General features: G+C 41.0%; 1 protein-coding gene across 3 annotated transcripts; it reads right to left on the bottom strand.

Moving 5' to 3' along the window:
- Window positions 1-30,920: 30,920 nt before the first annotated feature.
- ctif (CBP80/20-dependent translation initiation factor) lies at window positions 30,921-73,010 on the bottom strand. Of its 3 annotated transcripts, none has more exons than XM_070850784.1 (13): window positions 72,826-73,010; window positions 72,359-72,430; window positions 70,581-70,703; window positions 69,821-69,894; window positions 66,862-66,966; window positions 66,614-66,692; window positions 53,623-53,699; window positions 50,329-50,409; window positions 46,065-46,665; window positions 44,473-44,772; window positions 40,542-40,697; window positions 34,489-34,542; window positions 30,921-33,894 (listed from the first exon to the last, which is right to left on the bottom strand). In XM_070850784.1, the coding sequence occupies exons 1-13, from the start codon at window positions 73,000-73,002 to the stop codon at window positions 33,673-33,675; spliced, it is 2,121 nt and encodes a 706-aa protein (XP_070706885.1). In that variant the 5' UTR covers window positions 73,003-73,010; the 3' UTR covers window positions 30,921-33,672. The 3 variants fall into 3 exon arrangements, with proteins under 3 accessions (XP_070706885.1, XP_070706887.1, XP_070706886.1); XM_070850786.1 differs by lacking the exon at window positions 50,329-50,409 and having other exon boundaries at window positions 46,065-46,195; window positions 46,292-46,665; XM_070850785.1 differs by lacking the exon at window positions 50,329-50,409.
- Between the last annotated feature and the right edge of the window lie 55,224 nt (window positions 73,011-128,234).

Here is a 128,234-nt window from a genome sequence, read left to right as displayed (position 1 = left end):
TTTACACATGACCACATCTAGACTGAAAGCTGTAATCATTCTCCTATGCATGCACGGCCAGTATGGAGATGAGGAGTTACTATAACGACCAATCATTCTGTCAGTGTCCATACGGATGTGTATGGATATATATGTGTTTTTAAAAATGACGTTTTCAAACCTATTCTTTAACATGAAGTTGACTCCATATTATGTTAAAAAAAGGGTTAGGGTTAGGGTTATTCCACTATCCAGTATAATGAAATACCGTCAACCTGCATGGTGGACAGTCCTGGAAGAATCAAGCCAGCATGTGGTTTGTCTGTAGTTAACACACCCATGTAGTCTATAGAAGTTTGGCTGCTGTGGGTGTGTGTTTTTATGTATATTTATGTGTTTGTGTGTGCCTGTGTGTTAAGACCTCTGGGGGAGGATGAACAGGGTTGTGGTCTCTAGGTGGGGCCTTACAAGCTTGTCCTGCCTAGGTGGGGTTAGTGGGGGTTGCTTTGGCCTGGTCTTTGTGTGTGAATGTGTCCTGACCTTTTCGCTTCAGGAGTTCTTTTTTCTAATTAGAGTGTCATCTGACATTGAATCTGATGTAAACATCCTATTGGTTATTTAAATGATGTGTTGTAGATTTGTCTGGAATGCGAGTGAACTGCATCATTGTTCGCGGCAATCCTATGTATGCGGTGTATATATAGATCAAAGGATTGTGTATGCTTTGTCCTTGCATTTGCGTGCTATGTCATATAGTATTTGCTCGTGTGTTTGTGTCTGCTCATGTGTATATATGTCCATCTATTCCTGCATACGTGCCTGCTTGCATTCATGTGGGGATGCGACACAAAGTCCACGTCTGTGCCGGTAGACACAAAGGCAGACCCCCCATCCCCCCTTCCTCTTCCCTGGGGGTGGGGGGGATAAGACAGTCTGTCTATCTGCCTCAGCCTGCCCAGCAGGGGGGGGGGGGTGGCGCCCGGGATGGAAGGTTATGGAGGTGGGGACAGTCTAGCCGTGTTTACAGGCTGGATGCGTCTGTTGGGGCATAAAGAAGGGGACAGTCGCTCCTGGCATTCTTATGCTTATTTAGCCCCAGCATGGCCTGCAGTCATGTTTTACCGAACCTCAATGAATCACTGAAAAAAAAAATCACACTCAAATTCGTTAAACACACATGCTCAGATGCTGAAATGCATGCACACTAGCAAAGTAGGTACGTAAAATTTTTTTTGGATCTCTGCTACAAATAACAGGCACTCAAATACAAAGTTTTTTAATGGAAGTCAGTCAAAACTGCATTGTGGTCGATTCAAAAGGCTTTGATGTCATATTAAACACTGTAGCCAAAGTAGCTGATAGCGGCAAGAATACAGCTCGCTCATCTTTGTTAGACAAATCTTTACATTTATGATGAATTTTGAGCCAATATTGATCACGCACAAGACTGTTTGGCGATGAGCTGTTTGCAGTTGTAATTAGAGTTTGTGAGTTTATATGCCAGTGCTTATTCATCTCCATGCCAACTGCTACTGTGCAACCACACGTTTGCACATAAAGCACAGAAAAACATGCATGCAGCATCTTTAATAGGTTTCTGAGGGAATGTTTTAAAGCCTAAAGTTTGTTTGGCTGCACTCCAACAACTTTGTTTCTGGAGCCAGAATAACAACATTTGGTCAACAGGAAGAATGCCTCTTTGAAAATGCAAAACCATTTGGGGGTTGCAGTCAAATAATGGAATGGGCAGAAATCACCTTGCTAGAATAATGTAGACTTGAGGACCAAACGTGATCAGAATAATTGAAAACCCTATTCTCATCGAAACAACAAATTATTTTCTATAACAGTAGTTGGTGTAAAACAAAAGTGTTTTTAGTGTGTGTGTTTTTTTTAACACTACAGCATGTAAACACATTCTAGTAGGATCCCCAGATACAAGTATGAACCTGAAAAGGAGCATAATACGTCTCTTTCAGAGCAGCGGACCCTGAGACGGTCACTGCCAACAGTATCCAGTGAGACCAAACACAGCAGCAGTTGGTGTGACTGCCCCAAAGGAGAGGAAAGGGAGCCAGCCCAGCGTGGACACACTGGCTGCTCGTTGCAGGAAGGTGGAGTGGATGAATCGAACCTTGAGTTGGCATACATTTTTGAGGACATTGCAAGGTTTATTATGGGGGGGATAAGGATAGGAGGAGGAAGTGAAATGCTGTCCCTTATTTATTTGGACTAAGTGGCCAAATCCCTCAAATTGCACCTTTTTAAGGTCAAGATGTCGACTTCAGTTTGCTACCACTAACGGAAAAATAAAAGCAAATCCTTAAAAATGAGGAACTAGTACAATGGAATGTTAGGTATTTTTGCTTCAAAATGAAATGATTTATCAGATATCAAAATGGTTTGAACCGAATATATTGTTTCAGCTTATCTGAAACAACTGCTGACTTTATTTTGAATGATATTTTGTCATGGCTTTTGGGAATGATAGAAATATGCAATTTGTCATAAGCTCTCTGTTTGGTTTTCAGCAGCTATTTATAAAAGCTGGGTCTCTACATTTTCTACGCATATTATGGGGTATGTATGACACGATTGTCGAATTCCCAGAGAACTTTTTAAACAAAAGTAGCTGTTTTGGTTCGGACAGAGGAGCGTAATGTGGATAATCACTGCCGGTTCAGATGTTTCTGCTGAGAGAAACAAGATGTTCTCTTTCTGTCCTCATCAAATGTTAAATGTTTATCAAATATATCACCCGAAGGATGAGACCTCATTGTTAATTTAAGCAGCTGTTGCATATTTCTGACAGCATTCAGTCTTTTGTAATATTGACTTTGAAGTCTGTAAAGCTGCTAAAGTTATATGTATTTGCCAAAGCTCAAATAGGTAAACAACCCCATCCAACTAAATAATGAATTGGCTGATTGTGATTTATTTAAGCAATGTTATTAGAAGCTGGTTCTTTCTTTTATGGATGAAAGCGAATGAATATTTATTTCAGTTAATAATTTCTCAACTGATACGCCACCCAAAATCTTTCTTTTGAGTATCAAATACTTAAACCTCTGTAGCTTTTACAGGCTCAAATCTGGCAAGAGCTTTGTCTTAAGATGCATTTTGATAAAAAGATGATTGTTTGGGTATAATATATAATACTAGGAGTGTTTGTGGAAGAATATGGACATCCAAACACCGCCCCCCCACACATCACATCACATTAAATCATCACATACAGCTCCCTCTCTCATGCCCCTTCTCTTTCTGTATATTTATACGCACAGTATGCGTATTATTACTATGATAAATCAGGAGAAATGTCAGTGAACACACAGAACATGTCCTATGAAATATGATTGATAGGTGCAATATCATCATGAGACAAGCTTGAGATTACTACAATATCCTTTCCCTTTTTCTTTTTCAATTACGTTACACAAGAAGAGCCATTTCCTTGCCTTCCTCTTGATTATGAATTGCACTGTCCTCTGTCCTATTGGACCTTCCTCCCAGAGGCCAAAAACCCCCACAGAGGAACAATGTTGATGTCAGACTCACTGACAGAGAGCTGACTTTAATAAAGCAATGGGAAATTCATTTTCAAAGGAAGGAAGCAGCGTGTGGAGACAAGATGACTCTGAAATACGAGGCTGAAGGCACGGCAGCGCACACAAGGCAGGATGCTGCAGAGATACCCTGCTCCTATTCACACACACATGAGCACACAAATAAGTGCACTAACACTGATCTGGTCAAAAAGTGAATGGACTCTATAAGAGTACATAATGTCCTGTTGCAAGTATCGCAGAAATACTTTGCAACTTGTGGCCATGTGAGCAGCTGATTGGGCGCCTAGTCGGCCGTCTGTACTGGCATTCCTTCCAGCAGGAGGATAACATACAAAGTGGAGGGCTAAACCACCACATTGCCGCTGCTCCCCTCACAGTTTGGTGTGAGGTGACAAACGCCTCCATGTGGATTACAGTTTTTCTTGCATTTTACAACCAGGTTAGCACTACAACGGCAACACAAACCTCAGCCAAAGTCAAAAGTTGTAGTCTAAACTCTCAAGTTGTGTTGCAAGACTTTGTGGCGTGGACAAAAAGTAAGGGAACTCTGAAGAAGTGGGGGCGACGAATGTGGGAATTTGAAGTGAATGTTTTCAGTTAAACGTTGGTTTAACATTTGACTGGAGATCTATTGGGTTTGCTGGTTCCTGTCTTTATGTGTGGGTCTGTGTGTATTTGTTCTGTGTGTAATGCAGACTTTGTAAGATTCCTGTGTGGACTGGGGTAAATGAGGGTTGTGGAATGTGAGTGGAGGGTAATCACGGCAGACCTACAGGAGTAACCAGATACCGACTGCCAGACTTCAGAGGAGCGGGAATCCCTCCACGCCGACACACCACCTCCTGCAGGAGACACTTTGGCTGGGACATAAAACCTTCCCCCTCTTTTAACCCAAAGCTGGCCCTTAGCATCCAGCCTCCCGCCCTCACTCTGAAAATCAATTTTTGTCTGCTTGTCGTTATGTGTTCACTGCCCCTATACAAATGAACACAATTTTGATGATTTGCCACTTTTTTGTGTGATAGTAATAATAACTTTATTTATAGCTTATTATTTACAGTACAACAAAGTGGCTCTGACACATACTTGACATGATTGCCGTTTAAATTTTTAACACAAACATCCACCACCGCAACCAAAGCACTGATGTATTTCAATAGGAAATGACAGAGTATTTGCATTTTAAGACATAATGCTTATTTTGCTAGACTTAAAAGACAAGGCATGAATACAAATACACAGACACAGACACGCATAGGATGCAAAGGAAATGGTTGATCTTTATCATACTTTCTGGATCAGACCATGACCCTGCTGTCTTCCTCCTCAAAACATCCTGTCTGACCAGAGAGGGAGAGCGAGCGATATACAAACAAGATGGGGTAGATGGTGTTGTTTACAACGGCAAAGAGAAACACAAAATTTGACAAAACGCCGGAAATAGTACTAGCTCTAATCGCTAGAGAACAGACTGTTCTTGCCCTTAATTTTCCATGTTTTCTTATGCATTATTATCCATACAAAACATCTCAGAATCATGAAATGGTTATTTTGCAGAAAATAGTCTGCAAAATGTATTGGCTAGTTATACAATGTGTTGCTTATGGCAACAAGGGAATGAAAATGAGCCAACATACCGACTGACCACTTTCTAGTATCAATTCTGCCCCAATTTCATGGTTACTTTCCTACAGTTAATATAAGCTAAAAAAATCACTAATAGTCTGCAATATCCTTGACTAACAAAAGTGAAGTGAGTGTTTAAAGAAACACCCTCCATGAAGAATAAATCCCTTAGGGAAAATCTGGTGAGTGTCTAGTGAGAAAGAAGACGCTCAACACATACTTAAAGTACGTATACTCATACACGAATGTTTGCATGGGTGTGTGCAGCGCACAATCACACATTGTAGTTTTGGACGGTCTCTGCTGTCTTGTACAGTAGACCCTGGGGCCTTGTTATGTGAAAAAACAAGATCAAAGCAATAGTGCTGATCCAGGCAGGGGGAAGAGATAAAGAGATGGACATACAAAGAGAGAGAACTGTATAGAGACGACCATAACTTCTGCTTTTTCCCTAATTGTCTCCACGCTCAATGCCAGAAGAGCACACGTAGCAAAGAAACCGCTGTCTGTTCATCCTTAACACTTGACTTGAACTTGGTTAAGATCCACTTTCTCTTGTGCTACTGACTCGGTCATCATCTACTCTGACCGCATCAACAATACAGACAATACTAACTTACCTCTGTGGTTTCCAGGCGTCAAGACAGTTTTGAAGACCAATGCAATTGAGTTGAAATGACCGCTTTTATGGCCCTCACATTACTGACAGTTAACATTTTAAACATTTCAAAAGCAGCATCTCTTTCGAGAGACTGTGTCCTTGACACTTTAGAAAATCCACAGACCTCGCTTGTGACCACACAGTTTTCACTTGGGCTGTTTTTTTTACTGAAAAATAGTGGCTTAGAAATTTGAGTGATTTTTGTGATGAAGCAGAAAAACAAGAGCGGTCTTTGGAAAAGGTGACGGCCGTTTAATTTTGAAATGGTTGCATAATTAAATGTTGCAATGCTTTGAGCACAACAAGTGACAGTCAGTTCAACTCCTGTATTGAGGTGGAGGCAGAAATCTCAAATGGACAGTCTATAAAATGCTCTCAAATTGTTTGGCATTTTCAAAAAGTCTGTATATTCTGGCCAGTACCAGGTGTTTAATTTGGGTGAACCAATCCTTTTAAGACGTCAAGTCACTCTCATCCGTGGTTTGTGTTGTTTATAAAGAGAGTTTAGAGCAATGAATCTGTTGAAGATGGGTCCTCCTTAATAAGTTATCCATGTCCCGCAGTGTGCACATCACCTCTCTGTCTCTCTCTCTCTCTCTCTCTCTCTCTCCCTCTCTCTCCTCTCCAATGCATCTTCACCCTTCGCTCCTTCACCTCCCCTCTTGTCTCCTCTCTCTGTGAGTGGTCTCTTCCTGTTGCCTGTTTTTTAAGCATGAGCCAGCAACGCTGACGTACTTCCATGTCGTACCGGGTGAGCCGTGCTCTCCAAACAAACACACTGAGGCCGATAGACACCCTGGCAGCAAGAAGATCAAGATAGCAAGGACAAAAAATTACCACCAGAGACTGTTTGTTAAAATGAGATACTAGAGAGAGAAAAAGTCCAGAGACAGTTTGATTTAACTCTGCTTTGTGCACTGTGCCACACAGATAGTAGATAGATATGTTTTGGTGGATATTACACTATGCTATCTACAGAATGAATAGATATTTTCCCCTAGCGTGTCTTATATTCAATCACAGGAGAATAACCTCAGTGGTGCTTCAGTATAACTACTGTAGCTTTACAAATCAACCGGTGTTACTTTACTGTAAGATTTGCATTGATAGAGGAGCAGGACAAACCTTCTGGTAGATTTAGTCACAATGTGAAACTCATTGTACTTTTCTGTCATTGCTGAAGATAAGAGTGGCTAAATCTGAAGCTCCTTTTAAAAGTTCACCTAAAATGCTGTCTCACACTTTTAGTGTTCAATTTTTTTTTAGTCTGCTTTGGAACAGCGTATTTACAAACACCTCACTTGAGATTGCCTTGGTCACACTTGACGGAGCTAATCATAGGTGAGCAACTGGGTCCTCTTTCATCTTAAGCCATTTTTTTCTCTCTATTACACGTCACTCCATGGTTTGTGCAGCGATGCCTGATATTGAATGGTACTGAATGAAATGTTGGAGAGAGACTTTTAGCAGAAGTGAAGCCGAAGCTGGCTTTCATCCAGTACCTGCCATCATTCATCTGGGCAACAGGGGTTATTGAGAACAATCACAGACGTGTGTTGACAAGCTTTATACGCGTGATGATGTGTAGGTCTCCCTCTGCAAAGAGCCTGAGAAAATGTTTTTCATTCCAGCCTTCTGCCACTGTTACTCAGTGAAAGCTCTCATTACTGTAAAGCAGACATTTTCATTTAAAAGCCAAATAATACATTGATTGGACTGACTGAGTTTTTGGAGATGTTTTTAAAACTTCCCATTGTAAAACTCCATTAATGAATAGTTTTCATACCAACACTCAATCAAAAAGCTCCCTGTTTTTGATTTAAATCCCTTGTGTTGAGTATAGAAGCCACAGAGTTGAAAACTGAGCTTTGGAGATGTTGGAAAGCACCTTTGCTTCTTCCACTTTTTCCCATCGCGACTCTCAGACCTGTTTGAACTGATCGTCTCGCCAAAGTCCACGGAAGACGACAAACATGCAGAGCCCTGTCAGAGTATTCTTTCAAGAAAATCAATTGCTTAATTTCTCACTTGACAAACTGAGGAAAATGACGAGTCCAATTGCATCGTGCGTTGATAGTGTCATCCCACAATGCAGTTTGTGATGGAATAATGTAATTTGCGTCCACATGGACTGTGTCCAGAGATTGAACTGATTTTTGGAAATTTTGCATGCCTTTTGTTTTGTTGCAGGAGGGATAAATACCCTCACTGGGCCTTCATTTTGCAGCAGCGAGACTAATCCCTGCTGCACAGATTTGATTTCAGCAATCAAGGCTACAAACTTGGTATTTACAAATGGTCATGTGGCCACTTATTCATGTATTCACTCATGTTGATGATGATCAGATAATGCTTTACCGTCCAGGTAAAGCGCCACATTGAAAAAATATTGTCACTGGCTGTCATTTTCTTATTTATACTGTTTTTTAAACAAAGATGTCCGATTTTATTTTTTCTACATATATGAATATTAACACTATAACTTGTCAAAAAACTTTATTAGGGGCCCACTCAGTTTCCCTAGGACCCACTCAGATGACCACCTGTGGGTCCTGAGGACTACATTGAAAGCCTGTCCAAACACTGAGTTGATGAATGATCCCCTGAGGATGAACCCTACTGTCTGTGCGGCTCATCTGACTTCTCATCTAGTGACACAAGCAAGTCATAGTTTTCACTTATCCTGAGAAATCTCTCAATGGCTACAAGGTACATTGGCTTCTCTGACACTTCCTCAACATTTGTGGTTTGTCTTACATGTCTCAACACCTATTGGATGGATTGCCATGAAATTTGGTACAGATGTTCAGGTCCCCCTCAGGATGGATTGTAATAACTTTGGTGATCCCCTGACTTCTCATCACATCATACTTTCACTTGAAAGTTCATACTTTGGTTTATGACCAAACTATTTCATGGAGTCTGCAATCTATTGACTGTGATGATTCTTCCCTGTTGTTTTAAGTGGTTTCACATAATTACTTGGGTTCAATAGGAGCATGATCGTATCTCCAGATTTCATAAAGTTGTACCATTCACAACTTCCCTACATCATGCTGCTGGGTGAATTTTGAGTCCTTGAGTAATGGTGGGCGTCTTTTTTAAGTTTATCTGACAATGAATGAGTCTGAATGTGTAGGGTTAGGAGCTCCTCTTTCAAAGGTCCAAGGCCATGTCAGACACCCTCTGAGATTCTGTCCCCTCATAATAAACTCCCAATCCCAATAAGCATTTGGTTACTTTCATAATATGGTAGGAAGAAGAAGATGTAGACAGAAAACATAAAGGCATGTGTAGATGAAATCTATTTGTAACAAAGACAAACACTGAGACAGGTTTGTTTATAACCATCTCTCGCTGAGGCTGATGTCTCAGGCAGACTTGGTAAGATTAGTGAACAGTGTTGATGAGAATGCACTGGATTTACTGGACCACTCTTGGCTTGATTCAGTCTCTCACTCAAAGCGTACACACACACACACACACACACACACACACACACACAGAGCAAATCCTTTTCATGTAATGAAATCCCCTTTGTTAGCAGAGGAATTTGTCCACGGGTACAGGGTCTATCTTGGCAGTGTGTGAAGCCTTATCAAATATTTGGAAACACACCAGACAGAGCCTCTTTGATTGTAACCATGTGGAGATGTGAAGGGAAGAAAAAACAGTTGAATGGATAGTGGGACATGCAGGAATCTCCAAACAGGAAATAGCCCACTACAGAAAAAATGGAAGACGGACAATCCCGTCATTCTCAGTCCTCACCTACGTACACTAGTCTCTTATGCAAAAACACTACACCGTACACACTACACTAAACCTGAACACCGTAATGTTCAGCAGAAGTTATTATAGTGGTTATAGCCGTAGACACAAAAGATACACAAACACCGTTTCTTAAAGCTGTGCGCTCCCATCAGACTAATCAAAACATGCACCGACTTCCAATAGAGTAGAAACACACTTTCATCAGTTTACTCTGCTTATGTTTATGGTTGTAATATATGAGGATGCATCACCAAATATTGATTAATTATAATTCTATGTAATGTATTAGCCATCGGTGCTTGAGTTAGAATGCAGAGAAGTCAAATGTAAAATGAATACATTTTAATAACTCATTAATCTGAGATGGGGCTGTTTATGACCTTTTCCACCTACGATTTAAACTATTTGATTTAAGTCTTCTCCAAGTACTATAAGTATTAAAGTGTCAGTAAAATAAATCAAATATTTAAGTATTATAAATAAAACATGAGAGGTCATAACTAGGAATTGTTTAATTTAAAGTTTATTTGCTCAGTCTTGTGTAATACCTCTAAAGCAAATAGACATAAACTTTCAAATTATTTCAGATCCTTAACTTGGGTCTGAATCAAAGCTGGAATATGCAGAAATGAAACCAAGGTGGATATCGGAGAGGGGAATACAGCCCTGCTGTTGCTAAGCAACTGCATGCCTCAAAGTCCCTGGAATTTAAACAGTGGAAGAGATCCAATTTTCCTGGGGACTGATTTCAACGTCGCGCCTATCTTAGAGGTGCCCTGGACGTAAAAGCAGAAGCCCGCCTGAACAGTGATGTGGATTTCAATGTGTAGATGTTTGTGTGATGGGGGGGGGGACTAGAATCCCACTGCAGAGGATGCAGAGGCCAAATACAGTGAGGCCATGTGTTTGAGTCTGTGTGAGCATGTGTGCATGAGTGTGACTAGTGGCCTTTTTGAATGTATTGAATCATCAGTGTCACTGACTAAATCAGTAGATTTTTAAAGTGTGTCCCATGCTTCTCCTAGTACTACTTCAAAGTGAGATAAGTGTATCCTACAATTAGCAACTGTCAGCTGAGCCACATCAGTCCAGTTCTTGGCGGTAATGTGCCTTTAAGCTGGTTTAAGTGACATTAATCAAGAGACAGAAGGGAGTTTATAACATGCAGGATTCAGCCTTAATATTCTTCATGTCCACGCAGTTCTAGCAGAACCGCTAAAGTGATAACAATAATACATGTCTGACATTATTCATAGATATCCTTTTATCAATGATTTTGAGATATGTGTTTCTCCCATGAAAAATGTATTGGACAGAAACCATTTAAAATAATCACACTATGTCTCTTATGTCCCCTTATCAGAGTACTTTTTTAGTTCTGTAGCAATAAGTTAACTTCCTCATTTCTGTTTGTTAAATATGAAGCTGCAGACAGGATATGGTTTGCTTAGTTGAGCATGAAGACTTGAAACAAGGGGTAACAACTAGTGTGGCTCTGGTAAGAACTAAAAAAGTCTTGTTGACAAGACAGGCAGAGACTCGAGGAAATTACTTTGCCTGGCCAAGAAATAGTCCTATTCATAACTCCCCATGACACAACAGCTTGTCATCATTACACTTCAGTTTTCTATGGATTAAACAAAAGAGCTTTAAGTTACTGTTGGCATATTTTTACATTTTTCTAACTTAAGTACAGAATAACTTAATGAAGTCAAATCTTTGTCTTCATTTCAATTAGAATCAGAAGCTGTGTATTAAGTATGTTGTAAAATTTGTTATTTCCAACTGTATTCCTCCTTTTTACTCCATGCGCTGTATTGTGCACTCTTTTACCTTTTGGTAACATGTGTCAGTGCAGTGACCTCTCATGCAGATTCATGTTAACGGTGGTGAGTCTGTGTCCTACCAGCTGAGCCACACACAAATCCCCCACCATTTACTATGGCATGCTGAACTCTGAACCAGTGTACTGTTAGTGGAGCTAAAAAGCACATCCAGTTCACAACATTGATTTCACTCACCCAGTCAATTAGCTGGCCAGTCAGTCATCCAGCCCGCCATCCAGTCATCCAGGCGGCTGGTCTGCCTTTTTTGGAACATTTCAGATGGGTGTTTGGGTGTGAGTGAGCATTAGGGATGTGATTTGAAGAAGATTACCAAGGACCAGAAAGCTGCCTTGGGGCTTCATGTGCTTTTCAACAGAGCTGCCACTGTCCCTGCTGCATTAGTGTTGGAAAGATGTGGTGTGTGTCACTTTCTCCCCCTCTTTCTGCCTCTGTCTCTCTCTCTCTCATTCGTTAAGTGGTTCAGACATTGAAAAACATGACTGCAGGGGCTTGCAGTGATATCTAGGTCTTCTCCTCCCTTCCTTTTGACAATATTTAACCATTTGTGCTTTGTGTGGTCATGACCACATCACATCTGCACCCCTCTTCACTTTGACCGTCCTGATCTTGCCTCTCATGAAGACTCCCTCTGTGAGTCTGCATAGCACTCTGGGGAAGTGGATGGGTATTGCTGCCCCAGACCAGGACATTTGGGCTAATTATTTATGCTGCTAATACCCTCATCTGGCCATGGAGAGTACAGTAGATTACAGTAGCAAAGCAAAGCCTTGGGGATAGTTTCAGTCTGGGGTGACGAGTACGCTGGTGTTCAAAGGCCTCTTGTTTCTCCTTTCTGGATAGCTATGTTGTGGTATGAGTTAATAAAGGTGTGGCATTATGAAGCATGTCATTAGTGGCTCAGTTGTTGTGATCATAGGTTTGTTTATATATGGGTGTGTATGGTATCTATTATAGAAATGGAGCAATTAGTATGGTCTGCTATTTTGTTTTTAGTGGTGTTGTTATTTGGACTTGCTGTCATTCACTGTTTGTATGTGTACTTGTTTACGTGTTTGTTGTGGGATGGACACACCTTAGGGCAACGGCGACTGTGGCCAGTATAAATACTTGTTTGCTCCAATGGTGACAAGCAGTCATGGCAACATTTCACTATTGGAATCCATTGTAACTGACATGAAACAAAACCTTTTTTTTCTGGCCACTTGTTGTGGACACAACATCGATATATCATCACATTTTACTTAAACTTGTTAGTAAGCAGTTGCTTATTTAAACATCCAGCAATTACAGAGAATCATTGTCGTTCATTTGAAATCATGTGTGTGAACACCTGATGAATGTAAGTCCAATAGTTGCTCTCATTCTACCTCTATTTTGGTCTCTACCAACTTATGAGGAAAATAACTGGCTCGTTAGCTGCAAAATGGTCAACTATGTTTACGAGCTAGTCGCTAACTGTGCCGCTCGGCGCTCAGCAGGTAGCGTACAGTGGGTTTTTAAAGGGTATTTGTTGAAAACGGCTGTCTGCTGAGGCAAAAAAACTAATGCTATGTCCGACCAGCTGATCTTTGTGTTTTTAGCCTTAGGACTAACACAACAGGGCTACCTGCTGTGTACACATGACAGGCGCTAGCCTTGTTGCCTTAGCCTGCAAGGCTTAAAAACAGATCAGCTCACCATGCCTCTGCTCACCTCCTCACCTGGATGCAACAGCTGTCTCCTTGTCGCTGGCCTCAGCACTAAATTGTGCATGGCCTGTAAATGCAATCGGACATGTTTTGCGTCATCTGATTGTCTTTATTGAGACTACTGAGTAAACTATTTACAAGTACTGGCAGATAACAATCAGTTGATCGGAGCACTCCCTTTTTTATTTTTAGATTTAAGTTATTTAATAGCCAGTGTTTAATGAGACATAAACTTTTCTATTGCAGAAAAATTACAAAAATGTTTGCTGTCAGTTATAGTTCTTAGAAGGAAAATTGGAATCGGCCAAAATCTGACTTATCAGATCAGACTTTTCAAAAGGGTAAAATGGACCTGGCAAAGAAAATTGCAACTGGTGCTTCTCTAGTTATTGCAGGGTCAAGTGCTTAAGATCGCAAGTGTGGGTATTGGGACAGATCAATACTCCATTTGGCTTCCATATGAATTTGTGTGTCTCTAAAAGATCAAATTTTGTGCTTGTGTACCCCTGTTAATGCCTTTAAAAGATAAGCTTTGCAGAGCCAAAATAACCAAATTAGTGTAGACAAAAGCCAAGAAGTTAAGTCTGGTTCTAATTGTGCAATATGTAACCATGGCACCCACACAAGAAGTGGTTGTGTATAATTGGGGCAGCTCTTTGAAAATGTGCAGCTCATCCCTCAAATTAACTGTTGCCGGTGAAGCGTACTTACCTGTCCTGCTGCCTCCAGATAAGATGACTGTTGGGGATTTAATCACTGAAAGTGATGGGTCTTACACAGCACACAAACAGCTGCGGATGACAGATACCCCTCTAACACAGAACAGGCATAGCCTCACTGGCATTATGGCCTTAATCATACACTAATGTGTATGTGGTTGTGTCGAGTTGAAGAATTTATAACAAACAAGCATTGATGTGATTTTGGAGAGCTTTATGTGTGGGAGTGTCTTTGCTAAGTAAAGCTATTTTCACAGCTTTGGTTAGCATGTCTTACTGCCTGTGCTGAGACTGGGTTTGAATAGTTTGAGTTGTAAAGGCTATGTGTATGTCAAAATGACTCTGATTGGTACCTTCACTCATCTCTAGTGTCCTCCATGCTCATTTTGGCAGAAAAGATGTCAAGAGGAAGCATGCAAAAGGTTGAGATGGAGAATCATTACCACTTCACTCGTGCAAGGTCTTTTCACTTGAACTGTTTTTGTTTGTGAAAGAAACAAAAATTGGCATTTATTACAGTCTAATCTATGTACGTGAAGAGTATTGAAAAATGATAGTGCCTCTTACATCGTGTGAAAGTAATGGTGGTGAAAACAAACGTAGAAATCAGTTGGATAGTCGACATGAAAGCTGATATGTGCCGACTGTGCCAGCTAACCCACAAATGAACCCTGAGATGACAGAGAGTGTGAGAGACAAGGGAAGGGGAGGAGGAGAAAGAGGTGATGGGGAGCAACAGAAAAAGCCTGGTGAGAAATGAAGTTGTGTGTGTGTGTGTGTGTGTGTGTGTGTGTGTGTGTTTCACCTCCTCTCTCTGAACCACAACTTGTGAGGGCGACAGCCTGTGAGAGAACAGGAAGCAGAGGAGACTGTGGAGGTGTGAGTGAGTGTGTGTGTGTCTGTGTGTGTGTGTGTGTGTGTGTGTGTGTGTGTGTGTGTGTGTGTGTGTGAGGGTAAAAGATGAGTGGGCAGTCTAGCTGCTAGCTGAGCAGACTAGCACTTTGTTCTATTATTAGGATCAATATTTTGTATCTCCAGAAGTCACCTTTCGGGAAATACAAATCGCATTAATGCATTTGAAAATGAAAAGTTATTGTGTAGTAAAAGTCTACATTGGGGCTTACCATTGTGAATAGAATATTGTTTACATAAAGATGCCTTTTTTCTTTCCCTTTAAACCTGATGTGTCTGACCAGATTGACTTGGTGCATGCTATATTTGAAAATCCAATAGAGATTCCCTAGTTGTTCCGTTTCAGTTCCTTTTCAGTGAGGAGCCCATCCAAACTTCCCAGTTAAATATTAAAACCAACTGAAGCCACTGAGCCATTGTTGAGTCTCCACAATTGTTTTTACAAACTGAAAAGCCTGTATTCTTTCAAGTAAAGCCTGTGGGGTTAATGATGAATAATTATTTAGCTTCAAAGGTTGTGTACAGCACTAAGAATATTGCAAAGAATCATTATTTTTAAAAAGATGTCGGACAAAAACAATTTGAAACTTTCATTCAAAAAGCATATGTAATCAAAAGGAAATCCTTATCAAAAGGAAACTTCAATATTTGATTCCTTTTACCTGTAGCATACACTCGCTATATGCAGCATATGTGACCAGCATATGTTAACGCATCACAAGTTCAAGGGAATTTTTTAGTTTGGACTTTTTTGAGGTAAGGTGGCACGATTATATTATTGATGTAGAGATATTAACTGAAGCTGCAAGTCCTATAATTGGCGGTCTCCTAGCCAGCCAGTTCCTTGTCTAATAAAGAAACAGTAGTAATGAGGACAGAGTTAACTGAACAACAAGAGATGAGTTTTAACAATACACCACAGACTAAGACATCCTCTGTGTGTTTCTGATGCTTGACTGCTTTCAGGCCTCTCAGGCCTCGAGGCCTGAGACAGCCAAGATTATTGACTGTAAGCTTCTATAAGCTTCTTCCTGTAAGGTAAGAGATGAACAATTTTTCAGCAATATGTATAAAACCTGACCCACCAAAATAATGTCTGCATGGCCTGAGCAGTATCAATGTGGCTTGTATTCTTATTTTTCCTTTTTTTTATTTTATTTTTTTACTTTTCATTTTCAAGTTTCATTTTTAGCTGGCATGACTCATGGCAGAGAAAACAGTATGCTTATACTCTTTTCTTCAGAATGCAGTGGCAAACTATGAGTGGCATAGAGACTTATAGGTGAAATCCACGATAAAACAATGCGTGGTGCTCTTCTGAGAACTGCGATTCAGTATTCATGACCTACCCCCAACCAGCAGACAGGATACTGAGCGCAGCTGGCAGCCAAGTGTGGATGTTGGTGTGTCTTTGTGTGCGTGTGCACATGGTGGCTGCATCTAAAGTAGCCCCTGTTGTACACTCATGATGACACCATGATTCAATTATATAGAGCCGGTGCTTTGCCTGAATATTAATCTGGGGGCCCAAACTTAATTTGTCTGGCGATGGGGGACACAAGCCCATCTGGCTGTATGGTAAGAGTGTGTGTGTGTGTGTGTGTGTGTGTGTGTGTGTGTGTGGGGGTTGTCTGTCTATTGTGAATCACAGAGGGACCTGTCACCCTGTCTTGAGGAAGACTGATCAGTTTGTAGGAGGCAGACAATCACTGGACGCGCGCGCACACACACACACACACACACACACACACACACACACACACACACACACACACACTCATTCAGAAAATGATAGAGAAAGAGATGATTTTTCTATAAAAGTCATGAGAAGTTGCTATGAAATATGAAGTAGTAAGTAATAGCTGCTTTCTGTGGGCAGAAAATACTACTAGTAGTTGTATTTGAGTGTAGTGGCTGTGAATCACAATAAACAGCGAACACATCAATTGTTAATGAGAATGTGAGGCTTCACTTTCTGCCATTATTGCCTTAAATTGAACAAGAATTCAAATGTCTTTAAAATACCTGAAGTATCTTGTAAATGGTATATTTATAGTCGCCATAGTGATGATGTAAAACTCTCACACACTTGGCTATTGGATCTTATCGCACAGCTGTATATGTGTTAGCTGAACATCCACAGCCCCCCCAGGTCAAGTGGGAACCCCCCGCCTCGTCCTTGTCACATTGCCTACAGTCCTTGGGGACAGAAGCAGCGCCCCGGGGCACGAACGCAACCTCTCCTTGACCTCCCTCTGTGCAAGTGACCTTCCTCTGACGTGTAAGGTTAGCTTTTATACTGGTGCTGAGGTCAAAGGCAGTGACTGAGAGGAAAGAGGCTGAATAGAGGGAGGCAGATAGGGGGGAGGAGAAAGGACTGCAATAGAGAGGGAGATAGGGTACAAAGAGCAGACTGCAGGACTGCGTGTGTGCTTGTGTGTGTGTGACGGATGGGGGTGGGTTGAGGAAGTTAACAGTTCATAGAGCGTGTCTCTCACATTCTGCTTCAGTTATTTTTTTTATTTTATTTTGCTTTTTCTGCATTGCTCGTCAACAGGAAGCCTGTAGGGCAGAAGAGGGGTGATAATGTGAGGAGACAGACAGAATTACACACACACACACACACACACACACATATGCTTGAAAGCTCACATTGCAAGGAAGGTGTCCATGACTTCTTGCATATGTTGGGCTGGCGTTTTGGTTTTTGTCTGTCTGTTTGTCAGGGTGACAGAAATAGTGTGTTTGTTAAGAAAAGGTGTGAAGACGTGTCTCCGGCTGAGGCGTATATCAACTGACTGTCAGAGGGGATTTCTCATTGTCTCCTCTTTCTCCATCATGTCTGTCTCTGTCATTATGGGAAAAACGTCTCCCTCATCTAAATCTAACGTTGCACACTTTTCTTCTCCAAGATTCAATCTTCTCTCCTCTCTCCCCCTCCTTCCTCACCTGTTCCTCTCTTAACCTTATAACTACCTGAAACCTAACCTCCAAAAAGCAGCATATCTAAGCTCATCACCAACGTTGTAAACAGATCTCGACATTAGTAAGACTTTCTTTCTCCCAAATTCTCTTCTGACGGGTAATGATTGGGCTCTGTCTTAGTACTCTGTGATCACATTTGGGTGTATTTGATACAAGCCAGAAGTTTAAAAGGCTTAATAAATCTTAATGGAAAGCTGAAGCCTGGCATAAAAAAAAATCATTTCAGAATTCAGTCTGAAGAAACTTTTGTGTCATTCTTCAAGGTTTATTTAATGAACCACACCCGTAGTATTGTAAGTTTTAGCCTTTTAATTAAAAATCATGCATGCTTTGCATTTCTGTCATCCCTTTTTCAAAGCATTCTTTACATTTTTAGATTAATTTCCTACTTTCCAGGCAGCCGCTTGTTTCCATTGTGTTGAGTACACAATGAAAATGAACTTGCAGGCATTTGAATCCTGCTTGTGATTGAAAAAAAAAAAAACTAAAAAAAAATCCATCTCTCTACTAGCTAGGGCAGCCACAAGCGATTAGTATCGATGAATCTAACAATTATTTTCTCAATTCGTTGAATGATGACTTCGTTCGTTGTCTCATTTTGTTCAACCAACAGTCCACATCCCAAAATATTGAGTTTACAATGATAAAAACGGGGAAAGCAGCATCCTAATTTGGTATTTTGTTTTGATACAGCCAATTACTTCAATTGATTATGGAAATAGCTGCATCTTCATTTTCTGTCAATATACTAATCAATTTATCATTTCAGCTCTGCATTTCATGGAGCATTTTCAATGGAGTTCTCAGAAGCTTAAATCCAATAGATAAATAACCCGCAAACATGGATGCTGGATTGGAAATGCTGCTGTTTAGGGCGTCCTTGAACACAACTACAGGGAGGGTTTTTAAAATGGTATTTTTTCATCGTGTAGAAATGTAGAACAGTGGGTACCTGAAACGAAATTCTGTCTAGAAACTTAAAATTAGGGATGGGCTATGATTTTAAAATATTTGTTAAATTATTAAAACATTGAATAGTTCAAACGACTATGGTTTTTTTTTCAAAAAGTATATTTTCCTTTATTTTTTACCAGCAGCTGAGGTACGCACGTCAGGAGCAGCAGATAGATACGGGGCTTTGAGATGGAGCCAGGCGCCCGTAGATGTGGGCACTAACAATCTTCGATTTTTGCTGTTTAGGCATTCTAAGTCCCATTTCATCCAGCCGATCTTCCAGTGACTGGATATTCGCTAGAAGCAGCCTTAGGTATTAACTAGGTTAGCTTGGCTCTTATCCCAACTCTTTCCTCTCCTCCCGGGGAGATCGCCCCTCCTGCTGCGGCTCTTGGTCCGGGTGGACGGAGGATGTCATGGGCAGCGATCGAATCAACATCTGCTTTTAAATGTAGCGGCAGCAGTGGCAAACTATGCTGTAATTATTGACAAAACTAAATGTGTCAAAATATTTGTTTGGTGACGGTTAAGGTTAGGGTAAGGGCCAGGGTCAGGGAGCCAGTATTTTTATAAAGGAAAAAAAGGTGGCACTTGATTTACCTGCTTCTACATCTGGAGTATATAGCTTTTGATTTAAGGTCACCTCTCAGTCAGCTTACTTTAAAAGGTTCCTAAATGTACTCTGAAATACACCACAGCCTCTGTTTGTTTGCCTGCAGTTTAAGATATGTGTGTTGACATGGACCTATCAGCCAAGCCTGTGGCTTTAGAGAGTCAAACAGGTTTTTACACCTGTATGTTAATTCTGACACCTTGGTGTTTCCCTTGGCTCTGAGGTGAGTGTCAAGACAAACTAGAGTTTAATTACTGGCCAGGCAGTTACTCCCCACACACGTTAGACTGCAGTGTAAATACACACAGGAGGAAAAGGTGGATTAAAATATTACACAGATGAAAGTAAGCAGCTCTAACTTTCTGGCTCTCCCCGTCTCTCCCTCTCCTACTCATGGAGATCAGGAGTGAAATAATTAATGTGCCTGACCTGCTTCTGTCTGCTATTCTATGTTTTCCATCCAGTGATATCCCCTCATTCCTTCTCTTTCTGCTTTCTTCACCATCCCCCCATCTCACCATATGCCTAGATCTTTGCGTTAAAATTAACATGTTGTTAAAGGGTTGTGCTTTATTAATCATTTAGATCTATGGCATCAGCCAGTATAAGAAGACAAAACGCATACCATAGGAAATGTTAGCCGCTGTGATGTCTTGATGTCATGTTCTATAGTGGCCTATCATTAGCTTAACCATCTGTCTTGGAGAGGAACAATTGATGATGAGCATTCAAGTCCAATGATGTGCCACCATAACTAGCACAGCTTGACTGTATCAATAATACACCAATCACTTAAAATAATCAATGATGTCTATCTGATTGTCTAAAGGGTTTGTCAATAAAGCTGGTTTTAGTTGCGATACGAGTCATATTTGTGCTGAAGATGAGGATTTACAGTTCAAATTCATCCATTTGTAAGACAAAAGCCAGTCACAGTTTTCCAAAGCAATTAAAAACTAATTAGTTAAAAACTTAACTAGCAAGCAATGTGATGCTTTTGTCTCCTTGTGGTCCTTTCTCGTTAGCTCCCTGGGATTTTGTGCACCTTATTGCAAAGTGCCACCTATTTTGAAATCCATGCTTGATGTCATCATTTTTTGGGGGAAAACAAACTTGAGAATTGCAATGTTTTGTATGCATGTTGACAGGAAACGCACAGAGGTGAGCTGACCCTGAGCTCTTTGCTTGCTAAATAACAATGAGTTTGTGAGACTGTGCGGAGAGGTGAGAACCATCACCTTGAGTGAGATGGGAAATATGCTTTTACCCAGACAACATGCCAACACCCGCTGGTCCAAGAGAAACAAGCATCGCAATCACAACTGCTTAACATTTTCCAAATGGCAACGTTTTACTTTGTTTCTACGAGTTTATATGACACACACCAGCGAGTCGCAAACACATCCCACACTCGTGCACGTCTTTTTGTGTGTGTTCAGCATTCGGAGCTGGAGCCTGAAGTCATTCTTCTGAAAAGCGTGGCGTAGTTGTGCTGACACCAAATAATGTCACTATTGTTGTGCCCGGTGCCACCAATCTCGGCGTCAGCCCCAGTGTCTCCAAGAGAGGCTTTGCGATCGCCTAAATAGAGCGATGAATGGCTCTTTGTCTGCGGGACTCGTGTCTGAAGTGCAGCCATGAAGGCTCTGAGATACTCACACACACACACACACACACACACACACACACACGCGCACTGTTGTAACATCCACTCAACTGGATACTTTTAGTAGGGTAGAGGCCAGACTGAAATATCTATATATATGTCTGTGTTTCATACAGATTACATTAAGTGAAGCATTTACTGGCATACACACACCTCTCCTCATACACACAGAGACACACGCATGCATACATAAATGCTCAGATGAATGACTTAAAAGAGGTGAGAGATGCTCCAGCCCACACATTGTAATTATCATATATATTGTATTGGCATTTCACACATGGCTCAATGTCAAAAAAAAGCTACACATTTAATGAAAAGCATGGCTCTTGAAAGAGAAGCACCAGGCCATAGAGAGTGTCTATCAGATCTGATCTCATTTAGCATGTTGAATATGTATATGTATTGTAAGAAAGTAGTAGTACACATTTGTGGCTTGGGAAGTAGTAAAGATGCTGCAATGGAAATTCAGTGCTTGACTACAAATCTCATTTTTAACATCTGGTCAAGGACCTTTACTAGGCTGACAATGAAATACGACTTTTACTTGTTGAAAATATGCTGTTATTTTCTCCAGCTTAAAGTCACGAAAATTAAGTTCATTCTTCATCGTTGCCGCCCAGTGCCCTTGTGCTGAAAACATCATGATAAAGACAGGGATACATTACCATGAAAAAAAAGCTACATCTCATTTCTCTCCATCAGACCGTATGGAATGAATTCATAAACAAAGATATAGAGAAAAGCAACTGTGTGTGTTGTGGATATCCCTGCTCTGTAGGCACAAATTGTTTTTTTTTTCCAACACAATGGAGCATTCATTGTCGACATAGCATAGCTGTTGCCAAGCCTGATACCCCCTGGACTGGCTGCGGTTTGGGCACCGCATGACTAACAGGGTGACCCACTGACCACCCACTGACATCAGACAAATCCCGTGCAGGCTTGTGTCTGAGTGGTTGCCGTGACCCTTGCCTGTAGAGTGTGTGTGACAGGTGAGCTTCAGCACTCTGGGCTCCAGGGCCGCTGTGTGTCGTGTGTGTGTGTGGGAGGATGTGAAATGAAGTCAGTCAGACGGAGTCAGATTTTTGACAGCCAGTGTTGTCTGGGTTTCCCAAAAGACATCAGGGATGTTTTTGTCATGTTAGCCCACAATGGGACACAGGGAGAGAATCAAAATGTCAGCAGAAAGCCTGGCATACAAGTGGGGAAAAACACACCTGTATTGTTTAATGCTTCTACTGGTAGATTTGTATAGTTTTCTGTCCACATACATCAGTATGATCACTTCCTTCCTACTTTACTAGCTTCTGTAGCTTGCACACTCTCACAGAGCATTTCTTTTATCTGTCTTCCTGAAAAATTTAGGTGTGTTGCTAGACATAGGATAAAAGGGCAGCACTTGTGCTTAGAAGTCGGAACATTTTGTGAGGTTAACAAAGACTGATTTGTTAGGATTCAACAAAAATACAGCTCCCATTAAATATCCAGCAGCGGGCAGTGTACATGTTTATGCCACTGAAATGTGGTCTTTTTGATATCCATGATGCCCACTAACACTCTTTTGTAATGTCATCTTTACACCTTTTTAAGGTGTAATCTTTGTGTCTGAAACACCACTTATTGATTTACATCATTCTGCCAAGCTGGTGATGTCTTTTGGCGACACCTGTGGTTACCGTTATAACAGCACACACTCCATAACAAGCTGCTTTGGCAGAAATACAACAGAAGAGCAACTTGTATATCTGTTTGCAGTGCAGCCAAATAAACTTGCGTTGGTTTTGATCAAGATATCAAACATATCAAATAGCGTTCTGATTTCATGATGCAATCAGTTTTCGACACAGTAGCAGGCCACTGTTAAGTAAGACTGCAGTCAGCCTAAGAAAATCTTGGCCGACTGAATTTTTGGCTACTCTCCCTCACTACCCCACCCTTGCTGACGGAGAATGCAGAAAATGACAGCTGTCTTGTTTTTACCAGCAGGTGAGGGTAATCTGTGTTCATTATTCAAAAAGCGGAAGATGTAGGACTGTGAATATACCTAATATAAACAAAGCCGCCTTTGCTTACCATTTACACGCCAGTCTTGCTCATCAGACGCTTTTGTCACTTCCGTCTCTCATCTATTACCAATCAGGGGGATCTTGCTTACTGATGGGCTCCACTGCCGATTCAGCATGCTCAATTGGCTGAATATCCACTGATCGGAGTCCAACTAGTGCAGTCGGCAAAATCGAGATTCTTACCGACAGCCTGACATTGGCTGATGGCCAACCGCTGGCCCAGTGTGTCAGAGGCCTAAAGGTGGCTATTATACCTAATATCTGTGTGTGCCTTTTGTTTATGTATTGTGTATGTGTGGAGTGTGCTTGTAGGTGCCAAGTGGGCGCATACTATTGCTTCGTACAAATTAAAAAAAAAAAAAAAAACAAGAATAGGAATAGGAAGAGAAAGAGGGGAGGGGGGAGAGATGAAGGGAAAAGAGAACAACTCTTTTAGTGTTGGATGTACTGTAAGATAAAAGACTTCAGAGCAGTTAACCTGCTGGAGTGGAAACAGACAGAAATAATGAAGACGTTCTGAATAATTCACACACTGGGCAATTGTTCTGTGTTCATTAATTCACTTTTTACTGTTCTTTTGTTAGCAGACTTCAAAGCTCAGCTAGTTCAAGTAAACCAAAAATGTTGTGGTGAACTGATACGCTTGCAACAATACTGTTAATTAGATGAATTAACTGAGCTCTCAGCTCAGTGTAGTTATGCTGCTGATTCTCTCTGTATTGGCCTTGAGCTACAGCACATTCATTAAAGTCTCTGTAAAACATGATAGTAATGTCCAGCAACAAAGTCTGAGGCTGATGATATAAAACAACCAAATTTTGAAAGAGAAAACAGGGTTGAAAGGTGAGGAAATGTTGTACATGTTAAAGCTGGGGAGCATCTGAGAGTTTCTTCCCCCACTGACTCTGGATTACTGGAAAAAAGTGGTAGTAAGTGGTTGTATGTTTGTCTGTGTTACCACTGTGATTGCGCGGCAATCTGTCCAGGTTGTTTCCCTGCATGCTGTGATAGGCGACTTGGATAAGCAGGTGAAGGAGAACAACAAATCTTTCTACCTATTCAATGGCTAGAGCTTGATTTTTCTGTTTTTGTGTATATAAGTATAGTAAGAAAAATAAGTCTTTCGTCTGTCTTTGCAATGCAAACGAAGCCTATGTAAAATTTTATTGACATTTTAACAGGTGATTAATTTGGTGATGGAATAAGCGCAATCATTGGAGTCTGTTGTGGGCGAACAACTTCTACATTAATGTGTGCCGTAAAATTCAACCTTGGTTAACTTTCACACCTTTATTTCTGCTGTTTTCCAGTAGAAAACAGTCTTGACAGTGCTAAACTAATGATAAACTAAACAGCTATCATAGCTTGTTAGCTGTGTTGCACCATCCACTTTTATTTAACCTCTTCTGTCTGCTCCATTAAAGAAACCTGTTTATAAGACGGGAGTCAATATTACAAATACACCTCTTGAACAAACGCTGTAAATGTATTCATTGTCATTTATTCATGAATCTGGCTGGCTTGCATATTAGTGGTCAGCTCGCCGGCTACAGTGGTTCACCAACTAGCCCTGTGAGAAATAACTGCTGCATGTCAGCAAGCTTTTAGCTATTTTGAGAGGATAACTAATGGTTTTTAACTCAAGCTCGAAAGTGCTGTGCAACTCAAATGTCTTTGCAACTCTATATTATAACTCAAATGAATATTTTAAATATATTCAATTTTAACAAGGGTAAATTAAGAATTAGTGCACCTCATTAGATGTTGTTTCCAGCTTCCCACAGACACACTATATGGAGATAAAGTGATAATCAGGGTCCAGTCAAAGTGAGAACCAGCTCCCTGTAACGCAGCATCATGTAGACAGACTACAGTGATGCCAGGAACTTGTGGGTGTGTGACACTCGCCAGTCAAAATCACCCTGACTCACACATCTCTGGTATTCATGCAACGCTAATATTAATACAGTTTGGACACTAACAGTTATATTTAGGGGTGAAGCGTTGCCACTGCCTAGCCTTCTGAATCATCCTCGGCCATTATTAGGCACGTCAGGTTATAGTAACACCTACCACACTGTATAAATTTGGCTCTGGATTTGTCAGATTACATATAAAATGATCAACGCAGCTTCACATCTACAGCACATTAAAATTTAAAGTGTAGGAAATGACACAAATCTTTTTCACATTCCACATCAAGCCACATTAATTGTGAATTGAATATTATCTGGTTTTTATCGATTTAAAAAAAAAAAGGGAATTACAGATCATTTTTTATACTCAGTTTTTTAATGCACAGTAATTGTGGGTATACATTCACCATGCAGGGCGAATGGGGTGTGTTTTACTGCAGTCAGTTATGTTGCTATAAAATGTTACATACTGTGGTAACAGGGAAGCATGCACACTTGACACAACTTACACATGTAGGACTCAGCATGGAGGGGTTTGGAGAAGTAGGTGGTGTACTCAATTTATGTGTTTGTGTATTGGGAATGTGTTTAGTGTGTGTTCTTATGTGTAATCAGTACCATCAGACGCCGAGGGAGAGTCCGCATGTCCGCAGACAAAGCAGTGTTTTGTTCATGCGCTGAGCTCTTTATGTGTGTGTTTACACACTCAGAATACTGGGAACATGCCTTGCACAGCATGCCACCTCACAAATTAAAGGACTACTGGCACACAGGGCAGCGGGTCTGTAAAAAGCAGAAGGCAGACAGTTGCAGCAGTTTTGGTGAAGACACTCAGGTTGAAATGTTGGTCCTTGCTGTTTTGTGCTTCGCTGCTTTCTCTGATAAGCTTTCCACAGACCTTCATGTACTTAATGTTTTTATTCATGTTTTTGCTTTTCATAAAGGTCTGAATCCAGTCCTCTGTACTTCTCTCCTTTTCTATCTTTCAGTTTCTCTCTCACCACAGAACTTTCTGAGTATCTGTCACAGAAGTTCAGGTTGCCTAGCAACAGGGTCGTGCTTGTCGCACCAGTTAGCCACAATGACAGTCGCTAGGTGGGAGCTTGGCAACAAAGACATCAGGTGTTACTTCCCACTGCTTGTCTGTGGACACTTCCGTCGACCTCCAATGGCTGCAGTGTGTGTGTGTGTGTGTTTGTGTGTGTGTATACACAGTGCGTGTTCACTTCTGCTTCAGTGAGCAGCAGAGGATCTGCTGATGTTACGCATGTCCCTCTCCCATTTCTAATTATGTTGTGCATATGTGTGTGTGTGTGTGTGTTTGTATGTTGATTTCTGCTTGAGTGATCAGTCACTGAGTGCAGCTCACAGCGGAAGCTTTGCTCATGCCGGCTTGTCAGCCACAAAGGAAGACACACTTCTGGGTGGTTGGTCTGGCCAGGCGAGGAAATGGCGTGCACAGAGGCGCACACACACACGCACACACACATGCACACACACATGCATGCACACACGCACACAGAGTTTTCATCACTTTAGAGGTCATTATACTGATAACCAAACCATAACCACTACTTTTCTAAACCTAAACCATACACTAATGTTTACAACCAAGTAAACAGATCTATGTGCCCACAACATCAGAAATAATTTGGTACACACAGAAGCATTTAGCTGAGATAAACCCTGGAAGAGAGGTAAAGGCAGACATATCTGTTTGTTCTCTCTGTACATAGACCGCTGATTCCTCTGTGAGCCCTTTCTCTCTGCAGTTTGCATGTCGGATGTTTTTATTTTCCCCCTCTCCTTCACTTTCGTTCTACCCTCCTCTCCTTGTATGAAGATCCGTCTGTTGACGTTGGCAGCGTGTGCGTTGCTGCTGGCAGCACCAAAGTGAGAATAGCCTACTGTAGCACACTTCTCAGCCAGGCCATTGCAAGGGCACACATGCTCCTGAACAACAAAGACGTCATTTTCCTCACCTAAAAGCATGCTGTTTTAAGACCTGTCACTGGCACACATGAAAGTGAGCAATTCATGTTTCTGCAGCAAAAAACCCCCCAAAAAACGTAAGCATGTTGTGTGTCATGTATTCATTGAGCTGAAATGAGTAGTGCTTTGCTCAGATGCACTATTGTTGATGTAGTGTATGTTCACTATATCACAGAGCCTTTAAGAGTCACAATGTCCCTCTTTGTGTTTCAGTACACTGACACATGACCATTTTTCTGTTGGTGTCCATACTGAATAATAAAACTGTGGAGTGATTGTGGTGGCACTACACTCTTCCACAATTAACTGGACAATGACCAAAACTTTGCTCCAGACTCCATCTTAAGAACTGTTTGGACAGACATAAATAGTTCCCAGAGGATGAATTCTATTGACTTTGATGATCCCAATGTTTCATTTAAAAAAAAAAAAAAAAAAAACTTTTTTTTTTATGTCTTCTCACTGGCATAGTAATTTCCTCTCTCAAATAACATAGACAGTTGTTTTTGATAAACGTGAAGCCATAGGTGAATTGCAGTGCCTTGATTTGCTGATGATTTTGTTGAATGGAGGTTGCAGACTGATATGTGTCTGAATTTGCTCCTTTTTTAGATTCATACAGCATCTGATGATGCCAGTGATTCAGTGGGGATGTGATCCCCCAGAAACCAATAATTTGGTTGATTTACTGACTCAGCAGGTCCTTTACCAAAAGAGCCACAGCGACAGTCCATTCAGGAAGTGAGTAGGTCATGACATAATTTCCTCCACCGCCAGTCCAGGAAGTAGGAATACAGCTTTCCAGTTTCCGCTCTGGTTGAGATCATCAAATTTATTTCTCCTCGGAAAAAACCCATTTTGATGTAAAACCTGGTATGTGTAGGCTGCTGTTTGTGCTAGCCATTAAGATTGTGATTGATTTTTTTTTTTGTAGTTTTTTTTTTTTCAGCTTTTTTTTTAAACTTTTTAAAAATATATATATAAATAGGGCCATTATGTTACACTCTGCTTCCTGTCAGTTTTTCTTCTAATTTACTTGTTTGGCAGTGGGGCCAATAAAGAACACATACAGTACATAGAGACAAAGCCAAATAAGGAAAAAAAAATTGCCAGATTACAAATGTAGCAATTTCCACATTTTATCATATGTTGGTCTTTTAATTTAGCGTCTTTAGCCAGGACAACAGATAATGTTGTATTTTTCTATCTATCTATCTATCTATCTATCTATCTATCTATCTATCTATCTATCTATCTATCTATCTATCTATCTATCTATCTATCTATCTATCTATCTAGAATCAGTTCATGATGGCAAACTAAAATGTCTGAATCCAAATATAGTTGAGCTAGAATCTGTTTTTTGGGCAGTAGAATAAACTACAGCACAGTAGCTGCTGCGGCTGAGTTGGAAAGGTCAAGAGAGCAAGCTAAAACCACTTCGTAGCCCACAGTTATTGATTTCTCCCACAGCAAAGCGTACTGTAGAAACACATCTGGGGATGCTTCTGTGTGTTTTAACTCCACTTTGTTTTACACAATATCTGACCTCTGTACCCCTCGGACCAAACAGAATAGATTCTGCAGCACTCTCTTCTAGTTTGTTTGTGTGCCGATCAAACACAGAGAGACGTACACTGTGCAGACAGGAGGGCAGGCACAAAAAAAGGCCTAAAAAACACAATGTGTGAGCCATCAGACAACTGAAGATGCGAGACACATCCACAAAGAGATACTTGAACACAGGCTCTGCCGGCGCATGTGTTGTTTAAGTTTGTGTGAGCGTGTTTAAGTGTAAGCAGTTATCTTAACGCGAGTGTCCTCCCTCCTCGTCTTTGGTTCGTCATCAAGGCCAGCTGAGATGCAGCCTGCTTTTGTCTGGCTCAAACAATGGACACCACTGCTGTGAGTCACCTGGCGCACACATACACACTCACAAATCCATTCATCAATCAATGCCAGCAGAGAAACCAGGCAAAGCTCAAGTCATGATATTGCGCCATGAAACAGGAATGATTAAAGTGACTCCTGTAGTCCATATTTGGGCTACTACCAACAATTATTTTCATTACCGATGAATCGGCTGATCATGTCCTTGAAAAAAAGATAAATAACTGTGTTCAAAAATATCTGCTAATTTTATAAAAAGCCAAACCCTGAATGCATAAAAGGTTTGGATTATGATTTCACTACGACTCCCAAGTTGCATTTTGGCAAGGTGTGTGTGTGTGTGTGTGTGTGTGTGTGTGTGTGTGTGTGTGTGTGTGTGTGTGTGTGTGTGTGTGTGTGTGTGTGTGTGTGTGTGTGTGTGTGTGTGTGTGTGTGTGTGTGTGTGTGTGTGTGTGTGTAAAAAAAAAAAAAATTCAGCACCATTCAGATTTGGGCTTTTGAGTGGCTTCTTCAGACAAGGCTCATGCATACGTGTCCACCAACAAACATTGTTTTTGTAATTAAAATTGGTGGACATAACACATACACATGTTGCAGTATTCAGAGGAACATGAAGGACATTGTTTCAAGAAGAGTTTAATATGGAACAACACAATGGAGGACAAATCAGCAGATCCTCCCACTTTGCAACTCTACAGCCCAAAACAAAAAGATATCAGAGATAAACACATTTGAGATGCTGAAATTGGAGAATGTGGCGATTGTTTAAAAATTAAAATTAATTCCTTTTCCTTTGATTCACTGACTAATCATTTCAGTTCTAGTCCATATCAATCTTTTTTTTTTAAAACCGTTTTTATTGTTGAACTTTCAGCTCAAAATATTTGCAGCTTACATCAGTCCATTGTCCTTTTACATCCGTCTCATAATTCTTCCTTCTCCGTGTAACTTTAATTGCAGACAAATAATACCATCTTGTTATAATGTGATCTGATTTTAAAGTGGAGACCCAGCTACTGTATCTTACCAGTTTAGGCTCCAGCAGCAAAGCCAGCCAGCAAGACATTATCCCTAAGGCCTAATATGCCTGTTCAACTGTCTGTTTTCACTGCACAGAGCCAAATTAACTGTGATGCTAATTGTCAGCCATGGCCAGCTCTGCCTTTCTTCCACTATTTGCATTTAGTCCTCAATAGGCTCCTCCATACTGTCCCATTCTATCATTTCTCTCTATATATAGATAGATAGATCGATCATTACACATCTCCTCCTACATTTATTATACTTCGTCTGTCACCATTTCTTCCCGTTGACTTCCTTCTCCCTCTCTTTTTCCACTTGACCAGCTGAATGATTTATTTCTTTCCACTGCTTTTGCTGCACGAGTTGGTCTGTTACTGTATATTTTTCCTATTTGCACTGTGTGGAAAAAGAGTGGTGTCTTTGTCTTGTGAGTCTAAATGAAACAAAACCATCATCAAAAATTCATAACTGTCAAGGACACTACAGAGAATATTTAAAAAAAAAAAAAGCTTGCCATGGTGTTGATGGCTAATTTAAAGCATGTTTCACACCGTCAAATGCATTTAAATATTCTGACACATGGGATTGCGTTGATATATGTGGACGAGTACTGAAGGACGTCCTATAGGTTCTAGGCATGGGATCCTCAGTGGGGAGGCAAACCCAGAACTGAGGGCTCCCGTTGGGACGCCCACAGTTGGGGAGCCCCAGGCATGTGTCAGGGCTAACCAAAGGCAAATCACTAGCCAAGGACATACTGCAACACTAAGACAGACTTGGGTGTCAAAATTCTGAAGTGTGGTCTGTTCAGTGTGTGGCAATGTAAAGGCGAAGACATGTAGATGAGGAGATCCTATGTGCACGTTTGAATTGTTAGTTTAATGACCCACTGTGGTGCCAAGATTAGTTATGCAGTCTGTCTGGTAATGCAGAGGAAACTGTGTGCGCCACCATGTTCCCTTTGCGATTCCACGCTGGCTTCCATGTGACTGTGCTGATAAGTGAACAGACAGAAAAACACACCAGTTTGTTCCGTCACATCTTTTTTTTCTGTTAGTTTATTTTTCAGTTGCTTAGAAAAACAAAGCAAACAAGAGTTCACAGATGACCCACTACTGCAAATCTACAGCTTGTCTGTGTGCCAACTAGAGCCTCGTTTTTCAGAATTTATGAGAATATGCAAATTAAGGTGCATCTCATTCAATTGTCGAGTGAGTCATGTGACCCCAGCAGAGGGGTCTAAGGGCACGTGGGGTGGAAAGACTCCAGTGCCACAGACGTGGGGGGCGATCCCCACCTGCCCCCAACTGCTGTGAGAGCAAGTCGCTCGTTGCATAATGGAAACTCACCAATGGGTTTTTTTTGTTTGTTTTTTCATAAACTAAAACACAGTAATACCACACTTACACACTTGCCAGCAAGCTAGGTATCACAACTGTTTCAGATGTCTTGAAAACCCACAAGATGGGAAAATATATATAAATGAGCTAAATATAATTTAAATAGAAACCTAGACATAAAATAAAGACACCAAAAGACAAAAAAAATCACTTAAGCAGACAAACTTACAGACAATGAGGCTGCACCTCCAAAAAACATTTGAGAGCTTTAAATCAACTTTCTCATCAAACTGGTCTTCTGGGGTGTGTTTCTACCACACAGGATCTTAATTCTTGATGCAAGACAGAGAAAATAATATAAAAACACTTAAAACTGCCCACAGAGATTCAATGGGAAACTACGTCTGTATGTGTGCATGTGCATGTGTGTGACTACTCCCAAACATTGAGCTACTTCCTGATAGATGCATGGGAAGGCCAACCTCTAGCCACACAACCACAGTTTTCCTGTGTGTAACATCTCTGTTGCACCCTCTATTTCAATGTTTTAAATACTTGTAAATATACTGTATGGAAGTTATATATATGTAGCCCATTTACAAGTGGTACATGATTGGCTTGGTACGTCAATATCATAGTTCACATGTTAGCTGGAATAAGGGTGACATGACTAGCTAATGAGGTCATACAATAAGATTTCTTCTTTTCATCACTGTCATCTTCAAACACAGGTTAATAGTTGTCATTTTTCTTAAAAACAAAGCAAGATCATATACGGGCGATATTAAACACTTGCAAAATGTCCACTGCAAAGGATGGCTTGAGTAGGAGATCATTTAAGAAGCATTTCACTTCAGTTTCTCGTTGTGCCATGCTTTTTTTTTTTTTTTTTTTTTGTCGTCACATCACTTTTTTTGCCCTCTTCGAATGTGTTTTTTTTCCTTCAGCAACAGAATGATGTGATGAAGTCCAGCTGTTAAGTCCTCTGCATGCCCTCTGCTGCCACAGACCCTGAAACTAGAGAGCTCCTATAAAAATGGATAATTGACAAGGCCACCAGTCCATTAAAACATCCTAAAATGCCTCACTATGCTCAACCCATTTCTCTCACTACTGAGAATTTTAATATAAATTCACAAGCACTGATTCAAATTCAAACTTTTGCGGTTTTCTTGAATCTTTAAAGCAAATCGCCACAAAACAGTGCAAAACAAATCAAACCTGTGCAATAAGGCCTACCACTAATACCTCATACATACATACATTTTATCATAAAAACAAGACTTCAAAATGAAACATTAAAAACACTAAATGATGATAAAAAAAATATTAGAATATCAACGATGTGGTTAACATCATGGACATGCACGGCTTAACTGAGGAGAAGAGACATTCCCCTGTAGGACGAAAACAAAATAATTATCAGACAGCAGTTTGTTTGAATGCTTTTCTAATGCTGCCCCCCACCACTGCAACATTTCTACTGCTTCTGTTGGTGACACTGGCGCGAGCATGGGGTGCCAGAGGGGTGAGTTAGAAGTGTGTCGTCTCACATGGGCTCAAGCAGCCATCTGCCACCCTACTCTAGCCAGCCTGATCCTTATCCTCAGCCCAGCAGGCCTGCTGTCTCATCCCCACAAAAAGGCTTCCTGCTGGGGGCGGGGGGTGCATTGGGGAGACAAAGGCAGGGAGGAGCTGTGGGAGCTGGGGAGCTCCACAGCGCGGCCCTTTGACCTGGTCCCTGGCCCGGTGGGGCAGACGGCCGAGACAGACAGCAGCGCCGTGTCTACTCCCTGCCGCCCTCTCCTCCTCCTCTCTCTTTTATCAGCCACACAGACCTCAGGGGCTACGGAGAGACAGAGGAGGGGGAGGAGAAAGAGACGGAGGAAAGGGGAGGGTGGTGGGCAAATGAACACAATGACGAGACTGACACAGACTACCATGGCCACCCCCACCCCCTCCTTCATTCATCTTTGAGTACAGATCTCTCTACTCCCTACGGGCAGGCTGCTGCCCTCTCCTCCTCTCCCTGGTGTGACCCCTCTCGTCTGTTCCACCCTTTATCCCTCGACAGACACAGCCAGCTGAGCCCCCAGACTCGGTGTGGCCGAGCACGCCCCTACTGGCCATATATACATTACTGTTTTCTCAAATGTGTGTCACATTTCATTTTTTGAACGCCACATGTAGTGTTGCCTTGATGGCTCAGGGCTACCTGTTTGGTGGGTAGTGTATGGTTTGGTTGTGGCAGTGGTCATGTATTGTGGAGTCATTAGCAAACTGCACAATTAAGTTCAATACCCACATTAACATGTATTTATTTAGGTAAGTTAATATTAAATTCCTGTGTTTTGGTTAAACCAGAAGAGCGGATTGATGCTCAACTGAAATATGTTTCCTCTGGGGCATCAGGGGTGCTTGTCTCCTCTCCTCCTGGGGGAGCTGGCACCTAGGCAGTGGTGGTGAGCTTTTGAATGGTACGGTTGTAGTATTGGGTGGTGAGAGCCTCCAGGGGGCTCCAGCGGTGTGCATGCAGCTCGATGACCTCCATGAGCAGAGAGCGGGTCAACTGAGATTCGGCAGGACAAAGCATCTTGTCCCTGACAGCTGCTAGAAGCTCTGTCATCATCTCTGGGAGCTGCTCTTCCAGGAGACGCCCCATGCTCTGCAGCTGATGGAGAGAGAAGGGAGGCAGGAGGTCAGAGAAAGTGTGTGTGTTTCTTACTGAGTAAGACACAATGTATAGCACCTTGTTACTGTGGATACAGTCAGACAACAGAGCTTAACACACCCTCTGGCCACAGAGCTGTGTGTGTGTGTGTGTGTGTATGGGGCTGTAAGGATGTTGTTGTGTTTGTGAGCATCTGTCAACTGTTCGCCAACCAGAGCAGACCTGTCTTTGCTCTCTCTGTTCTTTTACCTTGGTCTTAAATTCATATCATCACTGGTGGATGAGAGCTTTCGGTTCTTGTACAATGATCCGAGTCTGATTTGAATCCATAATTCTACTGAAATTCACCTGCACTACGCTTGTCATAACCCTCGAGGGACTGCTTTAGAATATTAAATATACAGTATGTGTTGGAGGTTGTAAACACAGTTGAGTATTCCAGCAATGTCCACTGAATTAAAACATTGGCTTCATGGGTTTCAGTAGGTCCAGTGCCATGTAATAAGAATTTGTTTCTCACATGTTTGTTGATTTTCTTTTTTACAGTTTAAAATCGTCTGTGTGAGTGTGCATGTGCGTGTGCTCGTTCCATACCTCCATTGAACAGCAGAGGACTGCATCTTCCTTAACATCTGTGCACTCTAACAGCTATAGGGGAAAAAAAAAACAGATGCTATGTGAATATACTAGGACACTGCAAAGCAAAATACGGTGGCCCTGAGGGTCAAAACACAACATCTCAGAAAACACGACATTTTCACAAAACTGGATGACATTTTGGTGGCTATGTGTTGGCGAACGCAAACATTATTTTCCAGTCACTTAATTCATTTGTTTTAATTTTGTGCTACCAAGTTAGGAAAGCAATATCAAGTCAAGCCTAATGTTGCCCTACACATACATGCCAGTCTCTTCCAAACAGTGAGACATGCAACTTTAATTACACACTGGCACTGCATCAGTATTCGGCATTGGTTGAAACTCATCAGAATTAGTATTGGGACTGAAAAAGTGGGATTGGTCCATCCTTACACCAGAGTCCCTTGAGAAAAACAGTAATTCTACCTCTACCTCACATGGGAGCTGCAGGGAGTGGTATACCACTGCCTCGTTTGTTTTATTAAAAGTCTTGCATTGCCAGCCCTCTCTCCACACTCAGTGTCTGGAGAAAGGTGTGGCTCAACCCTTTACCGTTCTGGTACAAAGGAAAGAAAAAGCACTCGTTTGTATGTCTTTATACCAATCACAATTGCCTTAAGCAGCGCTAAGCCCAGGATACACATAAGGCAATCTTACAAGGTAGCGTTGGGGGGGTAAACTTGTTTTGGTGGAACAATTGCATGACGTGGGAAAAGGGGCCCTGCCATCAAAATTGCTAAATCCCTGCAAAAGACAACACCACATAAAACAGTAAAAGAGGCATGTCGACTTACGATACGACTTTTACTGATAATAAAGACAAACATAACTTGATCATAGATGCCCTAGAGGTGAAGCCTGCTGATACTTAAGCTCTGGAGGACTCGTTTAACAACAGACAATTTAATAGCTGCATATAGCTCTCGTTATAAAAATGACATCACAGAAACTCATGAGAAGTTAATGGGGAACAACAACTTGTGAATGCACGCTGGAAAAGCCTATACTCTGTCTCGCTAGACTCTCATGTCTGCTGTTGTAAGAGTTGATTTTGCATCTTTTATCTCGGCAGCGCCGTGTGCCACTAGCATGGATTTGACCAATGTGCCGATCGGTTCCACTTCACACTAGCTTCTGTGATGTCGGTTTAAGTCCATTTTATAGATTTTATTTATTTATTTTTTTTGATGGTCCACTGGCTCACCGATGCGATGGTCCACCAGGATTGGTCCTGGTGTGCCAGATGGCCAGTACACCATTTGAGAGTATTCAAACGAGAGAATTGGCTGCTACTAACGGGGACAGAAAACAGATCTGCACAGGGAAAGCACCATAGGCTGAAACTGCCTTCCTCAGATGGATTGATCAATTTTGGCCACATAATGAGTAACATAAATAGCAAAACTGTCTGTTTAATTGTGTTTTATTCCTGTATTGAATATACAAATGTAAATTTGAAGAAAAAAAAAGAAAATTAAACTGAATACCTAACCAACAAATGAGAATCAGAAAAGTCGAATATTTCTTTTTTCAAAGGATTGTTTTTTTGTGGGGCATTTTTATGCTTCACTTGATAGTAGACAGTAGAAGTAGAGAGTCCACGTGAGCTACCAGGGCACCCTGAATAGTTGAATGTTCATGCCCAGCCCTAGAAATGTCATCATATTTTGTGAAACGTTGTCTTCTCTAAAATCTTGTTGAGTTTTGACCGTTTAAACTAAAGCAAAGAAAAATCCAAATGCATTAACATGAAAAAGGCCCGCATAGTGAGTGAGCAACATCTAACAAGGCTTGCAGATAATTAAATATATTTATATATTTGGAAATAGGCCACATGGGTGGGGAGATTAAGCACATGCAAGTGTTTGTGTTTGTTAATCAGTTCACAAGAGTAGGAAAAAAGAAAAAGACTTAATCCGATTGTAAATATTTCCTGCATTAACATTTTAAATCTTGGAAGTCAACACACCAGGCTTTCATCCTGGCAAGCCAGCTAACCATCAAGGCCTGCTTTATGCACACTGTATATCCCCCACACACATACTGTACACACAGTGTAGCCAAAAACAAACTGTGGAGCTGGTAAACATGCTAGCTGGCTTTCCCCCTCAACACTGGGCCCCATGCACAGATGTGCATACAACTGGTACTTTCAAACAATGCAGGGATGGCAACAAAGGACGGTAGAACGACAGAGCCTCCAATGCTAGACCATGAGCATCTAGTGTCAGATTACAGCAGAGGAATTTGGTTAAATACTCCTTTTCCAGCTCTGAAGCAGTTTTCTTCCTCCACAAGTCTGTTTCCAAAGTGCTACTTAAATTAACCTGAAGGTGGGAGTGTTTTTGGTTGATTAAGGTCTATATAAGCAAAAGAAGGTATAAATCCAGGGTACAGGCACACGGTTAAGCAAAAAATAAGTGAGATGATGGAGTGGATACACAGAAATTGAATAGTAATAGTAATATGACTTTAAGCTGATGTATAATAATGTATCAAATGACAATGTAACAGGTAGTGATAGAGAATTATCACCTGACTGCAGCTCCCCTCTGCTTAACAGAGATTTATAGAGAGTTTTCAGCTCATTAAGCTGTCTGGCCCACAACTTTACCATTTTAATTCACTCTCATTGTGTAATTTTTGGCCAGAGCAAGCAGCTGTTTTCTGTGAAAAAGCTCTAAGAACTGTACACTACCCCCAGTTAACTGGTCAACTGTGTCGAGTATTTAGCAGCTCAGGAGCCAGATATTTCATCACGAGTTGGTGGAGACCAAAATCAAAGCTTAAAGAGCGGCAATATTGGACTTAAATTCATCATCAAATTCAACTCCAAATGCATGATAATGTTGCTCCATAACTGCTGGATGTGTAAATACTTTTTGCTAACAAGTCCACAACATTATCTTACAGGGTGACTTGTCAATTTTGTGATCATCGCTTGTTTGGCCAAAAAAGCTGCTGTTACTGGCATGTGTGTATGCACTTACTGCATGCAAATATGCCAAATAACTCAACCAAAGTCTAAACGAATTTTAACTCTTGTAGTATAATGCCGCACACAGGCAAACTAAAGTATGCTTAAATGCATGCTTTAAGAATGTCTAAATGTTAATCTGGAAAAAAAAGCAAAGATAACCACCATCTGATGCTACAATCCGAATTCAATACCAGCTGACCTGTTATTTCCACACTGTAAGCTTAATGTTATTCCACATATCATTCAGGCACAGCCGTGCAGACGTCAGCTCGTCAGTATGCCTGGACGGGCGTGGTGACAGTGTGGCTGTTTGATGTGGGAACTCAAATCTTGACGTTCTCAGAGTAGGAGAGCTATGTGACAAGTAGGATTAGCTCATAATGAGTTCTCTGGGGACTCAAGGGTGAAGTTTTTGCTCAATATGTTTTAAGATGGTCTAATCTATGATCAGTTCTATCAACTGCCAAAGCTTTTTTTCCTCTGTCTGTTCTCCATTGTGATGGGTCTCCCCTGATGCTCCTTCACCATAACATGCAGAAAAACTGTTTCTGTGAGACTGCAGCTTCTGTACTGAGACCCTGTGTGCAAACAGCCAGATCTCTGGTTAGTTACATCATTAAGGAAAGCTTGCTGCACTGGGAAACCTTGGGAGTCTTTTGGATTTCCATGTACAGTATTTTCACTCAAAAGACACAAGATCAAGAACCTAAAAAAGCAACATAAACTAGGACAGCTGTGATCCCCCTGCAAGCACTGAACGGACGAAAGAAATCCAACATGGCAACAATACCTTAATTGACTCAATGAAGTCAACTAGAAAAACATTACTCATTTGAATTTTCTGCTGAGGGTTTGTCTGTCAGTTTGGCTTCATCCCTCAAACGTATGTTTACTTGTTTATGTTGAAACCTGCCATCAATGCTGCAGACTAAAAAACAAAACCAAGGATGTACCAATGCTGAGAGGAAACATGTTTCATCAGGATACTGATGATGACACACAGAGTGCTCAAATTTAAAATTATGACTACTTCGACTTTAACTGGAGTTGCATAGCAACTGCAGATCTAGCGTCATGACCACAACTTCCCTTAGTTACATTACATAATAATACTACTTTCTATCCTGCCACTGCAGTAGTGCTTCTCAAAAATGAGCTATAAAACAAAAAAAGTAAAATGTAACACTATCACAATAGCTTGGTGCTTAGAATATGAAGATTTTTAAAGGAGATTTGCTTGTACATAATCAGTGTCCTAATACACCATATATTCTGAGTTGATCTTCTTCGATGAGGGCCCATGCTGATTAACGAAGGATACCAAGGCACAATATAAATAGCTCTTGAGGTCACCACCAGATGCAGTGTATTTGCACACTTTCTGCAGTGTGCAGCTTCGTCTCTATGGGTTAACTGCAGGTCTTTTTGCTTCAACAAAAGTTGGTTTTATCTGTCACCACAAAGTGTCTTAACAATTTACAATATGTAGCCACATTAATGTGCTAAAACAGTAGCATCAAACATCAAAATGTCATATAGTGAGCCTAAAACATTCACTGAAGAAGCTTCATTTTGAAGTGTGTGCTGGGACACACTATAATAACAAGGTATCATGACAGTGATGCAGTCAGTTTCAGCTCATTGTTTAGCTGCCCGGCCCTTCAATTTACTCTCACTGCTCAAAGAAAAAAAACCACTGTACGCTACTTGCAACCAGCTGATGAGCATGGTGGAGCATTTAGCAATTAAAGAGCCAGATGTTTCCTTCAGGAGATGGTTGAGAACAAAAACAGGGCTAAAAGCGTGTATATTGGACTGTGGGGGACCTGTCTAGCAATAAATAACTGACAGACAGTGATTGGCTGATGAATACAGTAGGGCATTAGTCAGGGATTATCTAATTTAGTGCATCTATGTGGATTGTGGCATTTTAAAACATACAAATGGATTGTGTGAGTCATGAAAGGATGAGATCATTAACTCTGTCTATATGCACAGCTGTCACGTATTACCTTGCTAGGACATCACAGTAGTTGCCTAACCCTGTTCTGCTGGCTACAACCACAGCACAGACGCTGCAAAATGCACCGCCACAAACATACTGGCAAGCGCAGGTTATCACCACAAACACAAGCTCACAAATTCACACATATAATTATAAAAATATTTTGACATTGTTCCGAGGTGTGTTCTGACCCAAGGCATTATCAGGCTAAATGTGACGCTGCTGATACTGGAATATGGGGGGTGTGTTTGTGTGCATTTCCGACTGGTAACGCTGTAAGTCCACACCCTTGATCATGTTGCTGAGATAATAGCCTATGCTCAGACAGGGTGTGGATGGCATTAGTTCTGAGTTGATCGTGTTTGTTAGTGAGATGCAGGGTGTGTGTTGAGTGCCGCCATAGGTGTGGACGAGGGCGGTGACCCAACCTTGCCATTATTTCTTCTTTACCTCTCAAACTACACATTAAAAACCATTTTCTCACCCAGGATCTGTCATCTCCCTCTCCCTTCTCTTACCTGTCATGCCATGAGTAAACTTCCGCTGCAGTAACTGTCAACCTGACCACAGTCTCCTCTGCTTCCTCTCACCTCTTCTCTTCTCTTTTTCCCCTCACTCCCTTCCCCTTTCAATATTCCATCTGTTGTTAACCACTTCTGTATCGTAGTGTGTGTGCTTTGCCTACCCTATACGGTTTCCATGGTGACCATGGGAGTGCGTGCAAAAGACCATGACCAGCTGATGAGAAGTGAACCTGAGGTCATGCGTTTTCCTGGAACTAATGGTGTCCTGACTGTTTGCACCACTAACCAAACCCTCACTGTGGTGTCTAGAGTCTAGACTCTGTCTGGCCAAAAACAGGAAACTCCGGCTTGGTGCACAAATCGATCTGAACGGGGAAAGTAAACAAACAACTGGATACTTTCCTCTCACTGGAACACATAGACGGGGTGGGGTTGATCTATTGGTTACTGACATACTCACTGATTGAAAAAAAACAAACATGCACATCTGGATACAGACCTCTCGTAGGCAGGTGTAGATGGGACACACCAGCACCCTGAATGGTTCCCCAGAGCTGCTCCTCATGATACCAAACACCTCACACAAGAAGGTGATGAAACCTAACCACCTCTCCACATCTGACTGCTGGAGCTCCTCTCGACGGGAGAAGTCCCTCTGTGAGGATAGAGGGAATAGAAAAACACACATACAGAATGATATTAAGTTTGGAACACACTGAAACTCTACAGTATATCCAGATTTTTTTCAATGTGTAATACAAGTTCTAAATAGGTGGTGAGTAAGTGTTTTTTTTTAAGTGTTTCATAAATTCATCAGCTGTGGTGATAATCACCATTAACATCTTTGCTATCTCTCTGAGAGGAGTTTTTGTAGGTGGCACACATATTAACCTCTCAGCTTAAAATACTTAAAGCCAAAAAACTGTTGAAAAACCACATTAAACAAATTCATGAAGTAGATGAGAATATGTTAATTTGGTTTGAAAGGGAAAGGTAGTGAACTGTGTCAGTGCTGTGAAAGTGTTGGGGTTAATATGGGTTAATGCTTAATGCGCACTTGTAAAGATGTTACACGGCAGGTTAAACAGAAACTTTATTAACAGTCACAGCAGCTCGTTCTGCTGTTACTGTGGACTGAAGTGCCTTGGAAACACGAACGGCTTATATTCTCACAGACTCGTACAACTGCACTGAAGGCCTGCTAGTACACAGACATACACGGAATTTTCCGCCTTGAATGGATCCAAAAGAAAAAAAGCCATCTAATTCTCACTGTCAAAAACAAACATACTCCATGCACTAAAAAAACAACTACACACACCTTTCATACACCTCAAAGGACAGTCACTGCCAGAGAATTTGACACCAATAACAAGCCAGCAAAATGGTAAGAAACATACACACAGCAAAGCAGAGAAAAAAGGATGGAAGCGCTAGCAACAGAAAAGACAAGCTTATTTGGGAAAACGATGATGAGGTAGGTGCCAACAGCACTAGCGAGCCCACATGCTCTTCTCAGCAGTGCTAAACAAACGGCATCTTTCATAGGTAACAGTCTGGCTACATTTAATCAAAGCAACAACCCCCCATGCCTCTTTTTTAATAAGCAGAGCGGTCACAGACTAATTGCCCCACATTGAAATCCAGGGGTCTGGAAGCAACATCATTAATGACATCCTTCATGAGCCCACTTATGACATTTAAAATGTTTTAAAGCAAAAAAGCCAAAATGTCAAAGACAAGGAGGGGGTCTGTGCTGGCTGGGAAGTGGGTATTAACGTGAGAAATTAAAGAAGAGGAGGGAGCACACAGCTGTGGAAAAGGATTAAGGCAGCATTCAATACTGCTGGGTCAGGGATATCAATCTCAACATCTAAAGAAAGTCGTTTCAGTGGAAAAGCACAAAAACAGAAGGGAGGAGAAAAAGGAGAACGTAGGAGTGTAGTCAAAAAGAGCATCTGCAGGAGAAGGACACAGGAGTAGGAGTGAAGGGAGGGAAAAGGAGACACAGCCAGGCAGCAGGTGGGTTAACATTTAGACATTGTATGCAATCTCAAGACAGCACGTATGTCTTGTTTGCCCACTTCTACTTCTGGACTGTCTGCTGCTGCGGTGAGGCTGTCTGACTATCGGGATGGAGCGGGGGGCGGGGGGCTGAAGCAGCAGGGCACTGGCCCATGTCGTTCTGGGTGAGGGGAGGCGATAAGTTGGGGGAGCACAGTAATAGAGAGCTCATGAGGAAGGAGGAGGGGGAGAGAGGTAGGTAGTGAAATATACAATGGCTGAGAGGATGTTTTCATCATGGGTGCAAGACTGGAACCATGCAGTTAAATGAAGGGATGGAAGGGGGGTGGGGGGGGGGGGTTCAGGTCTCTCTCCCCTGGGTGTTAAGATTAGCCACTGACATTTACATCATCACACACACACACACACAATTGGCTTCCACCTGATATTTATGCTTTCTCATAAAACTAAGGTTGACTGAAACAGGGAGTGGATTTTGCTAGAACATGTGTATTATAACTATATGTGTTTCTTAGGATATTTGGGTGGAAGCTCCACAAGGAGGGATTAAAAAGGTAAAGCAATAGACTTTGATAAAAGAAGAAAAGGCAGTCTAATCCAAAAGATACAAACATTTTCAGGGTCATTATCGCTTAATCTTCATAATTATTATTTCATTTTTTGTTTGGTCAAGCAATTGAGTCTAAGATATCAAACAGTGGAAAATTCCACTACAATCTCCCAGAGACACCAAGGCTGATTTTTTTAAATTGGTTGTTCTGACACGAAAATCCTCACATTTAAGAAACTGTGATAACAAATCACTTTCTGGCAATTAGTGTTTCAGGACTATTTGTGACTTAATTGTAAGTCGACTGTTGCTCATTTGCAGACTAGTATGAGATCCCACATCAAGCTGTAATGGAGCCAACACGCTGATTCCCAAAACTGTTTTTGGAGAGCAATCATCAGAATGTGTCATTTAAAAAAAATATCAAAGTGCCTAAAGCTGTTTGCAGAAAACGAAACACTTTTCTGATTCAAAACTCAAGTAAACGCTATCGTTTGAGATTCAAAACAGTGGTGCTGCAGACAGGAGTAGAGACAGTTGTATCATAGTGTTCATTTTCTAACCATGTCGGAGCTGCTCTTTCAGCTCATTATCAAGACAGCAGCTTTATTACTTTATTTATTATTTTATTAATTAAATCACAGCAGAGCTTTGCATAACGGGTCTAGGAGCTGGTGAGAGTTTGCAGGGCATTTAGTTTACAAGTTGAGTGGATGTTTTGTACAATATGTAAAAATCAAAGTAACTAGTAATTCTAGCTGTAAAAAAGCACAATATTTCCCTCTAAAATGTAGTTGGGTAGAAGGACAGGATGCCATAAAATGGAAATACTGTACTGACATACAAAGAAGGACTGTGACTAAGATGTGTACTGCCTAGGACATTTTACAGGTGAAAGACAAGGTTAGAAGAGATCACTTGCGGACAAACGTGTAACGGAGATTATGTTTCTAAATGACCAAACCTGACTCATACCTGTCTGACAGACACTTCAATGTTCATATTAACAATTGTGTATCTCTCTTCGCTCCTGTCTCATGTGGGATCTCACAAGGGTCAAACCTATTTTGCTCTCATTATATATGGTATATCTGGGGTATGTGCTAAACTACTGTAGAGATATTTCTTACCTCTTATATACTGTGCCATCCTTCATGACTGCCTACCCTCTGTGATAAATTGGATGTAAAAAAAAAAACTTCTCCCACTGATACTTCTTTAACTCCCCCTTTAACTCTCCCTCTCCCACTTGTATTACTCAGTCACTCTAGCTCGTCATCAGTTAGACCAAAAGGCAGCAGCAAGGCTGTTAATCAAAACTAGTCGTCTATCCTGCATCACTCCAACTCTTGCCGCCCTTCACTGGCTTCCAGTGAATCACAGAATCGACTTCAAAATTCTACTGATCACATACAAGACCTTGCATGGCCTGGCTGTGCATACATAGCAGAGCTGTTGAGCCCCTATTCTAGCTGGCAGCCACTCCAATCATTTGACCAAGGCCTTTTATCTGTTCTCCGTTCCTATTTTAACTCCAGAGGGGATCGTACATTTGCAGCTCCTGCACTTTGGAACAGCCTTCCCCTTGCCATAAAATCTTCTGAATCTGTGGCTTGTTTCAAGTGGCTGCTGAAAACCTGTCTCTATAGGTTAGGATTTCATACTCTCTCCCTCATATTCTCCCTCAGTCATGTGCTTTTACTTTTGTCTATGTGCTACACATTTGCATGTGTGTGTGTGTAGGAACGTTTGAATATTAGCACTAGTATGTTTATTCTGTCCTATATGTGAAGCACTTTGTAACTGTATTTTAAAAAGTGCTATACAAATAAAGTATTGAATCCAACGCTCTCACCTGCAGCATGTTGAGGAGCAGAGATCTGAATTTGGTCCCCTCTACCATGAACAGTGCCATCTTGTCACAGAGCTTGGCGGCCGTGGCGGCAAAGCTCCTGTCTGACACGGCCTTGGAGTAGATGGTGCTGACCACCTGAGCCAGGGTTTCCTCGGACCGCGCCGAACACTGAGCCTCCTCCATGAAAGAGGCCAGTTGCTGCTCCACCCCGCTGCTGTTGCTCCTCATGCTGTTGAGAAGGTCCACCAGCCGGTCCATGCTCTGTGATCCGGAGCCTGACGCCTCCACACGTGCTTCTTCCTGAGGTGGGAGATAAGATAGGACATCGGTGGTGGGTGACTGGTAATAGTAGTGTTGAATTTCAACATAGGTTTGTCCAGGACGTAAGAGGTTTTACCAGTTATAAAGAAAAAAGCGAATGATGTTAGCTAATTTGTCACATGTATTATGCTTCATAAGGCAGTTAGGCCTAATTAGAGAGATAAAGTTTAGAAAGCATATATTTCATTCGTTCTTTCATTCGTTTGTAGGGTGACATTTTATTCCTTATGGAGTGGTTGCTCTAGTTAGCAAAGCGTACAACAGATAGGAGGCGTCAATGAAATGCATCTACATAATCTGTCTGTCACATTCCAAACATGTTCATTTGAATTGCGTTTAAACTGATTATTGTGTAAACGTTAATTAAATTAAAGTGTAAGCATTATTTCAAGATTTATTTCATATAATTGAACTGTCAACATGTAGGTTGGTTTGTGCTTCTATCACTTAGAGTAGCAGAAGGGGAAAGTTTTATGTCCAGAGCACATGACATAATCAACATGACATGAAACCCATTCAGTCGCTTGAGGCATGCACCCAATATGCCAGATGCTTATTTTGATTCAGTGATCTGTATGAATTTTACCACTTAAAGAATGCTAGGATACAAAGCACATCATGTAATATAGTCATCAAGTTAACATGAATTGGGTAGATGCATGTATCAGGGAAGCTGAGGTGAAATCCTGTTAAATGTTGAAAAAAATGCTGCTCAAATAAATTGCAAAATAAACATAATTTGCTTGGGTTCTTTGCACCATAATCAAGCAAAAGCTGGCTCTTAGACTGGCTTCATTGATTCACTGGTGTGACTGAGGACATGTTTATTAATTCCTGCCTTGCTGCCTGCTGGGGAGTCCCGTGCTGTCAAATCAAACCACCCCTGGTGGTAAAGAGTTAGCTGTAGAAAGAGGAAGCTGAGAGCAGCAACACAGTTGGCTGACTTTCCAGTTTAGTGCACACAGTGGAAAACATCAAAAACTGTTAAGCTAATGCTGCTTTAGTTCCTTAGTGAGAACATGTACTCCTCTCATTGCCGGTCTGAGTGTGTCAATCTGAATGCTAAGCACATAAATGATTAAAGCAATGCAGTGTAAGTGTAAAGTGTGTGTCTGCTTGTCTATATATTAATGACGGTGTATGTGTGTGCATGGATATAATGATAGCAATTATATAGTAATAGTAACACTAAATGTTAGCGTGTCAGTACACATACACAAGTCCTGATTGGCTTAATACTGACTGACAGGCACTAAGCAGCTTTTCACTACCTTGTCCTTTAGTCTCCTCCTCAGCCTCTCTTTTGACGACTGCAGCAAGCTGATTTTGGGCTGCTCCGACTGGCCTTCGCTTGCCTTTCCACTTCCTGGTGGGTTGGGAGATTCCTTATTAACCATCAGATCTGGGAAGGCATTTGTATTGGGTGTTGACTCAGATCTTGGTGATTCATTGGGACTCATACTGCTGCAGTCGTGTGGTGGTCTGATCTGCTCGTCACCTGGTTTTACATTCTCAGTCTCTCTGTCTTTGGTTGTTTTTGGGGGTGCTCCTTTATCTCCTGTAGCATTTGTCTGTCCATGCCCCTGACCTTTCTGATTGTGGTGCCAACGCCGGTTCTGGGTATATCCGTGGTGTGAGGGTCCTCCTTGGCGCTGCCCATGTCCTCCTTGATACTGGCGAGGTGGCCGACCAGCACTATTGTTTCTGTTATCTCCCAGTTCTGTAAAATTGTGGTGCTGTTGGTTTGGAGACTGTTGGGTTTGATCCCTCTGATGTTGTGGTGACTGCTGTATAAGCTGAGGTTGGTTCTTTCCTCCTCCTCCTCCTCCTCCTCCTCCTCCTCCTCCTCCCCCCTGAGGCCGCTGCTGTCTCCTGGAATTAGAGCAGGTGTCAGTTAGTTTGGCTGTGATGTAGCAGCAGCTGGATTGTTCCTTAAACTGCTCCCTTCTGAGCATCCCCATGTGGCACCATGATTGTCTGCAGCCTCCCCCCCCCCCCAAAAAAAACCCCAAACTCACTATAGTTTTCTGTTTGATCTTCAACTCCTTATCTGGTCACAGTGACTAACCAATGTTACTCTGTAAATATTGCTAGGACAAACAATAAGTTATCATCTACTGACAATATTTTAGCAACTAAAAATCCAAAAGCCCAATGACTGCTTACATGTGGATTCACAGTGTGTCTGTGTTTTCCTGTCCTGCATTGCTCCGTGCTGGTCCTGCACTGGCTCTGGGCTTGACAAGCCGCTGACATATGGTCCAGGGGATTAGCCACCCTGGCACCGAGGAGGCAACCTATTATCCGCCTGAGCTTGTGAACTCGCAAAAAAGTAAACTAGCAGCAGCTAGCACACCTTTGTCCAAATGCACTCAACTCTGAAAGCATTTTTCACATTGTCAAATTTGCAGGCTGTGTATAAATGCCTGATATGCATTATCTGCAAATTAAGGAAATCTAGGCCTGTTCAAACAATAAATAAATATGTAAGCCTTGAACCCTGTTCAGTCCTGACCGATGTAAACTTGTAAAATGACTTTAGGGCATACACACATAAACACATGTGAAAATGCAGAAACCAACCAAACGTACTGTGCATCACTTTTAAGTCCAGACAGCAGGACTTGTAGAGAATGTAAAAACTTTGATGATTTAGTAAGAAATCTGAAAAGCATTGTATTAAGCAATACAACCATTATATTAGCATGGCATAACTAATCATATTAAGTGTGTCTGTAAATTGACAGTTTGTATGGTAGGCAGCGAGGGGTGGAGGGGGGTTCTTTGTATGTAAAAAAGGTATTACATTTTCCACAGGTCCTTGCAGTGAAGCCTTTCTCCCTCCTTGAATACTAGGGACAGTGTGTCTTTAATAGAAAGAAAGCACAGCAAAAAAAAAAAAAAAAAGCACAAAAGTGAAATCTGACATCCACCACGTTGTGTAAGCCTTGTGGAGGCTGGATTGACGAGCAAAGAAGGCCGACCTTCTTAAAAGTTGTACAAGGTCATCTATAACAACACCGCTATGTGGGTTTCATCATTCCTCACAAAAGCCTTTCCTTGCACTTTTTAATTTAGCAAACTTTTAATACCTTGATTTGACATGAAAAAAAATGAATTAGCAAGCCAGACGTTTTTGAGGCTGCGTTACAAAAGCACATAAACTATTCTACCTTGTGAAAGAGAACCACTTGGCACAGTTGCACTCAGAAGTTAACTTTGTAAACCTCTTTTGTAAAAATGTTCATTCCTCCCCAAAAAAGTTAATATGAGGATGACCTCGGAAATGTTCTTTGAACTAAAAACTAAAAATATAATCACATGTACAGGTTTAAAAAAATGTTGCAGAAATTTAGACCGACTACAGCACTGATACTTGGCAGAGGGATTTTACTGTAGCAATTACAAAGAATATTTATAAAGTAGTAGAAAACGGGCATGGGTGATGAAAGGAGAGGTAAACTCATAACTCCAGCAACATATATATGTGTACTGTATGTATATATCACTCAATGGGTGAACACAATTACAAATACCTGTCCAGTCTTACTCAATTTATTATAACTGCTCTGAAATAAATACTACCCTAGTGAAGATTTACCTATGATAAGTTCTGAGGCCAAAGCTTGGGGTATGGTTGGATTGGATTGGATTGCTTGACATATAAAGGTGAGTAACAAATGTGAGTAAAAACCTACATAAACGCACTACAAGATTCTTCCAGTCAAGTAGGGGCCATTTTTCTTGGTATGGTATGGGCCAACTTGGTAACTACAAATCAGTGCAAAGATGGGAGCGGTTTCTTCCAGGATGACTTTGTGATCCCAGTGTCAGATCTCAACCTAAGAGAACACCAATGGGACATTGTGAGATCTCAGACCTCTGAATTGACCCTCACATCTCTGACTGCTTCAGCGATTCAAAGAAGTGTGCTGCTGTGACACACAGCCGATGCCGATCAAAAATGGGGACATTGTCTTCCTGCATCACCAGCTAATTACGTAGCTACATTCATGAAAGACCGGCATGACCAGCATGCATGAGACTGACACAGCTGTACAGTTGCCCTACAGATCAACATACAGAAAGAACGCTAATCAGACCAGTTAGCAGCTCTCTGCCAACATCATCAAAATACCAAATGAGGAGAAAATCCACGTCTTGGCAGAATAATCTGCTAATAAGACTTGTTTGTTTGTTTGAGAGCTGTAATGTCAATCAGTAGGGATTTATTCTGCAACCATTTTGATAATTGCTTAATCAATTCAGTAATTTTTCATGTGAAAATGTCAACCTTTCGCAGGTTCAAGCTTCTCCAATGTGAAGATTTATCTTTGGGTTTGGGATTTTTAGCAGCATTTGAAGATCTCAGACGTGGGCTCATAATCAGCAAAATAATCATTAAACAGTAATAAAATAGGTAAATCATTAGTTGAAGCCCCAGTTGCCTTTTCTTTAGCTATACATGAGAGAGAGAGAGTGTGTGTGTGTGTGTGTGCGCGCGCACGCTGGCAGATGCACAGAGAAAATGAAAGTGTATTTATAGTCTTTTCCATTTGGCTTATGTGTCGCCTGGCCCCTCTGCTCCACTCTCTTGGGGAGTTTGGGAGACAGTTTATCTTCTGACTCCCTGCTCTACCTAACAGCCTGCCTCCACCTCTATGCAAATATTCTCAACGTCTTCCTTTGTCACACGTCATACTATCAAGTTTTTCATCACGTGACTCCAACAAAGCTCTTCTATTGTACACAACGATTACGGAACACCCACCTGTTAGGCGTCCTTCAATGTCTCCAGCAAACTTTTAAGACTATAGAGCTGCTTATCAAGGTTTTCACTTTGTAACCAATGTTTTACTCAATCATAAAATTAAGTATAATAGCTCACCGTTGAGTGACAGAAATTGTGAGATCTCGTCTAATGTGACTCCAGTGGTTGAGCTTGTGCAAAGCTGCTGAGTGCTCAGTGACAGTCTGAGTCTCTCTCTTACACACTCACATTCACTCCTTTGATGATTAATCTGATCTCTACACTGACTGTTAGTTTCTCCTCATCTATTGGTGATGTGTAGAGGTGAAACTGAGACAGTAATAAAACGTTAATCATGTTTAATGACCGTGTGGCTCTGCGGCAGCGTCACTGTTGCTCAGATTGACCGTCCAGGGAGATGTTTGCATTAAGGATAAATGATGGGACGACTGATGAAATTTAATCTCACAGTATCTTGTTACTTATGTCTGGTGCGATCAATCACGTGATCAAATTAAAACTTTTTGGTTGGGGTGATGAGTCTGGTAACATTATGGTAGTAATCAGATTTAAGTCAGTGTTTGGTGTTGCCTGGTTGGGTTTTTTTTTTTTTTTTTTTGTATTTTTGCATTTAATGGAAAAAAACCAACTTTCTTGTCTCACCAATTACCTGCTAACCTTACAGAGCATTGTTGAGTAGAAGAATTCAAATCACTGTGTCAGATGTTGAAAATGTATTCAGGTCCCATTCTGTGCTTCAGGATCTGGCTTATGTCGTCACTAACCTGGCTGAGACTTGCCGCTTTCCCCCAGGGCCAGTGGGCAGAAGTATGGTTAACTGGTCTCGGGTGAACTGATCAATCACTCTACAAGCAGGAGAGGAGGGTATGCCAGAACGCAGGCGATTGGAAGGAATGAAAAATGAGGGATAGATGAAGAGTGGAGTAAAGTGGCAGAACAATTTGTCCAAAATGGTGGGTAATTTTTGTAGATTGCGTGAAGGAGACAACAGATTACAGAAGATAGAAAGGGTGAAAAAGCAGGAATGCAAAGAGGGAAACAAACAAAAGACTACAGGTTGATAACTATGTCATTCAAACAACATGCATGGAACTACAGGAAGTGGTACCTAAAAAGGTGGAATGAATTGTCAGATATGATCATGGGAGGAGGTAGGATGCTAATATTCGATCATGGCTGTTGCTGTGGATGATTTTGTGTGTGGATGGAGAACGCATGGGCCCATTGGACCATTGTTTGACCCAGACTAGCAAATCGATTGGCCCGGGGGAAGAGAAGCCTGCAGGCTAGACAGTCAATAACACGGCCAAAGCTTCATACGGGCCACAACACACTGGTTTAATGGACTGTGGGGAGACAGATTTTGGCTGCCTGACTGAACATTTGCATTACTCTTTACACTGTTTGTTTTTTAAGTTTTAAGATTGATAATCAAAACTCAGGAACTTACTGAACGTGTGTGCAAACATGCATCCGTGAATTGAAGATTACAGACAATAACTCCGAGTCATCATGGCCAGAGGATATAAGCAGAAAAGAAGGTGGCTAACCGTAGGTGCACTTTTACTCGAGTGCAAAAATGCATATACACTTACCATGTTACTCCATGTGGTGACATTTGGTGTCACAAACTCTTTTATCCTAAAGAATTATCCCTCTAAAGTTGGCAGCTCAAATGACATTGAAGTGCTGGTTTATTTCATCTTATCACTTTAAAACAACAATATGTGGAAACTGCATGCACAACCAGGCAGGTAGGCTTAGTGTTTGACTTGTAATTGAAGATGATTTTAACAATAAATGTCCAGCAGGACAGTCAGAATAATGTCTAGATGTGTAAAAGCTCCTCGATGATAAACAGATAATCTAAAAAGGGCAAAAAGAAAGGGGGCAAAGAAGGTGCATATTAAAGCCTTCTTTGTCCCCCTTTTCTGTTGTGGAACGGAGGGTAGTAAGCAGCACATTCCAGTAAATCACAACTAATTTCAGCCCTGCTTGACGTGCATGCTAAAGTAGAAACACATGCAATACCTCCCCTTTCTTTTCCTTCCTGCCACGGCCAGCCTACACTTTTCCTCAAGTCGCACTCCATTTCTTTTTCTTGAGCTTTATTGAATACAACACTAAACCCTCTATCCTTTGCATACACAGTCAAACGATCAATATTTGTCTCCTCATTTCATCATCTCCTTCCGAAAAGTTTACTTTTCTTTTCTTCACCTGACTGTGTTGATACATCACACACAATACAACCAAAAATATCACACAAATATAACATCATCTCTTGGGTTTCTTACTATGTTGTACAGTCTATTGGTTGTACAACATGTTTGATAGCCAAGCATATGCAGTTAATGATGAGCAAACCTGCCAAGCCTCATAAAGGACAGTGTGGAGTAATGACAGGTGTGGAAGCCATCGTCTGTGTCAGCTCTCTGCTACAGTAACCTGGTTCCACAGGTTCATACCACACCTTTTATAGTCCGCTCTGCAGCAGGGTCACTTGGCTTGGTTGGATAGTCGCGAGGACCCTTCACATCACTTTTTCCTGGATCCTTGTAAATGTGCAATAAAGCCCATGAAAGCCTTTTAACACTAGCACTTATGATGACATTCTAGCTAACCTTGTTACTGACGGTACACTCTAGTACTCTTTGTAACAGGGCGTCTCTGGCTACAAAGAACATAAGTCATTTATCACACAGGCAATGGGCTAAGTTCTGAATCTTTTGTTCCTAAAGGATTTTTTCTTATATTGCATTCCATCAATCTGTGTATTTATGCTGTCAACTTTTATGTGTCTGTATATGTGTGTGTGTGTGTGTGTGTGTGTATGCTTTATTGACCACAAGATGGACAGACGTTTCTAGGAAATAAAGTTGTATTCTATTCTACTCTCCTCACTTCTGTCTCCCTTTGTAATTGTTACTACAGAGTTCCTGTTAGACAGAGATCTCTCTGATGAATGGTTTGCCAGTTGTCAGCCATAGTTTAATTCTGTCTAATTTCCTCTAATCTGAGCTTCTCTGTTATCTGTTCTGGAAGCAGGGACAGCCGTGTGCATGTGAGTCAGTGGGTCGTTCATTGAGCTAACCCAGTAGCACATTCGGCTCGGACAGAGATCAGACTGCAGGTTTTTGTTGACTATAATAACCTTGTTCTACACACACACATACACATGTGCATACACCAGACATACACACGTGCTCAAACACAAACTCTAGTGCTAATTTTGCAACATACAAGAAAACTCTTGTCAATATTTCAAGTGCACAAAACAAATAGACTGAAACCTGAGCAAACTGTTAGTCCAAGAACATATTTTTTGTTCTTTTCGTCTTGCCAGGCTTGCACTGTGCTCATCGCACAGAAACACAATACCTCTGGACAGGACCAATTATTCTCTGTACTTAAAATCAAGGATGAAAGTGCTTTTGTCCATTTGGTATAACTAAAATTTCCTCTTTTCAACTACAAATACAACCCAAATATTTTCTCTTTGCCTGTCTCTTAGCAACTGAAGAGCAGTTTTCCAATGACATCAGGGCAGGGAGCGAGAGAATGAGAGAGAGATGTTTTTTTTTTTTTTCTCCTAAGGACCTGGTTTCAATGAAGTCAGACTTGGGTGAAATTAGATTTCAGTGTGTGTACAATTGGAGCATATGTGTCAGTACAGTAAATTTGGTGACAGAGTGGCAGTGTTTGGGACTGGATGATAGGTTAAATGTTGCAAAGCATGACAAATAAATCCATAATCCATAACTGAGTATTGTAGGTAAACATGGGTGACTGAATAACTGGCTTAAATTTTGTTGAGTGACTTATTAAATGTGAAAAACCTTGAATGTCTGCTCAGTGTTTTTTCTTTCTTTTTTCCTGTCTGCAGTGATGTGTGGAGCCCACATTCCTGTCTTGATATTGCTTTGGCTGGCGAGAGATGTTAAGGCTATAGGACTGGCTGTGCACTGACATCTGACATCAACAGAAAAACATTCCCCGTCACAGAGTTAAAGTATGTGTGTGTTCGTGCGTGTGCGCACACGTGCATGTGTAATTACCGTCGGTCGTTCCTCCTGCGTCGGAAGAGCTTTTTGGTGTGTGCGATCTCAGCCTCATTGGGAAGGGGTGGGAAGACCTGTTGGAGACAAATCATAGATATGGCTGCTGTCAAGACCAGCACAGATGACTCTGTGGAAAACATCTATGGAATTCTTCACCATTGTTTAAGAAAAAGTACATAAAGTGCTTTTTTTTTCTTGAGGAAGACGTTTACCTAAAATCAGCAGTGGAAATACTGTATATCTCCATGGATTTCATTTAGCCAAAGATATCTGCAGCGAGCTTGTGTCTGTGTATGCTGTCCCTCCTCAGTGCACTGCTGCTGAACCAGCAGGCTGCAGTGATGGGAACTTTATACCCTGACATGTATGCTGGCATTATAGTCTACAACTACAAATGTCCTCATGGCCCCTGTATAACAGACTGTATGAATACATCTTCATGTCTAACAAATGTCAAGCGTCCTGCTCCATTCCACAAGATGACTTCACTATTACCATGGCCACTAAGAATGATTGGTTCCGATTGGCCGGTAGGTGTGGATGAACTTTTGGTGAGTGGACAGTATAACTAGACAACTATTACGCAGGTGTGTGGCTGAGTCTGAAATCACTGCCTTATTCTTTCCTCTCTATACACAATAGATACTCAGTATCTATTAGTGTCTAATGTGGCAACACATTGATCACTGCACAAAGCAGAGCTGACCGAACTGAGATTTCTGACACCCATGAATCATCATCATTTAGTTTTGTTTTCTCCAAAAAAAAACACACAGACAGGACTTACGCCTGGCCTTACGCTACGTAGGTTATAACTTTGCATTCTGAGTCTGACCTAATAGTTGCACCATTTGCATCAACAGGACTTAAACCTTCTTCTCAGTAAGACTGGGGATAAATCTTACACCTAGTCACAAGTCAAAACCTAGGCCGTTTCTTCAACGGTGCGCCTCGTACGGGATGATAGACGGCAGAGAGCTATTAGGGGCAGAAGCAATCATACATTTACAATGATGAGGAGCTGATTGAATAGTTTTGATTGTGAAAGAGAGATCTATTTCAGCTGTCCCCAGAGCTGCACTTTGTATCAGACCGCAGCACAGAGCTGTGTGCTGTGTCTACCGCCTGCCACGCCGTTACAAATAAAGAAAACAAAAATTGAATGGATTGACGTCTGGTGATCTGTCCTGATCAGCATCACAGACAGACAGAAATTAGTGTCTAATGTGGCGACACATTGATCACTGCACAAAGCAGAGCTGACCCAGATATGTGCCAGTTTTAGGACTTTAGTTATTTCCCCTTTTTCTTTTAAATCATTGCCTCATGGTGAGGTTTTCCTTGTCTGTTATAATGTTGGACTGCTTGGGTACAACAGTCAACAGCTCAATTCAATATTGTATTTCGATGTCTATAAAATTTCCTTTTCTTTTTGCTCTGATTCTCTATATCATTGACGCAAATGATCAGCAACTGCTGAAATTATCAGCAACAAAAATAGAAAGACAGAAGGGTACTGTAAACAATGTATCCTAGCAACAAATGCTGCCAGACAACAGCCATTGTGGCGTGGGCATTCACACAAACGGGTATTGTTAAGACTGGGCGTAGCTATGACTAGGCTTAAGTCTGGTTGGTGCAACTGGCTTACAGTCCATTCTAAAGCCTGGTCTTAACAAAGACCAACTTAGCAGTTAGGACCAGACTTAGTAAAGGCCAGTAGGTCAACTGGCCCCTGGTTCTTGTGAAATGTCCTGAAAATTAGGTATTAGCAGATATTTTTGATTTGGTATCTTGTTAGCGTAGCTTTAGTATATGATATCATGGAATGTGTCGGGTTATAATCTCTTACTTCTTAGTTCACTTCCTGTGAAAAAGACATAAGACCATCTGTCATGTATTAAACGTCAACCCTGTCAAACTGCACACTCCTCCTGTGCTCAGCATCACTATGTGCTGCTGTTACCATGGCTACAAGCGGCCTAGGACCAGCACTGTCGCATTTACATACAGTATGCAATGGTGTGCTGTGCATAGGGGATTCCCAGTCATTATGCTATAGGCAGATACTGCACATAGCATAAGATTAGGATGTGTGTGTGGCCCTGCCCCATCAACAGCCAAAATCAGTTAGTTTTAATGTCAAATGGTCATCAGGGATGCATGTGTATGTGCTGTGCAGCAGATAGTTTACAGGCTGATGTGAAGCAAAAGCCCCACATTTCCCCAAACTCTCAACCCAGTGCATTGTGAAAAAAAGTGATCACAGTCTGTAGGCCGGAGGTGTGGCTCTTTGCAGTGTATGCTCTTGGTACAATATCATTCACTTCCCTAGAGTTTGATCACAGGGGATACTGTCTCATGAAATCATTCATCACCCTGTACTGATAATTGTCTAATCCTCTCTTTTTATTGAACTTATCAGCAGTTACAACGCATATTTGGGTTATTCCAATCTTATATATCCCCACAGCTCTCCTTCCTATTAGCTCTTCAGTTAGACAGTGTGTGGAATTTTACTTCCATTTTGGTTTCCATTAGTGGAGGAGTTTTGGTGGATTTTGTACAGTCACAAGAAAAAGTCTTTTTTTCCCCCCACTGTGGCTTACAGTTAAATACAGAAAGAAAAAAAGACAGAGAAAAAAAATGAGAGCTGAAGGGTTATAGAAAATGTACACTGTTCTATAGTGCTGTAATGGCTTAAGGCAATCCAGTAAACCAGCATTCTTATGTACATATCAACCATGCACCATACCTGCATAGCATCGCACACTAAAGATTCAAACAATATTTGCAACAAGTCCATAGATTTCTCAGATTTAATGTTTTGCACAAACACACTTCTAGAAACACATTCTGTAGATATTCAAATGAGTTTGAGAGGGAGCTTGATATTTGATACGGTTGGTCTAACTTACTCTGTTAGAGAGGCTGCTGGGGGATCGTTGGGTTCTGATTGAATCCAGATGTGAGAGGCAGAAAGTGTGTGTGTGTGTGTGTGGGGGGGGGGGTGCACTGTATTCGTGTGGCACAGTAATATCCTAAAAAGGCAGACAAACACACACTTAAACTGTCTGTTAGTACAAAGCTTTACTCTGACCAGAGCGATTTAGAAGACTTCACATATAAACCCAAAAGTATTAATGCCTATGAAATTCAGCTTTTTGCCAGGCTTGTACTACTTGCCACTAGAGTGGTTTGACAGGGAGAAAAAGTAGGAGGAGACAGAAAAAGAAAGAAAAGGAGAAACTGTTGCATGTTTAGCTACTGTAGTTTTCCTCAAGGATATCATTAGTTGTAATTCTGCTTTCAAATGGTAACCAGATGACAAACACACACAAGCACACACTCAAAGGCTCAAACTATGCACACTACACATTTTTACCAAAGCCTTGTATTTTTCCATCACCCTTTCAGATTGCTTTAAATCTCCATCCAATAATACAAAAGCATATTTTGGACAGCAGCAGTGCATTAGAGAAAAGCTATAGACCCACAACTGTGTGCACTTTTTGTAATGCATCTGACAAAAATGGAGAAGGAGGAAGCGAGGGATGTAGAACTGTCTGTACGTCTGATAGGGAGAGGGAGGGTGTGTGTGTGTGTGTGTGTGTGTGTGAGAGAGAATATGCTATCTGCAGGTAGCAGCCGTAGCGGGGTAGATCAAAGAGAGGCGTGTGCTGTCCTGGTCGCGCGCCAGAGGACCTCTCACCTTGTGGCAGGCAGCGCGAGCCCTGTGGACGTGACAAGGATGGCGAGGGTGGGGGGGGGGGGCTGGTTGTGTAAGTGGAAGAGAGACTGGGAGCAGATAGAGAAAGAGATTTTGTATGTAGTTTTGTTTATATTTGCGGTGCAGATTACAAGAGTAAAGACTATAAAGATTATTAAGAGTCTGGTGAAGGTGTAGTTCGAGTAAACGATGTGAGTAAGTTAGAGTTGCTAATGTGAATGAGGGGGGCAATACAGAATGTGGGGATGGTGAGACAATTCCTCTTTACCCTATGATAAATGTGTTGCTCCAGGTACAGATCAGGATATAACACACTGAACAGCTGTTAATAACACTGACAGGATTTTATGAAGGTAGAAAGTTACTACAGCCACAATCATTTCATCCTCCATCACAAGCTAAACGCTACAATTATACTAATTACAAAGTAGATGGAAAAATTGCGAGAGCAGAAAAGGAAGTGGATGGAGGCAGATATTTGATGAAAAAAAAAAAAAAGACATATTTGACAATGTGATTCATGTAAGGTTTAAAAGAGAGAGGTGAGTCAAAGCTTCCGCTGAATGTGGGAAAAAGTTGAATGTTTTCATCCATGTTTTTATATCCTTGACAAATGTGTTGAATGACTTGTCTACTACCACAAGCATCAAACTCAGGTTTTGCAAACCAACAGCAAGTCTCAGCAATCACAGCGGCAACAGCTCACAGCTCACCCAACAACCAAAAAAAAAGATGATTGCAAATTGACTGAGGTGTGTGTATGTGTGTGTGCTTTGCATTATGTGCTTGGGTGTGCACGTCTGCCTTGAGAGGAAGTTGACGTACTCCTTTCAACATTCCGGGGAAAATCACAGGTCACTGGGAGAGGCTACCTGCGACGCTAACAGAGGGGCAATCACTCCACATAACCACGTAGCTCCTGAGCAACAATACAATGTAATGCATGATTCAGCTTCAAAAGCTTTGATCGAACCTCAAAACTGCAAATTATCTGACGTAACCCAGCAAGTATCTAAAAAGGGGTTTTTTTTTTTTCAAATGGCTTTACCAGAGGGGTCATTAACCTGAGTCAGATACCATTGTTGATCCATTCATAACAGTGACGTTGCTTTATTGTGACAGGGGTCTAAGCAACAAGGAAGGAAAGTAAGGAAATGAGAAAAGCGAACAGGGTTGGAAATGTGAAGAACAGAACTGGAGAGTAACGATTATAGAACTTTCTCTGCAATAGCATAGAAAGTGAAGTGCATGTCTTCCTGCCCTTTCTAGCATATAACAATTCTGGTATGATGCTCATTCAGTCAGTCCATTGTTTCTCTCGGCTTATTTATGCTGTGAGGGCCCTCAGCCAAGAGCAATAAATTTAAAACTGCCCCAGGGGTGGCATTACAGGACAGGTTGCTGAGAGGAGAGGAGAGAGAGAGCAAGTATGACAACAAGCAAGACTGTAAATACAAGATAGCAAGCATATAAAATACCCGGGAGGAATCAGAAATGCATATGCTGAAATCATTTGGACATTTTGCCAATCTATTAAACCCGAATAAATAATGTGGCACAGTCATTCATACTCCCTCAGATTTGTATTTCTCTTCTTTGTCCATACAGAAATGAGCTTTAATTATGCGTTGATGACTTCGAGTTTTGCAACTGTGATAAAATGTCTTTCATTTTCTTTCAGACACAGCTGCATACAACTATAACGTGTTTTAAAAGACAAATTAAAGCTGCAAAGGGAAAACAAAAGTATTTCCAACTGTACTTTCAAACCCAATACATTTTTCACTTTGTTAAAAATATAGATTATTATTATTATATATATATTTCTACATTTCTGAAAGGCATACTTCAATTGGCAGCGCGCTACAAGATGAGATTTTGCTGTACTTTAGACTGCACGTCAAAACAGATTCTTGGGCAAATAATGCCACTATTACTTGCATTTCAGTATGCTGAAGTGGGATTTGCCTTGAAGTTGCTCTCATTTTGAGCTCAATAGCCGCTCTAAATGTTGAAATTTTACAGCTCACTGTGTAATTTTTTCAACTACAATTTGAACTGTGTTGAATTCAAAGTCATTAAAATTGGCATTGTAGGATTCATAAGCACTACAGGGATCTGTAATGCTTTCATAATATTTAACACTAATTGATCAAAGAAATGCCCAAGTTACAGTAAGTACGACACCATTTGATATTAGCACTGGCAGGCTGTTGTCGTGATCCATGTCAGAAATCAAGTTAACATTTAGGATTTCTCGAATTGTTTTTTCCGTAAAATCCCTGTAGTAAAGGATTTCCTCCATGTTCCATGATCCCTGCTTTAGGCCTTTCATCTAACTTACTCTGCAGCTAATGCCTGCCACCGGTGCCAAAAGAAGAGATTTAAAGCTGCCACAGTAAGGTATGGTGGATGATCAGTGATAAGAGGCAAAAGATGTGAGCTCCTGACATCCATGTCTCATTTAATAAGTTATCGGAGGCTGGGGCCACAGCAGAGCGCAGACAGATAGGCAGGTACATCAAAGAACTCGGGGGGTCTAGCTACAGGAGGAGATGGAGCCATTGTGGGATCAAAGTGTCAGATAAAAAGAGGGAAAAAAAAAACCTGTAGTACCCTATAGAAATGTAATCATGCGACAACCACTGCTGCAGCAGCAGGTTTCACGTGCTTACAGCTCTGTTGTAGCTAGCTCTCTAAATGATGAAAAAAAGACTTCAATCATACGTGCTCTCTGGGTTACATTGACAGCCACCTCATCTTCTCTGCAGGATCACGCCTGATGCTTTGTGTCTGGTTTGCATTATGTTTGTCAAGACCGACTATGTAATGACCTCTACTCTTGCGATGACATTTTGTCTCCTTATGGTGAAACCAGACGATTTTATTTCTATACTGTCACCATATATTGACACTGTGGGCTGCAGTCAACAGAAGGGCATGAAGTTGTTCTCATTTCTAGCCTCGTAATTTCCCATCAACTGTTTCATTACTATCCATTCGTAATAGAATAAATTGGTTAATCATGTTTGTCTGTACATATTTACATATCCTGACAGTCATTCAGATGTGATACATTCAACAGATGAAGTCACTTATTAACTATTATTAAATATTAGCCACACAGGTATCCTGCCTTCATGCATTTACTGAAGTCTCCAGTGTTTCTCCCATCAGTGAGGCCAGAGAAGCACAGTGTACAGTGCTGATTAGGCCAGTATGTGTGTGGTTAACAGAGTGTAGGAGCCAAGCAGCAGTAGGTCCAGGAACAATAGCAGGAAGAGACCACAGGGAGGGGGCTGCCGGTCACCATGACCCCCTGGATATTGTTCTGCTGCCCACCATCATTTGAGGGATGGAGGGGAGGAGTGAAGAACGACATGAGGAGAGGAGGGAGGAGGACGGGGGCGTAATGATGGTGGTCAGAAGAGAATAGGAAAAAGGAAACAGCAAATAGGAAGAACCAAAGGGAGATGAGGTAAAAGATGATAGAAAAGACGTGCAGAAGACAAACCGGTGTGTTTTAGTGTTCCTGTAGGCTTCTGCTCATCTCAGTGTGTGTAAGTAAATACTAAGAGTGGAATGCACACAGACAAACTGACAGCTGACAGACAGAGCGCCAAAAAAGCCCACCCCGCCCCCAACGTCCCTTCTCGACTGGAGTACTGCTCTGCGGCACGTACACTTCCAGACAGAGGGGCCAACCAGTCTGTAATATCTCAGCTCCAGACTCCTGCTTTGTTCCCCTGTTGGACGGCTTTGTTCACAGACCGGATGTCTCCTAAATGACTAGCTGCTTTCTCCCTCTCCACTTAGTCTAACCCTACCCTTCTTTTCCTTCTCTGGTGCCCTCCATTCTCGAGGACATTTTTAATTTTGTCACAGACTGCGGGGAAGGAAGGCATTTCTTTGCAACGAATGATTTAGAGATAAAATTCATTTAATATGGACACGCAATTGTGAATGTACAGTTTATACATGTTTCCTGCCACAACTCAGATAGCCTCACTGAGAAATCTGGTTTACCAAGACCATGTTTTAAAGGGACACTTTGACATTTTGGGAAATCAGCTTTTTTTGCTTTCTTGCTGAGAGTCCAGATGAGAAGATGACTGCCTCTCATATCTGTACAGTAATTATGAAACTGTTAGCTGAGCATAAAGACCAGATAAAGCCTGCGTCTATCCAAAACTTAATATGACTACCAGTCACTACTTCTACAGCTCACTAATTAACTCATTATTTCTTGTTGGTTTCATCCGTAGAAAAACTGAAGTGTTAAAACTGATATTTCTACCTTCTGACAGAGCAAGGCTAGCTGTTTCCCCCTGTCTCCAGACTTTATGCTAAGCTAAGCTAATCGGCTGCTGGCTGAAGCTTGATATTTAGTGTACAGGTATTTTCATCTAGTTCTAAGAGAAGGAATAAAACTATTTCTCAAAATGTCAAACTATTCTCTTAACACGCCATATTTCGTTAATAACATTGCATGGCTGATCCTCATAGCTACTGCCTGGACTCCTGGTAACACTGAACTGACGGTCTTGCCAGCCAACACGTTACCTCATGGGAAAGAACACCGGGTCACAAAGGTCATACCAGTTGTACAGAAAGAGGCTCCCACTCGTTCTCAGAGGGAAAAAACTCCCACAGGTGCAACTATTATGGTCAAATACAACATGTTATCAAATGACTCTAGAAAGATCTGTGTGCATCATTAACTGGTAAGATACTTGTCAAAACATTATTTACATAGATTTTTTTTATCAAAATAAATGTAATGGCTTTAGCACATACTCCCAAAAAGCTGTTGATGTGTGAATAAGCAAACATTTGCTGGCATTATTTCAGATGAAATAAGTGTTGAGAACTAGGGATGCTCTGATTTATCGGCTGAACATCATTATCTGCCGATAACATAACAAATAAGATGACATTTACTGATGGCAGTAGCCGATGTTAGTCTGTTGTGTTGCATCAAATTTGCCCTGGCTAAATGTTATGTTTTTTTTCAGCGGTCGGACGAGCTAACAGTTAGAATAAAGAGCTGCTGAAACTGAGAAAAAGCCGCCGGCAGGAAACAAAACAAGAGGACAATGGGAGCCGTGCACATGTGCGGTTTCTTTTCAAATAAAAGCGAAAGAAAATTTTTGCCATGTGGGAGTATTACACTGGCACGGAGAAAGATCATATGCTCCAGTGACATTTCAAGAGGAGGTACTACAGGCAAGAATTTCAACACATCAAGTCTCATCACCTGTATGAAAAACTGACATGAAGAAATGTATGATTACCTGAAAGCCAGTTCAAAAAATGGAGAGATGAACGAGACATCCATGAAAGCACAAACCACCAACAGGTAGGTAGTTATATAGGAGGCAAAAAGGCAAGGAATCTTTTTCATGTGAAAAAGACATATTAGGTTGTTTCATAAATCTGTGTTTGAATTTGTGCTCATTCACAGATAGTGTAATGACGGGCTGACTGACTTTAAAACGGTTTGTTGTATAGTAGCAATGAAAGGTATAAATGCAATAAAGATATATGTAGGGCCGACAAATATAACAATATAAAAACACCCACAGCCGTTTCTTTATCATTAAGATTTTCCTTTTGTCTCCCTGGCACAAACAGGGGAATAAACAACATAAGAACAACATATCAGCCAAATTGTTATTTTAAACATCGGTAGTGGCCCAGAATTTCACAACCAGTGCATTCTGATTGAGAACACCCACACACATGCACATGAGTTGTGGCTGTCACAACAGTGAGCATCATGCTGACATGATCATGTTGATGAGCCAAGCAGCATATGAGAGATCGTGTGTCCATGCTGCAGCACAGTATGTGCCATGAGGGAGGGAATGGTGAAGGGAATATAAACATCTCCCGTCACCGAAATGTGCCAGTTTAATCCTGTTATTCTGAGAGGGAGGGATTTCTCTCTTTTCTCTATAGATAAATATATTTGGGTTTAGGATTGGTGGTCACATAAAACAAACAGTATGATGATGCCTCATTAATTAATAATGAACATAATCTTCACACGCCCTGGTCTGTATTGTCAAATTATTGTGTATAATGAATTTTTACTGTCATTTGATATCTGTAAATATTGAAATAATATTTTAATTCTTGATTCTTGGTTTATCTGACAACAACAGGCCATTACTAAAGGCAGCAGTAAAGCCATTAACTGCAGATTTTGAGGATGATGGAACACATTTCATAATCAGTCAACAAAAAAATCACATTAGTAACCTTATCTGTAAACTCTGACATTAAATATCAAAACGTGGAAAAGTTGGCTTAAGCTTAAATACTGTTTACCATTATTCATGCATTTACTCTGAAATGATCCACCTTATTACATTATCTTTATGTGCTGGTTTAACTAATTTCTATTGATTGGTCTCATTTTCAATAATTAGTTGTGTTTTTTATCCTTGATCCCATAATATTCTATATGATGTACGTTTTTTTTTTTAAGTATGTCTATTTTACTGGTTTTCTGCCTTATTTATTTTATTCTTATTGCTCATTTTGTGAAAAGTACTTTGTAACATTGTAGTATAAAAATGTGGTATATAAATAACCCAATCATTATTATTCAATAAAACAACGAATTGTGCACTCTTGCTGTTTATGTTTGATACCTGACATGAATCTACAGATCCAATAGTTGCTCTCTGACCCCTGAAAGCGTCTGGCATTGCGGCCTGACAGTGGACGTGAAGGTTATTACATGCACAGGATGACATTCCACAGAGGCCAGGAGAGGTGCAGGAGAATCTGAGGGCAAAAGGAGGAGGCCTTTTCTCACCGCGGCGCTCACACACCCCCACACACAAACAAGATGTTTTCCACATCCCGGGGCTATTTGTAAGTCTATTCTGACTCCTGGAAAGAGGAAGTGAATGCTGGCAGGATGTTGGAACGTAGATGGGCTTCCCTCTGAAATGCAGTGGAAGTAGAAGTAAAATGTAGTGCAGAATGGAATATAAATGAATAACCGAAGTAAAATATGAGTCCCTTAAAGTTACTACAGCCGTCTATGTGCTCTACCAACAGGATTGATATATTGTTCATCTCGGTTGTGTGGTCAAATTCAGGATGTTTGTATTTGAACTTGGGGAATATTTTGTTCAGACTGGCTGGTGCCATGTTTTTTTGGATCGGCCTGTCTCGATGGCCGGGCTGTGCTCAGTACTTTGTCAAGATGGCTCTCAGTCTCTCTCTCGCTCTCTCACACAGATATCACAATTTCCATGACACGTTCTGTGCTGGTGTGAAGTGTAATTTGCACGTGATTTCTGGCCTGATCTGAGTCATTTACCATAGAGTGTTTCCTCACACACAGTTCAAACCCCTTACTAATATTCTTCTATATAGTACTGCTGCATAGTCCACAAATATAGACTAAATTAACAGGCTCACTCTTGAGGGTAAAATTTGGTTAATTAAGTAAAATACATTTCATGGTTTACCATTTGATATTGACGCAAGTTAACAATTAGGTTTGATACGGCATGACACAGGAAGTAACCTCTGGAGATGGTCCATACTTTAGATTACAAACCACTCCACTTCAGTTCAACTCAAGTGTACAATGATTGGGGTTTGAGTGTTTCGTGTTACAATGAGGCCTCTCTAAATCTACTGGATATGGAAGAGGAAAATGGAAACTCTCTGTTGTGGCCTCTCAGTTGTCTCGGGGGCTACCCTGGACCGAGGAGGGCATTGTTAGTGGAAGTCCTCATTAGATCGAGTCACAACTGGGCATCAGTGGCATCAGTGCATGACACCGCCTGGCAGAGCTTTGGGATATGCTTGAAGATACCAGTGCATGATACCCAGCTCGGACACAATGTCACAGAGAGGCTCTGTGAGGATGGCTGAGGTCACAACAGCTAAGGAATGTGACGACAGAAAGACACTCCACAGCCCGTTGTCTCTGACCTTACTGTGTCCCGGTACCAACGCATATCCGATCCCAAGCACACCAGGCAGACGCAGTTGACCCCATCTTTCTTTTGGCCCTGACTGAATGAACGGAAACGGCCAATCTTGGCTCAGGAACTGTACAATGAGGAAGCCATCGTGGTAGCGCAGCTAGGCACGTTGTGGCTGGAAGACTTTGAGAGGCGAAATGCAGCTCGGCTCAGGAGCCAAGAGGGGAAGGAAAGAGGAAGACACTGCAGAGCAAACACTATGAAAGATGGAAGACATTTTGGCTCAGTGAGCAGGGAAGGAAGAGAGGAGGGCAACATCAGTGACCTAGAGGGAACTCTGCAACCCTAATGAATCACAAATCACCTTGGAAAACACAATGCTTAATACCTTGTAGACTGCAATGGCATACACAGATGCAAAATTAATTCTACATATGTTATTCACTTTGTTGATGCCACACACACACACACCAACAGTTGTTGTAATTTGCCCTTTATCCCATCCGTCTGTTAATTCTCAGCAACAAAAGGTGTCCAAAAAGGGGAAACTGAGACTCCCATATTCTCATATTAGCTTCAGCTGAGCTACATAATACATTTTTGCACAAAAGAGGAAAGCAGACATCAACCTCCATCGCTCACTTTGGTTTCACGTTAGGACACGGCCAGTATGAGGAGGAGAATTAGAAGGGTATTGTTGTGAGATGGACTTGAAAATGATAAAAAAAAATTTCAGAGAGAGAGAAACAGACAGCGGCTCAGAAATGACCATCCTATATCACTCTGCTGAAGGATTCACTGGCTCAATCTCTAACTGTCATACAAATATTTAACCACCAGAGATCAGTACAACATTTTCATTCACTTCACTGTCACTGTTCACTCATTCCAGCATCTGACCAGTAGGTGTCACTAAAGATCCATTTATAATCAACCACTCTTGCTTGTAGAATAAATGTAATCTATACATACTGATTTTACATGTTTTAATTATTCTTTCACAGCGAAATCTGACCCTACATGACTTAATTAATTTTATAAGACAGATAACTGCCGTACCTTTTGGTGATTTTTCCATGGAACTGACTACAGCACCTGCGCTATGTTCATTGCTATTCTGCTATTGTGCCAAAAGATGTCGCTCTCTATCAACTAATAAATCATCATCTTGGTCAAAACACTGTTTTTGCCATAAGAACTGGTTTACCCAAACATACAATGCTGCAAGTGTAGCAAAAATGTGTATATCAACATTTTACAGATAAGCATTTAGATGCACGACAAGTGAAAATTAGTAACTTACAGAGCGTAGGTGAGGTAGGAACCTTTCTATGTCATTCATGTCTATGCCGTCATCTTCCTCAAACTTGGTTTTACCCATCCTGAAAGAGAAAATGTAACCATCAGGGATCAGTCAGGTCCATGGGATAATACTTAAGACATAACTGAGACAATATGGGATAATCCAAACATTACTGAAACAGACCAGGGAAGCATCAGAAGAAGCAAATACTGCTGAGAACAGTTTAAGACCCAGAGTGCAGATCTTACCCCTCTCTGTCGATGTGTGGCAGGTGCTTTGGCGTTCCTCTGAAATGCTTCCTGTGGAAATGGCTAAAGTCCAGCTTCTCTGGCTGCACGTCCCAACCTGCACCTCTACAACCAAGAGATGGATGACGGATAAAAGGTTAGAGGTAGCAAGCATCCATGCGTGTGCACAAGACAAGAGCAGAATGTTGCACACAGATGGCTTCCAATAAAATACACAGGGAAAAATAAGTTATCCTCAGGTGAAAAGTCTTAAAGCCACTAAAAAACTGATTACTTTTCTATAGCCTCACAGTCAGATGTAAAATGAGGAGAAAGAGATTCTTAGTTGGATTTATTAAGAGTTTGAAAGCTCTGCTAATCTGAGCCCCACTCACTTCAAACCAGTAAAAACCACAAATACATATTTCTCATTTTCAATCAGCAAAACTCTTTTGGCAGACAGAAGAAAGATGCTGATTGATAAAATATGTTTTCAGGTCCTTTATTTTCATTATTATCAGTTCAGTTTGTATTAACCTAGTATTATTATGTAAACACTGAAGAGGCAAACTGGGAAAACACACACACACACACACACACACACACACACACACACACACACACACACACACACACACACACACACACACACACACACACACACACACACACACACACACACACACACACACACACACACACACACACACACACACACACACACACACACACTATGACACCAGTTCTTGTCAGGCAATTATTTCTGATCGCTAAGAATACAAAAATTAAGTTCACGGCTAACCATCCCAGTCACTGTATTACATCAGAGTGCTGTAATGGATGTCTGGGCAGTGCAAGATATCATATCATGGAATTTCTTCTTGTTATTCACTGGCTCTTATACCAAATGTATTCTGGGTCAGGGCAGTGAGGTGGTGAGGTGAGTGTGAGAAGCTCCATATAACAATGTAAACTCACACTCCATTGGAAATCAAAAAAATGACCTGGGTCTCTGATCTTGGAGTAGTTTTACCACATGACCAATGGGGCTCTGAAACACATGGCTTAATACAACTGAAAGTGGTACATAGAGTGCATTTTACTAATGCTGAATTAGCAAAGATTTATCTGAACATTGAGCTGTTACGCCCTCGATGTAGAGGCCGGCCATCAGACTTAATGCGTATGTTCTGACTGTGTCCAAATCTCCCCACCTTCTGGATAAGTATTTCTTAAAGCTTTTAGTGATATTTCAAATTCAATTTGACCCAGCCTGTGCCCTCTTTTAACGTCAAGGGAATCCCATGTTCTCTAACCAAATAAAGCCTATAAGTCATAGCTTTCACTACTCTGCTGACTTTTGAGCCTTTTAAAATGAGAGCAACGCGCTACTCTGTTCCTTTTCCTCATTGACTTTAAGATGTTATGTATTTTTATGACTCTCTACAGGAACCAATTGATAAAGAGTACTCCACATGTTTTGTACCTTTTATTCTTTTGGGATAAAAACTTTGAAAATCAATAACTAAATTATAATATTTCTTTACAGGTATTATATGTAGAAGATGACCTCTGACACATTTGTCCAAACAGACTTATTATTTTACTCATACTGTACATACAGAGACATGGGGAACAGCCCTAACTAGAAGGCAGAAACGCCTCCTGATTAAAGTCCTCTATGTCCGTTTCTATCCAATAGTAAACCTGTACTACCCTCCACTTCTGTGTGCAGGGAGGGAGAGTTGCTCACATCACCCTCCTGTGCCTAAGTGCCTATGTGTGGCCTGATCTTAGGTAGCTGAGGCTGCCATGCAGCTGTTACCATGGCAACCCTGTCCTCCCTTCAGTGCAACTGATTTATGTCTCACTCATTTTCTTTCTAGATCGCCTCTACGTTTCAGGCCTGGCTCACATGAAAAATCATTTAGTCACACAGAAGTTAAGAAAAGATTTTAGAGAAGCATTTACACACAGACCTCACTTGTAAGACTAGATTTCAAGCATCGAGGCATAACGTTTTCAAAGGAATCAGCCAAGCCCCCAGTGGTTAGATGTAACATAAATGTGGCTGTTGACAGAAACACTAAAACAAAATACTTTTCATCATCAGCACAACAACCTCCACAGTTCAGCAGTGGAGGTTATTGATGAATTTAAACTTCACTTGGAATGCAGAGACAGAGCTGGCAGAGCCAACTTCCTAAAGGTGTATTATGTAAAGTGGTATTCCATGTTACAGTAGAAACCCACACTAAATGCCAGCAATTATCTGGGTCTTGAAGATGAAAGCTGTTGCCCAACAATGTCCCGTGATGCTGATGACGCCTGACACCAGAACAGAGAGAAGGGAGTGAAAAGCAGAACGGACGAAAGCAGAAAACCACAACATATGTTGGATGTGATCCTGATGTCCTGAAGAGGAGTGATTTTGAAAATCAAAACAACTGAATTGAAAATCATGCCCGCTATGCTGTGACTACACTCACAGCATTATCCAACTCCTCCCCCCTCGGCTGCAGACGGAGGTTCACAAGCTATTTTTGTTAGCTTTTTCAGTCATTATCATTTCCCTCTAATGACCAAAACCTGTTGGTAATAAAAGACCCACGTAGTCTCTCTGTTTGGCTGATCTAAGCAAACGTAAACAACGCAAAATTTGCGCCCTTGTTTTGGATAGTGCTTCCAATGTGGAAAGTCACTTCCTGCCCTTCACCTGCAGTAGTCGCCACAGCAACATTATGATGTGACGTCATGTAAACAAGTTCTTTAAAATTTGGAAAAGTGACCAAATTATCTAGACAGATAAGACAAGCAAAGTCAAACTGAGAGAAAGTCAAAGACAGTGAGAAATAATACTGGAAGTAAAAAAAAAAACAAAAAAACGTAGAAGTAAGAGAGCAAGAGTTAAAATACGACCCTCCAGAAACTATGGCTGGAATTCTGACCAAGACTGTACAATATATTCTGTGGCACCTACCCGTGTGAGTCCATCGTGTTGGCAGCCCATATGTCTGTCCCCAGGATGTCAAAGGAGCCATCTCTGTTCCCGTTCTACACAGCACCCAACGGAAAAGAAAGATGATATTTTCAGTATGACTTCAAAACAGCACCACTGGAACTACTACTCTTCAAAAGCAGATCCCTTTTTAATGAAAAACAAGGACAAATGTAGAGATGTCTAAAATCAATATACAGAGTATTATTTTTCTTTCTCTTTAATTAAAAATAAGTTGGTAAGCTGCTAAGCCTTGAGTTTTATTTAGTTGATCAAAAAGTTGGGGAGTAAAAGCTGCAGAGATATCCTGATGTTGGACACTACACTTCCCATAATGCAACTAACAAGCCCTCGTCATTAGACCCCCTTACTGGGTAAATGCCCTCAGTTTGTAACACTGACTCATTTGTCAGAAATTTGAGATTAAAAAGGCTCAATCTTGAGAAGACCCTGATGACATCATCATGACATCATCATGACACAACTGTTTTTACTGGCTGAGACGTGCTTCTCGTAATGAGCAAAGTCATTTCCATGAGCAATATTGGTGGAGTGCCCCTTTAAAATGTTATGGTGGTGAAGATTTGATTTGTGGTGACATATTAAGGTGCTTGTGGTCAAAGATGGCTTAAGACTCCCAAAGGAACAATACACTAAGCAGGATAGGAGTCACATGATAGACACACAGATATTGGTCCCCCCCAAGTCTCACACACACACACACACACAGATTTATCTGTACCTTGGCAGGGCCTTTGAACTGGTTGTTTCTGCCTCTGCTGCCGGAGCGTGAGCCAGATCCTGGCCTAGACCCTGAACTGGGTCTGGAACCTGTACTGCCGTTACTGCTGTGTTCCCACTCATCCTGCAGAATTAAGAGAGGAGATAAAGGAAACAGGACTGACTATTTAATTGAGATGCTGTGCGTTTTATTTAATTTATCTATAGTATAACATCAGCCGATTAATAATCTTACATTCAAGTTCCATCCAAGTTTTGGTACAGTTAACAGACAACACATGCCTGCGTTGGAGTGTTCGCTGCCTTGTTGTTTTCATTTTTAATTCATTTCATTCGTTTCAGAACATCTTGTCAAAGGACTGCAGGTGAAAATTAGCCAGCTTCCCAACAGTGGCACATTGATTTAGATGTGGATTCATTTGCATCATTCTTATAAATAAATAAATGACAATGAATAAGCTGGTTGGTTGGAGACTAGCGTGTCATATCTCCTGCTTTTACACCTGCTTTGTGTGCACATTAGCAGTGTAATAGCAGCATGTAATGTCCTCTACTGCTTAACACGAGGTTTACTTCAAAATCTGTGCAACGCTGTGGCTGTTGAGCTGAGATAAAAGCGCCCATTTCTGGCACCATGCTTGTCTCTGTTGTTGCTGGATTATTTTTGATCGGTGCTGGTCGTTTCACCAAACACTGCAAGGGAAAACATACCACAAGGGGGGCTGAAGCTCTAGTTTCATTGTGAAGTCTTGGATATTATACTTTCAGAAGCTGAATGTTAAAATTAACTTAATTTTGCTGCACTGAAAATTAATTTGATTATTTTTGGATTACTCTGCTCTCTTTGAACATCTCACCCATGCTTTTTCTCCCTCATCACTCACTTCATTATACTCTTAAGGGCATTAATACTAAGAGTAGCACACACACACACACACACTTATTTAGCAGAGTGACTTATAATTCATTTAGGGATTGTTCACTTGCTGTCTCTAGCCACACAATATCCCATGTTAGTTATTAAGAACATACTTTGTCTCCAGCAACCACAAGCTAGCTGACAAGATGTGAATTGCTTGAGGCTGATGGTAGAGTCTCTTCTAATCACACACTTGAACAGCTGGCGGAGAAGCAAAGACTAACCCGAACATACAGTAGTGAGAGCAGAGCAAACCTATGCTTAAATCAATGTGATGCTCCATTGACCAGAGGCTCTAGATGAGCACAGAAGAAGACAGTGCAACATGAAAGTGGCTGCAGAATCACACTGCAAATAACATTGGATACGTTACATGTGGCGAAAGTAAAGAATGTGCAATTGATTTAACATTTAAACAGGAAAATAAAGGACAAGAGATAGAAACAGATTTTTTGAACCAGCTGGGAATTGGGTGATGGAGAGAATACATTCTGAGAGGGCAAGCTCTGATTCTTTTTCTTTGCCGTAATTGAAATCCAATTCATTTCAAAGCACGAGATTGGAACCTGATACAAAACTGTCTTCAAATGATTGTTACATGAATCTGTTAAAGGGTTGCTTATATCCGTGATTTTTTAAACACAACAGTAAAACCAGCAGAACTTCAGTTATGCAGATTGTTTCAACTACATATCAAACACATGTTCACTTCTGAATGTGGTGCAGCTTTCGTGAATGTCCCATGAGATATAAACATAAAGGTTCATCTTCGTATTCACTTCAGCACCTCAGGATGGATGACAGGATATGGTTGAAAGTGAAATGACAAAGCTGTGGCATAAGCAGACACACACACTTACTGGTTTGGACGAGCCTCTCCCCCTTGAAGACGTCCAGCTTCCGTCTTTCTTGTTGTTACAGTCATCTGTCCACTAGAGGAGAGAAATGGGGGAGAAGGTGTTATCACTTCTGAAAGGGGTGTTTGTTTACATGTGAACAAAAGCCGGACAAAGTGAAGTAGAAGTAACTAATTGTACGTTTTTCCCTCCACAACTGATTAAAAATGGACAGTGGACAACCTGCCAGATGAGTGTGTGTTGACTTTCTCAGAGAAAACAGAACAGTTGCATATCGAGCTACAATGTTGGTGGATCTATCCCCACATTTGTCTAGGTTTTACATATACAACAACAGCGGCTGTTTTGTACCCTGCCTGCATGTTTTGGCAGATACAAACCAGAGACCCCAGCACTGAACATAACCACTGCTGCTAACAGATATGGCACTAATGAGAGCATGTCAACCCTTTAAGTAATGCGGCTCTGACCTGAGGCATCTTGCCACCATTGTCCAAGTCCAAGTCTCCATCCGTCTTGTCTCCCAGAAGCCCCTGCACCTGGTACTCCAGCACATAGCTGTCGATGAAGCGCTCCAGCTCCTCTATCTCCTGTGAGCGTGTGCTCCCAGCCTCAGACGATGCAGACGCCACTGAGGAGTTCTCCATGGCAACCAGCTCTGTGATGGGTGGAAGGGGAGGAGGGGGAGGGAGGGAGGGAGGAAAGTGACCTGAGCAGAGAGGAAGAGAAGAATACAGAAACGGGAGTAAGCTAAACATTCATACAAGGCTAGGGAGCTTCCATGCTAGTCATGTCCTGTGACCTCCAACAAAAACACAACGACGTGATGATAAGGTGAGCCACAGTCCCAGAGGAGTGGAACGATGAAGTTGTTTTCATTTCATTTTGCCCAAACACTTCTGGCAACAACAGCCTCATGAGTATGGCTGTAGTGAGCGATTTATCAGTTTATTGATTGAGAAATAATCAATCAGCAACTAATTTGATTATCTGTGGGAAATTATAGTATTCATTTTTCTCTATTTTCTGACATTTTATAGAAAAAGTTCCAGAAATAACACAAGGCATTTCACTCACCTTGCCCCCCCTCAACTTTCCAACGCTCAAAAAAGACACATGACCTCTCTGCTGTCAACAAACATCCAGATATGCACTGCTTGCTTTCATAGTGTCCAACAGAAAGACGTCCTGGTGTGGAGCTACAGCAGGCCCTGGTTGTGCTGCATTAAATCCATCTTAAGAAAAACCTGTGGCTCATCTCTTCTAACAACTCCCTGTGTTGTCACCATTCATATGTCCATTTCCCCTCTATGTTCTTCCACCTCTTCCCTGCTGTCCGTCTCTCTTGTTTGTGTTGTTGTGTGTGTGATCACCTGACCCCCGGCCAACAGGAGAGCAGCTTCCTGCCTGCCTGCCTGCCTGCCTATTGCTACTAAGCTCCTTTACATCATGGCTTGATCACCAGCCATGCAAAGAGGATTTATGGCCCTGGAGCACGCAGAATGGTATCTGCTGAGCCCTGGGGACTCGCTGGGGAGCCCGGTGCATTTGCAGCCAACAAGTCAGCCCCACAAAGTTTAAACCCTTTGTTTTGGTGTTGGCCACAGGGCTGTATGATGCAATGGTAATAAGGAATGCAATATAATAAACACTACCTTTAGGCTACCTTTACAAATCCATTTTTGCTGCAATATGTAGTATCTTGTCAAACAACAACACATCAAAGTAAGGAAATAATTTGAACTACCACTAAGAGAGAAATGCTCCATTGGAGGATCTGACCTCAGGGTCAACTACAGGCCAACACTCCTGTTCAACAAGAGCTTTGAACCTGAACCAGTCTCTTGGCACATTTAGGGACTAATGCTTTAATCTCTGCATACTATGTAGCAGGGTCAACATGTCCTAATCTGACCTACTGTGGTGTTAGTAGCATAATCCATATGTGTCAATAGTATAATCCATCCATATATTGATGCCTAGGCTTTGATCAACCTGGTGATTTACAGCGCGCTGGCAACAGAAGCCAGACCAGCTGAGCGCTGACTGAAGACATTTTTTTACTGTTAGGAACTTACAACAACCAATGGCACACGAGATGCATAAGCCTTATGACTCGGTATGCATTTGCACAAATACTGTGCGAGTATTGGTGCACACATACACTTGTAAATGCACTTATATTTCCATTAACTTTAACTTTTAACTTTTATTTAACTTTAACTTTTTTTTTTTTTTTTTATCTATTCATTACCGTTCCTACTCAGAGCTTCTAATACACAAATTTAAATTGCACAAATGTTCATAGCTAAAATTTAACTACCGGGCCAGTTTTTGTGTCCTGTTCCTCCTGTGCTGATCAAAAATCTGACCATTTATTTTGCATTTACTCAGCTCAAAAACCAAAGATCTCACCCAACATTTTAAGTCGTATCCAGCGGACTGAAATACAAACTCATTTAACTTCATTCATGTGTTGGTAGATGTGGACTGCAGTTCAGAGGTCTAGACCCAGGCTACAGTCCCTCCAAGTCTAAAGCAGCACCAACATCCTCGCTAAAGTCTCGTGAGCACTTGGCAGATCAACAAAAATCCCTAAACATTAATGTGGACACTTTACAGCTTTCACCTCAGTTCACAGTTGTGATGTGAAAATAGCAGAGCTTCATTAATTATGACACAGTTTCAATGAATGGAGCAGCATTCAATAATTGTACTCTCGATGTTTGCAACACTAGGTTAATTGATGCATATTGGTGGTGGTTGCAGCTCAGTCAGATGCCCTACTCTTGTCCTTGACGTGTAGTATAGAATTACTGCCTAAGGGGAAACTGCTGCCAACAGCTATTGATCAGTCCATTAATACAACTCTCTGGTTTTGACTTCAAATCTATAATTTTTTTGTTTTAGCCTCTGTTTTACACTTGTGCTTACTGTGCTTTGCCCTCAAATCACCAGGACTGTGCATGCATTACAGTCAACCCAAATATCATCAATATCCAAAGTAAACACTAGTTTGGTCTCTTTATCATAGACACCTGACTCAAAGTCCTTTCTATCCTGCTGTGTTTCACAACACATCATTCCAAACCTGCAGTGCTTTTTCTAATTAGCTGCTTTGCTTTCACGACGGGTTTAACTTTCAGCTTAGTAACTGTAATATTAATGTTGTTCTGGTGGAGGAGAAACAAGTTTTCCTTCCTAACATCATAATAGTTTAATGTTCCACGGTAGCACAAGTTTTCTCACGTGAGAGTCAACAACCCAAACTACCGTCATCCCTCTAGGGTGCAAGAGACAGGCGGAGATTGGGCAAGGATTTTATCTGACCCAGACAAAGAAAAAGCCTCTCTTCTAAGCATACATGAGAAAAACAAACACAAAGGAGGACAGCAGCCTGGTGGGCCCCTCCGATCTTTGACTAAACAGAGAAACGGACTATGCAAGGTCAGAAGCAGAAATAGCCTCACAAGGCATCTCACATTTACCAAACACAACGCTCCTCTTGCCAATACACACGCACACTGTAAGGCAAAGCAATGATACGAGCTCTCACATTACAAGATACTGATGAAAATGATGAGGGGAAAGCATAAAGATTAAAAATATATTGAATACTCATTTTTAGTAGGACTCATCTTTAGCCTTTCACTCCATACTTGAACAAAAAAAAAAAGAATGAATTAGAACTGCAAATAACGATTATTTTCATTACTGATAAATCTCTTTATCTTCTTCTCAGTTAAGGGAAAAGTATGCTAATTTCACATGTCAAACGCCTATAAGTCTTCAAGTTGTAGTTGTATAAACCCCTTAATGTGATGTACTTTGAGTCAGCGCCACTTGGGGATGAAGACTACGAGCTTGAAAATGAAACTTTGGTGGCTACAAGCATGAGATGCCCAAATCTCCACCAACCTATTAGCAGTCAAGTTGCACAGGAGCCAGGTTCTCGACAAGGAAAGAAGACGAATGTGTGGAATTAAAAAGATTCTATATTTTCTGCAATGCTGCGATGATTTTGATACAACTGATCCCGAGTCTGACAATGCTATGGAGGTAAAGTTCAAAATCCGTTGATCTTTCAATCAATTGTTTGGCCAATTAAATTTCAGAAAATAAAACAAAAATATATTAGAAGATGAAGAAAACCAGCAAATATTCACAACTGAGAAGCAGGAACCAGTGAACAATAGCTTAAAAAACATAAATCCATTATCAACATCGCCAGCAATCCATTTTCACTTGGTCATCACAGTGTTAAGATTTATGTGGGTTTTCTGTGGGTTTAGGCATTGTCCGACTCTCCTTCCTCTTCTCAAGCTACATCTTTCATTCACCCATCCACCCCCTGCTCCTTCCTGTCTCCTCCCTTTTGCTCTCCCTCCCTTCACTCTGCCAACTGTTACAACAAAGAACTGCCTGCCCCACTGTCCTCGCCACACTTTTAGCCTCATTGTTGTGCTGTAGCTGAAAAATTGGCATATTCGTCTGCAAGACTCGTGGGAAAAGTTTACTTCTACCCCTTCTAAAATATCTTGCTCTGGGAACATCATATACACTGCGTGCACAATTATTAGGCAAGTTGTATTTTTGAGGATACATTTTGTTATTGTACAACTACAGTGCTCTTGGTCAATCCAAAATGTTAACAAACCCTCAAACCTGAACATTTAAGTAGTAAAAGTGAAGTTTTGGCTTTCTTAAGAGAATATCTATACGTACACCATTATTAGGCAACTATTAGTGTGCAGAATTATTAGGCAACTAAATGAAAAACAAAGATTTTCCCATCTCACTTGTTTATTTTCACCTGTTAAAGTGAGAATAATAAACAAACTCAAAATTTACAAATAAACATTTCTGAAATTTAAAAAAAAAAACCCTCAGTGACCAATATAGCCACCCTTCTTTTCAATAACAGTCACAAGCCTTCCATTCACGGAGTCAGTCAGTTTCTTGATCTGGTCAGAATCAACTTTTTGTGCAGCCGCAACCACAGCCTCCCAGACACTGTTCAGAGAGGTGTACTGTTTACCTTCACTGTAGATTTCCTGCTTAAGAAGGGCCCAAAAGTTCTCAATAGGGTTTAAGTCAGGTGAAGAAGGGGGCCATGTCATTAGTTTTTCATCTTTAAGGCCTTTACTGGCCAGCCACGCAGTGGAGTACTTTGATGCGTGTGATGGAGCGTTGTCTTGCATAAAAATCAAAGTCTTCTTGAAAGATGCAGACTTTTTCCTGTACCACTGCTTGAAGAAAGTGTCTTCTAGAAATTGGCAGTAGGTCTGAGAGTTGATTTTGAGTCCATTTTCAACCCGAAAAGGTCCAACTAGCTCATCTTTAATAATACCTTCCCATACCAGTACCCCACCTCCACCTTGCTGGCGTCTGAGTCGAAGTGGAGCTCTGTGGCCGTTACTGATCCAACCACGGGCCCATCCATCTGGTCCGTCAAGAGTCACTCTCATCTCATCAGTCCACAAAACCTTTGAAAAATCTGTCTTCAGATATTTCTTGGCCCATTCTTGACGTTTCAACTTATGTGTCTTGTTCAGAGGTGGTCGGGTTTCAGCCTTTCTTACCTTGGCCATGTCTCTGAGAACTGAACACCTCGTACTTCTTGACACTCCAGGTAGGTTGGAGTTGTGGAATATGGCAGCACTGGAGGATAATGGGTTCCTGGTAGCTTCACGTTTGATTCTTCTCAAATCTTTGGTGGTTAATTTGCGTCTTTTCTTCTCGACACGTTTCTTGCGACCTTGCTGACTATTTGCAACAAAACGTTTGATGGTTCTGTGATCACGCCCCAATATCTTAGATATTTCAAGAGTGCTGCATCCCTCTGAAAGACTTTTTACAATATTTGACTTTTCAGAGTCAGTTAAATCTCTTTTTTGGCCCATTTTTCCTGAGGAGAAGAATCTGCCTAATAATTATGCACACCTTGATATAGGGTGTTGATCTCCTTAGGCCACACCCTCCCTCGTTACACAAATACACATCACCTGATATGCATTAAATCCAATAAGGATTCAAGTTTATACAGCTTGGAGTTGGAAATTATGGATAAAATGATGATATGGTCAAAATAATCACTTGCCTAATAATTGTGCACGCAGTGTAGTCTTCTCCATATTTATCAAAAGGGGTGGTGTGTTCAGATATCCTTAGTTTTCAGTCAACCACAAACACTGAACACATTACACGCCTTTGTAAGACTGAAGGAAACACAAAGTAGTGGACTGAATGGTGCACTAAAACTAGGTGCTTGGATGAAGGTGACAGCCAGTGACACCACAGGCCGACAGAGAAGGATCGAGACTGCAAAATGTAAAGCAGCATGCAGTACAGTATAACCAAGCTGAAGACTGTGCCCACAGTCCAGTGCCATCCGGACAGATATTATACTGGCCATACAGTCACAGCATGGCACTGGACAGCACACTGTTTCTTTGTTTGAAAAGCAGACACAAATGCCAATCTACACCATCCGTATTTTGTGGTAAGATAAATCACCAGACAGCACTCATGCTACACTATCTAGAACAAACTCTGATGCATACATGAATGGAAAGGGGGGGGGGAAATGCTTTTAAATTATGGAGGACACTTAAAGTCTCCTAACAAACCATTTGTGCTGATCACAGCACAGTAAAACACAGTAATACACAATGTGTATCTTAAACAGTAAAACAAGCAGAGGGATTTGCAGCCTTTGATATAGTTACATAACAACCAAAGAGTAAGAACCATAATCCCGACAACCCAGACAGAGCAGAACATGAGACCCAGTCTCCCCTGTCGGTGTCCAAGTTAAGTTTGTTCCCACCCCATGCAGTGAGAGCTGCTAATGCGTCTAATCCGGTCTACTACTGACTGGCTGGCTGTCTTAACAAACTCACACTTGGGTTTAAATATAATTTGGCGTAATCTATTTTTGACAGCAGGATATCAGCATGTTGTCTTTGAATCAATCATTCAGATGACATATTGGCCAGTAGATATGAGTACGGCAAGCATGTTAGCAAATAGGTTAACTGATATAGCAGATAACAGTGGATTTTGCTGCGTTACTGTGATTATTTGCAAACAGCACAATGTCAGAAAAAACTGTTAGGACTTTTGTGTATATACACTATGTCCACTTATCCACTGGATACATGAAATTCAGCTCTGAAAAATTAAGTGGCACTGCAGAAAAAAGAATCTATGCAAAGTTGCTGCTAGCTGACAAATAAAACCTTTAAATCTTGAATCTCGTTTTGTATGATGTTCATATTTTCGAACACATATCCACAGTGGAGAAAATAGTGCCAGATGAGACGAGATGAGATTTTGATCAGGTTTGGGTAGCTGCTCTTTTTTTTACAGCATGAAGTAAATACTTGCAATTTTCAGCTTCACTCCAGCAGCGAGTCGAAGTTTGCTTTTTGCTCCAATCACTCTCAAAGCTGTGAAAAAACAGTTTTTATATAGCCGGTATCAATCAATTAAATTCCTTGTTCGACCATGATCCTATTCCTGCAGAAAGCCTCAGGCCATCCGGAGCGTCATTGCAATGTGAAAGTAATGTTGCAGAATACAGGACATCAAAAGTCTCTCTTCTTTGTCTTGAGAAGCATGCAGAAACAGGTGGTACACATGCAAGATGCCAAGACAGCGCTCACCTTCAAATGGTAATGTTCAAAACCAACCACAGCCACAAATCTAGATGGGACTCAGACCTGAACTTCAACAGCCCCATTACAAGAATTACAAAGTCAGCCCACTATCATTTACTGAATATATCAGGGATTAAAGGATTTACGTCTCAGCAGGATTTGGAAAAACTTGTCCATGCATTTATCTTCAATAAGCTGGACTTCTGTGACAGTGTCTTTAAAGGTCTCTCTAATGAGTCGATCAGATAGCTACAGTTAATACTCGCTAAGACCAAGAAAATAGATCATATTACTCCAGTCCTCAGACCTGTACACTGGCTTCCTATCAGCAAAGAACTGATCTCAAAATACTACCGTTGCTTTGTAAAAGCACTGAATACATTACATCTAATCTGCTGCTTTGCTACGAGCCACCCAGACCTCTCAGATCATCTGGGATAGGTCTGCCTTGTGTCCCCACAGTCAAAATTGAACAAGGAGAATTGACCTGCCTTGTTGCTGAAATGATAGAACAGATATAGTTGCTTTGCCTTGCCTTGAAATACATGCAAAACACACAAAACTTCCCCAGCTGTTAAAGCAATAGTACCTGTAAACTAGAAAATGGCATTTATAGAAAGTTATAGCAGGTGCAAAGTTCAACGCTGCAGAAAAATAAGGAATATTTGTTCATAGAGCTAAAATTACAAACCAAAGTCAAAGGACTCAGTTGTAGTCCCCGCCTCCGACTCACTGTTAGAGGCTATTGTAAGTAAATGTATTTACTCATACAGGGGGAGCTGAATGGCCTGAATCTAGGGGAACAGACCAGTAGAAGATAGCCTGCACATGCCACAGAGGGGGGTCCAAGGGTATGTGCATGTGCATGTACACATAAAACAAAACAATAGCCCCATTGTCCCCGTGTGCCCCTGTAGTGACCTAATGGGAGAGGATTGGGCATGTGCGACACTGAGCGGAGCTGTCAGAACAATAACCCAAACAATGCTATTCTGTCCAGATCCACACTCACAAATACAGAATTCTGGCAAACATGTGAGGGTGTGTAATTCAGCTCACAGGGTTCACAACATGTATGGAGTGTAGGTAGAAGTTGTGAGGCCTCAAAGCAGAACAAAAGCGAAAAGAGGGGCAACAAAGGTTAGTGTTCTGCAGAGCTGTGGCCATCATTGGTTAGTTGGTGGGTCGGTGAGTTGAAAACATGAGATGATGACAAACAAGTAACTGAGAAAAAAAGGTCAACAACAAAAAGACCACAACTGTGAATAGTCCTACAATTGCTTGTTTGAAAAAAAAAAAAAAAGGCTATGTAATTTACTAGGGAATTACTCTGCATTACTGCACTAAGCTGAAGGCCTTATGTTCTCAGGCACCACCTGATATCTGTCCTGCTACAAAGCTACTGTATGTTTTTTCCTCAATCACGACCCTCGTGATCTCTTTCTCTCCTCATTTCCTCTTTTCCCCCACTCACTCATCCGTGCACTTCAGGCACCGTAATGAGCAGCAGGTTCCCACTGAAACAAGGTTGGATTTCTGCTGCGCAGGCTGAGTCAGGGTGTTCCACTTTTCTGCAGGCGACTCCCACTCTCTGCGTAACATGCAGCTGTGCTTGCTCCTCCTCCACATTCTTCTAAACACTGCATGCGTACAACTGGGTGTGCGTCAGGGCCTTAAACACTACCCCTTCTCTTAGCGTTAACTTTAACATGAGGCATAGAGGTACGCGTTGTATGCTGCTACTCAAATGAGCCTTGGCATCATTATTTGGTACTGGTACTCTGGGGTCATTCTTTTTTATTTTCTGTCAATGTTTGACCCATGATCAAGTTCACAGCCTCAATCAACATCATATCAATGCAGCACTCACATGGGCTGGGAGCGCAGATCGCTGGGGTGATGACGGTACACTGACTCTGCTTAGATGGATAAATAAAGCTCGTTTAGTAGTTTTTGTATTTCATGGCCAGCCATTTCACAGAGAAAACCACCGATTGGCTCAGTTTAATGGGAGAGAGGGCCGTAAGCAAAATGCTACTTTAATTTCACGGCCACCTCTGTCCTGAGGTGATTAAGCAATTCAGTCATCAAGTACGCATCAATGCAATTACAAGGTTTCGATAAAACCTGATTATGTCATGACTCATTATAAAGTCGTGACAAAATGCAATATTTCACCTGAGGATCTAAGAATTGTTAATCTAAATGAGATCAACAATATCTTAACACTACATCAGGCCACTGTCAAAACATGCAATATGTGTGCAAGATTAGCAGGGTCAATTACTGACAGCCATGACATGCCACATCTTTGCTTGATTCTGCGTTAATAACTACTAGTGGATGGTACAATCTCACAAGTGTTAACATATCATCTAGGTTTCTATATTAGTTGAAGGCTTGTTAGCTGTGTCACCAGATGTGTACACCTTTAGTGGTTTCTCAAGCTTGAATCCTTACATACACTTCTATACAGGATCTAAAATTTCCTGCAAGCGTAGGCCCACATTTAAACACTGGCACAGACGTGTCATTCTCCACACTGGAATTAACTAAGTATGCCTCGGCAACGTGTGAGAACAAAATAGGGCAATGATAACATTCTATCCACTAACATTTAATTCATTCAGCTAATTGATTTTTAATTAATGTACACATTTTACACAGTCACAGAAGGTAAAACAAAAGGCAGAGTTTAGCTGCCAAGCACTTAAATGATAATACAATGAATACAGGGTTCAGGATGAGACACTGACAGAACCTGACTTGCAACTAGGCAGACTAATGAATTAGCATGTGCCTCCAGTTGAGGCGCCACAGTAATGCAAGTTACTTGTTAAAGGGTCGTAAGCTGTAAAGATAAGAACACGTTTTCCTCTTGGCCGAAAAAGCTGTCTGTCTTAAGATAAAACATGCAAATTTGGTCTTGCTTTTCTGTATCAAAGTGTGGCAAATCTTTACACATTCAAGTCAGGAGCGTCTCTGCTGTTCGACCTGTGGTGGCACGCAAACACTCCTGTACCTCACTAAAGTCCCTCTGATCCAATCAGTCTCTGAACAGCAGGAATCTCAGGAATGTTATGAGCAAACTTGATTTAAGTATCACCTTCATGGCCAGCACTCCAACAGAACAAGCCACTTAGTTTTGAAAGTCTGTAAAGTAAATACATATAACTGTTTTATTTTTGAGTAGCAAAGACAAGTTTATTCCAGCATACACTCAGCATGTTTTAGCTTTGTCCCATTGGGTATTCTATTTATTAAACATAATACAAACCATTAAGCTTAACAACTACATGTCTCTGCTTGAACTGCTTCAGTTTCCCTAAGAGATGGCAGATCTCTCTGTAACATAGGAGCTGAAGGTATATCTGTGATGTCCTGCCACTCTTTGTTGTTAGGGTCAACAGCTGACAGACTGCTGAACTGCAGCAAGCTCAGCTCCTTTCCGGAGCAGTGTGACATCTAGCTAACATTTTCTACTGCTAATTCCTGTCATTCCTGCTCAGCAACTACAACATTACATGTGTGCAAACAAAAAGCTTACAAATGTGACCATAGTAAGTACCCATATAGTGTCAATCATTATCTTTGGACAGTTTTCTTTCCCCATTTTGCACTCCTATAACCACGCCCATGCTGTCTGGCATGCTAGCTAGCACTGGAAGTATCCATTAACTAGGTGGTGCATCTTGACAGGACGTTTAGGGCTACGTTGTCCAAAAGAGAGCACCATGATGTCCCTGTCAAAGTAACAAAGCCACATCTGGAGGCGCCTCCACACCCTGGCGTGTCTGCCCGCGCATCACCGGTAACAATGGTGACGCAAGCTTTGCGGCTAACCAGCCGGCTAACGTTAGCTTGATCCCAGTGCAACAGTAAACAACAGGCCACGCAGGACAAATTCAACACGCCGTCCGTCTACTGTGCTATATCAACAGGTCTGCTGGCTGAGGTCAAAGCGTAAGCAGGTCACCCCTCACTCGCAGCAAACCCAGCGCATCTTATAAAACTGTTATGTGATTACCACGGTTATAGCACTCCAACCGACAGACACCTTCACCGGCTTAGAAATAAGACAAATCCTTACCCGAAGAGTGATTCTGACTCCTGGGGAACCCGGGATCACCTCCTCAGATCAATTCCGCCGTGTCATGGGTGTGTTTCTCTGACAGAAAAGTGGCAAAGAGGATTAGCCGTGTAGTGGTAACTCCGACGTCCCAGACTAAGGAAAAAGGGAATGCAGGAATGTGACGTTCAGTCCGGTTTGTTGGCTGCGTTGACACGTGCACTCTAGAGTGAAGCACTGTGGGAAACAGAGTTCTGTAATAACGTGAGCGTTGCGTTGAGTAGTGACTGGTTTGCGTGTTGCCTCCCTATCTGCTAAATACTATTGATACAGCACTAAAATTAAATTCAATTAAACGAACTATGTCCACAACACACGTCCTCTACATTTTTAATTTAGAAAAACTGACTGATCCATCTGATTAAGGTTTACATTGATCTTTGTCGTGTAAATCAATCGTGATATCCCAAAAAGGTATTAATCACAGTGATGTAAATTACAAAAAATATGACTCTCCTATTCATTTCTCTAAATTTTATATATATATAAAAAATCACAGATTCACTGTAATAGTATCACCACCAGCAGAATGATTTTCAGATTTTTATCCACAAAACAGTTAACTGTCTACATTGTAAAATGGGAAATTAGCATAAAATACATGTAAGACTCTTTAATAGCTGTTTCTGCCTATTGGTTAAAAATGATTACATAAAAAATTAGGAAAATGTGCAAAGTGACAGTTCCTAAACTGCTGGCAAGAAGTTCCATTCCTTCATGGCTGAAGCCACCAGTAGCAGCTATTGTTGGTATATTTGGATCACTAACTTTCCTTTATATTTCATGCCTGTGGAATTTAAATCCAACTTCCATTCTCATCTCCCTAAATAGTAGTTCCACTCATAGTTAGTTAAGTAATAAGTAGTTAATGGAGTAGTTGGGTAATAGAACACAGTAGGTAGGTTATACGGCAGATCTGAGGTGTGAATAGAGAATGAATGCATATTTTGGCACTATATATGTTCATCAGACAAACTATTTTTGCTTCATTTATATTTCTAAACCTAAAATCCTGTCCTAATGACTCATAGAATTGCACATGTACGTAAACCAGGAGCATGGCTGTGGTTACAAATGACTGTCTTAGTTAGAGCCTACTGAGGGATCTTTTCAATGTAATCATGACCCCTTGTGGAAGATGAGAAAAGTGCAGTTGGAGGAATAAACTGCTCCACTGTCTGTTTTTTCCTTGGTGTTGGTGTGTGATTCTGTGGATCTGTACATATTATGAATATGGATACCACAGGGATTTATCAGGGTCCTTATTCAATATGGTCGACAGCTGGAAGATAGAGCTCAGACAGATTAGACAGATAGACCTGAATATAAACACCACACAGAAAACAGGCAGCTAGAATGACACATAAAGCGGACAGATGAACTAAACTCTGGATTAAAAGACAGGCAGCTTTGCCTGAAAGTGAACCAGCGGGTTGACAGACAGCTGAGTGGAAAAACTTCTCCCCCTGCTCCAGATGGCTACAGAATATGTTCACCACCACAGTCAGAGGCTAATTAACTACCATGGTGTGATGGAGACTCCTGCAGGTTACTACACCCCCCGCACCCTCTTCTTTTTTTCCTTCTTCTTCTCGTTCTCACTTTCCTCCCCACTCCCTCGCCCAGTTCTATATCTATCCTTAGTCATCCCATAATTACTTTGTTGTCCTCCTCACATCACCCTCAGCACCGCAAGCCATTCACCCCTCCGTTTCCCTCCCAAATGGCTGTGCGTTTTTCCCTGTGCAGATGCTCCACTTCCCATCATCTCTTCTCACATGAACTCACCTAGAGTTTTATTTTTTCGATCTGGCAAATATTCTGAAATCTGCGCTCACTGTCTGTGAGCTGAGCAAAAATGTCTACTGTAAACTAGAACTTTTAAAGTAACACACAAATAGGCATCTGTTTTCAATAATGAGTCCACTGAAGTGCAGACTTGAAGCTTGTGCGAAGCTTAGGTGTAAAAGTTGGTAACATTCAAACTGACTTGCTTTGTTGTCAAGGAAAGTTGAAACTGCTTTATTATTTCAGTGTTATAATTGTGTCAACACTTGTTGCGGTACACACACTTTGAAAAGTTGTTCATAAAAGTTAATCCATTAACATTATTTGTTGTCAGTTCTCAGCATAGTATATGTAATATTATAACACCCACAGAGGACACTGGATTAAAATCTTTTCTATGAATCCTGTTGTTTTCATGTGGTTAGTCACACATGCAAAGGATGTGAGACACGAAGGTCATACAAATTTTAAAGTATAATGATCTCAGTCATATTTCTTCGTAGGCAGTGTCAAGATTTTTATATATGTATGTACATATATGTATATATATACACTGTTGCCCATAAAGTTGGAATAATTGTTCAATAACCCCAATTTTGTTAAAGCCTGAATACACAGTTTGCAAAGGTTAATTGTGGTTTAAGTTTCACTGTGATATGTTTGGAGAAGTTTGATCAATAAAGTTGAGAAGATATACACTTTATTTATCAAGAATAAATCCCATTGTCACAATCATGTCATGAGAAGAGGTAAAACACATTTTATTCCAACTTTATGGGAAACAGTGAATATATAGATATGAATTTCCATATTATGTCACAAGTTTATTTAGTCAGTTTTGAATGAATTTTGTTGTTAATAACCATTTTAACGCTGGTTTGACTTTGGTACAGCTCACTCTGTGAAGCAAGAGAAAGAGAGAAGAAAGAGAAGCAAAGGCTGAAATTGGCCCTGCTCCTCAGGTCGCCCTGCACAAAGCTGAATCCCCACCAGAGGGATGGTACCAAGGCACCAATTAGCAGTGGAGAGGGCGCATGATGATATTTCCGTGTGCTTGTGGCCTGGGCAGCTCCGTCTGTGTGTTATAAAAGGCAAAACCATAAACATGGAATTAGACAGTACAGGCCCCACAGCTCTTAAGGTCACAGACTCTCCCCTCCTGCGGCTTGTGAGCGCAATGGTGTGATATAAACAACACTGGTCTGCAAACTGTTATTACTGTGCATGCGGGTTTTATAACAGGGTGGCTGATTATTTGTGCTTGTCAGTATGTGAAGTTCATTAGGCCAGCCGCCCTGATGCAGTGGCCCACTGCGGCTCTGCTCTTTCATTGTTAGGTCGAAGGGGTACAGGAGATAGGTGTGGGAGAAAGATCACTGTGAACTAGATAGAGAGAAACTAAGTGGGTGGAAGTGACTGAACATCTTTTTGTGTAAAACACACACACAGACAGACACACACACACACACGCACACAAACAGAACACACAACCTTGTACTTCTATACTTGTGAGGACGCTCATTGACATCATGCATTCCTCACCCCCTTACTCTAACCATAACCATCACAACTAAATGCCTAACCCCAACCCTTACCTTAACCTTAACCTAAAGCTCATTCTAACCTTGACCTTAAAACTAAGTCTTAACCCTAAACCCAGCCCTTTGAAGTTGTGAGGACTGGCTAAAATGTCCCCATTTTCCAAAACTGTACTCATTCCCAAACACACATACACACACACACATTCAGACAAATAAAAACACTGACATTGGGCAGGGTTCAATTTGTTGAGTAACAAAAACATAATAGCTTTCTAACCAGCAGGTGGGGGCAGTAGACAGATCATAGGACTGTTGCACACTGAGCAGTGCTATAATGTGCTGTAAGTCATAAACGTACTGTAACCTACATATACAGTTGGTGGAAAGAAAATCATGAAATACTTACAACAACAAGATAATGCAATCTACTGTAATGCCTGTAATACGTGTGGCTGTTGTGGAATAACAACACAACATTAACACAGATATCTGCTCATTTCAATATGTCCTCACAAACCTTATCAACAAGCAACAGCCTGAATACTGGGAGGGAACATTGTTACCTTACTTGGGATGAATCTGCACTCAACCTTGCCAATTTATACATCACGTGAAGGCGCAAAGCCTCGCGAGTCTATCTGTGTTAACCATTTTAAGATGCCAGAATCGCTGTGACGACAGTTGCTTATTTTGTAATGGCAGTATATACCAAACAGTAAGACAGACAATAGATAAGAAAAAACAAACTTTTTACCATGTTTGTGCCTCTGTAAATTTTTGTTGGTTGACCAAAAGAATAATCTTAGAATAACACGAATGTAGGCCTGCAAATAACAATTACTTTCATTATTTATGAATCCAGCTTTCTTGATTAATCATGCATATTTGGTCCTAGAGCACAAGGTGACAATGGTAAAGGTTTTATTTTATTTTTACATCCTATGAAATTAAATTTGCTGTGATATTAATCAAGAGAGCAATAATTCCTCAACCTGTAGCTGTCAAATGTCTGGCTTTTCTGCTTAAATAAGAACTTAATAATGACTCTACATGAACGTAATCAAAAGGATTCACGAGCAGTAATAGTTTTTATGTATTTGCTCTTTATATTTTGTCCTTCCTCTTCTCTCTCCAGGAGCCACTCTGTTCCCCCCTCTTCGTCCTGTCCTCTGCAGCCTGACACTCCCCCTGCTGTTGAACTGCGGTAGAGCCTGGGCCGTCTGAGGAGTGTGTTGACGGCCGTGTGTGAGCCTGCCTGCATGTATGGTGAGCACCCGTTGAGTAGGTGGGTCTGCTGGAAGGGAGTGGGAGAGGTGGGAAAGGGGCAGATGGAACACAGAAGGAAGTTCACCAGCGACACATAGTGTGTCAGAAAGTAGAGAGAGATGGAGAAGGAGGGGCTCAGAGAGAGCCACAGGGACAGAGATAGGTAGAGACAAAACAGAGGGAATGAGGGGACAGATGAGCAGAGAGAAAGGGTGGCGGGTGGTAAGAGGATGAGGGAGAGCAAGGCAAAATAAAGGATGGAGAGGGGAGTAGGAGAGGTGAGAGATGTGTCAGGTACCAGAGGGAAAGGTGAGAGAGACGCGAGGAGCAGTAGGGGTAGGAGGGAGGGTGACAGGTAGGGGTGGAGGGTGGAGGAGTTGGGTTTTGGGGGGTGATAATGATATCAGGTGCAGGAGAGTACACGGATGGGTGGATGGTGGAAGGGTGGGAGGGAGGGAGAGACATTCTTTAGTGACCTTCAACAATAGTTTAATAGTTGGATGTGAGTAAGAGAGTAATTTATATGCTCTCTCACAAAAAGGTTTTATTTGTCTCCTGTTAGCACATAGGGATTCTGCTGACTTATGTTGGAGGGGCTGTGGCTAATTTGGGCCCTCCCAAAACTATTGTAATATTGTCAAAATATTAAAATAGAGATTCATTTAATTTTGGATATTAATTTGACTTTCAACTCAACACTTTTTATTCAGGATATCCTACCTGGGAACAGCACATACAAAATGTAAGTTATCTTAGAGGAGAGCAAAACAAATACATAAAAAGTAAATAAATAGAAAAAGGTCACATCTTACAAATATTGTACTGCTGAGCGAGAGGACTATGTCATGGAGAAGATCACAGCAAAGCTGCAACTGAAAACAGACACACTAATGGAGAAATTGGCACCACTTTTGCTCTGTTGTCTTTAGTTGATGCAATAAAAACATATTAAAGATCCCCTCCAGATATGGTTTAAGACATATTAAAAATAATAATCATAAGCATAATAAGAATAACAATTTGGGTCTGATAAGTTTGGACTTGAGTTCAATGTAAAAATGGCTTGTCCCGCATTCAAAAATCTTTGAATATTAATGGTTATTTAACTTCTGTGTACAAGATCCATTCTCAGTGTGTGTGCACTGGAGGTTTAAAATTTTCATATCACACTTGTATAGGATACATCATGGACCATGAGTGGCTTCCAGACTAGTTGTGATGTCACAAAATCCTACTTGTCGGTAGAGAGCCCAGAGAAACTGATGGATGTGAAAGCAATCCTCTAGCGTCAAACTCTGCACAGAGAAGATCAAACATCTAAGTGAAGTAACAATAAGCAAAACACATTCTTGAGTAAAGGGGGATTTTAAAATTTCACAAAGTTTATCCCAATCCTCCTTCATGCTCAGTGTCAAGAAGACTCAAAGTGCACATTTAACCATAAAACCCTTCCAGATTTGTATTCTCATGGAGCCACTTTTCGAAAACAGACACAACCCAACACGATGTAATGTGTTTGTTTAAATCTATTAAACTAACTTGTTTGTGACAGATGTTGATGACATAATTCCTGTTCATTTACGTCAGCCTTCAGGGATTTTTCATTATGCCATCTCTCCCGTGTCAATGTACTGGCAGTGTCATCTAGTCTAGTCTTTCTCATTTATGGGCTATGTAGTGGCTTTATGCTGTCTGGTGCTGGAGTCATTTCAGCCAATTGGAGACAAAAGGAAAGTCAACAAATGTTAGGAATTAAATTTACAGCCCCGTCTTACAATACTCCAATTTAAATGTGTGTTTGACCTCCTTTGAGAAAACATGCTGTAACAGATCATTTTGCCTGGACCTAAATTTTATTAGTTCCCAAAATATTTGGAAAACTTTTCAGCAATGGCACATATCTGTCTTCCCAAGTCTTAATAAACAGTTTTCTCACATTCTCTGTTTGCCCTTGTTTACTGATATGAATGAATGAGGTTGTCAGTTTTAATAAAAAAAAGTAGCTTTTTAACAACAGCCTTTTTTGTCTAACTGTAATTTCCTCTCCCATGAATATTTCTTTCTATGATGCTACATGGTTTCACATTCACTCTTTTCTTTGTGTATATGTGTGTGTGTGTGTGTGTGTGCATGCGAGGACACTGGTGTTTATGTGTGTGTATTGAGCAGGAGGACTCCAACTAGGGGTGTTAAAACAGAAATCTCAGCCCACTGACTGACCTTGTCTGAACTGTACAATGCTCACAGTGATAGCATGAGGTGCCTTCAGGTCAGAGTAGGGTGTTAAAATTACCCAACATAACATCTGTGTGCGTATGTGTGTGTGTGTGTGTGTGTGTGCATATGCTTGTTTGTGTCTTGTCTGGGAGGGGGAAAATGAAAGTAGTGTGTCTGGTTATACTGTGTCCATGCCCAGCCAAACTACATCCCACACAAGGCTGAGAGACTGTGGGCTCCTCTGGACCTTTTTTTAATTAAAACTCCTCACTTTCTTCTGCATGTGTGTGTGAGCATGTGTATGTGTCATGGCTGCAATCATTTTAATGCATTCAGTTCTCACTAGTGCTAACATTTATTTTCCAGGCTTCTCTAATATAGGTACGTCAGTGTGAGCTTGCATGGTAGCTGCTAACGAAATCAAATCTGTTCATTTTTAACAAAACCATGACTAGATAAAAGAACAGTCACTGTGCTTAGCTTGCTGCTATTTGTGTTTATTTGATAAACATAACAGCCAAGTTAATTGATAAAATTAATATATCTGAATGATAAACTGAAAGGAAATGAGATTACACTGTAATAGAATTAAATTTACACAAATAAATATGTATTACAATATACATTCTTTCATTTATTTTGTATCTTCAAAAGTGGACCCTGTCAGTGAAGTTGTGTTTTATTCAGCGAGCCGACGCCTTAAATATCACATAATCTATACCCTGCAATGTATTTTATTACTTTCTTAGTAAAAGCAGGTATCAACTGTTTTATAACACTTGATATCATATTGTAGGCTGAACTCTTTAGCTAAATTGAGCTCTTAAAGCTGAGAGTTGCTATGGTTTTCACTCCCTTATATCTTTAGTTGCTGAAGTCTGAGTTATTTTTAAAACTATTTCTGCGTCAATGTAAAACACTGACGCAGGCGATTAAAATCAAATAGGTTTTAAAGAGTTGTAAACTGAGTTGAAAAATGCTTCTATTTTTCTATTTTCTATGGGCACTGATTTCTGTTGTGTTTCAACAGAAATACGCCCAACAGTATATGGAGCCCCCAAAAGTATCAAATAAATAATAAACAAATGTTTTGATTCATGAAATAAATCAATAAATTGTATTGTAATTGTACAATTTCACACAATTGAAGAAATGATAAAAAAAACATTATTATGACGTACTATTTCAAAATCAATTTTCAAAATAAAATTTCATATTAGCATTTTTCTCAACGACATTATCATTTCATGTTAACTTATATTTCATAATGCCACATTTCATAACAGTGGTGATATGACCTCCTTTCACCTTTCAGCCAATCATGTACTGCCTGCCTCTCTTAAGCTTGCAAGTGCTGCACTGCCACTAGCCAGTTAGCTCCTGTTGGACAGATCGGCAAAATGGCAACTATATTCTAACTAGCCTACCCTTTAATACATTCTTATATTATTACTTCATTTATATATTTTACTCCATTTATTCACAGTTGCTTATTTCCTTCTTTTATGGGACCCCAAAGCGTTCAATATTAAATAAACATGGCTGCTATTATCTTGGTCTGGACAAGGCCTGAATTAAGTACTGAAGCACCTGTGGGGCGTCACCCCAAATCCAGACCCCTAATAACAGCCCTGCACAGACAGGAGAAGTGTGCGCGAGATGTGTGCATGTACGTGTGTGTCTGCTGTTGGCCTGTGGCCGTCATGGCGAGGGGAGGTTGGGGGCTACACTGTAGCTGAGGCTAAAGATATAATCAAGAGCACAACATTTTTGCGTGCTGATATATGTGTATGTGTGTAGCGGTGACTGCAGTGAACCACCCCCATACAGTAGTGCACAGTGGTTTGTGGGTCGTGTGTAGAGCACGGAATGGTTATTTCTTTTCATCATGAACAAATAGTTCAGAAGGACGCACAATGTGGAAGGGAGATAGCAAAATGCATCCAAGTCTCACATTTATGCTTTGTAAAGGAAGAGGTAAACACACACTGACACGACGTGCAAGCAAGCTGATTGGTGTTTATTGCCAATAATTGCTGATTCCAATCATTTGGACAGTGTGTGTATGTGTGTGTGTGAGAGAGAGATTGTGACTCATGCTGGAACATGCTTGTGTTTCAGTGTTTCACATCTCTGGGTTTTGTAGTCAGTCACGTTCTGTTTGTTGGCAGAAGTGGCAGTTTCATCATCATCACGAATACATACACATACACAAACATACAGGGTTTTTTTTCCTCAATTTTGCAGAAGTGAAAACATACATACATCGTGATTCTTTTAATTAAGAAAAGGACCTTAATAATTATTTAGCTACTGAACAAGGATATCCCTAAAGCTGGATCAAAACTGGCTAGATATGACACGAGGCAAGCGAGGACATTTGTTTTTTGTTTTTTTGGGTGAACCGACCCTTTAAGATTACAGATATACTGTAACTGGTTACACTTCTGTAGGCAGGGCCGTCTCATAAAATTTGAGAAATGCTTTTAGATTTTGAGTGACGCACTGAAATATTTCTTTCACTCTGGGTTTGTGGAGAGTGTTTTTAATTCGCAGTTAACCATGTGGCTGCAGGCTGAGTGGCCACTGCGGTGGTAAGGCAGCAGTCAAGAGTCCCTTTTTCATGACCTGTTTGGGTGAGGAACTCTGCTGACACACAACCAACATTTATGCGCATAAAAAAATACACTCATGCACCGATACGCCCGTGCTTCATGTGCACATAAACGCGCACACAGCATGACGCACACACGGGCGCACCACTTCACACTGATAAAATGTGTCTAATTGTGCACAAAAAGCGTACTGTAAATTAATTGTATGCGTAGATGTATACAGACACGCATGCATTCCTGCACCCCAACACACACACACACACACACTCGACACATGCATAGTATTTATTCTAAGAGTGTATCCCTCCCTGATGACCGGTTAGGGTAAGAAGTGCTGCCGGCAAAGCGGACCAATCCAAGTCATTCTACAGTTGATTTACTGTCCCACCACCAGTCCACTACTGTATAATTACCCTCACACACACATACACATATAAACATACATAGGCACAGAATTACACACACATAATTACACACACAGTTGCACAGCACAAGCACGCACTTACTGTTCACTCATATGTACACACATGGATAAAATGTGTAACACAAGGATAAAAAAAACAAAACAAAACAACGCATTGAAAAACATGGCTGCTACACCAACACAAATCCTTGTCTTATTCTGTTATGTATTTTGGATACAGGGTCTAATTATTGAAGCTCAACTATTTTATAAGACCAGTTAGATAAAAAAAACAACAGTTTTTCTATGACTGTCTGTGCTGCAAAAACAAATCAATACCATGGAATTTATTTCAGAATCAGAATCCAAACACAAGTTTTTCTTAAATAAAGAGAAAATGAAAAAAGATGAGATGAGAGATGGAAGCAAAAACAGCATAAGGATTTGAATCAGACATTTAATCACCACTGAAGTTCAAGTACCACTGAAATCATCATCATAAAATCACTGAAATATTTAATTCTGAAAACCATCCGTCTGAATGTATGTGGTTTTAATTCCCCCAATTTCAAGTTGTGCAATTTCAAAAATGTGATTTTAATTGTTTTAGGTTTTCACAAATTCAGAAACCTTAAGAGCTCGATATTCAAAACTGTATCCAAGTTCAACAGAATGAATTGTTTTCAGATACATTCATGCTCTTTTTAATCTGCATTCTTTTTCTCTAGTGAATTATTTATAATTCTGAGTGTCACAGGCATCTGTAGCCTTTCCCAGCATGCACAGGGTAGGTTAACAGTTAGGTTAACAGAACAAAATGAAACAGCCCATTACCGGATGAACACAGACAGAAAAACTCTCTCCCATCGACACCAATTAATAACAGTGACCAGGTCACTCAAACTCCACAGGGGAACAACCAGGAGTGAGATTTAAATCTACCACCTTTTTACTTTTAGTATTAATAAATTACCTACAAATGAGTTTTCACTATGTGTGCTGCACAATTCCATTCTTATCCTTAATATTGTTGCAAAACAGCCACTCCACTATAGCGGCTTCCCTTTCCACTCATGTAATTTTGCCCTTGTCCTCGGCAGAGTCTGCCTGCCCCAGTCCGATTTGTCACTCTCAAACCTGCAATTGTATTCAAGGCCAAATATAGGGGTGGGAATGCTAGGGTGGGCTGTCTATGTGTCACACAACAAAGCTTTGCACAAGGGTGTAGCCCTCTCCCTTACATCCTCCCACCTAACCGCCCGGCATGGCCAAGTTGTTTGCATGGAAACGCGTCTGTGTGTGTTTGTATGTGCATATGTGTGTGTGTGTGTGTGTGTGTGTGTGTGCAGTGAGGTCTCCCCACCCTCCTCTCCTCTGGTGAGGCTGAGAGATTACTCCCTCCTCCCTCCCTCCCTCCCTCCCCTTTTGCTGCTTTATTTGGAGTGTTTCTCAGAGGTTCGTGTCCTGTCACTCCTTCTGCCTACAACACCAACCTTCCATTTTCTGTTTCTGTCCCTCTCTTCCATCCAGTTCTTCCTCTTGATATTTCTCTTGATTTTAAATGTTGCTTCCTTTTGATATCCATGCCAGGTCACTTAACAAACCAAATCCATCGACAGCCGTTTATAACTCCGTTCAAGTCTTTTCGAGTTTTTGTAACCTCCTGAGCGAGTGAAATAAACACCAGTGGGGGAAGCGCCAGTTTTTTGATGGGCATGTGATTTGTACAAAGTTACAAGCCGTTGTAAGACATGAATTGGAAGTTCCCTATTATTACATGGTAGAAAAAATGAGTGGCCTTTAATGTTGAGACATGGACTGGGAGATGATTATGGTTTATGCGCTAGGGCATCCCGATTATATGACCACAAAAACCCATGCTGAGTCACATAGGTCAAGATAGGATGTGAGTGAAACAAACACACATACACACACACACACGCACACACAAACACACACACAGGCACATGGCGAGCAAGCAGAGTGCACAGTGAAGCATTCTCTAATAATAATGTGTGTGAGATCTTCTGATGTGTGTATAAAAATGTCACAATTATTTTGCTGTTTGACTTTTGTACACATGGTTTTTACTATTTTATTATTTTTAGCTTTTCACTTTCAAAACTAGTTAGACTGCAAAATTGTCTGGCCACATTGCAAAATATTACTACAAATATCATGTAATTTGGTTACATTTTAACTGTGACTCACTGTGACAACATCAGTAGTCCAGACCGACATGTCACATGAACTATTGACATGACATTTTGTAATAAACTTTCAGATCCCCTGACTTTTCATCTAGCACTGAGATCAGTTGTGAAAATTATGTAATTTATGTAACAGCTTGTATAGTTATTTGGTTTTGGTTTATTTTGGACTAAATACCTGCAAAACTCATTAGCAAATGTTAGCATGCTAAACTATTACGGTGAACACAGTACAAACTGTACCTGCTAAACATCAACATTTTAGTATTGTCATTGTGAGCATGCTGATGTTGGCATTTACTTTAAAGTGAAGTTAATAAACCTGCAGCATTACATAGAGAACACACACTATCTTTAAAATCATGAAACAAACTGTATGTAATTTAAAGTGTCATCTGCAATCTTTTCTTCCATCCTCACACCACATGAGATGGTCCTTAACACAGCATACTGCCATAATTTTTACATGGATATAAACGTTGCGACCTTCCTCTTTTAAAGTATTTAGAGCATGATTACAACTAATGTCTTTTTCACACTGGCTTTTTAACACAGCCAACAGGTCTCACTTCTATGCTTAATTCCAGTCCACACTCCCTGCTTTACACAATGAGACATCAGAATAATTTGTCTGACGAGAAGGGAGGCACATGGCGCACCCCATGCTCAAGTACCCCTCCGCCCTGTGATGATACTCCTGAAATATGCAGCGTGTGTGACAGCGGCTACACCTGTGACTCACCTGTGCATGTCCGCACCCCTGAGACAACCCTCTCCTGTCACACTCCCCCCCCCCACCACCACCTACCCATCCTACACACACACACATACATACACAGGTCACCAACACCACCGAGGGCAAGGGAGGGGGTTCAGTCTGGGATGAGGTGCAAGACGCCGCCTGCGTGCTTTAATTTTCACCTCCCCCACCATGACCCTCTGCAACTGGTGACACAAGTGGCCTCCTGCTGCATGTCTCTCCTGTTTTTCTCCTCTCCCGTCTGCCCCGTGTTCCTGTCTCCTCAATTTTCTCTCAACTCTGCCATTCTTTTCCTTTCACAGCTATAGATTTTGTCATGTCTCAGTTAAAAAATACGTTAGCATGTCTGTATATAAAACAAGACACAACAAGTCCTCAATCAGAATAGCAAAGCAAGATGGCAAAAGGAAAGCAAACATTCAAAGTATTAGAAGACACAAAGAGGGGATCTTTGGCTTTTATCTTTCTCCGCCTTTCCTTTCCTTTCCTCTCCTCCCAACTCGTCCACTGGCAAGGTTACCAATGTGAATATATGATCTTCCTTTTTGTCAGGTGTATACACTGTGTTTCAAAGCTAATATATGCATGTATGTGTTTTTTTTAATACCACTCAGATGCATATGTGCATTTATGTTTACATGCACACTCATGTACATGTGCACTTATGCATGCCAACACACACGGTCACTAATCATTGGAGCATGTGTTTTTATGTGTCTCTCACAATAGTCCTACTATAAGGATCCTCACCACTGTGTGTGTGTGTCTGTGTGTGTGTGTCTCATCAGCTGATGAGGTGTTTACTAGGTTCTGTCTCTAGCCTGGAGGGAGCCTAAGCACACTCTAGTCCCAGCCACCACACACTAGAGTAATTGGCCTTTTCACACTGCATAAGCTTCATTACCTGCACCCCCATTTGCAATGCAGAATGTAATGTGCCACAGAGTATATGAAGTGAATGCATAAACAGTTTTGGTTCAGTTCATTTTTGGGAGGGTTTGGGGTGTGGGGCTCACCATGAATGATTTAGGGGGCCCGCTAACTGCAGCAAAATTTCTCTCCTGCATTTGTCATTAGACCCGTTGAGTTACTAATGGTTCAGTTTCAAATCGTTATGTATGTCCCAGTAAATGTTTGTTATATTTTACTATGAGAAAGCCATGTCAGTCTGTTGCGGCAGGTACTCAGTCAATTATTCAGTCAGTTATTCAAGGGGTAACACTGAGTTTCTCTGGCTAAATTGTCCCCCAAAAAAAAACAAAAACGAAAGCTAAAAAATTGTAGTAAACATTATGTTTAACAAAAGTAAATTTTCTAGCTACTTTATGAGTAAAAACTAGTGGAGAACAATTTAGTCTTACAAAATCATCTTTAACCTATAAAACAAAGGACACTGCTTGGATAAGTGAAAGGACACTTTCGATATAATCAACTACTTTAAGTTTGTCTCATATGCGCTTGCTGCTCTTGTATTATTATTCAGTTTGCTCAAAAGCAAACAGATATTTTGCCATTGGAAGCAAAGAAACTACAATTTAATAATTTCAAATACTGCTTTCAGATATCCGTTGTAGTAGTCTAACTGTCATTTCCTGCATATGATCCATTTGTGGGGCAGTGTAATTCAGCATGTGATACTGAAAATGCCAGAATCAGGGAGACATTTTGTGTGTGTTATTTCGTGTGTGTTATTTCACATTTTAACATCTCTATTCAGTTCCTCGGCATCTCAGACCAAAACAGAATGTGCACCTGTATCTGGGATATTTTGGCTTCATTTTTCTACAGGGGGAGGAAGTGAACACTTTTTTTCCCTCACATTTTTTATACAGTCTATGGGCCAAATGGATTCACTAGATAACACACTGGGAATAGAAAATGATTAATACATCTGAATTGTTACACCTATTTCCTTTATAAAATAAAAATAAAATGAAACCAACTCTCAACAGTTTTGGTTTTGGACTTCTTACAAGTCCCTTCGTCATGCTCCAGATGTCTTTGCTTACATCAAAATAAATACAAATTTGTGTCACACTGTTTGACTGACTGGGATTAAACTACCTAAATGCTTATAAAACAGTTCAAATTACCCCCTCCTCCACTAATTATACAGTAAAATTCTGCTTATGGATTGATGCATCAGTATTATTATTCTAATAATCTAATAATACCACACAGGGGCAATAATATAACAGCATGTACATTTTGCTGATAATATTTAGGTGCTTTAACTTAACGTTTGTAGGATTTTGAATAGAGGATTTTTACATGTAACTGAGTATTTCAACAGCCTTGTATTGGTACTTTTACTTGAATGAAGAATCTGCTTTCTACCACCACTGTCACTCATACAGTTTACTCACCGTTTGCACAACTAACTCACAACTGACTGACTGTTTTTAGCGCATCTTTAAGTGAACCTGTGCTGATTCCCCACCACATAGTGCTGCCCTGTAAGGCGCCTTGATAATGAAACTGGTAATGGACACCCCTCCTCCCTTCCAGACTCCTGTATCTTCACCACCTGCGGCTTCCATAAAACAACGAGCTCTTCTCAGACACAAGCCTCATGGAGCCAGAGTTGAGATGGTCACTTTGTACTAAGCATAGGGTTTCATGTTGCATGTGGCCTAAATCATGAGCCAACACCCGAAGAACAACATGCTTTTTGACAATTGCTTGCATCTTGTTTAGTGAGGGTATTGGGCCTGTCTCACATTGTAATCATATCCTGACAAAACATAAATCTTCCTGATTTCTACCTGGAATACAGAGCCATAGGCCCATTAATATATCAACACAGGCTTCTTGTGCCACCTCCTCCCTGTTTTTTCCAGTGTCACTTCACAACATCATCCATCCATCTTATCCAGTTATTTCAAACATAGTCCCGCGGCAATGGATCAGCTGATCTCAGACTCGGAGGTGACCTCATTCCACTGCATCAGGGCCGAAGATGCACAAGATTTGCACCATTTCATAAATTAACCCCAGTGGTGGAAAGTGACAAAGTACATTTACTCAGGTACTGTATTTAAGAGCAAATTTTGATTCTATTACTCCATTCCATTTCAGAGGGAACTGTAATCATTTTTACTCCACTTTTTATGCATCTGACAGCTATACTAGTTACTACACACAAAAGGCAAAGATTAGAAAAAACTGCAAAAAATGAATGCAGATTTGTGTGTCAGCATAGTTTTTTTTGCAGTTGCTTTCCCATTAATCAACTCACATCTCAGTTTTGTTTTGTGACTCTTGATAGGGGGTCCACTGGATTGAACTAGCTCCATGTTAACAAGCTACAACTGTAAAATGCCACTTACACATTGATACAATCCAATATTGTCATATGTAATAAAATATCACTCACAAAGGATGTTTTTCCAGACCTTTTAGTACTATTACATTTTTTTTGCTGTTCTTCTCTACTTTTACTTCAACAGAATTTTCAATGTAGGACTTCTATTGTAGTCATACTTGTAATGGACTATGATTCATGGAAATAAACAAAAAGAAAAAATAATTATTTCATATGAGCAACATTATGCAAGAGAATCAATGCGCCTAAGGTGAGAAAATTCAGTACCACCACACCACCATCTGTCCTTTTCCTGTTTATTTTTTACTAAATAATTCTTGTAAAGCCTGCACTGTACCACTGACACTCTACGACCAGTCCTCCTATGAAACAATGACAGGGACAGTGGTAAGGGCATATGTGACTGCTAATAGGCAGAGGATGTGAGGGCGAGTTGCCAATGCTATTTTAGTCTGACCAGGGATAACTGGCTGTACTGTGAGACAGCCGGGAAGCGCTGTAATGGTCATCGTCTCCTGGGGGTCGAAGGGTGAGGTCAGCGCCACCACGCAGCGCCTCTGCTTCTCAGGCGAGCAGGAAAGACATCGGAAGGGGAGGGGTGGACAACGGGGTGGAGGGATGAGGACATGGAAAGAGTAAAGGGAAACTGGTGAGAGTGTGTGAGAGCGCTGGCTGCTGCACACACTGGGATACACCTGCAGGAGGACACACACTTGTGCGCACACACCTATCACCAGTGTCACCATGTCAGTGACCCCGATCTGATTCTAATTCCATGGCAACATGTAAAATGTCCCACAGAACTCCTTGATCAAATACTCCAAATTTGAGAGTTGGTGTTGCTAGTTGAAGCTCACATGTGGTCAGCATTCATGGTATGCTAACTAATTTACATCATATCACTCTAATGACCTTACGTGGACCATTCATTCTTTTGTTTGCTCCATTTCTGGTTTTGTCTCTTAACTCCGGGTTGCCATTGCTGGCTATTGTAAACAAAGTCAAAAGTCAAGATCAGTTCACACAGCCTATAAATGTCTGAAAGTTGGGAATATCTGTCCACATTTTTGAGGAGGTCATAAGGTCTGGTATGTCCGTGTCCACTGCAGATATCTGATTAGAAGTATACAGCCGATCTTTGGTGCAAAGTTACACAGTTGCAGTCTTACTTCATGGTCATGGTAGTAGCTTGATGTTTTTATGGTGAAAAATTTCAAGGTGCGATGATGCAGTTTATTAAGTTATTAACATTATTTACATTCTTCACAAATCAGTAAACCTAGAATAAAATATGTATTTCATCAATAACACAGTTTTGAATGAATCAGCTTGTTACATAATACAGTGAGCAGTCATTATGACTTTTACACTGGTAACATGACCAGCTGATCCGAGTACTATCTGATAACATTAATTAACACTCCTACTTTAATAGTGCTTGTCAGACTGCTGCAGAAGAAGTCTCTCAGTTTCTTCAATCTTTAATGCAGCATGTTATATTGTGAAACTGGTCAGATATTTGCTATCAGTTCACCATATGTTACTACGTGATTAAAATCACGACACAGGGTAGCGTATAGAATCATGACTCAGTGTGCTCAAATCAGAGATGGGATTAAGCAACGACTAACAACTCCCCAACTACCTGTGTGGCTTTTGAAACTGAAATACTGTTAAATTAAATGTACTGTTAAGGTAATGACACATAATACACAAATAAGGAATAAAGAAATAAGGAATGTACATGCACAAACACAAAATGCAAACTTGGTCTTTTCTAATCTAAAGGGGTCATCATATACACATCCTTGTCATCTTTGCCATCAGTGTGTGACTCATACACAAAGTGGAAAGGCCCAGCTCATGATGGCCCGACACAGCCTACCTACAGTACTGACCCAGAAACATCAGCCCTTTCCAATCCATATAGAAAACCCCATCAGATAGCAACACTCACAGAGTATTCTACTGGTCTTCTCAGAAAAAAGAAGATAAACTATCTCAGTTTTATGAAACCATGAAAACCTGCAAGTGGCCGTTGGACTTCCTGTTAAAAGGTTCAGCATCTTGAACAGAACAGAATGTACCTTGTCTCTGTTTTCTCTGTTGTTTGAACAATAACAGTGCCTCATCTAGTACTTTGTTAAAGTTTAGGAGAGGTGATGAAACACTTGGTGGTCTCATCACCAGCGAAGATGAGTCTGGTGACGAGGCCTGTCATGCATCTAAATGTGCAGTTGATGCTTTGGAGCAGCACAGTCTGAGTGCTACTGAGGTGCAGAGCGTCCTCTCAATGAATAAACCTTCTCTTAGACAGTCAAATGTCTTTGAATCCTGGAGACTGCCAACACCTATTTCCAAAACAAACTAAACAACTTAAATTCAGCCCTGTTCACTCATGATTGCAATTTTTTTTTACAATAATTTACCTCAAACAACGATATGAATAAAAATAAAGTTTGCTTAGTGACAGCTTTAAATAATAAAATGTACCTTAAATAAAAGATAATACAATCTGGATCCCTTTGATTACTCTTTCAATGAGTGAATATAATGATGAATTAATCACCACAAACTGTCCAATATGTGCTTTGTATTGCTCCTTTAAATTTACGTTTAGTTGGCCTTGATCTGTTATTGATGTGTTCAATACATATTTTCAATAATGTCCTTCCACAGTTTTCACAGATGTTACGTTGGGAAATTTCTTTCTTTCTATCTTTCTTTTATAGCACAACAAAATTATTGAAAATCTTACGAGTGAAACGAATGAACGTTTCATGCTTCTTCATACCCTCCATTTAAAGTATTTCACAAACAGTATGACCTGACCTGTCAAAATGAATGCAAACGTCCAAATCCAAAATCTAGATCCAGTGGCATGTACTATCCCAATGTGTGTGTGTGCGTGAAGATGTTTTTGTGTGTGCATGTGTGAGCATGTATTTGTGTGTGTCCGTTGATGTGTTTGTGGTATTTAATGGGGTAGTGAGAGGCCCAGGAAGGATTTTGGTGGTCCCAGTGTGGCCTTTTGTGCCGTTGGCACAGAGACTGATGCCCAAGGAAGTAAGGTGATTAGAACTTGTTCACACCTCACAATACAGCAGCTATGGCCAGAGCAGGCACAGAGGAAATGTGTGGACCAGTAAAATGTATGGACTTAGTGGTATACAGCATGTAAAATACATATGACTTCAGACTTTTTATCAGATGAATTAATGGTTATTTCTAGGGATCTCAGAGGGATTACAGGAGAACTTACAGAAGATCATGCTTACATTTCAGACCTGCAGTAAGTAATTCTGTTGCTTTAATTTGATGTTAATTTCTTATCAGCTGGGGAAAACTCTCTCACTTGTCAGTCAAATATACTGGCTCAGTAAGCAGAAGACTGGAGAATGTGATCTCTCTGTTCTGTGACATGTTAGAGAACACAGTGACATGTGTAAATCACATGCATGTTATATATGGTATGCCTGTATGTATAAAGCTGTAAAATGTATAAGTAGTTGCAAATATAAGACCCATTAAAGCAGCTGAATAGCTTGTTTTATGTTTCAGAATGAATTCTATAATAAATGAATATAATAATAATAATAAATATAACAAATATCCAAAAAACAGAAGTCCTGTTTTCAGAATTGTAAAAGTACTCCTAATCTGGAATGGACTCTTTCTTACTACAGTATTATATCACTCTGATTAGTGTTAACTTCTGTGTCAAACATTTAGCCCATCCCACATGGGGTTACAAAACACTGCTATATACTAAACATACAATAATATGTAACATCAATCGCACACACATACAAAACCAATAGAAAAACATTATTTAGAACATTAAATTCACTTTTGTCTACCAGTCAATAACATGTTTATGTGTAGAATTTCAAATAAATTGTAGAGTGAATAGCAGAAGAAAGAAAAGAGATGTTACAAACCCAAAGTCTATCCCGATAAATCTGATAAATTAGGCTACTGGCTTATGATTATGATTGCATTACTATGCAAACTACATTTCATTGTTGTAGCTGGTTGAGGTAAAGGTAGTTTTAAATCATTTATATAGTGCTGCAAAGTTTGATCAAATATGATGCATCACATTTTATAAACTGATATATTTTTTGCTATGTGTAAAATCAAACTCCTAATCAAACTCCTACTTAATGCCCCGCAATATTTACTGTCAAATATAACCAAGCATCCATAGCCTCTATTCTGGTACATACTGCACTTTTTTGTCTTTAATATGGTAAACGTGAGCCTCTGTTTCCCTATTTGTCTCTCATTTGTCTCCACTTCACCTCTGGCATTACACCCCAAGACACAAAGTGCAGCCCATCAGCTGTGTACACTGGCCACAGCTCTTTCCCATGATGCCCCTTCCTTCCTTCTTTTTCCTTTGTCTTTAGCTTCTTCCTGTTCCGCTTTCTTCATACCCCTCACACAAGCACACACATGCAAAGGTTCAGTCCCAACTCCATTACAAGCGTTCAACTTACGACTATATCTTAAGTAGTTCTCTTTGTGTTGTAGCATTGCCTGTCATTTCAAGAGCACAGATCAACCAATCTGTGTGAATGTGCATTAATACATGAATGAATTAATGTTCTGTCTGAAATTACACATGCAGTTGCTAACATATTAGCTACACTTAGCTAAAACTAAGCCTAACACAATAATTAACAATGAAAAAGATCTTGATTGTTATACCAGACAGCACAAGACAGAAAATCTGTCGCAGCCTTTTCTTCTTCATCACATCCAGCACCTGCACAATCAGCACTCGGTGCCCCCAAGAGATCTGTGCTCTCCCCTCTGCCTTTCTCCCTCTACATCGACGGCCGCACCTCAGGAGACCCGTCTGTTAAACCCCTGAAGAAAACATATCCTCCATCACTGTCTTGCTTGTTTCCAACAGGATAGGAACATACTAACTAACTAACATACCAACTTCACCCCTCTGGTTAACACTGTACGCCAAAACAACCACACAGTTATAAGTGCAGTATTACAGTTTTTTTAATCAATCATCATTGCCAAATACAAATCTGAGCATGCTGTATATAGTGTATACGTCCATATCCTGTCATATCCACCTACCTCATATATATATATAGAAAGTAATCTGCACATAATTATCCGATATTTATTCTAGCAACTTTGTATTCTGTATGGCGACCTTGTGAGCTTTGAAAGGCGCCCTAAAAATAAAATGTATTATTATTATTATTAACTTTGCACTATTGACAATTTTCGGTTTATAGCCGTTAGATGTTTATGCTTAAGGTAATATTTGTGTTTATGTTTATTTCGTTCAGCTTTGTTGTCCTTGTTTTCCTGTATGTCTATTTCTGTGTATGTACACAAGGGCAGTGGAAAAGCTGGAGTCAAATTCCTTGTCTGTCTTCACATACTTGGGGAATAAAGCTGATTCTTGCAGCCTAATCAGAGGAAATACTGTCAGGAAATCAAAAAAACAGCAATTCGCTTGTCATCCATCTTATGCACTGTAAGCATTTATCATTATCATTGACTCTCTTTCTCAGTTTTTTATTCAAGATGCCTGATAAGAGCAAGGCTCAACCTAAGCCTCTATCAGGGAAGTATTGACTCTACTCTGGGCTTTTTTCTACAAAATGGTTCAGTTTGTGGTTCATAACAGATGAAGAAAACATCAGTGTCTGTATCTTTTACTAAGTAGTCCACTGTCGAAATGAAAAACAGAATAAATAGAATACATAAATATAATATATTTATGCTATAATAATATCATAATAAATTAATAATATATACTTTTTTTTCTATAACAAGACTGCTTTCATTAAGAAGATTAAATCATAATTTAAGTGGGATTTTTAAAAATAATTTTCTTGAGCCCAAGTTTAAGAGTAGGCGTGAAAGACATTGCACCTGCTGAATCTCTCATGACTCATGGGGGACATTTCTGAGCATTTCCTATCTCTGTGTGCATCAAACCCAAGTAAAAATGTAGTTACCATGTACAGATGAGGCACAGCTTACATATATGCTCAGCATGACCTGTTCATTGCTCCAAATTTAATGTAGTTTAAAAGTATACTGTACATTACTGAAGCTCAGAGAAATTAGTTTTTTGTCTTACTCTGCTGAGGTATAATCAACTTCAGGCTCAGTTACAAAATTTCAGCACTGAGGTTTTTTGAACTCTGTAGCCCTGGCTGAAGGATCATCTCTGCAAACACTGAGCCACCCTGCTGAGTGTGAGTTTGTGATTAGCAAGAGTGAAATACCAGTACCATCTGTCGAACTGCCAAGCTACCTGACAGCGCATGACGTCTGTAGTCATGGGCTGACATCTTCGGGCGTCTCAGTCAAACATGTTGCCCATTAAATGCTTGTTTGAGACCTACGATTGACTGTTCTCCTGCAAAGGGTGTTTCCCTGCCTCTTGCCCAGCGCATGCTGGGAAAGGATCTGATTTCGATCAGTGAAAGATGGTTATCTGATGAGTTTGCCGTAACCTCTTTGGGAGTTTCAGCATAACCCTGATGCACAGTTGACATTTCACTTCACTTGACTTTGTCAAACCAAAAGCATTACTTTTCATTATAAAGTATATTAGTTACATTTATATGAAACTGGGCTGACGTACACAAACAAAAGAGAACAGTACAGACCAGCAGTGAAAGCTTTTCTCATATATATCACTGTATGAACTGCAACATTGTGGTTTGCAAGTACAGTTTTCACATATGCACAACCACCACCACAATTTAGACAAGAAGATACAATAGATTTGAGTTAATAATACATGAAATTACCTGATGATAAAAAAATAGACTAGTCATAAAACTAGACTAGATCATTACTATTATATATATATACAGTAGCAAGATTCATCCAATTTGGATGATGTGTGGGCAACATGCTCATACTTCTAGTAATAAGCTGCTGAATGCTAAGCTGAATTCTAATGTGAAGCCCACTAGATACAAAATAACAAAACACTGCATGATTTAAATGCAGAAATGTGCTTTTCAGACACTATCAATCATGTTAACCATAAGGCTAAATATTATGTACACTAACAAGCCATGAGTTCATGTCCTCTCTCTCATAAAATTACCATGTAAAACTGATAACAAGCCCAGAAGGTGAGTAAACTGTTGAGTGTTCAAGAAACACAACAACCATCTGTGATGCAGTTTCCTTTCCACCTCCCCCAGTTCACACACGTCTTGCAACTTCCTTCTGTATATGTGAAAATGAGGGCGATCGATTGAGCTGGAGCTGAGCGCAGGGAGATGTTGATGGTGTGCGACTGGGCCCTAAGCTAGTTGCTGATAGGTCGTCAGGTCACACACCCACCCACTCCTCATTTCCCATACTGCACCGCTGACATGGTAGAGCTCAAACCAGTGGTAGGCGGTACTTTTCAAGGTGAGGTTTGGGGTTAGGACTTATATTCATTATCTGCAACTTATTGGTTTCAGTTTTATATGTATCTTTGCTGTTGCTGTGTTTCACATTTTGTCAGTATCACCAGGGTCCTAACAAAGTGGGTTTTTACGCTTTTATGGCTGTGCGTGTTTGTGGGGATACATTTAAGATTCAAATCTTAAACCCTCTCATATTTCCCTTACCTTCTGATTTCTCTCTAACTTCTTACTCTTAATTACTGTTAGATTACTGCTGGGAACCACTGGACTACGTATATGTAGGAATTAAAAGTGGCACCATCACAACCAGCTCCAACTGTAAAATACAGCTTACACATTATTGCATTAGTATTATCAACCTAATAACGTCATATATAATAATATATCAGTCACAGGGGCCATAATGAGTACTTTTACTTCTGTTATTTTGCTTCTTGTAATGGAGCACTTTTAGATTCCAATGCTAGTATTTTTACTTGAATACTTCTCCAACCACTATCAAAACACAAATTACTTACTTACTTACTGTTTAGAAATCTCAACATTTGTTCTGCATTTCAAAGATAGAAAACATACTGTATATCTTTATAAAACACCTAAAAGTCAATGCAGCTTTGTGTTTTGTTTTAAATGTGCCAAACCCTGCTGCACTTTCATAGTATTTCCCAGTTTTAGTGAGTGCAAAGCACAAAAGCATTAGACATCATGTAAACCTTTAATCGGCCTCAGTGTGTCTGCACGTGTGTATGTGAGTGCGTGGATCTGTGTGTGTGTATCTGTGTGTGCAGGTTGAAGGGGAGCTAAGCCTATTTTTAAATGACGAAAATTGCTTTAAGGGCACACAACAAAATTGGCACCCACCACTATCACCACAATTGTTCTTGCCATATCCAAAAAGAGCCAATTTTGTCAATTTTGTTTGGCAGCTTCAGGAGGACAGTCGCTATTTCATGGACATTTATTATAAAGCTGATGGCAAGTGTTGAAGCTGCATCAGCAGCTCGAGCTCAGGGAGTCTCAGAGAGAAATGTATGCAACTCTAAGAGCGAGTTCCTCTTTTCGTCAATGAAAGACTGATCATGATGACACTGTGCGACTTGTGGTTAACTAATCCCTGATAAACAAAGCACAAACACTGAGTTGGTTTTGAGCATGAGCTGTTGTGTGAGTCAACTCCTCTGTTCTTGTGGATGACTTTCTTTTTCAACGCTGAGTCATCTTGTCGTACAAATGGCTGATGGATTATTTATACAGTAACTGAATGAAGACAAGAAGCAGTGAGACGAGAGTGGACGCTAAATATGTATTTTGTGGAGTTCTTCGTTTCAAAATACTCAATACTTGCCTCTCATTAAGACAATTGATTCTGAATGTAATTGCGACTGTACCTCTGCTGACACATGTTAATTGGCAGTCAGTCGCGCTCCAAACCTTTATGCCTTCCAACTCTGTTTTGTGACCCCACTCGGTCTTCAGATCATCTTGTTTAAGTAGACATGAGTCAAATTGATGTTTCATCCGTATGTGAAAAAATTCTTCCTACGCCAAGACCGTGTACAGGGATAGGCTGTGTCAAAAGTCCAGAAGTTTGAAATAGTAAGCAAAAGACTTGCCAGTGGTAAGAGATTGCAAAAAATGAACACAGTGAAAGAGGTGGGTAGAGGGTAGCAACTGAGAAAAATAGAGACAGATGGAGGGAAGGAGAAGGAAATATTAGATGTAGAGAAGGGAGTAAATTAAGAAGAGATGGGTGGATGGATGGATGGATGGATAGATGAGGGGAGGGAGGGAGTGAAAGAGAGAAGCACAAAGAGAAAAAGAGAGAGGGATGAGGATGAAGTGTGAGTTTGGCTCAGTGAGAGCAGCTGTATAGAGGACACTGTGGGTGGAAGTGGTAGAGTCGTGGGTGAGCTCAGAGTTTAACTGCCAACCCTCCCTGGTTTCACAAACTGTCCGTCACACATACACACACACACACGCACGCACATGCACACACACGCACACGCACACACACACACGCACGGACACACAGAGTCATTCACATACATACATACATGCTTAGTTGCACATGCATACACACTTGCATGGAGAGTTTTAACTTGACAACCTGGAAAACTTTCCATCTCGCTTAGTATATGCTAGACACGAGAGGAATCTAGCCCTGTAATGAGTAGTACGCTTTCTGTGTCACCCTGCTCATACTGGGTGTTACATTGGTGGAGACAAGAGCATTCTAAGTACAGTGATGGCAATGTTGGTGCATAAAAATGAGGGAAACGCTGTTGTATGCTTGTTTTGTTTCATGTTTTCAACAGTTTGTAGATAGCAACAGACATGACTTGGGTGGGAGGGTGTGGGTGGGGGTTTGCTGAGTCCATTTGCACCGATTTGTGTGTAGCCAATTGTAGGTTCCTTCTTCTTGCCGAGACTTATGATAAATAATGAGAGCAGCAGATCCTGAAATAGAGTACCCCCCTCCCTTGTCCCTGTGGTCCGCTCTTGTGAAGCTCCCGTCCAGCCGTGACTTTTCCAAGCGATCCCCTCCCTGCTGCCTCCTCCGTTATGGTTAGCATGCCGGCTAAATCTGTAGCCATGCGTCTGTAATTAGGCTTCGCCTTTGCTGGATTGAGTGCTACACACTGGCAGCTGGCAGGCTGGGGCACTGCAAACACACACACACACACACACACACACACACACATGCACACACGCACAGTGACATGCATGAATCCATGCACGCAGGCACACATTTTATCTCATGTAAAATAAGTGGATAGAGGGTATGCCAGGACAGCGCTTGTCTGACAGTTACAGGCCAGGTTGAAGTGCAGGGGTTAAAGAGCAAAAGGAGCCAATATGAAGCAGAAAAGGCCCATCATCATCCATCTCACATTGGCCTTCATCATCCTCTGTCTCGTCTTTATCATCATAATCCTCCTTAATACATCCATTGTCTACTCTTTTGATTCTTTTGTCCTGTTTAAGTGTATGTCACCCCATTATTTCTCATCTTACACCATTCACATCTCTTCCTCTTCTCCCCAATCCTCACTATCCCACTTTCCCTCGCTCAGTCTCCCTTAAACCACCTGCCTGCCATCATTTCTCCCTGCTCAAACTCTCTCTATCATTCCCACTTCTCCTCTCTCACCTCTTCCCCTGCTCAACCCATCCCATCGCAGTGCTGTTGAGTGTAGAGTGGGCAGGTTGACCTGGCAACACTAAAAACTACAGTAGTTATGAGAGCTTTTTACTTCCAGCTATATATATTATCAAAAAAAAAAAGGAGGAAAGAAACGTGTGATGTTACCTCAGCCCTGTTGCCGCCCAGTGAGGGGGCTCCAGCGCAGGGCAGCAGGCGCATGCATAAGCACATGCTCATACACGGATGCACAAACACCTCCAGGTGTGCACATTTTGAAACCATTGTGTGTAAGTCAAACAATGTTCCCATGTTGCACACACACAGTCACCTCTTTATCAATTGTTAATCCTGTTTAACTCAGCACTTCAACCAGTCATACAATAAACAACACTGACTTCCATAGTGCCTGACAGGAACTGTGGAGAGTTACTAATTGGGAGAGCCACTTTAGAAATGAGAAATTACAATCAAATATATACTCACAGGGCCATGTTACTGCAGTTTGATACTTTAAGCAACCTAATTGTTAAAGACATATCAATCTTCTAATCTAACTCTCACCAAGAAAACAAATAAGTATATTTCCATAGTTATTCATTCTTAGCATTTCTAATTGAGGTAGTAGTAGAACGTGGAATGAAATAATTTTCATTTGTGGACTGGATTTTGTTTGACTAGCTAATGACAAAACAAGGCAGTGTGTCTCCCAAAAAAAGTCAAGTATCTCCCTCAATCAAACTACCATGAAGATGTTTAAATAAAACATTTCCTGTCCTTTCAGCAGTGTGTGTTTTTTCTTCTCACTAGCATGGCTTCACACCCGTAACTTGTGCTTTTGTGGCCTATAACTGCCTGCTTGTTTCTGACCAGGGCCTCTGATTCCCCGTTGAGATGAAAGCCATCGAGGCCAGTCATTTGTGTCAGCGTGTGGTTTCATCAACCCTGCCAGGGTGCTCTCAAGCTCCGCTGGTCTCTGTAGTCACATGCCCCACCAGTGGCATGGCTATTTTAGCTGCTCTGAACTGCAAAACCCACAATCCTCTACTGACCAGCGCCCTCTCCTCTCCGCTGGCCATAATGATTATGTGGATATTGATAGACTAGGGGGATTATTATCATTCACTGAATATACTTTTACATTGTCTCGCATGTGACTGGCTCAATTTGGAAAACAGTAAACAAGAATCATGAAGGAGTGCTGTATCCTTTGTTCACTCTCTGTCTCTCTTCTTTTTACATTTTCCCTGGGACCTGAGGTTCCCCTACTGTATGTACATTCAGAGTATTTCAACTGAAGAATGTGTCGCTATACTGAAATACCCAGTCATAATCATTAAAAACATTCAAAACAAATTGATGACAAAGCCTCAATCATCATCAAAAAAGACCAAGAAATGTAAGTTGAAACAACCGTGACTTTCTTTGTCCATTTGATATGCTCTCTCTTTAGAAAACTTCATCAGTTGATAAAATCAGCCGCCCAAAGTGGCTGCTGCGTGGATCTGAGGTCAACACCATGCACTTTGGTTGGAAAAACAAAACATCACAAAAGAGTCTAAATAAAATATTTTTAATACAGCCACCCCTGGCCGTAGTTTTGGGCTAGTGGTTAATTAGACAGCTATGAGTTTGAATTTGAGTGCTGCATACTATGTTTTAATTCCACTAAGCTTCAACGCCGCAACACATATTTAGTGAGCATGGAAACACAAAGTTCTAAGTGAGATCTCAGCTGAGATCTTCTATTGAAACTGGACCAAAGTCTGGAGGAGGAAATTCAGATTTGTTCAGATGTGCGCCATCTCAGTGATATTGCCTGGAACCACAATTTTGTAATTTATGCAATCAGATGCACAGACTTTAATTTAAAGGAGTGGCACCATGGATGGCAATGTCTGTCTGTTTCGTTGAGCGTTCTGTCCGCCACTTTGGTCCAGTCTGATCTCAGCAAATATTGGATGGATTGTGATGAAATATGGTGCAAACATGCATGTTACCCTCGGGATAAATTGTAATAGCATGTTCAATCCATGTTCCCTCTTTCTATCAACACTTATTACGTCTGTGAATTAATACAGTTAATTTTTAGTGACACTTATAACTAAGCTATTTTAACAAACTAATTTGAATCACATGCCTCAGAGCTTATCAGTTCCTTTTATCAATGCCAGCAGTTTCATTGCAAAGCAACAACGTCAAAGCAGAGAGGAAGAAACGGTCAAAAGAGCAGATTCATTTCATGAAGACAGATGACGACAGTGCTAGTTATAATGTTTGTAAAATACAAGTAAATTCAAGTAAGGGCAAGGATTGGCAGTGTTTAAGGTGCACATGGCGAGTGAGTGTTGTAAGGAGGGAGGAGAGTGCGAGCTGTAGAGAAAGTGACAGTGAATACAAGTGGAGCAGGAGAAAAGTAAATTAAAAATGAAGGCAGCAGTTTCCCAAGAACAACGTAAAGCTCCTACGTGTTATTTTGCTGGCAGCTGCTGGAGAAGACGCATGGGTTAGCCCCCCGAATTAGGAGGCCCAACAGCAAAGGACAACAGTGGAAACACCAGCAATATCCTGAAACATCAGTGCCACTACCTCCCAACTGAGTAGCATATCTTTTACAGAGGGTAAATATCTGAAGAAAACCTAAATAAAGACAAATACTGTACAAATATTCTCTCATTTCCTCCTTTTTAAATGATGACAGAGACTCAGAGATAATAAAACAGTTGCATTCTTTGCCACAAGGAGAACTGATCAGGAATCAGTAAGGAAATTGATAAAGAATCAGACATATAAGCAGTATCTCTGATGGCAAGGGTATCAATCAAATCCTATCCTTACACCTTGGTTGTTTTATATGGGACCATGGGAAGGAGGCAGAGCTGAGGCACCTTCCCTTTCACTCTCATTCTCAAGAGTTGTTGTCTCATCTCCACCAGGGGGGTGTATCTACTGAGACCCAAAAATGGATGCTGTTTCTGTTTAAGGGCCCAACTGAGAAAACCACAACAGACTGATGGCGGGTATTGAGACCTGCTGATAACAGACACCTTAACCTTTAAAGCTGCCTCTCTCTGTGGAGAAGAATGAATCCTACACCACATCCTGTCAACCCCACATCATCACGGCCTCAACAAGACTGCTGCAAAAACAGCACGCAATAAGCAGAGCAAAATGTGGGCCAGCAGAAAGACTGAAATCTCGATGCTCTGTGAAAACCCACCATTTTTTTTGTATTCATTGAAAGCAAAGTGGATGAGCATGGAATCATGTTCACATTTCCTGCCGATTAAAAGTCTTCGTCTGTCGTCTTGTTATTGAAACACTGCCTGTCCCTCAGTGATGGCGTTTTTGCCCACCCAAAGCTCTCCCACCTCCTCTCTCAGTGGGTCAGCTGGGCCCTGGGTGTGTGGGATGTTACTGTATGTTGAGGGAGAGGGAAGCTGTGTGAAACTGTGTAGGAGAGGCTAAGAAAAACATTACGGCCTGGCAGCAGCGTTGTAGGGAGTGGAGGACGAGGAGGAGATCGGGGGGAGCAAGGGAAGGGAACGCTGGGGGGGAGGAGAGGGGGAGCGCAGTGCATGGGTATGGGTATGACAGAGGGGAAGGTAGGAGTGTTTGTGCGTGCATGTGTGTGTAGGGGGTGGGGGTGGCTGCTGAGGTAATATCTCTGGGAGCGTGGTTAGATCATATTCCTCTCCCTGTCTTCCCATGCTGTGGGTGGGGCTTTGTGGTGGGGCTGGCTGGAAGAAAGGGAGGGGATGGAGAGACGGAGAAAAAAGAGAGACAGAGAGAAAGAGAGCAGGGAGAGAGAGTGGTGGGGGAAGTGGGAATGGTTAAAGTGAAAGACGGGTGGAGGGGGTTGAGAGGTGGGCAGTGCCGACGGCTCTCGCTAAAGCAGCGCCAACGTTACGCCCCTGAAGTGGCAAGACTGGTTCACACGAGCTCCACTTCAGCTTTCTCTATCTCTTCCTTTCTGTCATTCTCTGCCTCTTGCTTGCTCCCACTTGTTAACTAATTAGATGGCTTGCTGCAGTTTACCATGAGTTGACAGACGAAGCACATTAAAAACAGGCACAGAAATCATTCTAATTGCTCAGTATTTCTCAAACTAAGGCAACACATTATTCACTACGCTACAACAACAACAACAACAACAGGTGGTTCAGTGCATGCAGGGACGTTTTGCAGACGGCCAAATACATGAGGTAACTTTGAAGATAATTTTCCTGTCAGTCAGGTGTGGACCACCAGTGCAGAAATATGTCAACAATTGTTGGACGGATTTACATATTTGGAATAGATACGATTCCCAAGTGATTAATCCCAATGATTCTAGGGATTAAATGACTTTCCATCTAGTGCCAACACGAGTTTGACATTATTACTATTATTATTACTGAAATGTTACAACAGTTATTGCCATCATCAGGTAATCTTTTTTACCAGTACTTCGGTTAATGACTAAGATTCCTGCAAAACTAATGACATTTATCATCAGCTTCAGATATGCACTGTTGGCCATAAAGTTGGATTTTTGTTTTTTTGTTAAAGCCTGAATACACAGTTTGCAAAGGTTAATTGTGGTTTAAGTTTCACTGTGATATGTTTGGAAGAGTTTGATCAATAAAGTTGAGAAGATATACACTTTATTTATCAAGAATAAATCACATTGTCACAATCACTTCATGAGAAGATGTTAGCATGCTATCACACCTGCTAAATGCGTTATAACATGCCCACAAAGACAGTATTACCAGGCTGTTCTTTATCTCAAAGCATCTCATCTCTAAATACAGCCTTACAGAGCCTGTAGCATAGCTGTAGGATCATAGTCTTGTTCATACTCTGCTAATATTTTGATTAACCCCTTAATCAAAGCAAGACATTCCTGAAATGAAATCATTTCTGCCTGAGATGAAGGTAAATACAAATTCTTCCATATCTAAAAGTCTAAGCTTCTTTATCAAAGTAAGACTGCAGTAAATACTGCTGTATTTTGTTGTGAAATATATCTGCATTTGCTACATTTGGTGTACTTGGCAGGATATATGCTTTCATTGTGTGGAGGGTTGCCAGTGTAGTGTCAGATTTTATATGAGGGCTTTGGTACAGCAAACCATAATCCACACTAAAGATAGAGGAGGCCTACCACTCTCAGTCCATGAGCTGAAAGACAAAGAAGCAACAAATCCAACATTTCACTGCCATTAATTTTGTTACAGATATGCTTTTTTTAATTGCAGACCCGTCTTTGCTGTAACAGTTGCTGGATTTTGTGTTGCCCTGTCAGATAGTCAACCAATAGAAGTGTTACAATGGCAGATGCCCTGACAGTCCCTGTAAGATGGGATGGAGAAGTAAAATGGGATGTCTATGTTCCAGTAGTTGATGTATATAATGAGGTTGTGTGCCTCCAGTCAATGTATACCGATGAAGTGACTAATTGACCACTTTAACTGAGGATACTGTGAGTCAGATTTAGAAATAAATGGAAAGTAGCAACGATGACATCAAATGCAAATTCCAAGTATGCATCATTTTGCAATTGTATAAGCTCATATATTGTAAATTGTACAACTCCCTCAATTGTAGTCAGTGTCCTTCAAGGTGAGGGAACTTAAAGACCTGAAATTCAACGGTTTGAAATGCGCTGTACTATTAGGTGGAAGATAGTAAGTGGTAAATATTCTTATACAAGACATGACATGACAATACTGAGAACATATACGAGTTGGGCTCTTTCTTTTGTTTGTGTTGCCACATTGATGTGCCATAATCCTTTTCTCATGAAATTTCCTTGTTTCTTTTGGGAGAATATAAGATGAAGAAGCTGTGCAACCTTCAGCAATTTTCTACTGTGTTAACACAATGTTCGTTACTTGAGCTCTTTAAGTCTCATGCCATTTTTTTTTAATCCTGGCCTTTGCCCTTCTCTGTCTTCACCTTTTTATTTTGAGTTATGTTGGCTTCCTCCCCATTTCTGTTTTGGTAAGGCATGCTAAACTGGTTTTATGGTTATTACAATGGTTCATTTATATTTGCATCTATGGGAGGGTTTCTTGGTGACATATTTTGAATGATTGATGAATAGTGGTGAGTTAGTCGCTAAACTTACGTATACCTGCCTTAGCCAATCCCACTATGTCACACTCACACCCTTGGGTGTGTACTCAGGTCTGTCTGTATGTCTCCCATCTGCTATAGACTTAAAGTGCCTTTCCTGGTCTGGTTTGAAAACTTAACACAGTGTACTGTGTGCAGTGTACTGTGACCACCAAAGCCTATACTAAATTCACCACACTTATCTTATGTACATGACAGAATTTTAAAAACAGGGTGTAGTTTTGCGAAAAAAAGTGGCTAAATGGGCAAATTCTTTAGATTTTTCATTATTATCTTTATGTAAGTCTGACCCAGCCTTGTCATTTAACACAGTGCATAGTGCCACCTGCTACTGCATGACCCACTTTATAAATAATAACAGTGTAGTAGAGTTCCATCCATCCATTGTCTATACCACTTATCCTTCAGGGTCGCGGGGGGGCGAGAAGCAGGGTACACCCTGGACTGGTTGCCAGTCAATCACTGGGTTGACACATAGAGAGAGACAATCATTCACACTCACACTCACACCTATAGGCGATTTAGAGTAACCAATTAACCTAATATATATATATATCTTTGGAATATAGGAGGAAGCAACTGGAGAAAACCCACGTAAGCACGGGGAGGACATGCAAACTCAACACAGAAAGAACTACTCAGCTGTACTTAAGTGCTAATTAGCAAATGTTAGCATGCTAAACTAAGACGGCATCAGCATTTTAGCCTTCTCTTTGTGAGCATGGTTGTGTGTTTGCCATGGTGGGAAATCAAGAGGGTCTTACGCGTTCAAAATCAGGCAGGACAAAGCCTGAAAACTGGACACTGATGGTAACCTTAGTGGTCATTTGTTTTGTACATCCCCCACCCCAAGAGGAGGTGGAAGAGGTGGTGGATGTTTGTATCTCGGGCATCGGGCCATATATGTTTGAACTGTTGGAAGCAAAGAGAGCTGCAGATAATGTTGGAGATGTTGCAAACTGACACCTCCCACACACACCTACACACCTCTGACCCATGTTACTGGATCTAGTTCTAGTTAGCTTGATGGACCCATTTTTTACTGTTTACAGAGGAGGGTGGACATATATTTGGCATGCAACAGATAGAAGAACAATAAACAGAGAATATATCATGAAAGACGTGAACTGTGAAAGACATATGCGACTTCTCCTATTTAACATGATAACCCTTTGATTGGATGTCAGAAGAGTTGACCATTTTGCTCTAAGAAATTAAAAGAACAGACCAGGGCAGAACATCACCATCTTCTTAACACACCAACACAACACATATATAAAAACATGTTTGTTTCTATTTACCTTTAACATGTTTCTGGCAAAGCACAGTGCTAAATGACCACCACTTAATGATTGTCCTTATAACTACATCTACTGTTCTTATCACTGTGTGGGAAGATGAGAGGAGCCTACAGTATAACACACAATCTCACAACACAACAAAAGCTATTCATAAAACAGATTCCATCACCCAAAACATGGCCTGTGAGCAGAAACAGGTCTATCTGACAGATTTGGTGGATTGGATGGTCACACCCACTCCACAGGTGGCAGGATGAGAGGAACAGCAGCATGTGGGAGTAACTTAGAGTTGTTGCTTTGTGTACTGTGAGCCTTTTTCTTAATTGCATTTAAAGGGGGTAGTCTTGTACCCTGGACCCCAGCTTCAAGTCCAAAAGAAAAACACCAAGTTGGCGGAGACACACAGACATCAGCACAAAATTCCTGATTCTAATCAGTGTTGGAGGTAATATTTATGTATGGTCTAGAGAAAACTTGTTTTTACAAAAACAGAATTTGCACAAGATTATTCACTTATAATTTGGTGAGAAATTTAAAATTCTCAAAACTCTGTCTTTGCTCTGCTGCACTGCCCTTGATGTGTCTCCTCTTGCTTAAGTTTCTGAGGAGCCCCAGTAATTAACGGCGTGGTAAACCTTGCCAACGGATTTATGCTAATGAATGTGAACCACTCAACTATGTTATTATAAGCAGCTATGAGAAGAAGTTTCGGACAACCTCAAAGATTCATGACTGGACTTTGTGTGAACTTTGTATTGATTTCTTACACAGCTTTGTTGAATAGGCAATTCTGATCAGTCAATTTCGGCATTCTATAGTCTGTTATTTCTGTACAGCAGACCATTGCCATGTATAACAGACTGTTACTATGGGTACAGATCTGATAATGGAGGCAATACAATAATTCTTAAACAATGAAAGTTCAAAAGTCAATATTTTGTGTCAATTTTTTTGAATTTTTGAATTCTTTACTTCCAGCCATGTCCCTATTTCTTAGCAGGGTAGCAGTGCAAACCTAAAGTTTCTGCTGGTTGCCTGGCAACCTGGCAGTGACAAGACTCTTACAAGACTTTTACACTTCCCATTTTTGTACAGATTAAACAAAGGTCAAGCTATAATTAGCATGCTTCAGACATGCGTATAGGCAGCTTTGGCTTTGCACAGAGTCAGGCTTGCTGTTTCACCCTGCTTCCAGTGTTTATGCTAAGCTAAGCTAACTAATTCCCATATTTAATGGACAGACATCATACTGGACATGGCGAGGCAGTGCTGAGCAAAAAACTGAAGTCGTTAGGAGAACTAATGTACTGCCATGAACTGACGCCACAGTCCTGTTTCCCTTTTTCCTCATTGTTTAAGTTGAATAGATTTTGTCTGACTTTGCACTTTGCAGGACAAAATTACTGTGTTCAGGGTTTAACAATCTGAGTTCTCAGAGGTTAGAACTGTACGTTTGTTTTGACAAAGCACAATCTAAAGTTTTCCTGAATTAAAAGGTTTCAGCCAAATCAATCTAGCTGCAAAGAGTGAAAAGCATCCGTGTTCGGGATAACGTCCCATACAATCTCTGCAGTCTCATTTAGTCTTACTTAGCCACCTCTTAGCGAATGCATTTTTTAAAGTGAAGTATCTACCGATGTATCTTATGTCGAAGAACAAAATGTGAAAATCTCTTAATCTTATTTCAGGCATTCAACCAAAACTTGATTAAAAAATCCATTGACTTTTGACTTCAAGATGAGGGAAACAGAAATGCAAAAATGCCAATTCATTTCCAGGTTTTAGGACTTATTCCAAGAGCACTCTATACACCCATACTTTACAGTAGATATTTTCACCATTACATAAGTTTTTATCATGTATTGACCAAATGTCACAAAATCACAATCTTTTCTCTAAAGTGAGTTCAAGAATAATTAGACCCCTTGATGTCTATTGCTGTCGTATCACCTACTTTCAGCAGCATTTACATCACTGATTACACCCTCTTATTATATTCCCATTATGCTGCATTATAGGCTTCAGAGCAGCACAATGGCTTTTACGTCTTGCCAGGTACGAGCTGGTACACTGAAGCACACACCCAAATACACTCAGATACTGTCACCGACTCTCTATCACACGACCTTTCTTCAACTCTTTTCATTTCTCTCCTGATATGTCTTTTGTTCGATACCTGATATGAACCCCTCTAGCTCCTGTTTGGCACAGGCAAAGGCCCACCCACTGGTTCAACCCTGCATTATTCTGCAAGAACCTCTTCCTCAATTTTTCCTCGTTTGAAATTTCGGTGCAGACATCTAGCTGCACATCAGTGCTCACTGTGGCTGTTTGATTACCAGCTCCAGTCTCAGTGCTCTAGTTTTACAGCCCTTGCGCCTGGCTTGACTTTTGCCCCACCTCTCCAGCCTCAATCCCCTATCCCCTCTGTCCTCCAGCCCCAGCACCAAGGCTCAGCTCTGTCTATTCTCAGCCATAACCATACCACCCAGTCCAAGCTCGCAAGCAGGTTTTTAGGCTTGGCCCAGTGAGTGTGAGTGTGTGTCACTCCCCTCCCCTAAGCACAGGTGGACTTGACGGGAACGCAGCCAAATACTTTTGGTTTAGGGGGAGGGAGGGGTGTTGGCTGAGGCTAGGCTGGTGGGTGTAGCAGTTTTTGTTTTGTTGTGTTCCTTAGATAACCGTTTTGTGGAACGGTACCTTTTCACTCCTCCAAGTCACTGACACACCTTTAGAGCAAATTTGAGTATCTATCTTGCTCGTTCTCACTTTCACAAGTCTGCCAACGCTGAGACAGTGTTGTGTTTCCTGACAGGGACTGAGTGCATGAGAGAGGAACTGAAATCAAAACTTCTCTTCTTAAAAGGTCAGTAACATCTAACTGTCTTTTTCACTCTTCTTTTTTTCTTCTGCGTTGTACTACTATTTTGCATATCCTAAAAAAGTCATAATGAGAGGTTCATATTTTCTGTTGTGGCAAAATTTCCACGCATGCAAAAGCTGTCGGCTACCCACTGAGTGCCAGAATCAGACTGAAGGATGGCTGACCTTTTGTAGAATCAGGTTCGTCTGTGTTCTCATTTTAAGTTGTAAGTCGCTCCACACCTCAAACTTTTTATAATGGGACATACAGTAAAAAAAAAAAAGGGGATGCCAAGTTATTCTCACTGCTTTCCAGAAACTTTTCTGCATGTCTTGCAACAGATGTGCACACAATGAAAGCCTCCCCCTTCACGCAACAGCCACACAGTGAGGAGGAAGCATGTGAAAGCATGACAAAGCTGTAACAGATTGACAGACTGATATCATTTTTACTTTTACTTGTTATAGCAGCAGCTTGCATAAATACAGGATGGTTTATTGTGCATGATTTAGATCTCTATATGTTCATCACGATTCTGTCATCAAGAAGCTGCTTCGGAGGTTGTAAATTTAAATGAAATACAGTCTAAGAGCATGTCGCATTTCTTAAACGGCACGGCAGTGATAAGCTGATAATTTGACAAACGGGATGACAGCTGTCCTCCGCACATTCATCTTGAATTTCACTTTCATATTCAGATGACAAATTCATAATTAGTGATCAATTTTAACGTCAGCTTGAGATCCTCTGTGTTACAGATGTGGGGGCAAAGGTGTGACAGTGACATTCATTATTTCACTCTTCCTGTCTGTGACCCCCTTCAACTACCTCTCATCAAATAGCATGAGTAACTATTAACCTTTAAAAGCAAGAGCAAAGGATGATAATATACAATACTGGCTGATCTATCAGATATGCCTTAACTATTGCACTCATTAACAGAATTGTAGAATTATCAGCATAGGTATCCTGACTGTTAGTGTGAATGACATTGCCTTGGGGCTTTAGGGTTATATTTCAAACAAACTGTTGTTGACTGTACATTTAAAATTTTATAAAAGTTATTTACAAATCATTTTAGCTCCCTGCTGTGGTCTAAAAACAGGTAAAAATGTAATTAATGCAGCTACTCAGCAGGTAACCTACATTAGTGACAAATTATTCATGCAGGCACACAGTTTGCCCATAATGGATAATAAGGAAAAGAAAATGTTGTTTCCTCAAAGCATTGTGTGAGGTAATAAAGAGTGACAGAATTGAATGAAAAGCTGCACATCCCTTTGAAAAAAATACTGTATAGATACTTCATTGTTAATGAGAAAAAACAAGCAGAACCTATAGAGCTCTCTTCCTGTCACAGTGGGGGTTAGATGGGGATAAAGTCTAGTTGACACTACTGCACCTACTCTCGTCACACACCCTGACTACAGCTCTCTGTCTGCCTCTATCTCTCCAGGATTATCTGAATTGAACCTGATCCTTTTGGTCTTTTGTATAGGGCCACTCATAACATCGGTGTGTTTAACAAACACTACCTGAGGCAGATTTCATTCATGTTTGTATTCACTTATAGCGCACTGCATATGCATAAACCAACATACCAACCAGTATAAGTAAATCCAAAGAGGAACTGACCTTGTATCTGTACAAGAACAAAGTGTGTAAATATCTGTGTGAGCACTAAAGCATTTGTTGTGAGAAAGAGACTTGAGTGTCGTGGACGAACGTGTCAGGTAAATGAGGATGTAGTTTCATAATTGCAAAATGATACAATGTGTTCATTATGAGACTGACGGAGTGAATGAGTCCTCACGCCTTCTTCCCACCTGACAGCGTGTGGGCATGCCCATGTAACAGCACTTACACGGGGATGCACAATCTGATTTTAACCTCCTATGACACAGACGTCATTTTGTCACAGTTTTCGAAAATCAAATTCAGTGTTTTCAAAACCAGCTTAGACAGCTAAAACTAATCTTGCCTGTGCCAAAAACATCCAATCATCTACCCTCAAAAACCCTACTTGCGTTCAGGTTAATGCACATGTGTTTGTACGTCCACAATGGCAGAATAGCCGCTTGTGTGTGCATTTGTGCATGTGTGCATGTGTGCATGTGTGCATGTGTGCGTGTCCGCCCTCCTCCGTAGGATCGAGGTCCAGGTTTTGTTGTGTGTGTGGTGGAGTTGGGCTGGGTGAGTAAGCCGCCCCTCACAGATGAATAGAGGATGGGAGGAGGCTTGAAGAGGCTGCCGTGGGTGGGAGGCCCGAGTCCTGCCAAAAAAACGCTCCTTCTGTGGGATTTGTGTACTTTTGCGTTCCTCACGAAACACGGCGCCTGGCTCAAACGACAAAGCAGCCAGGGAGGCAGGCACTCGCACTCCCAGAGGTCGGCTCGATCGAACCCTCTCAGCTTTTCAAGATATATTCTTTCTTTCCGTTTACAATTTCTCTATGTCTTACATTGTCCTCATTTGTTCCCCTCTGTCCCCGCCTCTGCTTTTAATTATTTTTCTTTAATAATGTGACTGATTATGGTCGCATACTTTAACAACTAGGTCACCTAGGACTACATTTTGCTTACCTTTAGCATCCAGCTTGACATAAATCACATAGTTATGCGAAACTACAGCATGTCTTTTGTAACATTAAACCTTTATCTATATTATTATTGATTTGCATGGAGTCTTTGCAAGAATCAGTTATTTGCTATTTGCATTAGTGAATAACATTAGTTTATGGTATATTTTTAGCTTAAAGTCATAATTACAATAACTTATGAATTACTTTTAATAATAATAGTATAGCACTTTAAGCATTATATTTACTAAATATAATGCAAAGATGTCTGGCAGTGTTTTTTGTATTCCCCAGCAGAGTCAAAGTCATCAGAAATTTGTCATACATTTCAACAACTGAAAAGTCAGTGGCAGCCACTGTTGGTTGTGCAATGAAACATTTTACATACAAATTGAGGGTGTTTCCTGAATGTTACCAATGAAGAAAAGAAAATAGGCCCCTGTAACCACTGGCAACCCACCTAGCCTCGTTCTAGTGACAAGTGCTATGAGACATGATTCTCCTTTGTCATTGGCAATCAGGCAAAATTATCAGCTAGTAAATTAGAAAATTAAATCTCTTCTTTACAGGTGAGAGCTACAAAAATGTTACAGGAAATAAAAAGTTGAATGTCATTCAGCATCAGGGAGTTAGGTGAAGAAAGGAAGAAAGGGAAAAAAAGAGCCGATTTCATAATGTCTAAAAGAAAGATCTGGGTTGAATAAGTGGGTCCACCCACCTGTGTGTGAGAGGCAGCGAGAGAGAAAGCAGGGCTGGATGGCAGTTTTAGAGACATGAGTGTGTGGGTTAGGCTAGCTGGCCTGCTTATGCTATCTAATCACTGGGAGAGAAAGGAGAGCAGCATGCCTTGATCCACCCACCTACCCCAGACAAACAGCAGTTAGCCTGCTAAGTACTATATGTGGTCGCCTGCAGCTCTGGGCTGTACATGGGGCAACAGAGATAAAATGTGACAGAGTCTACAGGTAACAGACATTCAGCACAATTATGTCTCATTCTGTGCTAAGGAGAAAGAAAGGTGTCAATCTGAAAACTACTACAGGTCACGACTGCATGTGAAAGAGTGTGTGAGTGTGAGGTATACTTGGTGTGTGTCACTGGCGAGCAAGTTGGCTGTAATGCAGCAGGTTTCAGCTAGAAATAAAACTAATGAGAGTTCATCGACTGATTTTTAAACCAAATTAGACAAATTTGTTTTAACCTGAGGCTAACCACTGAAAATAAGTAATGGATTCGCTCATAAAGTAGCACTGGTCAGGTAACAAAACATTCATATATGTCAAAGTGTTCTTTGTCTTCGATTAATAGCAGCCTTATTAACATGAAAATGTCACTGCTGTGTTGATTTCACTACTTCTCCTTTGGGTCAGATACAGATTAATTACCTGTGCAACACCTGAGTGGGTGGGATGAGATTGGGTGTGAGTCCAAAAATAGCTGACCTGGGCATCACACTTGTGTATTTGTGAGTGTGCATGTGGTTGAATGCGGCCGGCCACCTCGTGCATGAGTGTGTGTGTGTGTATGTATGTGTGTGTCATGACAGGCATCTGTCTCCCCTGCCCTGCAGCCTGACTGGTTTTAATTAGGAGGTGCCAGAGTGCCCGAGGGCTCTCCTGCTGACACACACACATACACACACGTGCACACACACAAACATGCACACACACACACACACACTACCCGAGGGCAGACAGAGGCTGTCCCGCCAAGGCTGGCCTCCTCCTCGTTATCACCATAAGGAGTTGTCCTCATTCACCCCACGACCCTCCCAACACGCGGACACGCTCACACACAAATATTCACACCAAGCAAATCAAATGAACACGACACAAAACTGAGATGCATTCAGAAGCTGCAGTGTGAACGGGATGATTGGGAGGTTTGACTCCTTGTACATTTTGTTTGCAGTTTTGGGTTCAGAATACATTTCCATATTTTAGCGCAGATAAAAAAAATAAATAAATAAGAGTGGCCTTAAACATAAAGGATAATCATATTTGTCTTCAATAAACATTACCACAGACATTCACCTTATCCTCACGTACAGCTGTGAGTTCATACAACGCATCATGGCCAACTGTGAAACACTCTAACTCCGTCTACTTCAGTAATTGCAGTTCTAAATATGCAGCTTCTGTACTTTACCTCCCTTCCGGCAAAGCCTCCAATACTGATTAGGATATTTGAAAAGAAGACAAAGCAGGAGAGAGTAAAAGCACAAGCAGACAGGTCAGCAGAAAGTGAACGCCCTCACCTCACTCACCCGAATGGCATGCTCCAAGGTGAGTTCTAATGACCTCAGTGCAATGACAGATAGGTGTGTGTCTCTGTGAGAATTTGTCTGTGATTGAGCGAAGCAGCAGGAGTACAGCAGGTTTGCACACATGCCTGCCTCCCTTTGTGTTAAAGCAACATTGCATCTGCGCACGTACATGTGCATGTGTGTGTGTGTGTATGTGTGTGTGTGTGTATGTCTCTGTCCTTGGACTACTGGAGACAGGGGGTGTAGGCCTGGGAGGCTGCTGCGATGCTCTATCTCTGGACTGTGAGGGGATGATTGCCTCCCTTTCCTGCTTCTCTCCCACACCAGGCCACACCTGGCCTCTGAGGCACCAGGGTAAAGGGCACAAGTCGGGTTGTGTTTGTCTGTTTAAAAAGTTATTTATCCAGGGAAGGTCTGTCAAACACTTCAAACTCTTTTTCCCTGTTAATTTGCCATGTTCACATTGTCACATAATTTTTTTGTGTACAGTTGGCCAGTGAGTCAGTCACATCAGAATTGGAGGGTTTGTGTCCGACAGCTTCAATCCAACATTCATGCCAACTTCATAAAGTGATTGGCCAGCTTTGTGGAGAGTCAAAAAGTAAGAAGAATATCATTCTTGACCTAACTACTTCTGCCACTTGTACAAATCGCCGCAACAATATATTCCAGGAGAAGGCAAATGTGGGCAAATATCCCAACTAGTCCTCCAAAATAACGTCAAAATGTGTTTGTTCCTTCCCTCTAGAACGACAAATATGTTTCCTGATCTGAGCCCCTATCAGCAGGACAAAATCACATGTCTGCGCGTTCCAAAAACTGTTACAAATCACTCAAACTGCTACAAATAGCATAAATCCATTTTATGAAGTGACAACACTATGGCTAAAGTTCGGTAAGATTTAGGTAAAATTACTTGGTTAAGGTTTAAGACAAATATTATGGTTTGCATCAAAATTCATTATTCGTTACGGTTGAGGGACATCCATTGTCAACAGTAGTAAACACAAGATTAAGGTTAGGGGGTGATTGTGGTTGTAGCGCTAAAAAAACGACGTCAGTTTAAAACTGGAAACGAACAGCTCCATGTTAAAGCCGGATGTTTTATTGACCCATCCATCTACCATGACCTCCTACATATGTGGACTTGTCGCTCTATAAGAAATCAACTGACTTCCACGTTGCTCAAAACAGACAAGAGTCAAGAGTCACCCCCCCCCCCCCCCCCCCCCCTCCATTGATGGCCACTTGGAAAAACTATAAACACTTTTGTCTTTCAATGTAATCAGACAACACATTGTACAAAGTGGTCCTTTTCAAGCATAACCCGACCCTTGGCCAAACTACCCTCTATTTTGTTTTTGTTGCACCAGTGTACAGGTACAGTCCAATAGGATTTTCTTTTGTTTTTCAGGTCTGATAGTGCAAACAACTGCTGGAATACAGTGATCATAAAGCAAACACTCACTGGTTTTGTGGGCGATGTTGCGACGCTGATGTGATTACTGGACACTGGATAAGAGCACTTAATTCGTGTGATTAACTGAGTGAATGATACAGGTCATCAACAGTTTTTAATCAAACTCTCCTTGTATTTGCTCATAAACCTTCAGCTGCTAACTGAGTGGCCCGTTGTGATGTTGCTTTGAAAGTGGTAACACGCTGTGTAGAATAAAAGAGAAGGGGAAAATCAAAACAAGCAATTTTAAATGGGGTTTCTAGACATGTTGCCGAGTGAAACAGCCCTGTGAGACAATCAAGCGGTCCTGTAATCGCACAAGGAAGCTTTCTAGAGTCAGTAGTAAAGGGCAAACCTTTTCTTCAATCAAAGATTTGTATGACGAATAATACTAACATCATTAAGTGATCAGCATTCAATGCTAGTGAGTCTTAACCTTCAAGGATCTGAATTCATAACAGCAAGCCTGTGAGTGTCCTTTTGTTTAGCTCAGTGGTATGTGGTTGTATTATAGCAGCAATACAGTCTGAAATATACTGGTGAGATCTCGGAGAGACAAGAAAACAGCCAATTTTAGTTCACATTCAAGATATTTTTCTGTTTGAAGTCTGCTTACTGTGTTTGTGAAACTGTACAGTAAGCCAAGAGGAATACAGCATCAGAGTCTCCATGATATCAACTTTATGTAATGATGTTTCACACCCCATCCTCCCTCCAAAGTGCCAATCTGGTGCCCTGGTACGTGCATCATGCTGGGCGCAGCAGGTGGCAGTAAACAGGTACTTTGAGACGCCAGCCAGCTTGACAGACA

This window comes from Pempheris klunzingeri, chromosome 19 (genome assembly GCF_042242105.1).
Source record: "Pempheris klunzingeri isolate RE-2024b chromosome 19, fPemKlu1.hap1, whole genome shotgun sequence".
In the NCBI taxonomy this organism is placed as follows: Eukaryota; Metazoa; Chordata; class Actinopteri; order Acropomatiformes; family Pempheridae; genus Pempheris; species Pempheris klunzingeri.
Note: the sequence above shows the minus strand (reverse complement) of the source record. Positions and strands in the feature narration are given on the sequence as shown.

Excerpts from the sequence above, each read along its gene's own strand:
- ctif (XM_070850784.1), bottom strand. The coding sequence starts at position 73,002 with ATGGAGAACTCCTCAGTGGCGTCTGCATCGTCTGAGGCTGGGAGCACA. Across the intron at positions 70,704-72,358 it reads GGAGAGGCTCGTCCAAACCA|GATGAGTGGGAACACAGCAG; the intron begins GTAAGTGTGTGT and ends TTAATTCTGCAG. Across the intron at positions 66,967-69,820 it reads AACACGATGGACTCACACGG|AGGTGCAGGTTGGGACGTGC; the intron begins GTAGGTGCCACA and ends TCTTGGTTGTAG.